We start from the raw sequence: 144179 nt of genomic DNA on the forward strand, positions 1-144179 counted from the left end.
GAAATATTGGAAGGTGGAAAAAAAGTGTACAATAGGGGTTGAACAATAGTCCTATTAATCTACCCTAATCATGGAACTGTATGACAACGGTCCAGTCATACCGAACTGTGCACCAGGCTCCAGGTTTAACCTGCTATATGTAGTCTGAGTTACATAATGATTCAAATAGGCTACATGTCCCAAAATGTTAGCCTAATATAATTAACTAATGCTAGCGACCCTCAGGAACAACTACACAGACTTGACGGAAGAAAGGTAAACGGAATGCAATGGATTGATTGAAAATGTAGGCTACAAATTGAACAAAACTAACACTAAGTGACAGTTATAAATGTGTGTGGGTATTACTGACAGCTCCTGATAGTGGATAATATTTAACATGATAGAAATTGTCAAATAAAACAGAGAAAAGTAGTCAGACACCCTTGACTTTTTCTACATTTTATTACATTACAGCCTTACTCTAAAATGTATTACATTGTCGTCATCGCCCCCCCCCCCCCCCCCCGGCAATCTACACACTACACCAAATAATGACAAAGCAAAAATACATTTTTAGATACATTTTTTGAAAAAGCAGATCTCATTTATCACGTATTCAGACCCGTTACTAAGTACTTTATTGAAGAACCTTTGGCAGCTATTACAGCCTTCTCTGCAGATCCTCTCAAGCTCTGTCAGGTTGGATGGGGAGCGTCACTGTACAACTATTTTCAGGTTTCTCCTGAGAGATGTTTGATCGGGTTCAAGTCCGGGCTCTGGCTGGGCCACTCAGAGACTTATCCCAAAGCCACTCCTAGGTTGTCTTGGCTGTGTGATTAGGATCATTGTCCTGTTGGAAGGTGAACCTTCACCCCAGTCTGAGGTCCTGAGCACTCTGAAGCAGATTTTCATCAAGGATCTCTTTATACTTTGCTCTGTTCATCTTTCTCTCGATCCTGACTAGTCTCCCAGTCCCTGCCACTGAAAAACATCTCCACACTATGATGCTGCCACCACCATGCTTCACCTTCGGGATGGTGCCAGGCTTCCTACAAACGTGACGCTTGGCATTCAGGCCAAAGAGTTCAATCTTGGTTTCATCAGACCAGAGAATCTTGTTTCTCATGGTCTGAGAGTCCTTTAGGTGCCTTTTGGCAAACTCCAAGTGGGCTGTCATGTGCCTTTCAGTGAGGAGTGGCTTCTGTCTGGCCACTCTACCATAAAGGCCTGATTGGTGGAGTGCTGCAGAGTTGGTTGTCCTTCTGGAAGTTTATCCCATCTCCGCAGAGGAACTCTGGTCACCTCGCTGATCAAGGCCCTTCTCCCCTGATTGCTCAGTTTGACCGGGCGGCCAGCTTAAGGAAGAGTCTTGGTGGTTCCAAACTTCTTACATTTAAGAATGATGGAGGCCACTGTGTTCTTGGGGACCTTCAATGCTGCAGAAATGTTTGGTACCCTTCCACAGATCCGTGCCTCGACACAATCCTGTCTCTGACCTCTATGGACAATTCCTTCGACCTCATGGCTTGGCTTTTGCTCTGACCCGCACTGTCAACTTTGCACCAGGCGCAACGGGCTCAAGGCATCCTGCCTCTATCCCATCTGTAATGGATTTTCCGAATTTTGGTAAGTGTGTTTGTGGACGGATTTCCTCGTCCTTCTCGCCAGCCGTGATTTTGGCCAGCTCCATGGTAAAAAATGTGACCGTTCCTGTTGCAAAAACATCCTATCCCCGAGCTTGAGTAAATTACATTACGAAGATGCTCCCAAACGTAGTATATCAGGACATGGAAATAGATTCTATTGTAGTCCATGTGGGTTTTAATGACGTTATGAAGGGCACTGAACAGTTGAAACTGGATTGTAAAGAGCTGATTGACTCTCTTCTAGATACCCATCATATCTGGCCCCTGTGCCCTCTCTGAATCATGGCATTGAACACTTTAGCAGGATTCTGACTCTTCACAATTGGCTACGTGATTGTTGCAGCTCAATGGGTGTAACTTGACAATTTCGATACTTTTTGGAAACAAAACACATTATATAAGGAGGATAGGATCTACCCAAATCATTTGAGTTCCTTGATCCTTTCACAGCAGTATAAGGCTGTGTTCAAACAATGACCCAAGCCCAGATCAGCTAATCCCTACCATAGTGGCAAATGTACATTACACCAGGGTTGTTGGTAGACACAATAAAAGTAACCTAATTGATGTCTCTAACTGTCCTGAATGCCTCTGCTGATCCTACAGCTATTGTATGCAGTAATCATGTGACTATGAACCAGATTTATACTGTTAGCACTGAGGCGGTGTGCCCTAGAAGGAAGTCCAGTCTGCAGCTCACCCTGCACTAGCATAAATAACATGGACATATCTACTTCTGCTAAGCTTCCCAGTAAAGCAATGAAAACAAGGAAGCATCCCAGAAGAAAAGTGCTCAAAATAGCCCACGTTAACATATGTAGCTTAAGAAACAAGGTTCATGAAATCAATCATTTGCTAGTTACAGATGACATTCATAATCTGACTATATCAGAAACTCACTTAGATAATACCTTTGATGATACAGTTGTAGCAACACAAGTTTATAACATTTACATGAAATACCAATGGTGGAGGTGTTGCTGTTCATAATCAGAACCACATTCCTGTGTATGAGAGGTCATACAATAGGTTTTGTAGTGATTCCTATTTTGTTCATGTAAAGAATATTTGTTGGTAATGAGGAGTAAACAGTTGCTGCACTTGACACATTTAAGAAATGGCTTATTCCAGTTACTAATAAGCACACACCCATTAAGAAAATGACTATAAAAACTGTTAAATCCCAGTGGATTGATAAGGAATTTAACAATGTTATGGTTGAGAGGGATGAGGCACAAGGAATGGCAAATAAGTCTGGGAGCACAACCGATTGGCAAACGTACTGCAAATTGAGAAATCATGTGATTAAACTGAATAAAAAGAAGAAGAAACTACACTATGAAACAAAGATAAATTACATGAAGAATGATAGTAAAAAGCTTTGGAGTACCTTCAATGAAGTTTTGGGGAAAAAGACAAACTCAGCTCCATCATTCATTGAATCAAATGGCTCATTCATCACAAAACCAACTGATATTGCCAACTACTTTAATGATTTTTTAATCGATAAGATAAGCAAACTTAGGCATGACATGCCAGCAACAAACGCTGACACTACACATCCAAGTATATCTGACCAAATTATGAGACAAGCATTGTAATTTAGAATTCCGTAAAGTGAGTGTGGAAGAGGTGAAAAAATTGTTGTCTATCAACAATGACAAGCCACTGGAGTCTGACAACTTGGAGGGAAAATTACTGAGGATAATAGTGGATGATATTGAAACTCCTATTTGCCATATTTTCAATTTAAGCCTACTAGAAAGTGTGTGCCCCCAGGCTTGGAGGGAAGAAAAAGTCACCAGACCAATCAGCCTGTTACCAACCCGTAGTAAAATTTGAGAAAATAGTGTTTGACCAGATACAATGCTATTTTACAGTAAACAAATTGATAAACTTTCAGCATGCCTATAGGGAAGGACATTCAACAAGCACAGCACTTACACAAATGACTGATTGGTTGAAAGAAATTGATGATAAAAATATTGGAGGGGCTGTTTTGTTAGACTTCAGTGCGGCTTTTGACATTATCAATCATAGTCTGCTGCTGGAAAAACATAGGTGTTATGGCTTTACACCCCCTGCTATATTGTGGATAAAGAGCTACCTGTCTAACAGAACACAGTGTTCTTTAATGAAAGCCTCTCCAACATAATCCAGTTAGAATCAGGAATTCCCCAGGGAAGCTGTCTAGGCCCCTTACTTTTTTCAATCTTTACTAATGACATGCCACTAACTTTGAGTAAAGCCAGTATGTCTATGCATGTGTATGACTCAACACCATACATGTCAGCTACTACAGCGACTGAAATGACTGCAACCCTTAAAGAGCTGCAGTTAGTTTCAGAGTGCGTGGCAAGGAATAAGTTAGAAATATTTAGGACTAAAACTAAAAGCATTGTATCAGGGACAAATCATTCACTAAACCCCAACTAAGTCCTGTAATAAATAATGTGGAAATTGAGCAAGTTGAGGTGACTAAACTGCTTGGAGTAACCCTGGATTGTAAACGGTCATGGTCAAAACATACTGATACAACAGTAGCTAAGATGGGGAGAAGTATGTCCATGATAAGGCGCTGCTCTACCTTCTTGACAGCACTATCAACAAGGCAGGTCCTACAGGCCCTAGTTTTGTCACACCTGGAACTATTCAGTCGTGTGGTCAGGTGCCACAAAAAGGGACTTAGGAAAATTGCAATTGGCTCAGAACAGGGCAGCACGGCTGGCCCTTGGATGTACACAGAGAGCTAATATTAATAATATGAATGTCAATCTCTCCTGGCTAAAAGTAAAGGAGAGATTGACTTCATCACTACTTGTATTTATGAGAGGTGTTGACATGTTGAATGGACCGAGTTGTCTGTTTGAACAACAGCTCGTACACCCATGCATACCCCACAATACATGCCATAAGAAGTCTCTTCACAGTCCCCAAGTCCAGAAGAGACTATGGGAGGCACACAGAGCTACATAGAGCCATGACTACATGGAACTCAATTCCACATCAAGTAACTGATGAAAGCAGTAAAATTTGATTTAAAAAACATAAAAATACACCTTATGGAACAGTCGAGGACTGTGAAGCAACACAAACATAGGCACAGACATGCATACACACACACACGATAATATACGCACCATACACACACACGTACACATTGATTTTGTACTGTAGATATGGGGTAGTGGTGGAGTAGGTGCCTGAGGGAACACTGTGTTGTGAAAACTGTGAATGTTTTGTAATGTTTTTAAACTGCCTTAATTTTGCTGGACCCCAGGAAGAGTAGCTGCCGCCTTGGCAGCAGCTAATGGGGATCCATAATAAATACAATCTGTGGGACCTTATATAGGCAGGTGTGTGCCTTTCCAAATCATGTCCAATCAATTGACTTTACCACAGGTGGACTCCAATCAAGTTGTAGAAACATCTCAAGGATGATCAAGGGAAACAGGATGCACCTGAGCTCAATTTTGAGTCTCATAGCAAAGGGTCTGAATACTTATGTAAATAAAGTATATATATATACAGTGGGGAGAACAAGTATTTGATACACTGCCGATTTTGCAGGTTTTCCTACTTACAAAGCATGTAGAGGTCTGTAATTTTTATCATAGATACACTTCAACTGTGAGAGACGGAATCTAAAACAAAAATCCAGAAAATCACATTGTATGATTTTTAAGTAATTAATTTGCATTTTATTGCATGACATAAGTATTTGATCACCTACCAACCAGTAAGAATTCCGGCTCTCACAGACCTGTTAGTTTTTCTTTAAGAAGCCCTCCTGTTCTTCACTCATTACCTGTATTAACTGCAACTGTTTGAACTCGTTACCTGTATGAAAGACACCTGTCCACACACTCAATCAAACAGACTCCAACCTCTCCACAATGGCCAAGACCAGAGAGCTGTGTAAGGACATTAGGGATACAATTGTAGGCCTGCATAAGGCTGGGATGGGCTACAGGACAATAGGCAAGCAGCTTGGTGAGAAGGCAACAACTGTTGGCGCAATTATTAGAAAATGGAAGAAGTTCAAGATGACGGTCAATCACCCTCGGTCTGGGGCTCCATGCAAGATCTCACCTCGTGGGGCATCAATGATCATGAGGAAGGTGAGGGATCAGCCCAGAACTACACGGCAGGACCTGGTCAATGACCTGAAGAGAGCTGGGACCACAGTCTCAAAGAAAACCATTAGTAACACACCATGCCGTCATGGATTAAAATCCTGCAGCGCACGCAAGGTCCCCCTGCTCAAGCCAGCGCATGTCCAGGCCCGTCTGAAGTTTGCCAATGACCATCTGGATGATCCAGAGGAGGAATGGGAGAAGGTCATGTGGTCTGATGAGACAAAAATAGAGCTTTTTGGTCTAAACTCCACTCGCCGTGTTTGGAGGAAGAAGAAGGATGAGTACAACCCCAAGAACACCATCCCAACCGTGAAGCATGGAGGTGGAAACATCATTCTTTGGGGATGCTTTTCTGCAAAGGGGACAGGACGACTGCACCGTATTGAGGGGAGGATGGATGGGGCCATGTATCGCGAGATCTTGGCCAACAACCTCCTTCCCTCAGTAAGAGCATTGAAGATGGGTCGTGGCTGGTTCTTCCAGCATGACAACGACCCGAAACACACAGCCAGGGCAACTAAGGAGTGGCTCCGTAAGAAGCATCTCAAGGTCCTGGAGTGGCCTAGCCAGTCTCCAGACCTGAACCCAATAGAAAATCTTTGGAGGGAGCTGAAAGTCCGTATTGCCCAGCGACAGCCCCGAAACCTGAAGGATCTGGAGAAGGTCTGTATGGAGGAGTGGGCCAAAATCCCTGCTGCAGTGTGTGCAAACCTGGTCAAGAACTACAGGAAACGTATGATCTCTGTAATTGCACACAAAGGTTTCTGTACCAAATATTAAGTTCTGCTTTTCTGATGTATCAAATACTTATGTCATGCAATAAAATGCAAATTATTTACTTAAAAATCATACAATGTGATTTTCTGGATTTTTGTTTTAGATTCCGTCTCTCACAGTTGAAGTGTACCTATGATAAAAATTACAGACCTCTACATGCTTTGTAAGTAGGAAAACTTGCAAAATCGGCAGTGTATCAAATACTTGTTCTCCCCACTGTATATATTTTTTTTGCATTATGTCATTATGGGGTATTATGTCATTATGGGGTATTGTGTGTAGATTGATGAGGGAAAATGTTTAGAATAAAGCTGTAATGTAACACGTAAAAAAAAGTCAAGGGGTCTGAATACTTTCCGAATGCATAATTAAAACATTCTAAAGCACATACATCAACTCGGCAGGTTCGGCGCGACAGATGCCTATAGCTTGGGTCTCCAAATTATGAAGAAATACAATAAAAATTTGGAATAACAGCACAGCTATTTATAGCCTACTTCACTGTGGAAAAGGGGCCGCAATAGATGTCATGTTGATATGGTTTTCAGTTTGCTTCCATATGACTGGTTTTACATTCGTCTCCGGGGATCATAAGAAAAAATTACCTAAAACAATTGCGATGTGTATTTACAATCCCCTTCTCCAAACATATTACTAATTTACCTGGCTCTTATCAATTTAGAAATGACAGTGCAAGGAGAATGCTGTTATTTCTATCTTTAAAAAAATAAGTAGATATTTTTTCCACTTGGAACCAGTAGGTTCACTCAGCCTTATTCATGGTTCCCTCTCACATAAAAGTGGTGGACTTAGGAGGGTATTAAGTGAAGGTCAGAGGGCGGATCTAAGTCTCCCGAGTGACGCAGTGGTCTAAGGCACTGCATTGCAGTGCTAGCTGTGCCACCTACAGATTCTGGGTTCGCGACCGGGAGACCCACAATTGTCCCAGCGTCGTCTGGGTTAGGGGAGGGTTTGGCCAGCAGGATGTACTTGTCCCATTGCGCACTAGCGACTCCTGTGGGGGGCCGGGCGCAGTGCACGCTGACACAGTCGCCAGATGCATGGTGTTTCCTCTGACACATTGGTGCAGCTGGCTTCCGGGTTAAGTGGGAATTGTGTCAAGAATCAGTGTGGCTTGGTTGGGTTGTTTCAGAGGACGCACGGCTCTCGAGTCTGTACAGGAGTTCCAGCGATGAGACAAGACTTTAACTACCAATTGGATACCACGAAAATGGGGGTAAAAGTAACAAAAAAATACAAATAAAAGAATAGGGCATATCTGTGGACACTTCCACCACACCTTCATTTCTTAAATATCCACCCCTTAAGCTATTATCATGCTTACATTTATCAGAATACACAGAGAAAAGCTTAACTCGGGTTGGAGTTCCCCCCTATATGCATTATCAAAATGCTTTTTTTCCCATTTAATACATTTTAGTACAAGGCTGTAACGTAACCAAATGTGGAAAAAGGCAAGGTGTCTAAATACTTTCTGAATTAACTGTCTAAGCTGACAAGAGTTAGTCTTTCTTTTAAAAAATCCAAGTAGATCAATAGATTTTTTCTTTGCAATAACTAAATCGTGATGATCACATTTGGAAATACAACTATCAAAAAGTGCAGAATTATGGGTAATTACAGTCAATTACAATTTTTTATGAATTGATCAATTGTATTTCCAGTTTTGCAAAAGTGGGTCTAAGATATGGAATCCAGGTACAGAAGGCAAGAAAATGATCAGACATTCTGAAAAGGTATTTAAGAATTTGACCATAGTTATTTTCCTATAGATCCACCACAGTCAGACCAGCTCAGGACCCACAGTAAGCAGAGGCTGACTAACCCTGGAGCAGAATCTATATTCTTAGTATTGTCAATTGCTCCCATTCGTTGAGAAACATGTAGACCGCCACATTGTTTTGTTCCACTGTGAGTGGATGACATTTCTGAGCAGTCTCGGAGAAGCTCTGCATACGACTCCCTGACATCACCCACAGCATCTGAACACAGCGCTGCGTTTGGGTCAGAGTTCTAGAACCCCATCCCCAAGGTCTAGAACTATCTCTCTGAGTTCTATAGCTGAGGCTGGGAGAAGTTCAGAGACCAAAGAAGATCCAGGAGAAGCCCTGGAGAGACCCAGGGTGCTGTAGTCAGACCAGACCCTGAGACATGAGAAGTGCTCCATCTACATCTCACACTTTCAACAGGAAACTCCTCCTACTGTACCTCCTGACATTCTTTTCATGGCAGATAAGAAATCTATCTGTGGCCAGGACAGAACACAAATACTGATTCCATTGAGCTTTGAGGCTCAGTCAGATCTTAGCAAATTCTGGAAATAGTTGAAATGTTGACCTTTGAATAATAAGGGGGATTAAATTTACTCAGTTTGACAATTACTCTTAAATCAAATTAGTTTAACTTCGTTGCTTATTTTTTCCACAACAATCACTTAAAATCAATTATGTTCATGTGGAATTTGAATACAATAGGTGGATGAATCTAGGAGCGTTTGCTTCAGGAGGTTGTGACTGAATATATTGATGGATGTATTCATGGAAGTCTTTGAAGTGATGGCTTTGATGGTGTAGCCTAGCCTCTCTGTATGTAAGGCAGATGTATATCACTGTTTCACTATCTAATAAAACAAATCACACTGAAAATCAGGGATGAGGAAGAGTTTTACACTTTCGTGGAAATCTTTTATTTTACATCTAAATTAAACACATAGGTCTGTCGGTTTATCCAAAAACACATTCACTATCATTAACTAAACCTAGTTATCAGTTAAATAATTTCAAACAAGATCACAGTAATGACAAGCCAGACAAGATAAGCATTGAACAACATTTTAAATAATTAGAAAGGACCATGGTGACATTTGTCCCATGTATAAAAAACATTTTGACATGAGTCAAGACAGTACATAAGGCAGTATTTTAATACTGCAACTAGAGCTTGAATTTTAAAAATGGATTACTAACTTTACCACACTGCAGAGTATTGTGATGTGGTTTTCCACAGTTCAGTGCCGTTTTGTGAGGAAAATGTCACCCTCTAGGCCACATAAAATCTGAGATCAAAGTTCATGGGGAAGTCTAAATCATTGACTTTCCAACAAAACAAACCAACATAAGTGTCAACAAGTCAGTCTAGAAACACAGGAAGACACGTCTTATGTGCCGATTAGAGGAAAGTAATATTAGTAAATGCTTATAGGTTTACTAAATTTGATCAATTACCTGGATGAGTTGAACCTCTGCTATCAACAACTTCAACTTGTATAGATTGTGCATTTGGCCCCAGCTTCTTCCTGCAGTCCTCCAGCTGTACTCGAACTCTCTTGAGAGGCAGCAGTATCCTCTGAGCTCCACTGTTACAGCCAGGACTCAGTGATTTCCTGCAGTCCTTCAGCAGTACGGTCACCCTCTTGAGGGAAGAATTGGGATCAGGTTGGTAGGGAAGAGACAGGCTTGGACTGTCCTCACAATCCTAAAATAAAAGACAACATAAACAGACAATTGTAGGTGGTGTCAAATGGAAAAATATACGTTGATGAACTACATCATTTTGTAATGTATGCTTACTACGCTACCTCCTCGAGTTTCATAGACTCTGCATTTGGTCCCAGCAGGTTAATGCAGTCTTCCAGCAGCAGTGCAAGAGGAGGCAATGTGCACTGAGCTCCACTGTTACAGTCAGGACCCAGTGTGACCGTAGGTTCAGGATCAGGTTGGTAGGGAAGAGACAGGCTGGCACTGTCCTTACAATCCTAGAATAATAACAACAGATATTATGTAGACTTGTCAAGTTCAATATCTGTATAGAACAAACACTAGATTTCTGAAAAGGTGTAGCAAGAGGGACTTGTGGTGGCATTTGGGCATGGCATTTTGGAAAAATGTACATCAACTAATATGGCAGCTTAATGACTAAATAGTTTTTTACCTTTATGACAACATTGTGCCACCAGCAAGGTAGTAATACATTTTAGGTAAATTAAAAAATATATTTTATGGAGACCAGAGATGCTCAAATCAAAGGTCATTAACCCTTTAAAGATCAATAACTAAAGTAATATGATTAATAACTTTTATCACAATGTCATTTCATTTAAATTGAGGAACACCAATTGACACTTTGGTTATAGACACCAAATTGTCAATGGAATTATCAAATTTATGACATAATAAAAGGATGTGATTATCTTATTTTTTCTAGACCCCTCCCCCGATAGAGTTAATACTCAGGATCCTTCTTTGTAAAGAGCGATTTAAGGCAGAAACACCAGTGACATAAAACTAAGGGACATTTTATATTTTGTAATAAATTATATTAGGTATTTGGAATAGACTTCTTTGTTTTCATTTATTTAAATACTTGTTTATGTTCTAGAATTCAAAATAATAGATAATATATCCCTAAATCATGTCACTACAACAAGCCAACTGTACCCTTAGTAAAATGCATGAACATCATTGATAAAAAGTTCAATATCAACAAAAACATTTATGTTCTGTAACTGTTAGTCATTTGAACATGTTTTACATGGTTGCAAGGGCGAGGGGTGCACATTCCACCTCAATTCAAGAACAATCCAAGTCTTATCTTCGGGAAATGACACACACATGAAGAGGATTAGCTAGCAAACCCAACAAGGTCTTTGCATTGGTGAAAAGTAGCTATCATATTCCTGCAATAGAGTGCACTAGCTAGCTATCTTTTCTTTATGGGCTGTTGGAGGAAGCCTCCCAGGACAAGCCTCACTTGGTAACATTCCTGTAAAGTCAACCAGCAAGCTACAATTTGGCCTATGTTAAGGCAGGGCAAACCCGTTTTGGTGATTTCTGGTATATCAAATCAAAAATGTAATTTTATTTGTCACATGCGCCGAATATAACAGGTCAGTCACCTTAGAGTGAAATGCTTACTTACAAGCCCTTAACCAACAATGCAGTTAAGCCAAAACTAAGTGTTAAGAAAGTATTTACTAAATAAAAAAATAAAAAATTTAATAGAAAAATAACAAATAAGGTTAGTCGAGGTAAGAGGTAATATGTACATGTAGGTAGAGGTGAAGTGACGATGCATAGATAATAAACAGGAACTCTGTAACTCTGGGTCTTAATTGAAAAGGATGCTGTCGCTGCTGCCTGTTGACATTACTACATGATTCCATAGTTTTGATGTTTTCACTATCATTCTACAATGTAGAAAACATTAAAAATAAAATGTGTGTCCAAACTTTTGACTGGTATTGTACATGTGCAACAGTAATCATATTACTTGTATTTTTTTACGAGAAGCTTTTAAACTGCACACACCAAAACAGAAAGAGAAAAAAACACTGCTTTCTCAATCACTCCTATCAATTATCACTTTGAAATCAATTGCACGAGTGGGATTGTACATCCTGTTTACACAGCTCAAAAACCAAACGGAATCTGGGAATAATGTATGGTTAGAGGACTGGTTAGAGGACAATTTGTAGAAGACAGCTAGCTACATTTTGAAGTGCTGCATTTTGATTCAAGTGGGTCGCCAACGCCGTAAATGTAACACCATGCCCAAACCGCCATCATGCGCAAGTTGATTTTGTCCCCCATGACACGCCAGTTGAAATATCAAAACAATCTCTAAACCAATTATATTAATTTGGGGACAGGTCAAAAAGCATTAAACATGTATGGCAATTTAACTAGCTAGCTTGCTGTTGCTAGCTAATTTGTCCTGGAATATAAAGTTATTTTACCTGAAATGCACAATGTCCTCTACTCCGACAATTAATCCACAGATAAAACAGTCAACCGAATCGTTTTTCTTCTTTGGACTTTATATTGTAATGACCCTGGGTTTATAAGCGTGGAAATCAACTCTGCCGCTTGAGCTTTTGCGGCACAGTCGATAGCGCGCCGGACCTCGGGCTAGGGGTCGAGGGTTCGAGACCTGCTCCCTGCTGTTTCATTACAATATGATGATCAGCAACAAACTTTCATAATAAGGTCTATTACCACAACTGACCTCAGTTCATCTTTCAAACACCCACGTGGGTATAACCAATGAGGAGATGGCACGTGGGTATATGCTTCTAAAAGCCAATGAGGAGAGGCAGGACTTGCATTGTGTTCAAATAGAAGCAACTTCTATTTTAGCGCCTGGCAATGCAGACGAGCAGTGTGGGTGCAATGATTGAATAACATGCATGTGTAAATGTATTTTTGTAACAAATGACCGAACAGGGGTGTAGCACTGTTTCAACACTATTCAAAGGCCACATGGAAACTTGCAATAGCCTCTACATGGTTGGTTAGATGAGCATTTGTACAAGGCTTCTATCAATGTTTTGGAATGTTGATTTCGGGAGGCTGCAATCAAGGAAAATGGAACAAACAACTTTTCCTGTTGGTTAAAGTCTACAAATAACGACCTGCCATAGGTAATCAACAGTGACAACGGTCAGTTGCTATTTAAGCGATAGTTTGACATTAAAATCAGTCTATTGATATGTGGCCTGTGACTTTTCTAGAGAGACCGCCACCGAATTATCCGTTCCATTTGAGAAAGACAATTATAGCTGCGTTGTAAGTCTAACCCCTTCATAGACGCGAACTGCTTTACCGCCTATTGATGATAGCATCTTCTGGTAGGAGGGGTTTGCTAAGATCCCCCGACGCTCGTCAACGTTAAAACACATCGCTTGCCTTACGGTTTTGGAAACATAAAGAACTCTCATATCAGCGAGAGATAATAACAATAAAAATGTTAAATTACTACACACCTTTACAGGAATAGTTTCCCCACACGGCCATGTTACATCGCTTGTTTACGGAAGACATAGGTGGCCACCTGTGTTAATTAATTACCACCTACCTGTGTGTAAATTTAACTGGGGAGGAGTTTAGTTTGTCATCTGGTAGCATATACAGTTTGTAGATCTGTGCAAAACTACTACAGCAAGTGTATACATTTAATTTGAAAGATTATTTCTCACTGATATGAAAGATAAGGGGCAAATCAGCATATGTTTAGAAAATCGTTTTGAACGCAATAATTTACGTTTCTAAACTTTAAAAACACCGTTTCGGAATTGTAGCTCACATGGAGCCAACCATGGGCGAATGTAACCACAGAATGTATGTATGTATCTATGTATGAAAAATAAGGGTTTGAGAGCTGTGACCACACAGTGCTTATGAAAAAGTAGACAGTACAAAAGCAAAGATATTAATATGTTTTTAGGCAATTAATATTTTGGCATCGTATTGAATAAACTTTAATAGTAACATCCCCAATCTGAGGTAAAACGGGTGTAATTCGGCTAATATCCCCCTCAATTCGATGTGGTCGAAACATCAATGTGTAATGTAACACTGTCCACATCATGGAAAGTAGCGTAATATGCATTAGACGGCAAAATAATTCAATATCTTAATTTAGGATGATAGTAAAAGAAGCAAACTTCCTTTTTTTCAAGTATCACACATCTCACTAGTTTGCCCATTTGGACAAAATGCTCGTAAACACAATTGAACCAGGAGCTCTAGACTAGAGCGTCCATGTGCAAATATGCTGTTTGCTTACCATGATATTGAATTAGCTGTGTCCTTTTTTTTTGTAGGGTCGTTTCACGTTTGCAGCTACAGTAGTTATGTTATTATTAGGTGCGAAATGCTAGGCAAATTAAAGTTTGGAACCTTTTTGACTAGGCCACGAAATGAAAAGCATTCTCCGCATGCCCCGAAACGATGTTTATTTTTGTGGATAATCATGTCGGTTGGCATGGCTTGTGATGCATTACCGCCACCACCTGGACTGGAGTTTTTTTGTTTTGACTAACTGACATCCTGTAGGCTTCATTTGTTTCTTGTTGATATATTAAGTCAAAAGGTGCTTAGGTATAGAGCCCAAAATATCTTGACTTCATGGTCCAATATTTACAAGAGAGAGAGATGGCCCAGCAGTGTTGTATACATAACCACACAAAGATTAACAAAAACACACCCCAACATCGCGAACACGTTTCATACAAAAACTTTATTGGAATTTTTGCATAACTCTACAACTCAACTTGACATCTACACACATTCGGACAGAGCTAGCCATAGAGTTAAAGTGCTCAATCTTTTTTTTTTTTTTTTTAGGAAAGCTGTGATGTGTACAGAGAGAACAGACATAGACTTACAGCAAGAGGATTAGGTAGAACAAATAGTCCCTCATTCCGTGTAGCAAATCCTGGTCTTGGAATCAGGGTTGGGGTCAATTCCTGTCAATTCAGGAAGAACAGAGAATTTCCAATTCTCTGTCATGATTTTCAATTTGGAAAATTTGTAATTGGAATTATGTTTACTTTCTGAATTTACTGGAATTGAAAAGGAATTGATTATTTGCTTTGGACATGTAGGTTAAATGTAGCCAATCATTGATATTGATCAATGAATCCCTCAACATTCCGTGAGGTGACCAGACCAGTAGTCAGACAATTGAGGTGCTTGGTTGGAACTAAACCATGCAATATCTGGACACTCGAGGACCAGGGTTTAGGTTATGATTGTGGGTAAGGGCAACTTCTACCATGACAGCAGGCAGGAGAGCTTTGGAGACTGAAGGGGAATGAGTGAGAGTGAGGAGGCAACTGGGAGAATCACAGTCAATCACACAAGCGGGCACGGAACAAGGATATTTGGGTGTTTGACATGCAAAAATATGCTACTTTGCTCAGGAACACACTACAGACAGACAGGCAGACACAGACAGAGAGAAGAACGTGTTGCATCTTGAGGTGCCCAGTGGACACGTCTTTGAGGTGCAACTCAGTGTGGTGAAGCACCATGGGTAAAGTGTTAGGCATCAGGTGGAAAAACACCAAAGAAGAACTCCAGAGATTGACAGTGTCCTGACACACACACACACACACACACACACACACACACACACACACACACACACACACACACACACACACACACACACACACACACACACACACACACACACACACACACACACACACACACACACACACACACACACACACACACACACACACACACACACACACACACACACAGGAGCAGCATTGTATTACAAAGACACACAATAGCAGCAGCAGCAGTCTGAGGTGACTGATGAGTGACAGGCGTGGTTTAAGGTACCTCTGGACTGATGAGGTAGGCTGGGTTAAAGGCAAGGGAGGGTTTAGTGTACATTGGAGTGTGTGTGTGTGTTTGTTCACAGGTAAGGCTGTGGGTAGGGGTGAGCTAGGCTGAGAGATTTTGAGGGGTTGTGAGAAAATCCCCTGATGACCATAATGGAGAAGACTACTGCAGTTTTATGTGTGTGAGTGAGAGAGGGATACAGAAAGACAGAAAGACAGGAGAAACACAAGTAAACACAAGCACAATCTTTCCCATATTATCAATTTTCCTTTTTTCCCCCTCCCCAGTGTATTCCTCCCCCTCCCCAGTGTATTCCTCCCCCTCCCCAGTGTATTCCTCCTCCTCCCCCAGTGTATTCCTGCTCCTCCCCAGTGTATTCCTCCTCCTCCCCAGTGTATTCCTCCTCCTCTCCAGTGTATTCCTCCTCCTCCCCAGTGTATTCCTCTTCCTCCTCCAGTGTAATCCTCTTCCTCCCCAGTGCATTCCTCCTCCTCCCCAGTGTATTCCTCCTCCTCCCCAGTGTATTCCTCCTCCTCCCCAGTGTATTCCTCCTCCTCCCCAGTGTATTCTTCCAGTAGTCCTTTCTTCCAGTGTTAGGGGTACAGATTGTCTGTTGTTTCACACAGCGCTTGTCAATAGCAAAGACTTCGGATACACCCCCCCTCCCATCCCCTTTAAAAAGTCCCCCACATTCCTCTGCTTAGCTCTGAAGCAGCAGCAAAATGAGCACTACTCCAACCTCCATCTGTCCTTCCCTATTTTTCCCTAACTTTCTGAATCACAAATCGATCCCTAGCAACTATTCCCTACGCACTCCTGAAGCAATACAGCCCCAAAACAATTTCACCTATCATATCATAAGACAAGTTTAAGGAATGACCTTATTATTGAACCCTATTCATCCTTACTGACCTACAGGAGTGCCTAGGAAGTCGGGCCTAGGCATTGATCTCTCCTAGCTTCTATAGTTTCTCTCCACCAGGTGGTATAGTGCTGTTTAACGTACTGCACTACAAGTACACACACGCTCATATGTTCAGCAGTACTCACAGCCAATCTTGACAGTATAAAAAATGATAATAGTCTTGTTTCACAACCACAGCAAAAGAGCACCGTAACACACACAGAGTAGACCTTCTCAGCTCATCTCTGCGTCTGTTGGTGTGTATCAGAGTACACACACAACCCCCCTCATTCAGAGTGGGCTGGCTTTCTGGCCATGAAGCCATTCCCTCCATAGAGTCCAATCCAAGTCCAACTGACTGATTGATGGTTAGCATCTCGCTACTTAGCAACCTCTGTGAAAAGCTGTCCAGGAGTGATCCATCTGTCAGTAAAACTGAAGGCCCCACTTCCTCTCTCACACATTCCTCCTGAATGGGAGCGACCTGTGTGTATGTCAAAGGTGGGGAGCGGGACCACTGACAACTTCCTGTTCAGCAGTGATGACATCATTTCCTGTTTCCGGTCAGGTGCTGGCTCCATTGTCACCATTATTAGTGACGCGGCCGAAGCTCGTCCCGTGGGTGATAAGGGTGGGTGGGGCCACGGAGAGATCACACTGGCTGCTGTGCTGTGATTGGGCATCCAGTCCGTGGAGGCTGCTGTGAGTGGACAGCAGGTGGTCGTGGCGGGGCGTGCTGCCGTGGGGGGGTAGAGTGCGCTCCTCGCCGCCTCGGTAACTACAGGGGGTGTAGCTGGGCGTAGGGGAAAAAGAAGGGGAGGAGACGTTAGTTCAGTAGTTCATAACTTTATGTACAACACACACATCCACACCAACAGGTATGCCAGCTGTGCGCTCTAATCTACAGCCAGGTGATTTTATCTCAGGTATAGAACTGTTAATAACAGATAGATTAGCAGCTGTCTACAGAAAAGGATCTCTTGAAGTGCCATAACTACAATAGGCTTTGGAAAGCCTGAATCTAGTTTCATCATGTATTCATCTTTGATTATAAAAACGGCTCATATATAGTGGCATCCCGTAGCCAACCCTCTCTCCCTCCTTTCCACCTTCTCTCTCACTCTCCTACCGTCCGTCTCGGGAGCGATGTAGACTGCCATGGTAACTGGTCTTGCTGTGCACGCTGCCAGCCTTGCTGCGGGTGGAGGAGGCGTGGCCCAGTGAGTGGATTGGTCTGCGGTCATCAGGGGCGTGTCTGGGGTCGTCAGGCTCGTCCAGGATGGCCAGGTGAGTGGAGGAGGCGTGGGTGGAGGTGCCCTGGGGGAGGAGGATTAGGAATGAAAAACAATTAGTGATATCATATTATATTACATTATGAATTATGGTTAGGGCCATGTTTTATGACAAGGTCATGGTGCCAGTCATACCTGGGTGGAGGTTCCCCGTGATTTCCTGATGATGGGGGTGTGGGGGTTCCTCAGTAGAGACTGGGCAAAGTCTGGCTCCTGGAGCACCTGTCTGCTCTCATTCACCCCACTACTGCGGAGGGAGGAGTGCAGGGAGAGAGGAGGAAGTGGGTGAGAGGGGTAAAGGGGTGAAGGGGGAGGGAGTGAGAGGGGGAGGGAGGGAGAGAGAGGGGGAGGGAGGGAGAGAGAGGGGGGGGGAGGGAGAGAGAGGGGGAGGGAGGGGAAGAGAGAGGCATGGGAGGGCAGGAAATGAGTGGAAGGGGAGGGAGGGGAGGAGAGAGGGAGGGGCATGGGAGGGCAGGCAATGAGTGGAAGGGGAGGGAGGGGAGGATGAAGTGAGAGGGGGAGGGAGGGAAAGGGGGAGGGAGGAAGGGGAGGGGAGGGGAGAGGAGAGAGGGAGGGAGGGAGGGAGAAGGGCAAGCCAAAAGAAAAGGGATGGGGGAGAGAAGGGAAAGAAAGGGAGTGATACACAGAAGAGGGCAGGGAGAGAGGGAAGGCAGAAGGGTGAGAGAATTGCAGAGAGGAGATGGAGATATGGAGGAGTGGGAGGGAGGAGAGATTGATGGGGTGTGCGGAGGAGGAGGGTGTTGTTGAGGGTGGGAGAACAGGCACAGAAAATAACCTAATCACCATGGAGACCGGGTTATGGGAAGTGTGTGTGTCAGGAGGGAGGGAATGACGAGGCTTTTAATGACATTCCACATTCAAATGTTGGTCAAATTGCTCATTTGAATATTTTCTGCAATTTATCAAGATAGCGAGTGGTTCTACATTACTAAGTATTGAAATTACCGGCTTGAAATGAGAAATACACAAACATTAAAATACATGCGCAGACATGAGCACACACTCTCTCGCTTTCTCTCTCCTGGCTTACTCTTTGTTTCTGCGTCTGTGTAGGAAGCTGGCCCATTCGAAGCAGGTCTTCTTGCTGCCCACCCAGAAAACTGAGGGAATCCCCACCACCAGCATCATCAGGTACTTAATGAGGAACAGGGCCAGGTCTGGACGACTGGTCTGCTCAACCTACACAGAGAAAGAGGGGTTGAGGGAGTGAGTCCAGAATCATCTGCTATTTCATCAAAACAACTATTCAACCTAACACACAGCGAAAGAGGGAGGACAGAGAGGAGAGTAAGATGGTGTGTGTCCTCTTCCTCATACTGCACAGCTCACTGCCCACAGACAGTCCTCCCTTCTGCTCTACTCCACATGCCAGCACAGTGACTGTGTGTGTGTGTCTGTCTGTGTGTATGTGTGCACACAGAGACAGCGAGAAAGGCTAGCTACCTGTAGTCTAAAACAGGGCTCTCCAACCCTGTTCCTGGAGACTACTGTACCGTAGGTTTTCACTTCACTACAAAACCTACACGAGGGTAGCTCTCCAGGAACAGGCTTGGAGAGCCCTGGAATAAAACCACAACTTTCTCTTGTGGCCACAAATAACATCACTAAAATGTGCCACTGACAAACACACACACACACACACACATATCGACCTCCGGGAGAGCGATCAGATAACATGGAGTAAAATGTGAATTCCAGAGTGACTATGGGATGCAGAGAGGGTCACTGCACAGGGAGGACACACACGTCAGAGAAACTTGAGCACTAGCACCTGCTCGTACCACATATTCCACATACACACCAACACATTCACACACTCATCACTGCTCATATTACTTTCATTCATTCAACTTTATACTATGAGAGAGAGAAAGAGAGACAGAGAGAGAGACAGATGTAGAGAGAGACAGAGAGAGATAGAGAGAGATAGATGTGTGTGTACTATTGCAGCTGTAATGTCTACCAGTGGAGGCTGGTGAGGGGAGGACGCTCATAATAATGGCTGGAACAGAGTGAATGGAATGGCATCAAACAGATGGAAACCAAGTGTTTGCTGTATTTGATACCATTCCAAATATTCCGCTCCAGCCATTACCATGAGCCCATCCTCCCAAATGAAGGTGCCACCAACCTCCTGTGATGTCCATCCTTCTCAACTTTTCTAATAACGTACAGTCTCTCTATTGCAGTGGCAGACACACATCCACTTTTAACTGATATATGGCCGGGAAGATGAAAGGCTTTCGTCACCTGGTAATCTGTGTGCAGTGTGTGGTTGGTGTTTGTATGTGTGTGTATGTGTCGAACAGAGACCGTGTGTAAGCACAGATGTTATAATTAAGCAATAAGGCCTGAAGGAAAAACCCTTGAATGAGCAGGTGTGTCCAAACTTTTGTCTGGTACTGTATATCATTGTTTTCCATCAGAAAACTTGAGGGGTCAAATAAAACCACTAGTTGGGCTGCCAATTGGGCCGCCAGTTGGGCAGCCAGTTGGGCCGCCAGTTGGGTGGCCAGTTGGGCCGCCAGTTGGGTTGCCAGTTGGGTTGCCAGTTGGGCCGCCAGTTGGGCCGCCAGTTGGGTTGCCAGTTGGGTTGCCAGTTGGGCCGCCAGTTGGGCAGCCAGTTGGGCCGCCAGTTGTGCCGCCAGTTGGGCCGCCAGTTGGGCAGCCAGTTGGGTCGCCAGTTGGGCCGCCAGTTGTGCAGCCAGTTGGGCAGCCAGTTGGGCAGCCAGTTGGGCAGCCAGTTGGGTCGCCAGTTGGGCCGCCAGTTGTGCAGCCAGTTGGGCAGCCAGTTGGGCAACTAGTTGGGGAACCCTGCCAAAACTCTTTGCGCCACTATTTAACAAGGGACCAGCTTCTGCATTCAGAATGACTGGGAGTGAATGGTAGCCGTACAGAAAGTTTGGCATCAAAGTGAAAAGTAAACACAATCGTACTGAATTTCAGCTAACTACTCAGCGAACACATACTATAACTGTCATTCTGTTCATAAAAAATAGAAGAATCTACAGCCACGTTATTACTGGATTTCCTGACCGCTGGTCACGTTTTCAAGGCTAATCCTGTAGAATCCAGCAACAGCGCTGGTCCCATGAATTTGTTTATTTTCTAACGCTTCAGCATGGAATTATTACGTTGTCTTTACCTTCCCATTTTCAACCTAGAAGCAAAGCAGGAAGTCAAATCAGGAAGTACAATATGTGCTGTGGTTTGTTGATTCCAATCATTTGAATGAACATTCTACATTACCATGGAAATTATTGCATTACAATACCAGGCAGCCATTATCATGAGTTTACCAGCCAAATTGCCAGGATTAGAGGTTCCAAACCTGTTCTATTCATTCCTGTTCAATGTGTGCTAGTGCTGCACCTTGCTTGCAGCTTTTTATGTGTGCTCGTTTGATACAACACCTTGCTTCCCACTTGGCAAAACTGGTGGAATCAACGTTGTTTCAACCTCATTTCAACCACCAAAAAAATCGATGTGATGATGTTGAATCGGCGTGAAAAACTGATTGGTTGGATCAAACGAGATGGTAACATTTTTTGTTGATTTTACATTCAATTCATGTTAGTTGAAAAATCTACCAAATGTAAATCAAAACTAGATATTGAACTGACATCTGTGCCCAGTGGGTTGTTTAAGCAAGGAGCAACAAAGTTTCGTCACGTTGTTAAGAGTCCATATTACCACAGAAACGGACTCAACCGCACGGATGCCCGGCCGTCCTGTCTTCAGTCAGCAGTTCGTTACCAAAAATGTTTTACGGTTACATGGTGATTGTGCCAGCTCTATCTAACAAACAAACACACAAACACACACACACACACACACACACACACACACACACACACACACACACACACACACACACACACACACACACACACACACACACACACACACACACACACACACACACACACACACACACACACACACACCAGGTGCTTAATAATTAAGAGGGAGCACTACAAAGCCTCCAGAGTGGAGGAAACTTAATGCCGTGCAGTTGGGTTGGGCAGAGTAACGTTACAATGTGTGGGTTACAGAAAACGAACTAGAGGGACTGGTAATAGGAGCAGTAAACTAGCACACAGAGAGAGAGATAGAGACAAAGAGACAGAGAGAGACAGAGATGGATAGAGACAGAGAGAGACAGAGACAGATACAGAGACAGATAGAGAGAGACAGAGACAGATAGAGAGACAGAGCGAGAGAGAAAGAGAGACAAAGAGACAGAGAGACAGAGACGGATAGAGAGACAGAGAGAGACAGAGACGGATAGAGAGAGACAAAGAGAGACAGAGACAGATAGAGAAACAGAGAGAGACAGAGAGCGAGAGAGAAAGAGAGACAAAGAGACAGAGAGAGACAGAGACAGATAGAGAGACAGAGCGAGAGAGAAAGAGAGACAAAGAGACAGAGAGACAGAGACGGATAGAGACAGAGAGAGACAGAGACGGATAGAGAGAGACAAAGAGAGACAGAGACAGATAGAGAAACAGAGAGAGACAGAGAGCGAGAGAGAAAGAGAGACAAAGAGACAGAGAGAGACAGAGACAGATAGAGAGACAGAGAGCGAGAGAGAAAAATACCTCTAAACTTACAGTGACTTCAATATGAATTCACACCCATTTACTTTTTCCACATTTTGTTGTTTTACTGCCTGATTTTAAAATGTATTATATTGAGATTTTTCATCACTGGCCTATGCACAATACCCCATCATGTCAAAGTAGAATTATGTTTTTAGAAATTGTTAAATATAAATGAAAAGATAAAATGTCTTGAGTCAGTACAATGCATTCGGGAAAGTATTCAGACCCCTTGACTTTTTCCACATTTTGTTAAGTTACAGCCGTATTCTAAAATGGATTAAATAAATAAAAATCATCATCAATCGACACACAATACCCCATAATGACAAAGCGAAAACAGGTTTCAGAAATGTTTACAATATTTACAGTTGAAGTCGGAAGTTTACATACACTTAGGTTGGAGTCATTAAAGCTTGTTTTTCAACCACTCCACACATTTCTTGTTAACAAACTATAGTTTTGGCAAGTCGGTTAGGACATCTACTTTGTGCATGACACAAGTAATTTTTCCAACAATTGTTTACAGATAGATTATTTCACTTATAATTCACAATTCCAGTGGGTCAGAAGTTTACATACACTAAATTGACTGTGCCTTTAAACAGCAAGGAAAATTCCAGAAAATCATGTCATCACTTTAGAAGCTTCTGATAAGCTAATTGACATAATTTGAGTCATTTGGAGGTGTACCTGTGGATGTAATTCAAGGCCTACCTTTAAATTCAGTGCCTCTTTGCTTGACATCCTGGGAAAATCAAAATAAATCAGCCAAGACCTCAGAAAAAAATTGTAGACCTCCAGAAGTGGGCCAGCAGCATACCACCCTGCATACCACTGCTGGCTTGCTTCTGAAGCTAAGCAGGGTTGGTCCTGGTCAGTCCCTGGATGGGAGACCAGGTGCTGCTGGAAGTGGTGTTGGAGGGCCAGTAGGAGGCACTCTTTCCTCTGGTCTAAACAAAGATCCCAATGCCCCAGGGCAGTGATTGGGGACACTGCTCTGTGTAGGGTGCCGTCTTTCGGATGGGACGTTAAACGGGTGTCCTGACTCTCTGAGGTCATTAAAGATCCCATGGCACTTATCGTAAGAGTAGGGGTGTTAACCCCGGTGTCCTGGCTAAATTCCCAATCTGGCCCTCAACCATCACGGTCACCTAATAATCCCCAGTTTACAATTGGCTCATTCATCCCCCTCCTCTCCCCTGTAACTATTCCCCAGGTCGTTGCTGCAAATGAGAACGTGTTCTCAGTCAACTTACCTGGTAAAATAAAAATAAAATAAAAAAGTCTGGTTCATCCTTGGGAGCAATTTCCAAACGCCTGAAGGTACCACGTTCATCTGTACAAACAAGAGTGCGAAAGTATAAACACCATGGGACCACGCAGCCGTCATACCGCTCAGGAAGGAGACACGTTCTGTCTCCTAGAGATTAACGTACTTTGGTGCGAAAAGTACAAATCAATCCCAGAACAACAGCAAAGGACCTTGTGAAGATGCTGGATGAAACAGGTACAAAAGTATCTATATCCACAGTAAAACGAGTCCTATAACGACATAACCTGAAAGGCAGCTCAGCAAGGAAGAAGCCACTGCTCCAAAACCGCCATAAAAAAAGCCAGACTACAGTTTGCAACTGCACATTGGTACAAAGATCGTACTTTTTGGAGAAATGTCACAAAATAGATGGCATCATGAGGTGGGAAAATTATGTGGATATATTGAAGCAACATCTCAAGACATCAGTCAGGAAGTTAAAGCTTGGTAGCAAATGGGTCTTCCAAATGGACAATGACCCCAAGCATACTTCCAAAGTTGTGGCAAATGGCTTAAGGACAACAAAGTCAAGGTATTGGAGAGGCCATCACAAAGCCCTGACCTCAATCCCATAGAAAAGTTGTGGGCACAACTGAAAAAGCGTGTGCGAGCAAGGAGGCCTACAAACCTGACTCAGTTACACCAGCTCTGTCAGGAGGAATGAGCCAAAATTCACCCAACTTATTGTGGGAAGATTGTGGAAGGCTACCTGAAACATTTGACCCAAGTTAAACAATTTAAAGGCAATGCTACCAAATACTAATTGAGTGTATGTAAACGTCTGACCCACTGGGAATGTGATGAAAGAAATAAAAGCTGAAATAATCATTCTCTCTACTATTATTCTGACATTTCACATTCTTAAAATAAAGTGGTAATCCTAACTGACCTAAAACAGGGATTTTTTACTAGGATTAAATGTCAGGAATTGTGAAAAACTGACTTTAAATGTATTTGGCTAAGGTGTATGTAAACTTCCGACTTCAACTGTAAGTATTCAGACTGTTTTCTATGAGACTCGAAATTGAGCTCAGGTGCATCCTGTTTCCGTTGATCATCCTTGAGATGTTTCTACAACTTGATTGGAGTCCACCTGTGGTAAATTCAATTGATTGGACATGGTTTGGAAAGGCACACACCTGTCTTTATAATGTCCCACAGTTAGAGCAAAAACCAAGCCATGAGGTGAAGGAACTGTCCGTAGAGCCCTGAGACAGGATTGTGTCGAGGCAGATCTGGGGAAAGGTACCAAAACATCTATGCAGCATTGAAGGTCCACAAGAACACAGTGGCCTCCATCATTCTTAACTGGAAGAATTTTGGAACCACCAAGACTCTTCCTAGAGCTGGCTGCCCGGCCAAACTGAGCAATCGTGGGAGAAGGGCCTTGGTCAGGGAGGTGACCAAGAACCCGATGGTCACTCTGACAGAGCTCCAGAGTTCCTCTTTGGAGATGGGAGAAGCTTACAGAAGGACAACCATCTTTGCAGTACTCCACCAATCAGGCCTTTATGGTAGAGTTGCCAGACAGAAGCCACTCCTCAGTAAAAGGCACATGACAGCCCGCTTGGAGTTTGCCAAAAGGCACCTAAAGGACTCTCAGACCATGAGAAACAAAATTCTCTGGTCTGACGAAACCAAGATTCACTTTTTGGCCTGAATGCCAAGAGTCACATCTGGAGGAAACCAGGCACTGCTCATCACCTGGCACCATCCCTACGGTGAAGCATGGTGATTGCAGCATCATGCTGTGGGGATGTTTTTCAGCAGCAGGGACTGGGAGACTAGTCAGGATCGAGGGAAAGATGAATGGATCAAAGTACAGAGAGATCCTTGATGAAAACCTGCTCCAGAGCGCTCAGGACATCAGACTGGGGCGAATGTTCACCTTCCAACAGGACAACGACCCTAAGCACACAGCCAGTGGTTTCGGGACAAGTCTCTGAATTTTCTTGAGTGGCCCATTCAGAGACTTGAACCCGATCGGTCATCTCTGGAGAGAACTGAAAATAGCTGAGCAGCGACGCTCCCCATCCAACCTGACAGATCTTGAGAGGATCTGCAGAGAAGAATGGGAGAAACTCCCGAAATACAGGTGTGCCAAGCTTGTAGTGTCATACCCAAGAAGATGTGAGGTTGTAATTGCCGCCAAAGGTGCTTCAACAAAGTACTGAGTAAAGGGTCTGAATACTTATGTAAATTTGATATTTAAGTTATATATTTTTTTTGCTTTGTCATTATGGGGTATTGTGTGTAGATTGATGAGTGGAAAAAAACGATTAAATCCATTTTAGAATAAGGCTGTAACGTAACAAAATGTGGAAAAGGTGAAGGAGTCTGAATACTTTCCGAACGCACTGTAAGTCTTCAACTCCTTTGTTATGACAAGCCTAAATAACTTAAGGAGTAAAAATTTGCTTAAAAAGGCACATAATAAATTGCATGGACTCACTCTGTGAGCAATAATAGTGTTTAACATGATCTTTGATGACTACCTCAACACTGTACCCCAAACATACAGTTATCTGTAAGGTCCCTCAGTCGAGCAGTGAATTTCAAACACAGACTCAACTACAAAGACCAGGGAGGTTTCCAGTGTCTCGCAAAGAAGTGCACCTATGTAGAATGTGGCAAGGCAATTCACTTTTTGTCCTGAATACAAAGTGTTATGTTTGGGGCAAATCCAATACAACACATTATGGAAGACCACTCTCCAGTGGTGGTTGCATCATGTTATGGGTATGCTTGTAATCGTTAAGTACTGGGGAGTTTTTCAGGATAAAAAAGAAACAGAACGGAACACCTGACGCTGAAAGATTAATTCACTTTTCAGCAGGACAATAACCTAAAACACAAGGCCAAATCTACACTGGAGTTGCTTACCAAGAGTTACAGTTTTAACTTAAATCTACTTGAAAATCTATGGCAAGACCTGAAAAAGGCTGTCTGCTCCTGAACAAGGCAGTTAACCCACTGTTCCTTGGGTAGATCGTTATTGTAAATAAGAATTTGTTCTTAACTAGCTTGCCTAGTTACAGTGGGGAGAACAAGTATTTGATACACTGACGATTTTGCAGGTTTTCCTACTTACAAAGCATGTAGAGGTCTGTAATTTTTATCATAGGTACACTTCAACTGTGAGAGACGGAATCTAAAACAAAATTCCAGAAAATCACATTGTATGATTTTTAAGTAATTAATTTTCATTTTATTGCATGACATAAGTATTTGATACATCAGAAAAGCAGAACTTAATATTTGGTACAGAAACCTTTGTTTGCAATTACAGAGATCATACGTTTCCTGTAGTTCTTGACCAGGTTTGCACACACTGCAGCAGGGATTTTGGCCCACTGCTCCATACAGACCTTCTCCAGATCCTTCAGGTTTCGGGGCTGTCGCTAGGCAATACGGACTTTCAGCTCCCTCCAAAGATTTTCTATTGGGTTCAGGTCTGGAGACTGGCTAGGCCACTCCAGGACCTTGAGATGCTTCTTAAGAGGATCTCCTTAGTTGCCCTGGCTGTGTGTTTCGGGTCATTGTCATGCTGGAAGACCCAGCCACGACCCATCTTCAATGCTCTTACTGAGGGAAGGAGGTTGTTGGCCAAGATCTCGCGATACATGGCCCCATCCATCCTCCCCTCAATACGGTGCAGTCGTCCTGTCCCCTTTGCAGAAAAGCATCCCCAAAGAATGATGTTTCCACCTCCATGCTTCACGGTTGGGATGGTGTTCTTGGGGTTGTACTCATCCTTCTTCTTCCTCCAAACACGGCGAGTGGAGTTTAGACCAAAAAGCTCTATTTTTGTCTCATCAGACCACATGACCTTCTCCCATTCCTCCTCTGGATCATCCAGATGGTCATTGGCAAACTTCAGACGGGCCTGGACATGCGCTGGCTTGAGCAGGGGGACCTTGCGTGCGCTGCAGGATTTTAATCCATGACGGCGTAGTGTGTTACTAATGGTTTTCTTTGAGACTGTGGTCCCAGCTCTCTTCAGGTCATTGACCAGGTCCTGCCGTGTAGTTCTGGGCTGATCCCTCACCTTCCTCATGATCATTGATGCCCCACGAGGTGAGATCTTGCATGGAGCCCCAGACCGAGGGTGATTGACCGTCATCTTGAACTTCTTCCATTTTCTAATAATTGCGCCAACAGTTGTTGCCTTCTCACCAAGCTGCTTGCCTATTGTCCTGTAGCCCATCCCAGCCTTGTGCAGGTCTACAATTTTATCCCTGATGTCCTTACACAGCTCTTTGGTCTTGGCCATTGTGGAGAGGTTGGAGTCTGTTTGATTGAGTGTGTGGACAGGTGTCTTTTATACAGGTAACGAGTTCAAACAGGTGCAGTTAATACAGGTAATGAGTGGAGAACAGGAGAGCTTCTTAAAGAAAAACTAACTAGGTCTGTGAGAGCCGGAATTCTTACTGGTTGGTAGGTGATCAAATACTTATGTCATGCAATAAAATGCAAATTAATTACTTAAAAATCATACAATGTGATTTTCTGGAATTTTGTTTTAGATTCTGTCTCTCACAGTTGAAGTGTACCTATGATAACAATTACAGACCTCTACATGCTTTGTAAATAGGAAAACCTGCAAAATCGGCAGTGTATCAAATACTTGTTCTCCCCACTGTAATTTTTTTATTTCACCTTTATTTAACCAGGTAGGCCAGTTGAGAACAAGTTCTCATTTACAACTGCGACCTGGCCAAGATAAAGCAAAGCAGTGCGTCAATAAACAACAACACAGAGTTACATGTGGGATAAACAAAAGTACAATCAATAAAACAATAGAAAAATCTATATACTATGTGTGCAAATTGAGTAAGGAGGTAAAGCAATAAATAGGCCATAGTAGAGAAGTAATTACAATTTAGCAAATTAACACTGGAGTGATAGATGTGCAGATGATGATGTGCAAGTAGAAATACTGGTGTGCAAAATAGCAACAAAAAAAAGTAAATAAAAACAATATGGGGATGAGGTAGGTAGTTGGATGGGCTATTTACAGATGGGCTGTGTACAGCTGCAGCGATCGGTAAGCTGCTCAGATAGCTGATGCTTAAATTTAGTGAGGGAGATATTAGTCTCCAACTTTAGCGATTTTTGCAATTCGTTCCAGTCATTGGCAGCAGAGAACTGGAAGGAAAGGCGGCCAAATGAGGTGTTGGCTTTGGGGATGACCAGTGAGATATACCTGCTGGAGCGCGTGCTAGGGGTGGGTGTTGTTATGGTGACCAGTGAGCTGAGATAAGGCGGAGCTTTACCTAGCAAAGACTTATAGATGACCTGGAGCCAGTGGGTCTGGCGACGAATATGTAGCGAGGGCCAACCGACGAGAGCAGTGGTGGGTAATATATGGGGCTTTGGTGACAAAATGGATGGCACTGTGATAGACTGCATCCAGTTTGCTGAGTAGAGTGTTGGAGGCTATTTTTAAATGACATCTCCGAAGTCAAGGATCGGTAGGATAGTCAGTTTTACGAGGGTATGTTTGGCAGCGTGAGTGAAGGATGCTTTGTTGCGAAATATGAAGCCGATTCTAGATTTAATTGTGGATTGGAGATGCTTAGTATGAGTCCGGAAGGAGAGCTTACAGTCTAGCCAGACACCTAGGTATTTGTAGTTGTCCACATATTCTAAGTCAGAACCGTCTAGAGTAGTGATGCTAGTCGGGCGGGCAGGCGGGTGCGGGCAGCGATCGGTTGAAGAGCATGTATTTAGTTTTTCTAGCATTTAAGAGCAGTTGGAGGCCACGGAAGGAGTGTTGTATGGCATTGAAGCTCGTTTGGAGGTTTGTTAGCACAGTGTCCAAAGAAGGCCCAGATGTATACAGAATGGTGTCGTCTGCGTAGAGGTGGATCAAGGAATCACCCGCAGCAAGAGCGACATCACTGATATATACAGAGAAAAGAGTCAGCCCGAGAATTGAACCCTGTGGTACCCCCATAGAGCCTGCCAGAGGTCCAGACAACAGGCCCTCCGATTTAACACACTAAATAAAGGTTAAATAAAAAAATTATAATAATCGCTGCCAAAGGTGCAAAGTATTGACTCAAGGATCTGAATACTTATGTAAATGAGATATTTCTGTATTTCATTTTCAATAAATTTGCAAACATTTCTAAAAACATGTTTTCACTTTGTCATTATGGGGTATTGTGTATAGATGGCAAAAAAAAATGTTTAATCAATTTTGAATTTAAGCTGTAACACAACAAAATGTGGAATAAGTCCAGGGGTATGAATACTTTCTGAACTGTACACCTACCTGGAAGGGACAGGGTATGTGGTAGTCTCTGCAGTGCTCCTGTACCCAGGTGGTCTCCCAGACAGACCTGTAGCTGTGTTCATACAGGTAGCAGGAGATGACCGTAAGCAGGGGCACCAGGTAAAGCACAGAGAACACCCCGATACGGATCATAAACTTCACCAGCTTGTCCTGGTTCTCCTTCTCCAGAGGGATCTCCATACGTACACGGTTCAGCGCCACGATCCCCGTCAGAAGCAGAGACACACCCACCTAGAGGCAGATATATAGGGATTAGACTAGGTTCGAGAACAATCTTCAGATATCGATTATGTATTGATTCAAGGGGCCATCTTCAAATATTGATAATGTATTGATTCAAGGGGCCATCACATGTATGTTAGTGATGCATAGGTCAGATTCTAAAGGCTTCTACACATCTATCCAACAGCCAACCCAACCGTCTATGGACGTTTGTTGAAAGAATCTGCCCCTTGTGTAATCTCAGTTGTTCGCCACTAGACATTCTCCATCGTAGTTGGTCCAGATTTAACACGTAGAATCAGCCACGGACAGTTGGTCTGAGTTGGGGAAAAACTACCCAATGCAAGATGGATAATTAATTTGCTGTAGTTAGACAGAGGTGTAAAAGCCTTTAGAATAACTCTCCTTTCTAGAGCATAAAACACTCACCGCCACGTTGAGGCAGAGCGGCGCCAGCAGGAACCAGCGCAGCGCCATGACATCGTAGAGGCCCACGAAGCACACACCACTCACGCCATCACCCTCGATCTTGTTGAGGGCCAGCAGGGCCACGGTGAGGCAGCCGGGCAGGCCCCAGGCACAGGCGTGAAAGAGAAGGGCCTTCTTCTCGATGGCCTCGCTGCCCCACTTGGGCACGGCCGCCAGGAACCAGGTGATGGTGAGGATGACCCACCACACACTGCCCGCCATAGTGAAGAAGTAGAGCACCATGAACAGCAGCGTGCACGCCTGGAGGGGTGGACATTGAAAATATCTCACACTTACATCCTATCATTGCTACCTTCTTTGAAATGTCACAGAGTAAAGCGGCTAATCAATAAATCACTAAGACAACAGACGGGGATGGCTCACCTTGTTGTGGGAGCCCTGTGTGATGGTGGCCGCCCGGTACTGGGTGGGGCTCGCCGCGTTGCAAGCCACCCTGTCCTCCAATAGGAAGCCCAGGAAGAACACAAGCGACACCATCATGTAGCAAGCGGCGTAGAAGATGATTGGCCGCTCCGGGTAGCGGAACCTCGTGACGTCGATGAGGAAGGTGAGGAAGGTGAAGAGTGTCGCCGAGAGACAGACGATGGAGACCACGCCAATGAAGTAGCGGGCGAAGGTGAGCTCCGGGCGCTGGAAGTACATGTTGGGGCAGGGGGGTGAGCACTCCCTCACGCCCAGGAACGAGTAGCCCAGGTCGGGTTCCATTTTGAGCTTCCGGGGGCACCAGAAGCCAAAATCCCTCTGGACAGACATGGGAGAGATATCGGTGGGATTTGCACTGGTCTGGAGGTCCACCGCACGAGGGTAGGGCTCGTCACAGTCTGGGAACCTGGGGGCAGGAGGGGGAGAGAGAGAGAGATTATAAAAATAGTTATGGTTGAGTTTAGGTGGTAAGAGGGATTGTAATGTTTGAGTTGAGAACCAGTCAGGGTTCAAGGTTCAGGCTCTACATGGAAATCAGATTAGGGTTGTGGTGATGGTGATACTGGGCTATGGACAGTTTAAGATTTCTCCAACAATTTAAGAGTAAGTTCAGGTTAAAGTAATCTCAGGCTAAATTCAGGTTAAAGTAAGCTCAGGCTAAGTTCAGGTTAAAATAGGCTCAGAGTAAGTTCAGGTTAAAGTAGATTCAGGCTAATTTCAGGTTAAAGTAGGCTCATGGTAAATGCAGGTTAAAGTAGGCTCAGGGGTAAATTTAGGTTAAAGTAGGCTCATGGTAAGTTCAGGTTAAAGTAAGCTCAGGCTAAGTTCAGGTTAAAGTAGGCTCAGGGTAAGTTCAGGTTAAAGTAGGCTCAGGCTAATTTCAGGTTAAAGTAGGCTCATGGTAAATTCAGGTTAAAGTAGGCTCAGGGGTAAGTTTAGGTTAACGTAGCCTCATGGTAAGTTCAGGTTAAAGTAGGCTCAGGGGTAAATTCAGGTTAAAGTATGCTCATGGTAAGTTCAGGTTAAAGTAGGCTCAGGCTAATTTCAGGTTAAAGTAGGCTCATGGTAAATTCAGGTTAAAGTAGGCTCAGGGGTAAGTTTAGGTTAAAGTAGCCTCATGGTAAGTTCAGGTTAAAGTAGGCTCAGGGGTAAATTCAGGTTAAAGTAGGCTCATGGTAAGTTCAGGTTAAAGTAGGCTCAGGGGTAAATTCAGGTTAAAGTAGGCTCATGGTAAGTTCAGGTTAAAGTAGGCTCAGGGGTAAGTTCAGGTTAAAGTAGGCTCAGGGTAAGTTCAGCCAACCCAGAAACAGTCCCATACATACCTGCTACACTCTGTCTCGTCTGGCCAGGCCACCCCAAACATCTCCATGAGTTTGTAGCAGTCTCTCTTGGCGCGGTGGCACAGGGCTCGGCAGGGCATGGACACCCGGCCATACTCCATACAGACTGGAGCGTAGAGGGCACACAGGAACATCCTCAGGTCCTCCGAACACTGCAGGTTCACCATGGGGTGGAAGGGCTGAAGGAGGAAAGGAGAGAGGGAGGGAAACAACGTGGGAGAGGTGGGAGGGAGAGAGAAAGAGAAGGGGATAGAGAGAGAGAGAGGAATAGAGAGAGGGGGATAGAGATAGGGGGAGATACAGAGAGAGGGAGAGAGAGAGAGGGGGATAGAGAGGGATATAGAGAGGGAGATGGGGATAGAGAGAGGGAGCGATAGAGAGTGGGGGATAGAGAGAGGGAGAGAGGAAGATAGAGAGAGGGATAGAGAGAGGGCGATAGAGAGAGGGGGATAGGGAGGGGGATAGAGAGAGGGAGAGAGGGGGGATGGAGAGAGGGGTATAGAGAGAGGGGGATAGGGAGGGGGATATAGAGAGGGGGATAGGGAGGGGAGAGAAAGAGGGAGAGGGGGATAGAGAGGAGACAGAGAGAGGGTGAGAGAATAATATAGAGAGGGCGATAGAGAGAGAGGGATATAGAGAGGGAGAGAGGGGGATATAGAGAGGGAGAGAGGGCAATAGAGAGAAGGGGATAGAGAGAGGGATAGAGAGAGGGAAAGATGGGGATAGAGAGAGGGGGGAAGAGAGTGATAGAGAGAGGTGGGATATAGAGAGGTGGGAGGAGGATAGAGAGAGGGAGAGAGGGGGATAGAGAGAGGGGGATATAGAGAGGGAGAGAAGGGGATAGAGAGAACGGGATAGAGAGAGGGGGAGAGAGAGAGGGAGAGAAGGGGATAGAGAGAGGGAGAGAAGAGGATAGAGAAAGGGGGAGGGAGAGAGGGATAGAAGAGAGGGGATATATAGAGGGAAAGAGGGGGATAGAGCGAGGGGGAGGGAGAGAGACTGAAAGTTGTCGTTAGAAGCACCATAAATATTTAGTCCAGGCTATGAAATATTCACAGGCAGCCCTCACATCAGAGAACAGTCAGGACACACACAGTGAATATCACGCCTTTGGCCAGCCACAACCAGCCACAGCATCACATCACCCACAGAGAGCAACAAGATAAACCTTTATGCTATTGAGCAGGATGGAAACTCTGGTCCTTTGGGGCCCGAGTGTCTGCTCTACTGGCAAACACACCTGGTTTCCCAGATCTAAATCAGATGCTGGTTTGAAGAAGAAACAGCAGATACTTCAGGGTTAGAAAGACGGAGAGAACCCATCCCTGCTCTAGCAGCTGGGTAGCTAGCTAGTGGCTACATCAGTGCTTTTGTCTGCATGCATTTTCTCTACAAGCCCTAGCAATCTGTGTACTGAGCCCTTGTGTCAAAACACACACACTCTGTATGCACACACACAATCCCACTAATTTGCCCTGTCTATCACTTTAATGCTGTGAAAAAGGATTAGTGCTCTTTCTTAGGCATGTAAGGGCTCACAGAAAACAGAAATCTCACACACACACACACACACACACACACACACACACACACACACACACACACACACACACACACACACACACACACACACACACACACACACACACACACACACACACACACACACAAACACACAAACACACACACACACACATCTACAGTAGATATAATCCCCAGCAGAGAAATAGAATCGTGAGAGACAGAGGCAGACAGAGATGGGATTTCCCTGTGTTTGACCAGCAGACAGGCAACCAGTGTGAGGGCTTTACACCGTCTAAATGTCACCTCATATGAACAGCTCATACATCTAACACCAACACAGATACACAGAGGGCCAGTCAAAACAACCTGTGTGTACGTCCATGTGTAATTTGTACAATAGTAGCAGGCGTGTGTATACTGTGAGTGTGTGTCTCCAGCTGGCAAGTGTCTTCACTGACATTTTCAACCTCTCCCTAACCCAGTCTATAATACCTACATGATTCAAACAGACCACCATAGTACCTGTGCCTAAGAACGCCAAGGTAACCTGTCTAAATGACTTACGCCCCGTAGCACTCACATCTGTAGCCATGAAGTGCTTTGAAAGGCTGGAAATGACACCCTGGACCCACTCCAATTCGCATACCGCCCCAAAAGATCCACAGATGATGCACTCTCTATTGCACTCCACTTGAACAAAAGGAACACCTATGTGAGAATGCTATTCATTGACTACAGCTCAGCGTTCAACACCATAGTGCCCTCCAAGCTCATCAATAAGCTAAGGACGCTGGGACTGAACACCTCCCTCTGCAACTGGATCCTGGACTCCCTGACGGGTTGCCCCCAGGTGATGAGGGTAGGCTACAACACATTCGCCACACTGGTCCTGGACACGGGGACCCCTCAGTGGTGCGTGCTTAGTCCCCTCCTGTACTCCCTGTTCACCAACGACTGAGCACGACTCCAACACCATCATTAAGTTTGCTGACGACACAACAGTGTTCACCGACAACGATGAGACAGCCTATAGGGAGGAGGTCAGAGACCTGGCAGTGTGGTTTCAGGACAACAACCACTCCCTCAACGTCAGCAAGATAAAGTAGCTGATCGTAGACTACAGGAAACGGACGGCCGAGCACACCCCCATTTGTGCACACCCCCATTCACATCGGCGGGACTATAGTGGAGAGGGTATAGACCGTATACCCGGGGAGTTGGAAAACTAAACAATTTCTTTGAAGTTTTTAAATACATTTGAATATTCGTAGCTACTTTTAAGTTAATACCTGCAGTCAACTTGTGCAATACGTTAGGAGATAAAGAACATTGCGTTCTTCATTTCACCTGTCACATTATTATGAATAATGAGAGTCACTCACTGTTGTGCAGCATGGGCCAGGTGAATTAATTACAGTATGCAATTTACAACTAAATGTTTGCCAGCTAGATATCTTATAACTATTAAGTCAACTGTATAAAATCTGCTAAATGCTCAGCAGTTGTGCATTTGGTTTGATAATTTAGTAACTAGTTAGCTATATATATCAAGCATTCGCTTGTTAACAGCAGAGAATCCCCTCCTGGATCAAGAGCCTTGCTGGCTAATATTTGTTTTGTGCGTGCAGCAAACTGGAGTAAAAAAATGTTGTTCCTTCAATACTTTAGGTCAGAAACTGTACAAAATCTTTGCAATGCGCTCGTTAGCATTTAGTTAGCATTCTCTATGGGATTTTACATGTACTTGTTAGCATTGCTAACCTTTGGATTACAGAGTATTCAGTGAAGTTTGAAAACAGCACCCATTGTGTTCAGTGCCGGTATTACCGAATATCCTGGTATGGCACATGGTCGGTATGAAGGTTTGACAATCTGAATACCAACCAAGCCTATCACTAAGGACCTATCATGACCCTCAGATCCTCAAAAAGTTCTACAGCTGCACCATAGAGAGCATCTTGACTGGCTGCATCACCGCTTGGTAGGGCAACTGCTTGGCATCCGACCGTAAGGCGCTACAGAGGGTAGTGCATACGGCCCAGTCCATCACTGGGGCTGAGCTCCCTGCCATCCAGGACCTCTATACCAGGCGGTATCAGAGGAAGGCCCTAAAAATTGTCAAAGACTCCAGCCACCCAAGTCATAGACTGTTCTCTCTGCAACCGCAACGCCAGCGGTACCGATGCACCAAGTCTGGAACCAACAGCACCCTGAACACCTTCTAACCCCAAGCCATAAGACCTGTAAATAGTTAGTTAAATAGTTATCCAAATATACTGAACACAAATATAAACGCAACAATTTCTAAGATTCTACTGAGTTACAGTTCATATAAGGAAATCAGTCAATTGAAATAAATTCATTAGGCCCTAATCTATGGATTTCATGACTGTGTAGGGGTGCAGCCATGGGTGGACCTGGGAGGACATAGGCCCACCCACTTGGCAGCCAGACCCCCCCCACCCCCTCCCCGACCAACGATCCCGCAGGTAAAGAAAATGGATGTGGGAGTCATGGGCTGGCGTGGTTACATGTGGTCTATAGTTGTGCGGCCGGTTGGACGTACTGCCAAATTTTCTAAAACGACGTTCGGCTCATGGTAGGGAAATTAACATTCAATACTCTGGAAACAGCTCTGGTGGACATTCCTGCAGTCAGCATGTCAATTACATGCTCCTTCAAAACTTGAGACATCTGTGGCATTGTGTTTTGTGCAAAACTACACATTTTAGAGTGTCCTTTTATTGTTGCCTAAAGGAAGATGGTTATTCAGGCGAGTGGATTTTGAAGCGATGAGCAGCACTCAGACATTATGTGACGGTAATGAATCAAGACAAATGCAGAGGAATAAAAAGCTGCACTTAGAGCACGGCCCACCCAGCTCTCTCTGTGTGTGTGTTGGCCTACCTGCCCTGTTTGGAATCTGTTTTGATCATTCTCGATTGATGCTTTCCAGATCTGTGCACGAGAAAATATGTTCTACCCGCAAATGGGTGCAGCGACACATAAGATCCCATGTTTCTTAATTAAGACAGTAACAGCACACCCCCACACACCATCACAACAGCCTCAAATGACTGAGCACACACACACAGTCAATATTAGGCCAGCAGCATACCACCCTGCATCCCACTGCTGGCTTGCTTCTGAAGCTAAGCAGGGTCGGTCCTGGATGGGAGACCAGATGCTGCTGGAAGTGGTGTTGGAGGGCCAGTAGGAGGTACTCTTTCCTCAGGTCTAAAGAAATGCTCCAGGTCAGTGTTTTGGGACATGGCCCTGTGCAGGGGGACGTTTCTTGCAACTATAGGGGGTGCTGTTCCGCATTAGCATTTTTTGGTCTCCAAATTAAACTGCCTCGTGCTCAATTCTTGATCGTACAATATGCATATTATTGTTATTATTGGATAGAAAACACTTTCTAGTTTCTATAGCCGTTGGAATTTTGTCTCTGAGTGGTACAGAACTACTTCTACAGCACTTTTCCTGACAGGGAGTCAGATTTCAGAAATTTTGACCCCTGATCTGGGGTCGGTTTTAAGGTGCCTGTAAATGCTATGGAGAAACCGACACTGCCTACGTCTTCCTCTGGGTGTCAGTACGTCATCACGCTTTGAATGGAGTCGATTGCACAATCAGAGCCACTATAAAACAACAAAACGTGGAAGTACAGTCCTTTCCCTTCGCGCGTCTTACGCAAGATGGACATCGGACTTGCCTCCTTCCAAATGGTTGTTTAGCCAGTGATATTTCTCCGGTCATGTTTTTAGTCGTTATAGTTGTTAAAAACATCATAATGTAGTTAATTTGAACCGTTTTATAGCAATTTATATCCGTTTAGTGCGATTTTGAGGAATTTCTTTGTCGTGCACTTTGAAGCTTTGGTCACGTTTCGGGGTCTCGGTCGATGTTAGTGGACATTTCGAAGGACAGAGGACATCTATCGACCAAAAGAAGATTAGACCCAAGAAAGGATACATTGCCCAAGAATCTGATGGAAAATCACCTCATAGTAAGAAATATTTAATATGATAAATCGTTGTTCTGTCGAAATATTTTAAACGCATAATCCGCCATTTTGTTTGTTATCGCTTCACTTGGCGAACCCTGTATTGCACAGTAAGGATAATTTTAGAAATGTAAATCAGCGGTTGCATTAAGAACTAATTTGTCTTTCGATTCCTGTCAACCCTGTATTTTTTAGTCAAGTATATGATTAGCTTTCGATTAAACTAGATCACTCTGAAAGATGACGTCCGACATTTTGAGCCTTGATTTGCTAGTATTTTCATTGTATAACCACGGTTTTGTATGGCTAAATATGCACATTTTCGAACAAACTCTATATGTATGTTGTAAAATGATGTTACAGGAGTGTCATCGGAAGAATTCTGAGAAGGTTAGTGAAAAAATTTATATATTTTGGCGATGATTACGTTATAGCTCTCTTTGGCTTGAATCGATGCTCTGGTAACGTTTGCACATGTGGTATGCTAACTTATCGATTTATTGTGTTTTCGCTGTAAAACGCTTAGAAAATCTGAAATATTGTCTGAAATCACAAGATCTGGGTCTTTCCATTGCTATGCTTTGTCTATTCTTATGAAATGTTTTATGATGAGTAAATTGGTCATACACGTTGCTCTCTATAGTAATTCTAGTCGAGTTGTGATGGTCGGTGCAATTGTAAACTGTGATTTCTACCTGAAATATGCACTTTTTTCTAACAAAACCTATCCTATACCATAAATATGTTATCAGACTGTCATCTGATGAGGTTTTTTATTGGTTATTGGCTATCAATATCTTAGTTTAGCCGAATTGGTGATAGCTACTGGTGGAGAGAAAAAATGGTGGACAAAGAAATTGTGTATTTTGCTAACGTGTTTAGCTAATAGATTTACATATTGTGTCTTCCCTGTAAAACATTTTAAAAATCTGAAATGGTGGCTTTATTCACAAGATCTGTATCTTTCATCTGGTGTCTTGGACTTGTGATTTAATGATATTTAGATGCTACTATCTACTTGTGAAGCTATGCTAGCTATGCTAATCAGTGTGTGGGGGGGGTGGGGGGTGATCCCGGACCCGGGGTAGAGGCTCGTGAAAGGTTAAACCGCCCTCATACAATCAAGGCCACCTAATCATCCCCAGCTGCCAATTGGCTCATTCATCCTCCTTCCTCTCCCTTGTAACTTTTCCCCAGGTCGCTGCTGTAAATGAGAATGTGTTCTCTGTCAACTTACCTGGTAAAATACAATAAAATGTAATATGGTGAGATCTTGGTCATGCATAAATGCCTTTGTGCGAAAGAGTGGTAGAGCGTATGAGCTTGGATTTACAGGCCAAAGCTCACAGGTGAACATGTTGGCACCACAAATGGACACCCCTAGATAGTGTGTGTATGTGTGTGTGTGAGTAGCAAGAGCATGAGTGTGTGTTTGTGCGTGAGTGTGTGTGTGTGTGTATGACCATTTCTATGTCTCAGTGTTCATCTGGTCCTGTCCTGCTCTACCTATCAGAATGGCTGAATGGGAGCACCTCACTTTAAAACTACCAATCAGAGGCCTTCTTTTGATATCCCCCACCATGCACGCACACTCTCTCTACATTCCTATTGAGTGCCATGTCCTTACAGAAGCATGGGGAAACCCTTAACATAGCTCTCTTTCTGCATGACTGTGTTACAGGCCAGCTGAATGGAGTGTTCTCTCATACCATCTCCTGCTGTGTGTGTGCATGTGACTCTCTCTACCACTGTGTGTGTATACTGTGCTGTTCTCTCTCTCTACCACTGTGTGTGTGTACAATGCTGGTCTATCTCTCTACCACTGTGTGTGTGTACTGTGCTGGTCTCTCTTAGCAGATATTAATGCAAGTGTAGCGAAATGCTTGTGCTTCTAGTTCCCGACAGTGCAGTAATATCTAACAAGTAATCTAACAAATTCACAACAACTACCTAATACACACACATGTAAAGGGGTGAATAAGAATATGTACATATACAGTTGAAGTCAGAAGTTTACATTCACTTAAGTTGGAGACATTAAAACTTGTTTTTCAACCATTCCACAAATGTCTTGTTAACAAACTATAGTTTTGGCAAGTCGGTTAGGACATCTACTTTGTGCATGACACAAGTAATTTTTCCAACAATTGTTTACAGACAGATTATTTAACTTATAATTCACTGTATCACAATTCCAGTGGGTCAGAAGTTTACATACTCTGAGTTGACTGTGCCTTTAAACAGCGTGGAAAATTCCAGAAAATGATGTCATCACTTTAGAAGCTTCTGATAGGTTAATTGACATCATTTGAGTCATTTGGAGGTGTACCTGTGGATGTAATTCAAGGCCTACCTTTAAATTCAGTGCCTCTTTGCTTGACATCCTGGGAAAATCAAAAGAAATCAGCCAAGACCTCAGAAAAAAATTGTAGACCTCTACAAAAAATTTCCAGAAATTTCCAAACACCTGAAGGTACCACGTTCATCTGTACAAACAATAGTGCGAAAGTATAAACACCATGGGACCACGCAGCCGTCATACCGCTCAGGAAGGAGACACGTTCTGTCTCCTAGAGATGAACGTACTTTGGTGCGAAAAGTTTAAAAAAATCAATCCCTGAACAACAGCAAATGACCTTTTGAAGATGCTGGAGGAAACAGGTACAAAAGTATCTATATCCACAGTAAAACGAGTCCTATATCAACATAACCTGAAAGGCCGCTCAGCAAGGAAGAAGCCACTGCTCAAAAACCACCATAAAAAAGCCAGACTACAGTTTGCAACTGCACATGGGGACAAAGATGGTACTTTTTGGAGAAATGTCCTCTGGTCTGATGAAACGAAAATAGAACTGTTTGGCTATAATGACCACCGTTATGTTTGAAGTAGAAAGGGGGAAGATTGCAAGCTGAAGAACACCATCCCAACCGTGAAGCACGGGGGTGGCAGCATCATGTTGTGGGGGTGCTTTGCTGCAGGAGGGACTGGTGCACTTCACAAAATAGATGGCATCATGAGGTGGGGAAATTATGTGGATATATTGAAGCAACATCTCAAGACATCACTCAGGAAGTTAAAGCTTGGTAGCAAATGGGTCATCCAAATGGACAATGACCCCAAGCATACTTCCAAAGTTGTGGCAAAATGGCTTAAGGACAACAAAGTCAAAGTATTGGAGTGGCCATCACAAATCCCTGACCTCAATCTTATAGAACATTTGTGGGCACAACTGAAAAAGCGTGTGCGAGCAAGGAGGCCTACAAACCTGACTCAGTTACACCAGCTATGTCAGGTGGAATGGGCCAACATTCACCCAACTTATTGTGGGAAGCTTGTAGAAGGCTACCTGAAACATTTGACCCAAGTTAAACAATTTAAAGGCAATGCTACCAAATACTAATTGAGTGTATGTAAACTTCTGACCCACTGGGAATGTGATGAAAGAAATAAAAGCTGAAATAAATCATTCTCGCTACTATTATTCTGACATTTCACATTCTTAAAATAAAGTGGTGATCCTAACTGACCTAAGACAGGGTATTTTTACTAGGATTAAATGTCAGGAATTGTGAAAAACGGAGTTTAAATGTATTTGGCTAAGGTGTATGTAAACTTCCGACTTCAACTGTAAATATATGGATGAGCGATGGCCGGGCGGCATAGGGAAGATGCAGTAGATGGTATAGAATACAGTATATACACATGAGATAAGTAATGTAGGATATGTAGACATTATTAAAGTGGCGTCATTTAAAGTGACTAGTGATACCTTTTATGAAATCAATTTATTACATTTATTAAAGTGGCCAGAGATTTGAGTTTTTATGTTGGCAGCAGCCTCTCTGTGTTAGAGATGGCTGTTTAACAGTCTGATGGCCTTGAGATAGAAGCTGTTTTTCAGTCTCTCGGTCCCTGCTTTGATGCACCTGTACTGATCTCGCCTTCAGGCTGATAGCGGGGTGAACAGGCAGTGGCTCAGGTGGTTGTTGTCCTTGATGATCTTTTTGGCCTTCCTGTGACATCGGGTGCTGTAGGTGTCCTGGAGGGCAGGTGGTTTGCCCCCGGTGATGTGTTGTGCAGACCTCACTACCCTCTGGAGAGCCTTGTGGTTGAGAGCGGTACAGTTGCTGTGTGTGTGTACCACTGTGTGTGTACTGTGCTGGTCTCTCTCTCTACCACTGTGTGTGTACTGTGCTGGTCTCTCTCTCTACCACTATGTGTGTGTACTGTGCTGGTCTCTCTCTCTACCACTGTGTGTGTACTGTGCTGGTCTCTCTCTCTACCACTGTGTGTGTGTACTGTGCTGGTCTCTCTCTCTACCACTGTGTGTGTGTACTGTGCTGGTCTCTCTCTCTACCACTGTGTGTGTGTACTGTGCTGGTCTCTCTCTCTACCACTGTGTGTGTGTACTGTGCTGGTCTCTCTCCCTACCACTGTGTGTGTTTACTGTGCTGGTCTCTCTCTCTACCACTGTGTGTACTGTGCTGGTCTCTCTCTCTACCACTGTGTGTGTACTGTGCTGGTCTCTCTCTCTACCACTGTGTGTGTTTACTGTGCTGGTCTCTCTCTCTACCACTGTGTGTACTGTGCTGGTCTCTCTCTCTACCACTGTGTGTGTTTACTGTGCTGGTCTCTCTCTCTACCACTGTGTGTGTGTACTGTGCTGGTCTCTCTACCACTGTGTGTACTGTGCTGGTCTCTCTACCACTGTGTGTACTGTGCTGGTCTCTCTACCACTGTGTGTACTGTGCTGGTCTCTCTACCACTGTGTGTGTGTACTGAGAATATCGACATTAAGTGGTTTGATTGTGGTGTCAAAAGAGGGGGATAAGAATGGTGATAAAATCTGTATTCATGACGACCTGGTTTTATTTGGGTGCAAATGTTTTGTTCTGCTGTCGCTGGTCAAAAACAAGACAAAAGCCTTCGCCCCTAAAACAAGCCTTGGGGTGATTGCACAACCCTTTGGCTTAAGGATGGGGAGGAGGCAGGGGTGGTCATCCCCTGGGCTCAGTTTTTCAAAAGTTATTTATCTGGATTTCACCTATTGGATAGGATTTCATGCATAAAAATAGAATGAATAGAACGGACAAATCATTGAATGGAATGGGGACTCCCAATCTATGCATTTTAGTTCTATGTATTTAATCCTATCCGATAGGCAAAATCCAGATAGATAACTTTTGAAAAACTGGTCTCAGGAGAATAGTTATACGATGTGCATGCTTTTGTTTCAGCCCAGCTCTAAATTGAGGATTATGGTGAGTTGAGTATTCTGAACCCCTTTAATTAATGGAAGAGTTTTGTATCAGTGTGTGCTACAGTGGGGCAAAAAAGTGTTTAGTCAGCCACCAATTGTGCAAGTTCTCCCACTTAAAAAGATGAGAGAGGCCTGTAATTTTCATCATAGGTACACTTCAACTATGACAGACAAAATGAGGAAAAAGAATCCAGAAAATCACATTGTAGGATTTTTAATGAATTTATTTGCAAATGATGGTGGAAAATAAGTATTTGGTCAATAACTGCTCTAGAGGAGATCTGCATGGAGGAATGGGCCAAAATACCAGCAACAGTATGTGAAAACCTTGTGAAGACTTACAGAAAACGTTTGACCTCTGTCATTGCCAACAAAGGGTATATAACAAAGTATTGAGATAAACTTTTGTTATTGACCAAATACTTATTTTCCACCATAATTTGCAAATAAATTCATTAAAAATCCTACAATGTGATTTTCTGGATTTTTTTTCCTCATTTTGTCTGTCATAGTTGAAGTGTACCTATGATGAAAATTACAGGCCTCTCTCATCTTTTTAAGTGGGAGAACTTGCACAATTGGTGGCTGACTAAATACTTTTTTGCCCCACTGTACATAGATATGACGTTTCCAGAAGACACAAGTTCATGTTAGATTCTCCATGGGAGAGGAGTGTGTGCTGGCAGCAGCGTTGGGGGTGTTTATGGGGTGCTGGGCAGAAGGCTGTGTGGGTTGTGTGTGTAGGAGGAGATGTATGTGAAACAGGGAGGGTATTTTGGTAGGGGCGAAAAAGACCCCGTCTGTTCCTCCTCTGCTTCAATAGCCGGATTAAGTTTCCCTCCTTTCCTCTCTCCCTCCGGTAGAAGCCACGGTTTGTATAAAGAAAGACTGAATGGAAGTTACCTTAGTGAGCCCCACGAGAGAGCGAGAAGTACATTTAATTTAATTGAAAGAGAGAGCAAGAGAGAGAGAGAGAGGCAGGCACCGGAGAGGGGTAGTTGTCTGGCGCAGACACCTAGCAGACTCTGCCTGTCCTGGGCTGTCAACTGGGAGTTTGAGGGGGACAGTGATGGATGGGTCTGGAGGATAGTTCCAGACAGGGAAATAAATCTCACTCTCTCTGTTTCATCTCTTTATCTGTCTCACAGCCTCCCTCTATCGCTATAACCTTTCATTCACCCTCTCTCTCCGTCCCTCCTTCCTCTCATCCCCAGATAGTTGTAAGGTACAGGGTGGGGCTGTTGGTAGCAGATACAGAGAAAAACAAGTTGCACAGTGTGTGCGTGTGTGTGTGTGTGGTGAAGATTAGGGTGACGGTAGGAAAGCCAGTTTGCCAACTCTTGAAGAACCTCTGTATAATGTCTCCGGCTTAAAGAAGAGAGAGGGAGAGAGAAAAAGTGAAAAGAAGGAGAGAAAGGAAGGAGAAAAAGAGAAAAGAATGGCAGTTTCCCTGAGGATCAGAGAGTCAATGGGATTGGTGTTTGGAATGTGAGAACCTGCTACCTCTGTCTGCCCGAGCCCTGTGTTTACCAGACACACACAGACAGCTTTATTTTCGTGAAATTTCAGGACTTTTGGGGGAGTCAAATGTTTTGACCATTCAAAATCCTATTTTTCCTAACCCCTAACACTACTCCTTAACCTAACCTTAACCCTAACCCAAAAACCCTAACCCAAAAACCCTAAACTTAAAATAGAATTTTAACAAATTCAGGACAAAGATTCCTTACTTTTCCAAAAATGTCTTGTTTTCCTTACTTGTCAGGACAGTGGGTGAATTGTTGGGGTCCTAATAAGGTAGGAAAGTACACACACACACGGCAGCTCACTTCCTAAAGCTGTCATTAGTAGTGGGATTACTATGGCCCAGTGGGCAGGTCAGGTGACTGGTCTCTGTAATATGGCCCAGTGGGCAGGTCAGGTGACTGGTCTCTGTAATATGGCCCAGTGGGCAGGTCAGGTGACTGGTCTCTGTAATATGGCCCAGTGGGCAGGTCAGGTGACTGGTCTCTGTAATATGGCCCAGTGGGCAGGTCAGGTGACTGGTCTCTGTAATATGGCCCAGTGGGCAGGTCAGGTGACTGGTCTCTGTAATATGGCCCAGTGGTCAGGTCAGGTGACTGGTCTCTGTAATATGGCCCAGTGGGCAGGTCAGGTGACTGGTCTCTGTAATATGGCCCAGTGGGCAGGTCAGGTGACTGGTCTCTGTAATATGGCCCAGTGGGCAGGTCAGGTGACTGGTCTTACTGTGCCCTAATGCCACTCTGGTGATGGTGACAGTTGACACCTCACATACTACTAAACTAGCTGACCGCTAACATGCAGACTGCAATCACATGGTGCTGGGGCTTACACACGCACACACTACATATGCTTACACACACACATGCAAATTGGCGCCACACACTCACACTCTCCACATACGCTGCTGCTACTCTATTTTTTATCTATCCTGATTGCCTAGTCACTTTTACCCCTACCTACATGTACATGCCTCAACAACCTCAACTACCTCGTACCCCTGCACATTGACTTCGTACCGGTAGTACTCCTTGTATAGAGCCTCGTTATTGTTATTTTATTGTGTTACTATTTCCTTTTTTTATAATTTGCTAATTTTGTATTACCGTAATTTCCGGACTATAAGCCGCTACTTTTTCCCCACGCTATGAACCTCGCGGTTTATACAATGACGCGGCTAATTTATGATAAAAAATAAATAAATCACAAGATTCACGGCGCCAAAAAACTGAGCACCGTCACATAATGTGACGTAAATCGAGCGCGCTCAAACTTCCCATCATTCTGATTACGGTAGTCATTTTGTCACCCTCATCATGGCAAAGACACGGAGAAATGCATATGATGCAGCTTTCAAGTTGAAGGCGATCGATCTGGCTGTTGGAAAAGGAAATAGAGCTGCTGCACGGGAGCTTGGCCTTAATGAGTCGATGATAAGACGTTGGAAACAGCAGCGTGAGGAACTGACTCAGTGCAAAAAGACAACAAAAGCTTTCAGAGAAGAAAAGCAGATGGCCCGAACTAGAAAATGAGCTTGAAGACTGGGTCAACACACAGAGAGCAGACGGCCGAGGTGTTTCAACTGTGCAGATCCGACTGAAAGCCAAAACAATCGCCACCGCAATGAAGTTTGACTTTCTTGGTAGGCTACTGTTTACTGCTATTCTTAAAATTTTTGTTACAAGCCGTGTTTCGTTAAAGCCTATTTATTTTTGTTACAAGCCGTGTTTCATTTAAAGCCTATTTATTTTTGTCACAAGCCGTGTTTCGTTTAAAGGCAGTGTAAAGTTCATTTGTTTCAATGTACCGGTAGGCACTTGCGGCTTATAGACATGTGCGGTTTATTTATGTACAAAATACATATTTTTTTAAAATTCAGTGGGTACGGTTTATATTCAGGTGCGCTTAATAGTCCAGCAATTACGGTACTTTTAAATGTAAGCATTTCACATGAAAGTTTAAACCTGTTGTATTCAGCGCATTTGACAAATACCATTTTATTTTATTTGACACACGCCTGTAAAACCAAAGAAGAGGTGAAGCCAATCAGGGAAGGGGAAATCATTGGCATAATTGGAAATCACCTTGTTTTTGTAGCGTGTTGCTTTTGGCTCAGCTGTGTTTGTAGTCTGTCTTGTTGTCACCGAGGTCAGAGCACTGAGGGACAGCATCTTTAAGACCAGTTCATCTTTTAAAAATAATGCTGACTCATCTCTTCTCTTACTCTATTCAACACCGTCAGCCCTCTCTCCATCACCCATTCTTTACCTCCTTTCTCTCTCTCTTTATCGCATAACATCCTTGTATTTCTCTTCATCACCCATACCCTAAAGCTGTATCACTCTGTCATTCATAATATCCTTTCTCTATTAGCCACATCCTTGCACAATGTGACACACTCCTTACTCTTATTGCATCTACCATTTCCATTTTCCAATCATCCTCTCTCTTGTTCCGTAACCTTATTGTCCATACTGGGCTGCCTCTCTCCCTCCTCTCTCAGGCGTTCCAGAGAGAGAGGGGGCTGGTCATGATTAGAGCAGGAGGACAAACAGTTTAATCTGCACTCCTCTTCTCTGAAAAGAGAGGGACTAAAAGACAGCCCTCTCCAACACTCTCCAAGTCATTCGTTCATTCATTTTATTTATTCATTCCTCCATCATTCAATCCGGATCAGACAAGAGCTGTTCCTGGCATTCCAGCACATTCTCACTTCCCCTCCTCCCTCTCTCAACTCTTTTTGCCATCCCTATATACATCCACTTTCTACCCTTCCTATCCATCCTTGCAATACACCCACCTCCTTAATTTCCTCTTCACCTCCCTCCATAACTAGCTCTCTCTCTCTCATCAGATCTCTCCTGCTCCCCTCCTCTCTTCTCTTCCTGGCATTCATCTTTTTGCTTTTCCGCTCTGGGTACCATAGTAACCGGTGATGAGGAGAAACGGACCAATCTGACATCAAGGCTTCTGATGGTCCTCATCCTGCTGGAGGTCAGGAAGTATGTACATGCGTGCACGCACTCACACACACTAGGAGTATTTATGCACATACCCCTGTGAAGAGGAAATCAAAGCATGTTCCCATGTTTTGTCTATTTGAATGTGTATGCACCACAGCCATCACAGCATACAATGAGTACCATCCCTAGATACAGTCACACCCACTATCACTATCACCCACACAGCTCCTGTCACACAACACTGCCCTCTGGGCTGCATCACACACCATTCAGTTACATCAGACTCATATAAACTACTCTCCTATGTCACAACAGCTTTATAATACAGTCAATACATCATAGATAGAAGCTGCCACTATCCACAGATTTAGGACCAGCCTACCCTTTAAAGATCCTGACTTAATCATTGAGGATTTAAAACCAACATCCCAGATACACTGGCGGCCCTGGTGTAGATGGCGAGCCCAAGTTCCTCGGTCCAGTGTCTGTGTTCTTTTGCCCATCTTAATCTTTTCTTTTTATTGGCCAGTCTGAGATATGGCTTTTTCTTTGCAACTTTGCCTAGAAGGCCAGCATCCCGGAGTCGCCTCTTCACTGTTGACGTTGAGACAGTTTTTTTTGTGGGTACTATTTAATGAAGCTGCTAGTTGAGGACTTGTGAGGCATCTGTTTCTCAAACTACATACTCTAATGTACTTGTCCTCTAGCTCAGTTGTGCACCGGGGCCTCCCACTCCTCTTTCTATTCTGGTTAGAGCCAGTTTGAGCTGTTCTGTGAAGGGAGTAGGACACAGCGTTGTACAAGATCTTCAGTTTCTTGACCATTTCTCGCATGGAATAGCCTTCATTTCTCAGAACAAGAATAGACTGACGAGTTCTTTGTTCTTTGTTTATGGCCATTTTGAGCCCGTAATTGGAGTAATCGAGCTCCCAGCCTCACCAGACCGTGAGGCTGCCTGAGAGACCGGCCCATTCAACATCACCAGCTGTCATCATAGGCAGCTCTGTGGTGAGAAACATCTTGGTCCCCAAAAACCCTGTGCTACCCAGGAGCACGAGTACAGGACATAACAAGGCTGCTTCCGGGAGCTCACACTGTTGTAGTCCATGTGGGGTCAAACGACATCAGGAGGGCTAGCCCGGAACATTTGAAAATGGATTTTAAAGAACTGATTTTAGCGTTAAAAAACTCAAAAACAGCCAATAATTTCAGGTCCAGTACCATCGTTGGGCCGCGGGTGTGAAAGATTCAGCAGACTGCTGGCATTACACATCTGGCTAAAAGACTACTGTAGCTCTGCTGAAGTCACTTTTATTGATAACTTTGACACCTTCTGGAAACAGAAGATACTCTACATGAATGACGGAGCCCATCCAAATCATCTTGGCTTCTGGACTCTGTCCACAAATTTCAAGGCGTTGAAACAATGACTGGTAAATGATTCAAGACCAGCTCAGTTAATCCCTACCATTGTGACAATGAGTCGTCATAATGCTGCATCAAATGTACATGATCTTAGGGGTATTGGCAAACACAATGTAAGTAATTTAATTGCACCAAATACATCTGTTTATCCTATAGCTATTGTAAGCAGTAATCATGAGCCTATATACCCGAGTTACACTGTTAGCACTGAGGTGGTGTGCAATAGTAGGAAGACCACTTTATGCAGCTCACTCTGCACTATCAGCTCCAATGTAAATAACATGAGTAAGTCTACCTCTGATACGCTTCCCAGTAGAGCATTAAAAACAATCAAGCAACCCAGAAAAGTGCTAAAAATAGCCCATATTAACATATGTAGCCTTAGAAACAAGGTCCATGAAGTCAATATCTTGCTTGTAACATAAGACATTCATATTCTGACACTCTGAAACTCACTTATATTATACATTTGATGATACAGTGGTAGCAATACATGGTTATAACATCTACCGAAAAGACAGAAATGCCAACGGGGGAGGTGTTGCGGTCTATATTCAGAACCACATTCCTGTAAAGCTTAGAGACGATCTAATGTTAAATACTGTTGAAGTAATATGGCTACATGCTCATCTGCCTCACCTAAAGCCCATTCTTGTGGGAAGCTGCTATAGACCAGCGAGTGCTAACAGTCAGTATCTGGATAATATGTGTGAAATGCTTGATAATGTATGTGATATCAACAGAGAAGTATATTTTCTGGGTGATTTAAATATTTACTGGCTATCATATTTACTGGCTATCATCAAGCTGCCCACTCAGGAAAAAACTTCAAACTGTAACCAGTGCCTGTAATCTGGATCAAGTTGACAATCAACCTACCAGGGTAGTTACAAACAGCACAGGAATTTGCTTTGGTAGCAACAAACACATATACACAAATGCTGATGCTCCAGATACTCAACTAGTCTAAAGAAGGCCAGTTTTATTGCTTCTTTAATCAGCACAACAGTTTTCAGCTGTGCTAACATAATTGCAAAAGGGTTTTCTAATGATTAATTAGCCTTTTAAAATGATAAACTTAGCTAACACAACATGCCATTGGAACACAGGAGTGATGGTTGCTGATAATTGGCCTCTGTACGCCTTTGTAGATATTCCATAAAAAATCTGCCGTTTCCAGCTACAATAGTCATTTACAACATTAACAATGTCTACACTGTATTTCTGATGAATTTTATGTTATTTTAATGGACAAAAAATGTGCTTTTCTTTCAAAAACAAGGACATTTTTAAGTGATCCCAATCTATTGAAAGGTAGTGTATATATAATAAATATTTTGGGGGGCCTTGCCTGTTTTGCATGTTATTTTGGCATTAATACATGTTACATATCAGTTTGCAAACAATGTAAAAAAAAATATCTCATTTGTCAGTACAAACCACATTTGTTTAAGCAGGTCAGCCATATCAGCTATGTTTTTTAAAAGGCAGAAAATGAGGCTGAATAAACTGTTTCGCTGCCAGACAAGGCTCCGCTGATAGCCAGATGTAGCAGTGGTAAGGTGTTGGGACTCTGCTGTTGGGACAGCTTTATGGAGGCCCTAACAGTTTGTGGGCACTATTTGTCACCGTTATAGGGCAATTCATGTATTGTTTAGTGTTGTGTAGTGGCTTTGCTGGCATGCATCCCACATCATATTTTTTTGCACCACCAAGATTTACATGATAAAATAGCACAGCATTTACATAAGTATTCAGACGCATTACTCAGTACTTTGTTGAAGCACCTTTGACAGCGATTACAGCCTCGAGTCTTCTTGGGTATGAAGCTACAAGCTTGGCACACCTGTATTTGGGGAGTTTCTCCCATTCTTCTCTGCAGATCTTCTCAAGCTCTGTCAAGTTGGATGGGGAGCGTCGCTGTACAGCTATTTTCAGGTTTCTCCTGAGAGATATTTGATCGGGTTCAAGTCCGGGCTCTGGCTGGGCCACTCAAGGACATTCAGAGACTTATCCCAAAGCCACTCCTGTTTGGTCTTGGCTGTGTGCTTAGGGTCATTGTCCTGTTGGAAGCTGACCCTTCGGACTCAGTCTGATGTCCTGAGCGCTCTGGAGCAGGTTTTCATCAAGGATCTCTGTGCACTTTGCTCTGTTCACCTTTCCCTCGATCCTTACTAGTCTGCCACCACCATGCTTCACCGTAGGGATGGTGCCAGGTTTCCTACAGATGTGACGCTTGGCATTCAGGCCAAAGAGTTCAATCGTTTCATCAGACCAGAGAATCTTGTTTCTCATGGTCTGAGAGTCCTTTAGGTGCCTTTTGGCAAACTCCAAGTGGGCTGTCATGTGCCTTTTATTGAGGAGTGGCTTCCGTCTGGCAACTCTACCATAAAGGCCTGATTGGTGGAGTACTGCAAAGATGGTTGTACTTCTGGAAGGTTCTCCCATCTCCACAGAGGAACTCTGGAGCTCTGTCAGAGTGACCATTCGGTTCTTGGTCACCTCCCTGACCAAGGCCCTTCTCCCCCGATTGCTCAGTTTGGCCGGGCGGCCAGCTCTCGGAAGAGTGTTGGTGGTTCCAAACTTCTTCCATTTAAGAATTATGGGGGCCACTGTGTTCTTGGGGACCTTCAAAGTTAGTTACAGATTTTCTTTTAGTACCCTTCCCCAGATCTGTGCCTCAACACAATCCTATCTCGGAGTTCTACGGACAATTCCTTCGACCTATTGGATTGGTTTTTGCTCTGACATGCACCGTCAACTGTGGGTCCTTATATAGACAGGTATGTGCCTTTCCAAATCATGTCCAATCAATTGAATTTACCACAAGTAGACTACCATCAAAAATAATGTTTATTATTTGTAATAAAATAGCAAAAACTTCTAAAAACCTATTTTTGCTTTGTCATTATGGGGTATTGTGTGAAGATTGCTCAGGACATTTTTTAATATTTAATCCATTTTCGAATAAGGCTGTAACATTCCAAAATGTGGAAAAAGTAAAGGGGTCTGAATACTTTCCAAATGCACTGTATATGTGCGTGTATACCAAATGTAAGCAAGGTTTGAAATGATTATGTTTTAGTCAAATATTATATCTGTTTGGGCTTCTGTCGAAAAACATAATTCCACTTTGACATTATGGGGTATTGTGTGTAGACCAGTGACAAAAAATCTCCTTTTAACAAAATGTTGGAAAAGGTCAAGGGGTGTGAATACTTTCTGAAGGCACTGTAGGTATGCTTTTCATCACAGGACTGTTCTGCTCTTCTCTACTGCACCAAGCAGCACTTGGCTCTCTGCCCACTGAGGATAAGTCATCACCATATAGGATATAGCTACTACTAGCCTACACAGTATAGATCGATGAATGGTTTTGATTTGTCTCACCGAGGTGTAGGCTAACTGGTGTTATCCCAGCCAACTGTCTGTCTCTGGTGAAGGCTATGTGTGGAAATGCATTGACGTTCTGATTGTTTCTCTGTATTTTAACTAAGCTCTAAGGCTTTTAAGACTAAATACTAAAGGCTTCCCTTCATTTCTCTGACAGACTTTGAATGGCGTAATCACCCAATTCAGGGTAGCAGTGTGTGTGTGTGTGTTTTTTTAAGGACCTGTTGGTCAAGTGGTGTTCCCAGGGTTTAGTGTAGTTGATTAGAGCAGCAGAGTAGAGTCTGTGGGCTGAGGCAGCCAGGACCCCATGCTGGGAGAGAGACAGACAGAGAAGAAAAGCACCATGGTGGAGACAGACCTCCCACACACCCTGACTGTCCCTCTCTTCCAGTCTGAGACACTTTCTCTTTCTACCCCACTCACCCACTTTCCCTCACCCTCCCTCTGTATCAAATTGACACACACCACATACTCTCTCCCTCTTCTATCCTACCTCCTTAACTCTCTCATGTAGTTGTCCCTCAGCTCAGGTCTATCTGGTCTCTCTCTTGTACAGGGTTATTATTAGAGGGTAGAGGGGATAAATCCAATCAGTTATTATTAATTAAATATCCTTATTATTCTCCTGTCAGACCAGGCCAACTCCAGAGTGATGTCATCATGCCCAATTTCCCTTGGGAACCGTAAGACCCTGGGACCCACCTGGCTGCCACCACTGTGTCAAATCAAATGTTATTTGTCACATGCGCCGAAAGCAACAGGTGTAGACCTTACCGTCAAATGCTTACTTACAAGCCCTTAACCAACAATACAGTTCAATAAATTGAGTTAAGAAAATATTTATTAAATAAACAAAAAGTTAAAATAAATAAAAATAACAATAAAATAACAATAACAAGGCTATATACAGAGGTGTGTGTGGGGGGGTGCTTACTGGGTGCAACATTGGGATCTCTGTTGTGACTCAAGAGCTCATTGGGCCGTTCACACACTCTTTCTCTCTCTTTTAATCTCAACCCTCTCGCCACATCCCTTTCTCCCCTCTCTCCTCCCCCTAGGCATAATTGACTGCAGTGTCGGGTGAGAGAGAATCGTTCCACGCTGAGAATCAAACCCTCAATTGTGGAGAGTTGGGGCAGATTAGTGGCTAGTTAGCACTGGTGAATAATGTCAGCTGGCACCAATAGACCTGCTGTCAATCACACAGGACACACAGCACAGTATCAACCAGGGCTACAGGCCTCAGACAAACATACAGCACTAAACCCAGGGCCCAGAGCTACAGCACCAACCAGGGCTACAGGCCTCAGACAAACATACAGCACAAAACCCAGGGCCCAGAGCTACAGCACCAACCAGGGCTACAGGCCTCAGACAAACATACAGCACAAAACCCAGGGCCCAGAGCTACAGCACCAACCAGGGCTACAGGCCTCAGACAAACATACAGCACTAAACCCAGGGCCCAGCTACAGCACCAACCAGGGCTACAGGCCTCAGACAAACATACAGCACTAAACCCAGGGCCCAGAGCTACAGCACCAACCAGGGCTACAGGCCTCAGACAAACATACAGCACTAAACCCAGGGCCCAGAGCTACAGCACCAACCAGGGCTACAGGCCTCAGACAAACATACAGCACAAAACCCAGGGCCCAGAGCTACAGCACCAACCAGGGCTACAGGCCTCAGACAAACATACAGCACTAAACCCAGGGCCCAGAGCTACAGCACCAACCAGGGCTACAGGCCTCAGACAAACATACAGCACTAAACCCAGGGCCCAGCCACAGCGCCAACCAGGGCTACAGGCCTCAGACAAACATACAGCACTAAACCCAGGGCCCAGCTACAGCACCAACCAGGGCTACAGGCCTCAGACAAACATACAGCACTAAACCCAGGGCCCAGCCACAGCGCCAACCAGGGCTACAGGCCTCAGACAAACATACAGCACTAAACCCAGGGCCCAGCTACAGCACCAACCAGGGCTACAGGCCTCAGACAAACATACAGCACTAAACCCAGGGCCCAGCCACAGCACCAACCAGGGCTACAGGCCTCAGACAAACATACAGCACTAAACCCAGGGCCCAGAGCTACAGCACCAACCAGGGCTACAGGCCTCAGACAAACATACAGCACTAAACCCAGGGCCCAGCTACAGCTCAACAAGCCATTCACACAGCATTGTATCAGCCAGGGCTACAGCTCTACTCGAAATAACATTTTCTGTTGCTGTAATTGGATGTGGTTCACTACAGGCAGGGTTTACACAGCGTTCTGGTGAGACAGATGTAAGCCGCGTTCTCGTGCACGCACACACAAAGACACTATGAATCAGAGCGGGTATAGCCAGTGTCCCGTGAGGGATGTTATTAAATTTCCTCTGCGGGCTCCCACATCCAGAGCCCTCCACTGATGCTGCCAGGGTGACGGAGAGAACTAGAACACTCTCACATTGCAGCTCCTCTTGTTTCAACACTTTTGTAAAGCTGCCTTCTGGGGCTACAGGTTAGGGTTTAGGTTAGGCTACTTCTCTACTGGACTAAATCAAGTTCAACAACAGACATTAGTTTAAAATCTTAACATGAATATATGTTGATACAATTCAACAACAAAAAAATGCTAAATGATTGAATACACAGAAAATAAATCACTGCCTGGTTGGTTTTCCCCATGTGATGTTCTCGGGTGATTCAGAAGGGGGCAAGATAATCTGAAAATGAGGAACAGCTGTGCTGGGAATTTCTGGACCAGATTGGATTTTTACACTTCATTCATAATATATTTACATAACTGGTCCACTGCAGCAAAACATAAGTTATGTCATCATCATCATGCTACAACTAGATTTAGACAGAGGAGAGAAAGCGAGGCAAAAGATGAAAGTACAGCTACATGGTTTTTGGAAGCTATATACACTGTGTGCATGTGCAGTAAGGTGATGGGTAACAAAACAGATGAGGGCATTTTGAAAGGTTGGAGATAACATTATGCCATCATAGTCATTAATGGTACTAATGCCTCTAACTGGATGACTAGCAGATGACACACACACACAAGTCAGACCTTTCATCATCTTATCAGAAAATACTGTGTCTCTGACATGTCGCCTCCAAGCCACAGGCATACGGACAGAGAAAGACATGTATTTACAATGTTTTACCCCTACAGAACAAAACTCTACTACAGAAAAATATGTCAGCCTTGAAATCTGCTGAGAAATAATTACTAGTAGGCTAAAGCTAGTACCCTACTGACTGTAAAAACCTATCCTTGCCCATTCATTCTGAAGAAGGATAGAACAGCCAGTAACCTGAGTCGATTGGATTCTATGTCTGCCCAAACGCTCCAATTACAACCTCATATCAGTCTCTATTCATAAACCATTATCCCTTTGGGGCAACAGCAATGCCCATATATACAGACACAGCTATAGTCCGTACCTCCATGGCGAGCGCGGCCGTCTGCTGGTCGTAGTGGTTGAGGAGGTTGGGCATGAAGGTGGCGTTGTAAGGCAGGTCCTGGCACATCCGCAGTCCTACTGGCTCACAGGTAAACGTACTGTGGCTCTCTGCTGTCTCCGCATGGATGGACAGACAGGTGGAGCAGAGGGATGAGAGGAAGAGAAGCAAGAGGAAGAGTGACCTAAACATGACCCTCTCTCTGTGCGAGTACGCCACTGCAGGTGACGTGTAGTCCCACCTCACTCTCATCCTCAATGAGCAGGGGAGGGGGAGAGAGCGATGAAGAGAGGAAAGGAGGGATGAGATAACAGCAGGGCTATTCTTCTTCTTCTACACAATCACACCATGGAGATCTGTGGCACTCACAGGGGAATCCTGCTGCTTCCATCCCCCAGAGGAGTGCACCCTGTCTGGCTACGGGATCCACACAGTCAGCCTCCTCTGTCTAGGTCTGTACCCGCTGGAGGGCTGTGATTATCAGCCTAGATTTTCCACCGTTTCCCCCAGCACAGCTATGGTCTTCTCTCTCCAATGAAAGAAGAGACTGCCCATTGAAAGTATTCAGTGTTTCTTCACAAAGAACGTCCAATGGCCCAGTAGCACAAGTCAAGCAAGACCTACAAGTTAAAATACAAAAGAATGTTTAGACAAGTGGCAAGACAGTCCTATTGTAAATAAGAGACCGGGAGTAGAAAAACCCCACCCCTCATTTACAAGTCCCCATAGATTGTCTTTATTACATTATTATTACAGTCACTGTTATTGTTTTAGGTATTTATTTATGTTCAAACAGACGGAGCATTGATGAGGGTGAAAACAATTGGGTGTCAGTTCAACTTCACTGGTAAACATAAGCTTACATTCAAGCAGATATAAAATAAAATGCATTTCTATCAGGATTGGCTACTGTCAACATGATACTGTCCTATAGATCTATGACACACACCTATAGGTATACAGGCCTATAGTTGTGTGTCGTCCAATACAGTATGTATCTATGTAGTGGTTACTACGCAGAGCAATTTATAGTCATTTTTGCAGGACAACCTTATTGGGCGTTGTTACTACACAGCTGCGCACACGCCCTTCCAGTCAATTCAATCTATTATGCCTAGAAAATCATGCATCATCGTCTTGCATTTCCACTCTCTTTTCATTTAAATGTACCCCCATGCAAGCCGACCCACCACCATAGCCGGGCAACTAACGTATTCTTCCAATGTTTCGCATGGGTTAATTACTCTGCCACTGCCGGTGTCTGAAAGAAATGCCATTTAAACGGTGTATAGGAGATACAGCAACCTCTGTAAGTGTGTAGTAATGTAGATATGCCGGTTAATAGTAACAAAATGCAACGTAATAATAGTGTAACGTTGTTTTTCTATCTAGCTAAAATAGCCCCATGTCATTTTAGAATGTCTGACAATCTCTGAACTACAGCTCGCGCACGAACTTGTCTCTGTTCTAACGCTACCATTTGCGTTGCATTTTTTATAGGAAGCAAAGAAAACAAATAATGTATTGGCTTGTTTTAGTAATTGTAAAATTGTATACGATAGCTAACTCGTAAACGTGACATGGTTACATTGCAATTTGTGCCCCAACCTCAAACTGATAAAGTGACTAAATATGCAAGCTATAACAAGAACAAACGCTTCGAATGAACGTCTTGTGCATAATGAAGAAAACAAATCCAAGCCCCCCCCGCTCTCCAAAAAAAAAAACAAAGCAAAACTTCACCTGCAATTGGAATAATCGTCGATCTGCACTGATCTTTGCCGCCGTTTCTTCCAGTGACAATACACAAGCACGTCGCTAGCTCTCTCCGTCTTCCTCTCTCGCTGCTGCACGCAAATCCATGAAATGATATGTTCCCCGGACGCGCGCTTTGAGCTAGAGCACTAGTGTATGCAACATTATCATCGATCAGTTCAATTGATTTGTGTGATATATCAGAGAAACCCCAATATAATTCACATCGTGTCCTGTTAGAGATACTGTGCATTCCTTCATGGTTGCGCAATAGTTTGCCGACTGAGTAAACTTGAAAGTCCCCATCCCACCTTAACACTGATGTAAACAGTCATGTGAAGAGCACACAGAGGATAGTAATGATAAATCAAAGAGCTAACATTTATTTGAAGAAAATTATTTCATATAAAAACTTTGAACACATTGATCGGTGCGGTCCTTAAATATAAAATCAACTAAACACATGCAACTTCGTGTAAAAATACTGCAGGAAACCAAAACACACCATGCATGAAATGTAGATTGAGATCATGGTCAGGATCAATTCAGGAAGTTCAACTGACTTCCTGAATAAAAAACGTAAGACCCCAACCCTTACACATAAAATGTTATTGGACCACATTCCAGTGACAATCAATCCACCAGGGTTTAAACTCAGTGAAATCCAGCTCATTCTAATGAGTAGCCGACACTAGTTTATCCCTCCAAAGTGGTTGATGCTTGTTACCATAAAGTTATACACCCCACCCATTTCTACAATTAAAGTCTTAAAATTAGATTTTAAACCTAACCTTAGCCCTGAACTTAACCACACTGCTAACCTTAAATTAAAACCAAAAAGCTTGTTTTTGTAGCCAATTACAACTTTGTGACTGTGGAAGCTAGTGGACACCCACTACAGTAGTAGTACTACAGTATAACATATGGCAGCCCTGGAGGAACAACATTCAGCTGGCCACACACAGAAAACAACCTTTGTTGTGACAGGGTCAGTCACCTCCTTATATCAATATTGATCCCCCCCTCAACTCGGGGGATTAGCGTTGTGTGCAAAGATTACGACCCACTTGATTGAACCCAGCACCAGATTAACCGTTTCAGCACTGAGCTGATCACTTCTGCCTGGTGTCGGGGAATGTGAGCCCATCCCAGCTACGCCTGTATGGCCTACATACTGGTGTCCACCTGACCACTCATGCACCCTGGCCCCCAGGGGCTGCTCTGCTGCATTGGGTTTCAGTCAAAATTTCAGGGTGCGTCTCAGTACACTAAAGTGGTTCAGCTCTCCCTGTTCCCCTTCTTCTATATGCACCTGCAGGAGAAATACAATTGGGAGAAAACTGCAACGTGGGAGATTTGTTTCTAGGAATTGGAAAGAAGAGGATGCATTTTGAGATGAACCCTCAGAGCCCCTCTCAGGCATTCTATTCCTATATCCCCACAGTATACATTCAAGCCAGGGAATAACACAGTAGTAAACACTATGGAGCACATCGAGGCCTGGTAGATCAGGCAGGTAGACATAATCAGGTTACAAAAACACACATGACAATAAAACACATATTTGGCTGAGATTGGTAGTTAAATACAAGCGTAGAGTCATAAAATAAACATCTTTGGCTTAGCTGAGTTAGTCGTTAAATTTAACGAGGTATATAACAGCGTGCTGCTGTTAAAAGGAGGAAATAACATGTGCAGTAAAATGAAAAAAGCATGAAGCATGATAAATGCCAAATGTGATTAAATGCAATTATTTAAAATACTATAACGAAGATATTGATCCATAAATAATCTCTACACTACAGGCGTTTGTAATTTTACATTTGTGAAATGTCGGCGGATCGAGGGGAGGACAGACATTCTGAGGCAGACACGGAGACAATGTCATCCAGCAGTCTAGCTAGCCTATCACGTTGAGGGAGAGGAGAGTCTTTGGTATGAACGGAGGTAAAGGCACCAGGGAGGTTCTCTGAAGACGAAGAGGCTCAGTCACACCTTCGTCATCAAACACTGTTGACAAGAAAGCATGAGGAGAGATGTTACTTCAGCTCAGTTGAAACATATCTTTAGTTTTGGCAGATCTGAAGGAAGCAGATTACATGTAAAACGGTAGCACTTCCGTTTACCAGACAGAAATAACCTCAAATTAAATGGTAATTACACAGACATAACCCATGAACTACTTGTGTTTTGCGGATTCACTAAAACAAGCACCATTAGGCACCGTGGTGCCCCCTAGAGCAGGGATGGGTAACTTTGATGGGGTGTGGGGGCCACAAAAATCTGAACTCATCATGAGGGGCCACAGTGGCTTGCGGGTCTGCGTACCCACATCCATACCCACACATGTAGTCAAAATTTGACTGAGGGGCCCCCCTCACGTTCCAAACAAAACATTTTAGTGACCCCCCTCTTGACACGTTTTGAAGTTAATTTCCTGCAATTCTACACATTTTGCCTTTGGACATAGAGAAATTGTTGCAGTTTTAAATATGATATCTGAGTGAGAGTAACAAACAAAATCAACGAGGGCCCCCCGGTCGTTAATTTGACCACGATTAGTACAAGTTTAGATAGCTGGCGAGATGACATTTTGTTAGCTGACATGGCTAATTGACTGTCAGTGACTGACATAACTGCTGATGCACAACCACATTATTAAATTGCACCTTGTGTATTCTACTACTCTTTTTATCCTGGGGGGATTGATCCAATTCTCGGACAACCCAAAGATTGCTTGATGCCCTTCCAGACTCCCTCCGCCTACCCAAGGATGTCAGAGGACAAAAATCAGTTTACCACCTAACTGAGGAACTCAATTTAACCTTGAGCAATACCCTAGATGCAGCCGCACCCCTAAAAACCAAAAACATTTGTCATAAGAAACTAGCTCCCTGGTATACAGAAAATACCCGAGCTCTGAAGCAAGCTTCCAGAAAATTGGAACAGAAATGGCGCCACACCAAACTGGAAGTCTTCCGACTAGCTTGGAAAGACAGTACCGCGCAGTATTGAAGAGACCTCACTGCTGCTCGACCATCCTATTTTTCCAACTTAATTGAGGAAAATAAGAACAATCCTAAATGTATTTTTGATACTGTCGCAAAGCTAACTAAAAAGCAGCATTCCCCAAGAGAGGATGGCTTTCACTTCAGCTGTGATAAATTCATGAACTTCTTTGAGGAAAAGATCATGATCATTACAAAGTAAATTAGACTCCTCTTTAAATCTGCGTATTCCTCCAAAGCTCAGTTGTCCTGAGTCTGCACAACTCTGCCAGGACCTAGGATCAAGGGAGACACTCAAGTGTTTTAGTACTATATCTCTTGACACAATGATGAAAATAATCATGGTCTCTAAACCCTCAAGCTGCATACTGGACCCTATTCCAACTAAACTACTGAAAGAGCTGCTTCCTGTGCTTGGCCCTCCTATGTTGAACATAATAAATGGCTCTCTATCCACCAGATTTGTACCAAACTCAATAAAAGTGGCAGTAATAAAGCCTCTCTTGAAAAAGCCAAACCTTGATCCAGAAAATAAAAAACTATCAGCCAATACCGAATCTCCCATTCCTCTCAAAAATTTTAGACAAAGCTGTTGCGCAACAACTCACTGCCTTCCTGAAGACAAACAATGTATACGAAATGCTTCAGCCTGGTTTTAGACCCCATCATAGCACTGCGATCCCACTTGTGAAGATGGTCAATTACCGAGGCTCTGCATCTGTCCTCATGCTCCTAAACCTTAGCGCTGCTTTTGATAACATCGATCACCACATTCTTTTGGAGAGATTGGAAACCCAAATTGGTCTACAGGGACAAGTTCTGGCCTGGTTTAGATCTCATCTGTCGGAAAGTGGAGTTTGGAGTGTGCCTGTTTGAGGTTGTGGACAGGTGTCTTTTATACTGATAACAAGTTCAAACAGGTGCCATTAATACAGGTAACGAGTGGAGGACAGAGGAGCCTCTTAAAGAAGAAGTTACAGGTCTGTGAGAGACAGAAATCTTGCTTGTTTGTAGGTGACCAAATACTTATTTTCCACCATAATTTGCAAATAAATTCATTAAAAATCCTACAATGTGATTTTCTGATTTTTTTCTCTCTCATTTTGTCTGTCATAGTTGAAGTGTGCCTATGATGAAAATTACAGGCCTCTCTCATCTTTTTAAGTGGGAGAACTTGCACAATTGGTGGCTGACTAAATACTTTTTTGCCCCACTGTATATACACTTTACCTCTTGGTGATGTCATTCGGAAACATAATGTTAACTTTCACTGCTATGCAGATGACACACAGCTGTACATTTCGATGAAACATGGTGAAGCCCCAAAATTGCCCTCGCTGGAAGCCTGTGTTTCAGACATAAGGAAGTAGATGGCTGCAAATGTTCTACTTTTAAACTCGGACAAAACAGAGATGCTTGTTCTAGGTCCCAAGAAACAAAGAGATCTTCTGTTGAATCTGACAATTAATCATGATGGTTGTACAGTCGTCTCAAATAAAACTGAAGGACCTCGGCGTTACTCTGGACCCTGCTCTCTCTTTTGACGAACATATCAAGACTGTTTCAAGGACATCTTTTTTCCACCTACGTAACATTGCAAAAATCAGAAACTTTGTCCAAAAATGATGAAGAAAAATGTATCCATACTTAAGTCACTTCTAGGTTAAACTACTGCAATGCTCTACTTTCGGCCACCCGGATAAAGCACTGAATAAACTTCAGTTAGTGCTAAATACGGCTGCTAGAATCCTGACTAGAACCCAAAAATGTGATCTATTTACTCAAGTGCTAGCCTCCCTACACTGGCTTCCTGTTAAGGCAAGGGCTGATTTCAAGGTTTTACTGCTAACCTACAAAGCATTACATGGGCTTGCGCCTACCTATCTTTCCGATTTGGTCCTGCTGTACATACCTACACGTACGCTACGGTCACAAGACGCAGGCCTCCTAACTGTCCCTAGAATTTCTAAGCAAACAGCTGGAGGCAGGGCTTTCTCCTATAGAGCACCATTTTTATGGAATGGTCTGCCTACCTATGTGAGAGACGCAGACTCGGACTCAACTTTTAAGTATTTATTGAAGACTCATCTCTTCAGTAGGTCCTATGATTGAGTGTAGTCTGGCCCAGGAGTGTGAAGGTGAACGGAAAGGCTCTGGAGCAACGAACCGCCCTTGCTGTCTCTGCCTGGCCGGTTCCCCTCTCTCCACTGGGATTCTCTGCCACTAACCCTATTACAGGGGCTAAGTCACTGGCTTACTGGTGCTCTTCCATGCCGTCCCTAGGAGGGGTGCGCCAATTGAGTGGGTTGAGTCACTGACGTGATCTTCCTGTCTGGGTTGGCACCCCCCTTGGGTTATGCCGTGGCGGAGATCTTTGTGGGCTATACTCGGACTTGTCTCAGGATGGTAAGTTGGTGGTTAATGATATCCCTCTAGTGGTGTGGGGGCTGTGCTTTGGCAAAGTGGGTGGGGTTATATCCTGCCTGGTTGGCCCTGTCTGGGGGTATCATCGGATGGGGCCACAGTGTCTCCCGATCCCTCCTGTCTCAGCCTCCAGTATTTATGCTGCAGTAGTTTGTGTCGGGGGGCTAGGGTCAGTCTGTTATATCTGGAGTATTTCTCCTGTCTTATCCGGTGTTCTGTGTGAATTTAAGTATGCTCTCTCTAATTCTCTCCTTCTCTCTTTCTTTCTCTCTCTCGGAGGACCTGAGCCCTAGGACCATGCGTCAGGACTACCTGGCCTGATGATTCCTTGCTGTCCCCAGTCCACCTGGCCGTGCTGCTGCTCCAGTTTCAACTGTTCTGCCTGCGGCTATGGAACCCTGACCTGTTCACCGGACGTGTTACCTGTCCCAGACCTGCTGTTTTCAACTCTCTAGAGACAGCAGGAGCGGAAGAGATACTCTTAATGATCGGCTATGAAAAGCCAACTGACATTTACTCCTGAGGTGCTGACCTGTTGCACCCTCGACAACCACTGTGATTATTATTATTCGAACCTGCTGGTCATCTATGAACTTTTGAACATCTTGGCCATGTTCTGTTATAATCTCCACCCGGCACGGCCAGAAGAGGACTGGCCACCCCTCATAGCCTGATTCCTCTCTAGGTTTCGTCCTAGGTTCTGGCCTTTTTAGGGAGTTTTTCCTAGCCACCGTGCTTCTACACCTGCATTGCTTGCTGTTTGGGGTTTTAGGCTGGGTTTCTGTACAGCACTTTGAGATATCAGCTGATGTAAGAAGGGCTTTATAAATAAATTTGATTTGATCCACAGGCCTACAAATAGTGGCCGTCGTTGCCCATCCCTAACCTAGAGCAATGGGAAAGGAGAAGGGGCTAGAATCTGGTGGAAGGATCAAGCTCCAGTGGACTGAAACCTCACCTCCCGGTCTGTGGCAGTCCTCTATGCGTAGGCAGAGTGTTGAACAATCAGGCTCCGGCCCTGGAGTGAGTACTCTGGATCTGCCGCTGCCCTATTGGTTAGAGCCTCCTCCTCCAGCTGGCACAGAGAACAGAAACAGGAGAGATGGAGAAAGAAGTGAGTGAGTGAGTGAGTGAGTGAGTGAGTGAGTGAGTATTACCTGTTCTTTGAGGTATGTGTGAGAGCAGGGTCCTAGACCCCTCAGTACCAGTCCCACTACGAAGCACCAGATAGAAAGTCCTGTTTCCAGTCCAGCCAGAAGTACACATGGGAACCACAGAGACAGGGCAGTGTCCTGGAGAGAACGAAAGAGATATATACAGTGGGGAGAAGAAGTATTTGATACACTGCCGATTTTGCAGGTTTTCCTACTTACATAGCATGTAGAGGTCTGTCATTTTTATCATAGGTACACTTCAACTGTGAGAGACGGAATCTAAAACAAAAATCCAGAAAATCACATTGTATGATTTTTTAAATAATTAATTAGCATTTTATTGCATGACATAAGTATTTGATCACCTACCAACCAGTAAGAATTCCAGCTCTCACAGACCTGTTAGCCCTCCTGTTCTCCACTCATGCACCTGTATTAACTTCACCTGTTTGAACTCGTTACCTGTATAAAAGACACCTTTCCACACACTCAATCAAACAGACTCCAACCTCTCCAAAATGGCCAAGACCAGAGAACTGTGTAAGGACATCAGGGATAAAATTGTAGACATGCACAAGGCTGGGATGGGCTACAGGACAATAGGCAAGCAGCTTGGTGAGAAGGCAACAACTGTTGGCGCAATTATTCGAAAATGGAAGAAGTTCAAGATGACGGTCAATCACCCTCGGTCTGGGGCTCCATGCAAGATCTCACCTCGTGGGGCATCACTGATCATGAGGAACTACACGGCAGAACTACACGGCAGGACCTGGTCAATGACCTGAAGAGAGCTGGGACCACAGTCTCAAAGAAAACCATTAGTAACACACTACGCCGTCATGGATTAAAATCCTGCAGCGCACGCTCAAGCCAGCGCATGTCCAGGCCCGTCTGAAGTTTGCCAATGACCATCTGGATGATCCAGAGGAGGAATGGGAGAAGGTCATGTGGTCTGATAAGACAAAAATATAGCTTTTTGGTCTAAACTCCACTCGCCGTGTTTGGAAGAAGAAGAAGGACGAGTACAACCCCAAGAACACCATCCCAACCGTGAAGCATGGAGGTGGAAACATCATTCTTTGGGGATGCTTTTCTGCAAAGGGGACAGGACGACTGCACCGTATTGAGGGGAGGATGGATGGGGCCATGTATCGCGAGATCTTGGCCAACAACCTCCTTCCCTCAGTAAGAGCATTGAAGATGGGTCGTGGCTGGGTCTTCCAGCATGACAACAACCCGAAACACACAGCCAGGACAACTAAGGAGTGGCTCCGTAAGAAGCATCTCAAGGTCCTGGAGTGGCCTAGCCAGTCTCCAGACCTGAACCCAATAGAAAATCTTTGGAGGGAGCTGAAAGTCCGTATTGCCCAGCGACAGCCCCGAAACCTGAAGGATCTGGAGAAGGTCTGTATGGAGGAGTGGGCCAAAATCCCTGCTGCAGTGTATGCAAACCTGGTCAAGAACTACAGGAAACGTATGATCTCTGTAATTGCAAACAAAGGTTTCTGTACCAAATATTAAGTTCTGCTTTTCTGATGTATCAAATACTTATGTCATGCAATAAAATGCAAATTAATTATTTAAAAAATCATACAATGTGATTTTCTGGATTTTTGTTTTAGATTCCGTTTCTCACAGTTGTAGTGTACCTATGATAAAAATGACAGACCTCTACATGCTTTGTAAGTAGGAAAACCTGCAAAATCAGCAGTGTATCAAATACTTCTTCTCCCCACTATACACACACACACACTTTGGAAAGTATTCAGACCCCTTGACTTTTTCCACATTGTTACATTACAGCCTTATTCTTAAATTGATTAAATAGTTTCCCCCCCCTCATCAATCTACACACAATACCCCATAATGACAAAGCAAAAACAGGTTTAGAAATGTTTGCAAATGTATTAATTACAAAAATACCTTATTTACATAAGTATTCAAACCCTTTGCTATGAAACTCGAAATTGAGCTTAGGTGCATCCTGTTTCCATCGATCATCATTGAGATGTTTCTACAACTTGATTGGAGTCCATCTGTGGTAAATTCAATTGATGGACATGATTTGGAAAAGGCACAAACCTGTCTATATAAAAGGTCCCACAGTTGACAGTGCATGTCAGAGCAAAAACCAAGCCATGAGGTCGAAGGAATTGTCCATAGAGGTCAGACAGGACTGTGTCGAGGCACAGATCTGGGGAAGGGTACCAAAAAATGTCTTCAACATTGAAAGTCCCCAAGAACACAGTGCCCTCCATCATTCTTAATTTGAAGTTTTGAACCACCAAGACTCTTCCTAGAGCTGGCCGCCCGGCCAAACTGAGCAATCGGGGGAGAAGGGCCTCGGTCCCTCTGACAGAGCTCTAGAGTTCCTCTGTGGAGGTGGGAGAATCTTCCAGAAGGACAACCATCTCTGCAGCACTCCACCAATCAGGCCTTTATGGTAGAGTGGCCAGACGGAAGCCACTCCTCAGTAAAAGGCACATGATAGCCAAACTGGAGTTCGCCAAAAGGCACCTAAAGACTCTCAGACCATGAGAAACAAGATTTTCTGGTCTGACGAATCCAAGATTGAACTCTTTGGCCTGAATGCAAAGTGTCACGTCTGGAGGAAACCTGGCACCATCCCTACGGTGAAGCATGCGTGGCAGCATCATGCAGCGGATATGTTTTTCAGCGGCAAGGACTAGGAGACTAGTCAGGGTCGAGGGAAAGATGAACGGAGCAAAGTACAGAGAGATCCTTGATGAAAACCTGCTCCAGAGCACTAAGGACCTCACTGGGGTGAAGGTTTTACCTTCCAACAGGACAACGACCCTAAGCACACAGCCAAGACAACGCAGGAGTGGCTTCAGGACAAGTCTCTGAATGTCTTTGAGTGGCCCAGCCAGAGCCTGGACTTGAACCCTATCGAACATCTCTGGAGAGAACTGAAAATAGCTGTGCAGCAATGCTCCCCATCCAACCGGACAGAGCTTGAGAGCATCTGCAGAGAAGAATGGGAGAAACTTCCCAAATACAGATGTGCCAAGCTTGTAGCGTCATACCCAAGAAGACTCAAGGCTGTAATCGCTGCCAATGATGCTTCAACAAAGTACTGTAAAGGTTCTGAATACTTACGTAAATGTGATATTTCAGTTTTTTATTAATTAGCAAACATTTCTAAAATCTTGTCATGGGGTATTGTGTGTAGATTGATGAGGAAAAAACGACTTAATCAATTTTAGAATAAGGCTGTAACCTACCAAAATGTGGAAAAAGTCAAGGGGTCTGAATACTTTCCGAAGGCACTGTGTGTGTGTGTGTGTGTGTGTGTGGCAATAGTGAGGCTAATAGCAATATAGATTGAGAGAGACTTAATACATATGTATATTTGTGTGGTATCAAAGGAGCATAGAGACAGAGCGAGAGGGATAGAGACTTACATAAATCCGTGTGGTGTCAAAGGGGCAGTCTGCGTTGACTGGCGAGCGGGCGTTGACTGGCAAGTCAGTGAAGTTGCAGCCCAACATGAGGCCCCGCCCCTCGTTGGCAATGGTGAGGCTAATAGCCAATAGGAGCCCAACGCCGCAGGCCGCAGAGAGTAGGACATTCAGGAAGGAACTAATCAGAAGACCTATGTGCTGGAGTTGGGGAACAGAAGGACAGGGAGAAAGAGAAAGCGAGGAGAGAAAGAGGGGTGAAGTCAAGGAGGTGGGGAAAATGTTGATGAGATGAGGTGAAGAGGTGACCGTTGCAGACTTAATGGTGTTCATTGTATCTTACAAATTATATTTTCTGTTATTTTTGTTATTGATGGTCTTACCAGCTTCCAAATGGACAGATTTCTTGACACCAATATGGCAATGATTCCTGTTGCAATGCTCTGAAAATGGAAACAGAACATTTCAGTTTCTGTCTATAACATCACGTTATTACTAATTGTTACTATGGTAATCTATAATTCTCTGACTGACCAGCAGTCCGGAGGTGACGGAGATGATGTTGGCGGCGGTGAACTCTGTGGTGATCTGGTCATTGGGTTTAGAGACGTGGCGCAGGATGCTGCCGTGGATTATGGCTCCCAGGATGAAGTTAATGTGACCCACTAGGATCAGAGTAAACCCCTTCTTCATCAGACGCCCCGGGCCCTTCTCCTTATCTGACAGATCAGCAAACAGTCGTCATTGTATGGTCATTGTTGTAAAGTAGGCTACCAGGGTTGGGGTCAATATCATTGATTCAGAACGTAAACCAAATTCCAATTCCACATTTTCCTCATTGAAAAGCACTGAAGATAATTGGAATTTCAGTGTACTTCTTGAATGGACTGGAATTGAAATAAGATTACACAGTCCAGTGCACAGTAATCACCATAGAGAATGGCAGTTTAATCTCATCCTAGTTCTGTGAGATTACCTATATAAAAGTAAGTACGCCTCTTCAACTTTGGCCTATTTTTTGGTAGAAACATTTATAACACTAAAGAAGGTGTGGAATGTTGACCTACACAAACAATAGACTGATGGTTCTAATAGGCCCTACATGATGAAACAAGATGGTACTAGTCATTAGTCGGATTCCGTTGCTCAACGTTTTGCATCAGTCTACTCCAAATGGATTGGACAAATTCAGGTAGGACTCTCACTGTTTCGTTCTGATTGCTCTGTTTGCCTCCATTTGGTTCTTAAACTGTCACTTGTTTCCGTTGCAAGACTTAATGAATACACCCCAGATTTACCTGGAAACCCAATGTTGAATTGCATTGAATTCAAGTCAGGCAGAAATGAGCATGAATCAGGGAAGTTAACTCTCACGACCTCTACAAGCCAGAATTTGGATTAAAAAAATATATTTTAACATACTTTACCGGACCGTGCGGTTGGTCATTTTGGTGGTAGGAATGTGAGTCAATATATCCACAGGAAAGTATAATTCTGTAACTTTTCAAAGCTATGGTAGAGTAGTTCAGATGAAGCATGTGCAGAACCATGTAAACGTGCACCAGCTCGGTAAATAGGCTATTTCATGCATGTATTTTTTATGTTGTGAGCGTGATAGAAATATGAACTCACTACCGGCGCTTTGAAAATATGATGTAATTACACTTTCGTGTGGACATATTGTTTCACATTCCTACCGCCAACAGGACCAACCGGCATCATTGGTAGATCATCGGTTTACTTTCGAAATACGCAAACGAACACCTGTGCAACCTAGACATAATGGTTGCCTCGCTAAAGTTAACACAATAAGTTGCCTCCTCCACTAAAATATAAGTTATTTAAAGTTAACTTACCGAAACCACACATATCGTTGCCGTATATTACGCAAGATTGTTTCTAAGAGTGAAACAAAACGGCTAATTATTTTTGTTTTCATGAAGCAGTTCCTCGCTCTTTCCGAGTCGGTGACGTCACGGGCTTCACCTGTCGAGCGGAAGTTGGGCGTTAATTTGTGTTCTTCTTCATTTGGGATTTTCAATAGTGTGCAACTGCAGCAAGTAATTCGGGGCGTTCCTGCATGTGGACGTTCTGCGTTTGCGAAGGACAGTGCCTACAAAAAGACGCCATTACTATTGATCTCTATGTTAAGGGTATTACTGCTGGTGTTGTGTAGTGAACTACATGTTATGCCGAGAGAGAAATAGTTATTATTTTACACGATCAAAAGCCTACATCTTACTCACATTATCATTGACACATCTGTATTACTATGCAGATATATTTACTGCAACACATCTATTTGGTCCTTATCTAAACATTGGGCTACAGAGAGGCCTTCACACGCGTACTATTTGTTATGAAATGCATCGGTAAGCACTTGTTCAGATCGATTGAACTCTCAATATGCTCATCATGTTCAGTTCACTAACCCCTCCATGGCTCGTTGGACAAAGCCTATGGGGAAATTAATGGCGTTTTCGTTGGGTTTTCGGATTAACGCAGAAAATAAGGTTTGTGGTAAACACAGGCTTAGAAGATCTTAAATGTGTTGTTCTATGAGATAATCTTAATCAGCCAATGTCGATTTTTGTAAATGTTGAAGCATTTATGTCAGAAAAAAACACACAAAGCACATAAAGGCTTCATAGTTCATAAAGGTCATGTTAACGGACTGATATTATCTCATTGAACAATACGTATAAGATCTCCTAAGCCTGTGTTAACCTCAGACCTTATTTTCAGTGTTTATCCCAAATCCCTATTCTTTACCCATTCATTTTCTCCATAGGAATGGCTGAACAAACCAGAGGTAACTAATTTCTGTTTTTTAAAACTACAATCTGGCAAGCTCTATTAGCTTGGTGGTAGTTGAACTAAATTCATATCTAGGAAGTGTTTCAGTAGTTAACCTTTTTTGCCATGTACTGGTGCAGCTAACTACTGGAACTACACACTACTTTTTTGCACAAATTAAACCAAATATGGGTGAAGTAGGCAATTATTTCTTGCTTGAAACATTGTTTTTGTGTTTAATAAGCTAAATTACACATTCTGATAACATATTACTCAAGTGATCTGTTCTTGCAATTTATAGTTTATGACATTTCAGATTTACATATGATAATCTTTCACGAAGTAGTTTGGATGTAGCTAACTACTTTTTCAATGTAACTTTAGTTAAGTAAACTATACAACTTCTTTCAGTCTGAAGTAATTGGTAGCTTGGTAAACCATCTTTTTAGAGTAGTTTCCCCAACACTACCGCCACCTGCCGGGCTGAAATGTGACGGAGACTTGTGCTGTTAAGGTGACTGTATTACCGCCACATCGGTTGTCATGACGGCAGTCGAATTCCACGTGACCGTTTAGTCACAGTAATTAGGCTTCTCCAAGCTCTGATGCTGCTGATGGTCATTAGTAGCCTACTAAACGTGCCAACTGCCTGGTACTCAGCACTCTATTATTACAATGGCATCAATACAAATGTTTTCATGAGAGCCAAAGAGCTCATGTTGTGCAACAGTTCTTTATGGTAACCTATAGGTAACCTATAGTTCACTGACTGACCAGCAGTCCGGAGGTGACAGAGATGATGTTGGCGGCGGTGAACTCGGTGGTGATCTGGTCATTGGGTTTAGAGATGTGGCGCGGGATGCTGCCGTGGATGATGGCTCCCAGGATGAAGTTAATGTGACCCACCAGCATCAGAGTAAACCCCTTCTTCATCAGACGCCCCGGGCCCTTCTCCTTATCTGACAAATCAGCACACGGTCATCATTGTATGGTCATTGTTGTAAAGTAGGCTACCAGGGTTGGGGTCAATACCATTTCGACCATTTCGATTCCTAATTCCATTTCAAAATTTTCCTAATTGAAAAACGCTGAAGATAATTGGAATAGAGTGCTGAGTACCATCACTCTCTTTCTTGGTCAAATAGCCATTACACAGCCTGGAGGTGTGTTGGGTCATTGTCCTGTTGAAAAACAAATGATAGTTCCACTAAGCGCAAACCAGATGGGATGGCGTATCGCTGCAGAATACTGTGGTAGCAATGCTGGTTAAGTGTGCCTTGAATTGTACATTCTACATTTTCTTCATGTCATGTTTCTAACAAACCGGTCTAAAATAAATAATGGATTTATTTTGATGGTATAGGTTATATTACATGGATTTATTAGACTTTTTAAAATGTAGATGTTCCAAAGATCTGCATCAGTAGCTTGTAGGCTATGCATGGAAGCTAGGAAATGCTAAATGTGTTTATGTTCATTAACGGCCATTTACTGTGGGACCGGCGGTTATTTGCTTGACAATCACCAGCTGACGAAATTTCCGCCACAGCCCTAATGGAGACGATGGAAGTGTTCTAGATTCTGCACTCTTGTCTACATGAATGGTGGAAGGAAATCATTTTTGAGTGAATTAGTTTGTTCTGGAAGGGTTTGAATAAATTGGGGAGGGTGAAGCTTATTCCCAGGGATGTGATGCCTTTGATGTTTGAGTTGGGCGTTCAAGGGAGGGCAATCTTGGTTAACCCAGAAGTAAAATCTCACATATTTGGTCAACTGTGCAGAATCTGCCCACGGGATATTAACGGGACAAAGGTTATTGGGGTTACATGTTATGTTCATAGCTGTTGTTTAGTATTTAGTATACACTAAGGACCTATCATGGTCCAAACACACCAACACAGTTGTGAAGAGGCCATGACAACGCCTTTTCCCCCTCAGGAGGCTGAAGATTTCGCATGGGCCTTCCGATCCTCAAAACATTCTGCAGCTGAACCATTGAAAGCAGCTTGACTGGCTGCATCACCGCATGGTATGGCAACTGCTTGACATCCGATCGCAAGGCGCTACAGAGGGTAGTGCGTATGGCCCAGTACATCACTGGGGCCGAACTCCCTGCCATTCAGGACCTCTATACCAGTCAGTGTCAGAGGAAGGCCCTAAATATTGTCAGACTCCAGCCACCCAAGTCATAGACTGTTCTCTCTGCTACCGCACGGCAAGCAGTACCGATGCACCAAGTCTGGAACCAACAGGATCATGAACAGCTTCTACCCCCCCCAAATAATACAATTGTGCAATAGTTAGTTAAACCCTCGCACCCTTTGTATATAGCCAAGTTCTCATTACTCATCGTGTATCTATTATTACATGTTTTACTTTCCTATTCCTACATTTTCTTCCTCTGCATTGTTGGGAAGGGCCCGAAAGAAAGCATTTCACCGTTAGTCCACACCTGTTGTTTACAAGGCATGTGACAAATACTATTTGATAATGGTGAGCGTGAACCACACAGAGTAGGTGGAGGTACAGTTGAAATCAGAAGTTTACGTACACCTTAGCTAAATATATCTAAACTCAGTTTTTCACAATTCCTGATATTTAATCCTAGTAAAAATTCCCTGTCTTAGGTCAGTTAGGATCACCACTTTATTTTAAGAATGTGAAATGTCAGAATAATAGTAGAGAGAATGATTTATTTCAGCTTTTATTTCTTTCATCACATTCCCAGTGTGTCAGAAGTTTACATACACTCGATTAGTATTTGGTCGCATTGCCTTTAAATTGTTTAACTTGGGTCAAACGTTTCAGGCAGCCTTCTACAAACTTCCCACAATACGTTGGGTGAATTTTGTCCCATTCCTCCTGACAGAGCTGGTGTAACTGAGTCAGGTTTGTAGGCCTCCTTGTTCACACATGCTTTTTCAGTTCTGCCCACAAATTTTCTATAGGATTGAGGTCAGGGCTTTGTGATGGCCACTCCAATACCTTGACTTTGTTGTCCTTATCTTGAGATGTTGCTTCAATATATCCACATCATTTTCCTCCTCATGATGCCATCTATTTTGTGAAGTGCACCAGTCCCTCTTGCAGCAAAGGATCCCCACAACATGATGCTGCCACCCCCGTTCTTCACGGTTGGGATGGTGTTCTTCAGCTTGCAAGCCTCCCCCTTTTCCTTCAAACATAATGATGGTCATTATGACACAACAGTTCTATTTTTGTTTCACCAGACCAGAGGACATTTCTCCAAAAAGTACGATCTTTGTCCCCATGTGCAGTTGCAAACTGTAGTCTGGCTTTTTTATGTCGGTTTTTGAGCAGTGGCTTCTTCCTTGCTGAGCGGCCTTTCAGGTTATGTCGATATAGGACTCGTTTTACTGTGGATATAGATACTTTTGTACCTGTACTTTTGTACCTGTTTCCGCCAGCATCTTCACAAGATCCTGTGCTGTTGTTTTGGGATTGATTTGCACTTTTGACACCAAAGTACGTTCAACTCTAGGAGACAGAACGCGTCTCCTTCCTGAGCGGTATGATGGCTGCGTGGTCCCATGGTGTTTATACTTGCGTACTATTGTTTGTACAGATGAACATGGTACCTTCAGGCGTTTGGAAATTGCTCCCAAGAATGAACCAGACATATAGTCTAAAATTTTTTTTGCTGAGGTCTTCGCTGATTTCTTTTGATTTTCCCATAATTCCAAGAAAAGAGGCACTGAGTTTGAAGGTAGGCCTTGAAATACATCCACAGGTACACCTCCAATTGACTCAAATGATGTCGATTAGCCTATCAGAAGGTTCTAAAGCCATTACATAATTTTCTGGAATTTTCCAAGCTTTTTAAATGTAGTCAACTTTGTGTATGTAAACTTCTGACCCACTGGAATTGTGATACAGTGAATTATAAGTGAAATAATCTGTCTGTAAATAGTTAATGGATAAATTACTTGTGTCATGCACAAAGTAGATGTCCTAACCGACTTGCCAAAACTGTAGTTTGTTAACAAGAAATATGCGGAGTTTTAATGACTCCAACCTAAGTGTATGTCAACTTCCGACTTCAACTGTATTCACTGAGCTACTGTTAGCACTTCCTGATTAAACATCCCAGTTGGAAGGAGATTCAGTAAATAATGAATGATGAGACATTTGGGCAGAGGTGGTGCATTACATATTTATTTACAAATAGAAAATACCAAACAATTTAAAGAGGAAACAAAATACAAACCATTTAAAGAGGAAACAGAAAGTCATACATTGCAGAGGCTGTCATAGGATACACACTTGTCAGAAGGCACACGAGCACAAACTTACTTCTCATGCACACACACCCTCTTTCTCAACCACTAACTACACTGCCCAAGTGCTCCTCAGAACATAGACTATAAAGAGAAAAAAAAAGCACATTGAATATTACAGTAATCGTAAAACAGATTTTAATTCCACAATATTGTGTCCTACTGAATGTGACCCAGGTTACCTAACTGCGTTCAACAGCATTTCATTGTTGCATTTGGCAAGACAACAGCTTGGCTAAAGCAGTACCAGTCACACAGCCAGGCCACTACATTAACAATTTGTCCACATATCTATATATATTTACTCGTCATACAAACTCCTCTTTGGATGTGTACAGTAAAGTAAAACCCTTACCTGCTGTTCACAACAAAAACACTTTCTTAATAGCCAGAATATTCAACGGAACGTCCAAAGGAAACCATTTCATTATCCAAGTACACTATAAGAAATAAGGTTTGCCAAACAATGTAAAGTATATATTTTTTTACAGAACAGATAAAGTTGTGATAACAAATCAGAGGAATGAATACTGTTCACCACCCAAACACCTCTAAACTACAGCTCCAGCCATTGGCCATCTCCAGTAAATCCTTCAGCTTGTTCCTCTGCTTTGACTGTAAATACAGCCCCTCCCAGACTATTGGCTCAGCCTCGATGGGGGTGTGGCTCCATCAGTTGACCACAGTAAACTATTTCAGTGTAAAAAACAAAAATAGGAAAGATACAATGACACATTTATAACATAAATATAGCCCCTAGACTTCCCCTATCCCACTCATATATATCTATATGGCTGCCTTTAGACAGGCAGCCCAATTCAGATCTTGATCAGATCTTTTTCATTGGTTAAAAGACCAATTAGTGGGAAAAAAAAATCAGAATTTGGCATGCTGTCTAGACGCAGCCTACAATGGTCACCTACAGGTAAGTTCACTGCAGACATTCATGCACAGCTGTGCGTGACCACACTGAAGCAGAGAACTTTAAGGCGGATAGCGTGTGCATGTATACAGCCACCGAGAAGGCAAATGGCAAAGATATAAAACACAAACAAGTAACACTGACATATGATAACTGTGTTGGCTTCCTTTCCAAAATAAGTTGCTACTGTGTATATAGAGAACTAAACAGAGAGGGACTGACTCAGACAGCCCCATAATAAGGCTCTATGGTCCTCCAGAGAAATAGAAGACACCACACAAGGTTTGGGTGAAAGAGTCTGAGGCAGGGGGTGTGTATGTGTGGTGGTTGGGGCCAACAGGGGTATAGGTGTAGGCCTGAGCCTGCCTATAGGTACTGAAGTGGGGATCCATGGATCCTTAGGGGTAAGAAAGGGAGGATTGTAACAAGCATGTAGGGGGTATTATAGGTAATGGAGTGGGGGTCCATGTTGATCCTGTTATGAGGACACAGTGACGGGATTGAGGGAACCGTTCCTGCTGAAGAACTTGGTGAAGGCCTCTTCTAGCACAGTGGCCATCCTGCTTTGGTCCACCTGTAGGGACAATCTATCAATTAACATGTTGTGGAGCGGCAACACATATTGAAGATTCAACAGCTGTGGGAGATATTATGGATGCCATGCTTCAGAGATATACAGTGCCTTCAGAATGTATGCATACCCCTTGACTTATTCCAGTTTGTTGTTATAGCCTGAATTCAAAATGGATTAAAAATATATTTTTCTCACCCATCTACACACAATATCCCATAATGAAGTGAAAACATGGCTAGATATTTTTGCAAATTTATTGAAAATGAAATACAGAAATATGTAATTTACATAAAAGTATTCACACCCCTGAGTCATCACATGTTAGAATCAATCACCTTTGGCAGCGACTACAGCCTAAGAGCTTTCTACACCTGGATTGTGTTCAAGCTCTGTCAGGTTAGTTGTTGATCATTGCTAGACAATCTTTTTCAAATCTTGCCATAGATTTTCAAGCTGATTTAAGTCAAAACTGTAACTAGGCCATTCAGGAACATTCAACGTTGTCTTGGTTAGTAACTAGTGTCTATTTGGCCTTGTGTTTTAGGTACTTGTCCTGCTGAAGGTGAATTTAATCTCCCAGTGTCTGTTGAAAAGCAGGACTGAACCTATTTTTCCTCTAGGATATTGCCTGTTCTTAGCTCTATTTTGTTATTAAAAAGAAACTCCCTAGTCCTTGCCGATGACAAGCATGCCCATAACATGATGCAGCATGCTTGAAAATATGAAGAGTGGTACTCAGTGATGTGTTTGCCCCAAACATAACACTTTGTATTCAGAACAAAAAGTTAATTGCTTTGCCACATTTTTTGCAGTTCTACTTTAGTGCCTTATTGCAAACAGGATACATATTTTTTTAATGTTTTTCTTCCTTCTTTTCACTTTGTCATTTAGGTTAGTATTGTGGAGTAACTACACTGTTGTTGATCCATCCTCAGTCTTCTCCTACCACAGACATTAAAAGCTGTAACCGTTTAAAGTCACCACTGGCCTCATGGTGAAATCCCTGAGCGGTTTCCTTCCTCTCCGGCAACTATGTTAGGAAGGCCGCCTATATCCTTGTAGTGACTGGGTGTATTGACACACCACCCAAAGAATAATTAATAACTTCACCATGCTAAAAGGGATATTCAATGTCAGTGTTTTTTACCGATCTACCAATAGGTGCCCTTCTTTGTGAGGCATTGGAAAACCTCCCTGGTCTTTGTGGTTGCATCTGTGTTTGAAATTCATTGCTTGACTGAGGGACCTTACAGATACTTGTATGTGTGGGGCAGAGATGAGGTAGTCATTCAAAAATCATGTTAAACACTATTATTGCACACAGAGTGAGTCCATGCAAGTTATTAAGCACATTTTTACTCCTGAACTTATTTAGGCTTTCCATAACAAAAGGGGTTGAATACTTACTGACTCAAGACATTCAGCTTTTTATTTTAAAATTAATTTGTTAAAATAATCTAAAAAACATAATTCCACTTTGACATTATGGGGTATTGTGTGTAGGCCAGTGACACACAATCTCAATTTAATCCATTTTAAATTCAGGCTGTAAATGTGAGAAAAGTCAACGGATGTTTATACTTTCTGAAGGCACAAAGTAAGAGTGAGAGAATCTAAAAACAGACAGTCCTATCTGTAGTAGAGTGTAGAGCAGGAGCTGCTATCTGGCATTTGGGTGTGTGTGTTTATAGGGGTCAGTGAGAGCTGAAGTGGGTGCAGGGTGTGACCCTCTCAATGGACACTCACTGCCTCTCCTATGCCAGCTACAACAATTACACTCACAAACCCTGACACACACCTCTCTACCACAGAACCCCTACAAACACACACACTTGTTCCTCTCTCTCACACAAGTACACCCTTACCTCGCTGATGAAGCCCAGTTGTACCAGCTCAACAGCCAGTTCCTGTACATTCTCATCTGAAGCAGAACAGACAGCAGGGTCAGTGGAAACACACACACATTGTCTAGCAGTGAAGTTGCCCTTTAAGTGCAAAATTAAATGTGTTGGTAACACCAACATTAACCACAACAGAGTTACATTGGACTTTAGACAGAAACCGTAGTGCCTAGTCTCTTCCTGTTATAATCTTACCACCACTGATAGACGCATAATGTGTGTGCCTACTGCAGAAAGTGTCAGTGCCCAGCCCTCCCCAGAGAGCAGCTGCCAGCAGCATACACACATGCCTGCAATTCTCAACACGCAGGCCTGCAACACTAGACGCCTGCCGTGTGTGTGTCTGGACACACCCACCTGGCCATGCAAAGACTTGTGTTCCATGTATATCCCTGACTTAAACCTCTATTCCTTACAGGGTTCAATAATATCCTGTTTGTACTGTCTAGGGATCCCTGATATGGCCTTCCATGCATTCCCCCCACCCTCCCCATTCCATCTTATCTGCACGTTAGACTCTCCAGCTACTTTTCACACATACACGGCACACATGCATGTACGTCCACGCACACAGTCTGTTGGTGGCAGCTATGCATGCGATAGGAGCAGCCCCACTGGTGTGGGTTAGGCTGGGGTTACAGTACACTAGGGCAGGCCAGTGTCTGGAGTCATAAAGACAAAAACACACACTCAGACAGGCTTGGATGGTCAAAGTTGTGCCATTCCCAGACAATACACACACAGAGTCCGACATAAGAGCTGGGAGGGTAATAACTGTAAATCTCTCCAATTGTAAATTCTGACATTGTTTTAACGTAGGAATGGGCAACTTTGATGGGGGTGGGGCCCACAATAAATCTGAACATCATGAGGGGCAGCAGTTGCTCGCAGGTCTGGTACCCACATTCACCTTGTGTATTCTACTATTCTAATTCACAACAGCAAGTTGAGACTCCGAATGAGTGTACCCCCCCCAAAAAATATATACATATACAGTTCCAGTCAAAGGTTTGGACACACCTACTCATTCAAGGGTTTTTCTTTATTTTTACTATTTTCTACATTGTAGAATAATAGTGAAGACATCAAAACTATGAAATAACACATATGGAATCCTGTAGTAACCAAAAAAGTGTTATATATTTTATATTTGAGATTCTTCAAAGTAGTCACCCTTTGCCTTGATGACAGGTTTGCACACTCTTGGCATTCTCTCAACCAGCTTCATGAGGTAGTCACCTGGTATGCATTTGAATTAACAGGTGTGCCTTGTTAAAAGCTAATTTGTGGAATTCCTTTCCTTCTTAATGCATTTGAGCCAATCATTTGAGCCAATCAGTAAGGACAAGGTAGGGGTGGTATACAGACGAAGAACAGCTCAAATAAGCAAAGAGAAACGACAGTCCATCATTACTTTAAGACATGAAGGTCAGTCAATCCGGAAAACTTCAAGAACTTTGAAAGCTTCTTCGGGTGCAGTCGCAAAAAACATCAAGTGCTATGATGAAACTGGGACCCAGAGTTACCTCTGCTGCAGAGAATATGTTCATTGGAGTTACCAGCCCAAATAAATGCTTCAGAGTTCAAGTAACAAACACATCTCAACATCAACTGTTCAGAGGAGACTACGTGAATCAGGCCTTCATGGTCAAATTGCTGCAAAGAAACCACTACTAATGGACACCAATAAGAAGAAGAGACTTGCTTGGGCCAAGAAACACGAGCAATGGACATTAGACCGGTGGAAATTTGTCCTTTGGTCTGATGAGTCCACATTTTATGAGTCCACATTTGATGAGTCCAACCACCGTGTCTTTGTGAGACGCAGAGTAGGTGAACGGCATGAAGGAGGAGGGTTGACGGTGCTTTGCTGGTGACACTGTCAGTGATTTATTTAGAATTCAAGGCACACTTAACCAGCATGGCAACCACAGCATTCTGCAGCGATACGCCATCCCATCTGGTTTGCGCTTAGTGGAACTATCATTTGTTTTTCAACAGGACAATGACCCAACACACCTCCGGGCTGTGTAATGGCTATTTGACCAAGAAGGAGAGTGATGGAGTGCTGCATCATATGACCTGGCCTCCACAATCACCCGACCTCAACCCAATTGAGATGGTATGGGATAAGTTGGACCGCGGAGTGAAGGAAAAGCAGCCAACAAGTCCTCAGCATATGTGGAAACTCTTTCAAGACTGTTGGAAAAACATTCCCGGCGAAGCTGGTTGAGAGAATGCCAAGAGTGTGCAAAGCTGTCATCAAGGAAAAAGGTGGCTACTTTGAAAAATCTAAAATATATTTGTTAAACACTTTTTTGGTTACTACATGATTCCATGTGTTATTTCAGCATTTTGATGTCTTCACTATTATTCTACAATTTTAAAATAAAGAACAATCCTTGAATGAGTGTGTCCAAACTTTTGATTGCTATTGTACATATTTTAAATTTATCTCAGGGCTGCCATTTGCCCATCCCTGGTTTAAAGGAATGCTGTGTGGTTATGTTATCTTACCCAAAGATAACATATCCTCTATAAGATAACATATGGGTTATAACATAGTTTGATGGTGACTTGTGGTCTGTCTGGCCTGTTAGGAGAGGGACCATCCTGTAAGACTTAATCATATTGGCCCCCTTGGGAGCAGTATATGGGCTGTGGATTGTCAGGCTATTATTATAGAAGACCTAAGGGTCCAAGCGTTGTCTAATAAAGCACACTGGGTTGCCAATAGCATAGATCTCAGTGTGTGTGCAGTCTTCCTTTTCTTTTAGCTGTTCGTATACTTTGATCTCCAGCCCCTGCCTGCCCAGATCAATGTCTGTGTGTTTCTATCTCTTGTTCTTACTGGGTAACAAGTCACAGCTTAAGTGTCTGTTGAGTTTGTCCTCCAGCTTCAACAGTAGTGTCAGCTGTGGATGGAAAGGAGATGTAACGGTTACACATTCAGTGACTTGCCACTAGAACACACTCGTCTATGGTCATCTAACTTTTATTCACTGATCTAAAAAATAATTTGATTAACGCTACTTACATGATGTTTTGCACCCTCCTCCACTGGCTCAATATTACACTGCATCTGAACAACCTGCAGAAGGTGAGAAATGTTGATAGGAAGCCAACAAATAAAATGTATTACGTAGTATTACCATTATTAGTTCATTGAGTGGATTTGTATACTTTCCCAACTCCCCCCTCACCTTGCGTGTCTCTAGTTCAGCAGGTTCTGGGGTGGGGGATTTGACAGAAGGGGTGACAATGGGGGACTTAACAGGGGACTGCTGGGGCTGCTGGTGAGAGGGCAGGCCAAATGCTGTCAGGGGGTAGATGCCATTCCTGTTGGGTAGGGAGGGCAGCGGGGTTATTTTACATGTCATGATTAGACAGGTAAAGTACACATTTTATTTGTTTGTGACCAATCAGGGGGGGTCAAATCACAGACAGGCATTAATCTTACACACATTTAATTAAGGCCAAAGTGAAGACCCCGGGTTGTTTAAAACCGTGCAAATTCAAACTCCGGGAGCAAATCTTGAGTTTGCAGGTATTTTCATTCATTTTTCAAATAGAGATTCTAGCAATACTTCAACTAAAAGTAAGAGTGATGGAAGGGCTGGATACAAACACATTTGAGATACAGGCAAAGCAGAATAACAGTCCAAGTTAAATACTGCCACCATGTGGTTGTATAGTGCATTACAGGATCATTGTCTAGTACTGTAGTGGTAGAGTGAGTGCTGTGGGTTAACTACGCCCTCTAATGGTGAGCATGCTGAACATCTGTCCCGTCGTGGTCAATAGTTGATGGGAAGTTACTTACCGGACATCCTCCAGGAACTTATCCAGCTCCAAGGCAGGAAACTGAGACAGCCTGATGAGGAAAGAAACAGGATCAGCACAGGTTTCTGAAGAAAATACCCTGAGATCAAAAACCAACTGTGGCTTCCTTGAAGTATAAACTGTTGTCTCTTACTTGAGCTGCACACCCTCTTTTATCTCAGCAATGATGAGGTTGGGGTCCATGTTCTTAGTGATCTCCTCTAAGGCGTTCTCAGGGATCATATCTGAAAGAGGTATGGAAAAGATTAGGGGTACTCACGCTGGTGGTGACAATGCAGTGTGTGTATTTGTGAGCATGCGTGTGTCTTGTGTTTGAGACTCAAACTGGAGTGTGTGTGATAAGACTCACACTGGTGGCTGATGATGCAGAGTATGTGAGTGAGAGTGTGTGTGTACAATAAAACTCACGCTGGTGGCTGACTATGCAGTGTGCAGCTAGCAGCTTCAACAGGGGCACCTCAAACAGAGCCTGGTGGAACAGCAGCTCTCTGGCTGTAGGTCTCTTAAACAGGTCAGCCTCCAGACAAGTCTGGATAAACTCCTGCAAGGTACACACACATGGCATCACACACACACTTCCAGGTAAAATCTTATAATACATGCACGCAATGTATGTAGTTCTGCCCTTGAGCTGTTCTTATCTATTAATGTTCTGTATTATGTCATGTTTCATGTTTACGCACACAGACAAACACTCTCCTACCCTCTGCAGTAGGTCTTCCAGTGACTGTATGGCATTGTTGATGGCCTCCTGAGAGACGTAGGAAGATTCTCCATTCCCCTGGATCTCCAATACTGCCATCTACACAACACACAATGATATCACCACCACCCACCCAACACAAGTCGCAACACCGTCACATAAAAATGATGCGGAGTGATGACATCAAAAACTCTGGCACACAGAGAAATCGACATGGGAAATTGGTGATGTTAAGTCTCCCATCTCACCTCCAAGGCACACATCCCAAAGGAATAGATATCCACTGCAGTAGTGACATCTGCAACAGCTACAGGTGGGAGAATGTAAGATAGGAAACAATGGATTGAGTGACTCAATAGTCTATAATTTCCTGAGAATATATGCATTCCTTTTACCCTACAAATAACCAAACATATAACCTATCCATAAAATGTCCTTCTTTACCGCCATATTCCGGGGCGAAGAAATGCAGGTTTTTCTGCTCCTCTCTGCAGGTCTTTACATGGTTGTTGATGGTGTCTGGAGCCACTGAAGGAGAAAAACAGATATACTGGGTTAGACACAGTCTATAAATCTGTTATAACTATGTTATCTCTGGAAGATAGGGCTGGCCTGGACAGTGCTGCTAAGCCAGTTTATTACTGTGTACCAGTGGTTATGACTAGAGTCCTACCTGATCCTATCTTGATGAGTCCGTTGTGTTGGATGAAGATGGTGTCACAGGTCAGGTTCCCGTGGATGATGGGTGGCTCACAGGAGTGGAGGTAACTACAGAGCCACATCAGAAAGCAGAGAAGTAAAGCACTGTGTTTTTTTTGGCTTACCTCATAAACCAGGGTAGGTTCAGTAGCGCACTACACAGGAAAATATTTTGGAATGGAAATAAAAAATGTTGACAACATCGGGTATTAGTACCTCCCCATTTCACTCGGTTTTAAAAATTTCAGCCATGTTTCGTGCCTACTGAGCATGACCCTGGCTGCCCATTTGGATTGGATATGGGGTCCTGGTATTAGCGTTGCAGCTATGACAGAGTTGGTCTCTGTGAGAGAAAGACTGACCTGAGGGCTGAGAGGATCTGGGTGCACCATCTCTTCCACGCCTAAAGAACAAACAAACAAACAAACAACATACTTCCTGTTACATGTAGACTATTGAACGTCTTCTTATACGCTAAGCATCCTTTGATGTGCTACTGTGTTGTAGGTGACTTGGTGGGCAGGGTCAATTGTATTATGATATCTGCACCTTTTCATTCATAGTCTTGTGGTTCTTCTTGGTCTTCTTCAGAAACTGCTTCAGACTTCCCGAAGACATGTACTCAGTGATGAAAATAACCTGAGGTGTAGACAAAGGAAAAAATAAGTTAAGAAGAATCATTCAAATTATGTTGTTACATAAAATGTTGAAATGTTGTCATTTCACTCACTCCTCACTCGCATTCAGTCCTGATTATATCAACCAGGCCAAACAAGGAAGGTTTCTCCTCCCGTAGCAGACAGAACTTACCCTGGCGCGGTTGATGTCATTAATGTCAGCCCAGTACTTGTGGAACTTGACGATGTTGAGATGTTCCAGCTGAATCAGGTTGTCAAACACAGACTTCACCTTCTCCTGTTCACAGAGGTGGATAGACATGGTAAACATTTAAATAAACAGGGTCTGTAGTGGTGGGTTCAACTGTTTGTATCAGTGTGCAAGGCATATGAAATTAGATATTCGCTCAAGTACAAAGATAACAGTTCTACTAGACACGAGAGAGGAGGGGGGGGGAAACACCAAATGCTCTCTCTTCCTCCAGGCCAGATTGCATCATGAGATAGAAGCATCAAAGCGTGTGAGTGAAATGATGGAACAATGTAACAACATAAGTTAAGAAGAATCATTCAAAGTATTTTTTTCCCTTTGTCTACACCTCAAGTTATTTTCATCACTGAATACATGACCTCAGGAAGTCTGAAGCAGTTTCACCCCCCTGTAAACCACACATTGCATTGCATTCCATGTCTGAAATGTGGTGTATAAATAAAATTAGATTTTATTGTAAGGCCAGAGCTGCATGTATTCAGCTACTTAGAAAGGAAGCCTTGAGCTGTTTGAATTTGAGTTCAGATTAAATAATGAGTCAATAAAAGGACACTGGGGGTCTGATTTCAGACTGAGCATCCTGCTGGTGTCGCCGCCAGGCATACTGTACCTCCTGCAGCTTGAAGTTCTTCCTCTCTGAGAACATGACCTCGTTCCAGACCACCTCCACCCCTTCCTCCGTGTCCATGGCCAGGTAGGCAGCATCTATCCCTGGGACATTCCGCTGGTTCACCTGGGAGAGAGAACAGAGGCAGAGACATGGTTCAGTACCTTCACAAACACAGTTGCAAAACGTTCATTGACAGTCCAATGGTCTCCCGTCTCACCTCCTCTCTGCGTTTCTGCCAGCGGCCGCAGGGGCTCTCCTCCAGGATCTCCGACTCGTCTTCGCTCTCCTCCTCCTCATCCTCTGTGGGGGTGGTGGCGGGAGGCCCCGTTACAGGGGGACACACAGACGCAGGTCCCTGGCCACTTGGGGTCACCGTCTCTGCCTTGGCTTCCGGGACCTGGAGGGGTTTACCGTCTCCCTCTGACATCACAGCAATACAGATCTCTGAGAAGGACTATGCTACTCTTCTCCTCTGGGGGGTGTGAAGGCAGAACGCCTTTCTCGCTCTTCTCAAACTGTAGCAGTCGCGCCCCCTTCCACTCCCTCACACACCCTGGGAGCTATGAGGCACTATAGGCAAACGAGACACTTAATATCACACACACAACTTACATAGCAATCAATACCTTACCTGTTATATGAAATAAGACCTTCTCAACTTTTCTTTATGAACTACTAATCCAAATGGGTCAAGACTTGCTATGTCACTCAACAACAACTCTATGGTTACCAGTAAAGGCAGCAAAGAAAATATATATGCCAGAATTAAAATTGAAACGTGGCTTACTTGCTATGCAGTTGTTATAGTGGACTGTAATTAATGAGGCAGCCAAGTAAATTGTTTCGTTAGTTTGCTAACGTTAGTTAGCAAGCTAATTGGCTGTCGGGCACTCAAGTTAACTTTACACGCCTCTCTATCCCAAACCCAGGACACTAAGTTAGCTATAACTAACAGAAGCTAGCTAATTGATCAACTTTCACTAAAACGTAAAGTTATCCCCGGCCATGGGTCTCAACTACAAAATGCTACATAAACAGTTAACGTACATGCATTCAGAAAATATGTCTAGCACGAACTCCGATAAACAACAAACAAACAAGCTGAAAACACAACTTTAACTAACGTTAGCAAAGTTAGCTAGCTATCTAGTGAACTAGCAAAATAACTTAGGCAAGCAGTTCATTAGCTATTGTCAGCTAGCTAGCGTATTAACAAGTCAGCAATAGTCCCATTGTTACCCAGCAATTATATCAACACACACGGTTAGCTACTTACTTAGAAGAAAGCGACGACATGTATTTATTGTAAAACTCTCACAGTGCGTAATTTATCTAACTAATAACGTTAGAAGCTAGCTATCTATAAATGGCCAGGGGGAGGGACACCCATTCGCAGAATATCAGAACTACTTCCACCATTGTGCGCAATGCGCATGTAAAGCGCAGCTTTGATAACCTATACCTCAGTGCTCGAGAGGTAAACATTGCTCCCCTACCACTGATCTAGGATCAGATTACTCTACCTCCAACTCAACCCAATCCCATCCATTAGTTAGGGCATTTGTTGGATAAATAGCCCCTTATTTATCAGCGCTTAGTTATCAATGTTGTATTCGCATCATGATACAAAGTAACCATGTTTGTCTAGAAAAAAATCTTACAAGGATACAAAACGTAGCGACTGAACTTAACATGATTTTGAATTCGACTGTTGGCCTGTGTATAAATTGAAGTCGGAAGTTTACATACACCATAGCCAAATACATTTAAACTCAGTTTTCACAATTCCTGACATTTAATCCAAGTAAAAGTCCATGTCTTAGGTCAGTTAGGATCACCACTTTATTTTAAGAATGTGAAATGTCAGAATAATAGTAGAGAGAATGATTTATTTCAGTTTTTATTTCTTTCATCACATTCCCAGTGGGTCAGACGTTTACATACACTCAATTCGTATTTGGTAGCATTGCCTTTAAAATTGTTTAACTTTGGTCAAACGTTTCGGGTAGCCTTCCACAAGCTTCCCACAATAAGTTGGGTGACTTTTGGCCCATTCCTCCTGACAGTGCTGGTGTAACTGAGTCAGTTTTGTAGGCCTCCTTGCTTCGACACACTTTTTCAGTTCTGCCCACACATTTTCTACAGGATTGAGGTCAGGGCTTTGTGATGGCCACTCCAATACCTTGACTTTGTTGTCCTTAAGCCAGTTTGCCACAACTTTGGAAGAATGCTTGGGGTCATTGTCCCTTTGGAAGACCCATTTGCGACCAAGCTTTCACTTCCTGACTGATGTCTTGAGATGTTGCTTCAATATATCCACGTAGTTTTACTGTCTCATGATGCCATCTATTTTGTGAAGTGCACCAGTCCCTCCTGCAGCAAAGCACCCCCACAACATGATGCTGCCACCCCCGTGCTTCATGGTTGGGATGGTGTTCTTCGGCTTGCAAGCCTCCCCCTTTCTCCTCCAAACATAATGATGGTCATTATGGCCAAACAGTTATATTTTTGTTTCATCAGACCAGAGGACATTTCTCCAAAAAGTACGATCTTTGTCCCCATGTGCAGTTGCAAACCGTAGTCTGGCTTTTTTAATGTCAGTTTTTGAGCAGTGGCTTCTTCCTTGCTGAGCGGCCTTTCAGGTTATGTCGATATAGGACTCATTTTACTGTGGATATAGATACTTTCGTACCTGTTTCCTCCAGCATCTTCACAAGGTCTTTTGCTGTTGTTCTGGGATTGATTTGCACTTTTCGCACCAAAGTACGTTCATCTCTAGGAGATAGAACGCGTCTCCTTCCTGAGCGGTATGACGGCTGCGTGGTCCCATGGTGTTTATACTTGCGCACTATTGTTTGTACAGATGAACTTGGTACCTTCAGGCGTTTGGAAATTGCTCCCAAGGATGAACCAGACTTGTGGAGGTCTACAATTTTTTTCTGAGGTCTTCGCTGATTTCTTTTGATTTCCCCATGATGTCAAGCAACAAGGCACTGAGTTTGAAGGTAGGCCTTGAAATACATCCACAGGTACACCTCCAATTGACTAAAATTATGTCAATTAGCCTATCAGAAGCTTCTAAAGCCATGACATAATTTTCTGGAATTTTCCAAGCTGTTTAAAGGCACAGTCAACTTAGAGTATGTAAACTTCTGACCCACTGGAATTGTGATACAGTGAATTATAAGTGAAAAATCTGTCTGTTAACAATTGTTGGAAAAATTACTTGTGTCGTGCACAAAGTAGATATCCTAACCGACTTGCCAAAACTATAGTTTGTTAACAAGAAATTTGTGGAGTGGTTGAAAAACTAGTTTTAATGACTCCAACCTAAGTGTATGTAAACTTCCGACTTCAACTGTATGTATATAGGGCAGCAGCCTCTAAGGTGTAGGGTTGCGTAACCGGGTGGAAGCCGGCTAGTGAAGGCTATTTAACAGTCTAATGGCCTTAAGATAGAAGCTGTTTTTCAGTCTCTCGGTCCCAGCTTTGATGCACCTGTACTGACCTCGCCTTCTGGATGATAGCGGGGTGAACAGGCAGTGGCTCGGGTGGTTGATGTCCTTGATGATTTTTTTGGCCTTCCTGTGACATCGGGTGCTGAAGGTGTCCTGGAGGGCAGGTAGTTTGCCCCCGGGTGGTGCGTTGGGCAGACCCGACCACCCACTGGAGAGCCCTGCGGTTGCGGGCGGTGCAGTTGCCATACCAGGCGGTGATACAGCCTGACAGGATGCTCTCAATTGTGCACCTGTAAAAGTTTGTGAGGGTTTTAGGGACACGCCAAATTTCTACAGCCTCCTGAGGTTGAATATGTAACTACTATGACAAGGCGTTTTGGCTGATCCAAATGTGGTATCAGGTTGGGTGGAAAAGATTTTGGGTACTGTTAAATCGGTGAAGGTAAACTGAAGTGGACTTGTGATGTTTGTTTGTGTTTCTTCCGCCCAGAGGGAGTGGGCGCTCTGTGCCTTTCGAGTTTTGAATTAGAGTCTTTACCCGACAAAGTCATGTTAGGATATTTCAGTTATCTTGTTAGATCTTTAGTGCAAAATCCACTGCTGTGTTTCAGGTGCTACGTTTATGGTCATGTCGCAGCAGTGTTTAGGAGGGAGATTACAAGATGTGAGAAGTGTGCAGGAGGGCATGAGACAAAGGATTGTGTAGTTTCAGTGGTAAAAGTTGTGTGTCAACTGTAGGGGTGCCCATGTTGCTGGAGATCGGAAGTGCATGTGTGCTGAGGCAGGTGTTGTATGCCGAAGCAGTGAAGAAAGTAGAGGAAGATGGGTCAAGGGTGAGTTATGCTGAGAGGATCCCTCTGAGTAGTAGATTTGTGCCAGCACAGAGGGATAGGCCTATGAGTTATATATGCTTCAGTAAGGTTAGCTTCTTAGCGTTCATTCTGTAGCAATGGTTATCAACTGTACTGCAGAAATGGAAAGTAAATCACAGAAAATAGATGTTGTTTTGGCAGCAGCTGAGAAGTACTTGGGTGTACGAGATTGGATTTCAGAAGAGTTACTTTGTTGACTGGTGGTGTCCCGTCCTTCCAGGTCGTTGGCCTGGGGTAGGATCAGATTAAATTAGTGGAATAAGGTGGTGGGTTTATATGAGTGTAGGGTTAGTTGGTAGGGTAATTAAAAATATGTTTTATAAAAAAATTCCCGTTTCCCCTTTTCCCATGATGTATTACAACGTGTAATGGATTTATACTATAGTTCAGTTGGGGGCGGTAATGCAACATATTGGATGCCAACCGCCATTAAACCTCATCTAAGAAGAAGATCACAGCATCGAGTCACCGCACGACACAGAAAACGAACCAGACCCTAAAATACACGCCACTAAATACACACATGGAACTATAGGAACGAGTATATCGGTGAATACAGCAACATTAGACGCACCTGACCATTACCACAAGGTTACACATAGCCGTAGTTTATGCTAGGTTATGTATGCAGGGAGAATTGCAGATGCTGCGTGGAAGTGAAATCTTTTATGGAGGCTTGGAAGGACGCGGGGAGCGAAGAGCCGAAGTGGGGAAACTGGAGATTGCTACAACGTACTGGAAACAGTACCGCTTCTGCTGGCTACGAGTGACCCACGCGCACGGGACGGGGTGGAAACATGGCCGCGAATGGCAACAATTTAACATCTGGGATGGGAGAAATTATCCAACTGAACGTTGGTGGGACACGGTATTACATCGTTTAAATAGACCAATTCAGTCTAAAAGAACTGTCAATGTGCTCTCAGGGAGGGCAGGATACTATTAACATACTCGAACAGGCAGACAGACGGCTTGGTCGTTTCTTTTTAGGTTGATATGATGTCGCAGACGATAACATGGAATTCGGGCTGAGATAAAATGCACGAAAAGCACGCAACACATGCGCCCGCATTGTCAAGGCGTGTTTACATTGTTGCAAAACGTATCTTAGGATATGTCTGGACAATGTGTAGTAAATTGCCCGAATTATTGACGGTGTTCCAGTCACATATGTGTTAGCAGCAGCATATGAATTACCCAAGCATGATATCCCACATTAAACACTTTCCATAATGTATGTGTGTATTGATCTGTAACATGATTCCACCTTGGCTTGGACATAGGAATACAATATGTGGTGATATCCTACACCGGATGAATATGATAAAAAACGTGACAACCTATGAGAATTCATGAAAAATAGTATTGTAAAATACAATCCACTGTCATTGAGTCTCATTCATTTTGCATTGTCATGATATGTCTGAGTCGGTTTGATCTTAGGTATATCCTCTCCTTCCTCAGGTTCAGCACCTCTAGACAGACTCTCATGTGGATCCCAGACTCTTTCTTTTCAAGGTGGGTCAATCCACACATCTCTTTATCTCTGCTAAGATGTGATCTGGCTACAGCTCTGGAAAGGTGACCCAGTTCACTTCATGTTTATCTCCCAGCGAATCAATATTGATAATGTACAGGGTATCAAACAGCGTTAGGACTACAGGATTGCCCCACAGTTGAGATAAAGCCAGAGCGAAATTGAGATGAGCTTTTTATGGCTAACTAGAGCAAGATACCTAGGTGTCTGGCTAGACTGTAAACTCTCCTTCCAGACTCATATATAACATCTCCAATCCAAAATCAAATCTAGAATCGGCTTTCTATTTCGCAACAAAGCCTCCTTCACTCACGCCGCCAAACATACCCTAGTAAAACTGACGATCCTCGACTTCAGAGATGTCATCTACAAAATAGCCTCCAAACACTCTAAACTGGATGCAGTTTATCACAGTGCCATCCATTTTGTCACCAAAGCCCAATATACTACCCACCACTGCGACCTGTATGCTCTAGTCGGCTGGCCCTCGCTACATATTCGTCACCAGACCCACTGGCTCCAGGTCATCTATAAGTCCATGCTAGGTAAAGCTCCGCCTTACCTCAGTTCACTGGTCGCGATAACAACACCCACCCGTAGCACGTGCTCCAGCAGGTATATCTCACTGATCATCCCCAAAGCCAACACCTCATTTGGCCGCCTTTCCTTCCAGTTCTCTGCTGCCTGTGACTGGAACGAATTGCAAAAATCGCTGAAGTTGGAGACTTTTATTTCCCTCACCAACTTTAAACATCTGCTATCTGAGCAGCTAACCGATCGCTGCAGCTGTACATAGTCCATCTGTAAATAGCCCACCCAATTTACCTACCTCACCCCATACTGTTTTTATTTATTTATTTACTTTTCTGCTCTTTTGCACACCAGTATCTCTACTTGCACATGATCATCTGATGTTTTATCACTCCAGTGTTAATCTGCTAAATTGTAATGATTCGCTCCTATGGCCTATTTATTGCCTACCTCCTCATGCCTTTTGCACACAATGTATATAGACTCTTTTTTTTTCTTTTTTTTCCCCCTACTGTGTTATTGACTTGTTTATTGTTTACTCCATGTGTAACTGTGTTGTTGTCTGTTCACACTGCTATGCTTTATCTTGGCCAGGTCGCAGTTGTAAATGAGAACTTGTTCTCAACTAGCCTACCTGGTTAAATAAAGGTGAAATAAAACAAATAAAAAAAGAGGTTAAGTGTGTGTATGTGCCTGTGTGTGTTTCAGTTTGCTGAGTGGGAGAATATCATCTCTACTGGATGAAACTGGAGCTGTGAGTTCTGAGTCGTTCTATTACACAAACAAATATGTTCCAATGTTTTTTGGACAGGGGACTAAACATTCCACAGATGTACTCTCTTATGCTCTTTTATGCAGTGATATTACTGTACCAATGGTATTTATCTCCCCCCCCCCCTAAAAAAAACATGACTTCTAAATGTCCCTCTTGTCCTCTAGATATTTATTGACAGGGACCCAACAGCCTTTGCACCCATCTTGAATTTCCTTCGAACCAAAGAGTTAGACTTAAGGTAAGAATACCTGACCCTCCTTACATAAAAGGTCAATATGTGTATATAGTCTACATTATGGGGAAGCATATTGGGCCAGGTTAGGTCTTGACTGATGTTCTCTTCTCTTCGTAGGGGGGTAAACATTAACATTCTCCGCCATGAAGCTGAGTTTTATGGGATAACGCCATTAGGTATGGCCTCCATGCACTAAATTGAATAATTACTATGCTACTATCTGGTATTACTATGGTATTACATAGTTATTTATTTGCTATATTTCTCACTTAATGTCTTGAGCTAATCTAGGAAATAACACAAATAATAATCACTTTATAGTTTTCCCATGTCCATTTACCTATTAGCTATCAGATACAGTATACCTACCTATATAAAATATACAATATAAAACTACTTTCCTGACACGAAGTGCTGATTTGGTGGCATAATTATGTTTGGTTTCTGAATATCTGCCTCTTGTGTTGTGGTGGCTGTCTTCAGTGAGGAGGTTGCTGCTGTGTGAGGAAATAGAACGTTCGTCCTGTGGCAGTGTTCTATTCCATGGATACCTTCCCCCTCCAGGTACTGTATTCCCACAACTCCTCTTACCTAGAATTCTGGATCCTCTGGCACAGGTGAATTACAGGACATTGTACACTCTCTCTATTCCTCTGTTTGTTTACAAGGGAAATATAAGTGCTCTAGTGACGCTCTTGCTAGTGTTAGTTTTGTCTTTGTACTTTTGGTATTTTTGGCATTTATAAAATGTGTTAGTAATGTAGAATTTGATGTATTATTTCATGAGTTAGTTGGTTGATTGGTGGATTAAAGAATGTGCTTCTCCCACAGCTCTCCCAGCCCGTAACTCCAGCCCTACCCCTGCAGCCTCTGGCCTTGCCACTGAGGATCGGCCTGGTCCTAGCAGAGCAGAGGGGGGGTTCCCCCAAACCTGCCCCCTCCACCCCTCCCTTCCCGGACCCCCTGGAGCCGAGGGGCCACACAGACTGGGTAAGCAGGGGGGCAGTTAATGGTTAAAAAACAAGGGTGTGTGTAATGAGGCATGGAGCAGGGCTGGCGCTGGGCTGTTCTACTCCCCAGACACATTAGAACACTGTGTGCATGTTTAACGAGCAATCAGAATACTCAGTCCTACCATTGGTCAGGAGATGGGCTGTGTGTGTGTGTGCCAGGGTTTCCGTTAGCCTGTAAAAGCTGGCTTTTGTCCCCCAAAAAGTTTTTAGAAAAGCCGATGAATAAAATTGGCGCGAAATAATGCTTTTTAGCCTATTCACTGATGGAAATACATTTGACTAGTCACACTTATCGTTCTATAGGTCATTTGCATAATTGTATGAAATTAAATTGGCTTGTGTGCACAGTATATTTGTTATTTATCTTATCACACGTGTACAGCATACAAATGCAGAGCCTTTGAGTAGAACATCTGCAGCATCTTGTGGTGCTTTCAACAACTGGGGAAAAACGACGTCACTGATCTTCAGTTCGGAAAGTCAGAGCTCTAGAAAGAGGCCAGAGTTTCCGAGTTGGAATTAGTTTGGAAAGTCAGAGCTCTAGAAAGAGGCCAGAGTTTCCGAGTTGGAATTAGTTTGGAAAGTCAGAGCTCTAGAAAGAGGCCAGAGTTTCTGAGTTGGAATTAGTTTGGAAAGTCAGAGCTCTAGAAAGAGGCCAGAGTTTCCGAGTTGGAATTATTTTGGAAAGTCAGAGCTCTAGAAAGAGGCCAGAGTTTCCGAGTTGGAATTAGTTCGGAAAGTCAGAGCTCTAGAAAGAGGCCAGAGTTTCCGAGTTGGAATTAGTTCGGAAAGTCAGAGCTCTAGAAAGAGGCCAGAGTTTCCGAGTTGGAATTCGTTTGGAAAGTCAGAGCTCTAGAAAGAGGCCAGAGTTTCCGAGTTGGAATTAGTTTGGAAAGTCAGAGCTCTAGAAAGAGGCCAGAGTTTCCGAGTTGGAATTATTTTGGAAAGTCAGAGCTCTAGAAAGAGGCCAGAGTTTCCGAGTTGGAATTATTTTGGAAAGTCAGAGCTCTAGAAAGAGTTTCCGAGTTGGAATTAGTTTGGAAAGTCAGAGCTCTAGAAAGAGGCCAGAGTTTCCGAGTTGGAATTAGTTTGGAAAGTCAGAGTTCTAGAAAGAGGCCAGAGTTTCCGAGTTGGAATTATTTTGGAAAGTCAGAGCTCTAGAAAGAGGCCAGAGTTTCCGAGTTGAAATTAGTTCGGGAAAGATCTCCTCTTTCTAAATTTCAAACAAATATTTTCATCTCTGTCACATGAATCCGCTCGCATATGCAGTGCCCTTTTGACAACTGTGTTGTCCCGCTAATTGCATTATGGAACGAACATTCACGCGCAGCCTCCTGCCTTGTGTGCAGTGCTGCGCTTATAATGTGAATAAATAATAGTTTATCAACATTTTAAGCTAAAAGTTCTGATCTGTTGCATCAGACTCATTGCTTTTAAAAGTTATTTTTTGTTTCTGTAGCCTAGGCCTACTGTTTGTATGAATTTGGGATGTGTCTATAACTGTCCCAGAGGCTGTTTGGAACAGGCTATTTCTTTCTTAAAAAGCTGACCAATAGAATAGGTAGCCTAAACTTCTCTACTATAGTAGATTGACATAAGGTAGTGATTTTGCTACTTGTCTTGTTGGATGAGGAAAAGCATATGTAGACAGTTATTCTAACATGTTCAAAGTGCACATCAGAATTAGGTAAGGACCGCATATCATTTCATCCTAGACTTGCATGTTCTGTTAATATGAATTTACATATTCTAAATGTGATTTACATCATTCTTTGCACCGTGGGCGAACACCCTAAATTAGGTTACGCATCCAATGCGTATGGGTCTGGTCAATTTCTCAAATGTCCAGTAAATTAAAATGGTGCCTGCAAATGTCCGGTGCCACATTTTCCTAATGGAAACCTTGGTGGGGGTGTGTGTGTGTGTGTGTGTGTTAGAGCCACAGCCAGTTTAAGCTGGTCAGAAACCAGTAGTATGCACAGAGCTGAATTATTTTATGAATTATATTGATGACATAACATTTTGTTGACACCCTCACTCAAATACATTGTACATGGTCATGTACAGACTTTTAAAAAATCACATTGCATTTGTAAGCACTATTGCGCAATCATGGTAATGTACAGCGCATGTCTAGCTTAAAAAGTAGGGGAAAATGGTACCAGCACCGGCCTACCCAAACCAGGTAACTGACAAAATAAAGTGACACCATTCTTCCATGACAAAATTCCATCATTTGTTGAAGGTGGTGGAAAATGCTGTCTCAGGCGCCGTGACAGATGATTTACATCGTTTTCATGCTCATCAAACAATCAGTGACCGCTCGTGCGGGACATTGTCATTCTGTGGGGGCAAAGCCATGGTAGCCAAAATAATGGCCTGCCTAGCATTTCTACACTTGACTCTAAGCATGATGGGATGATATTTTCACCTGTGTGAAAGCACCTGCTTTCAATATACTTTGTACAATATACAATATACTTTGTACTAATGTACAGTTACAATGTACAGTTACCTATACATTGTACAGCACTGTGAGTGTCCAGGCAGTTAGTCAAGTACTATGGAAAGTACTGTTATGTTTCCAGGTGCTGTGGTGGATCCTAGGAAGGTGCTGATTGTAGCTGGACATCATAACTGGATCGTAGTGGCTTATGCACACTTTGTCATCTGCTACAGGTAACTCTGGCATTTGTAGTTGTATCCATCCACTCAGAGTTGATATAATTGATAGATAATGCTCATAAATCTTGAGTGTGTGTGTACTAACGTGTGTGTATTCTCCACTCCAGGATAAAGGAGTCGTCAGGGTGGCAGCAGGTGTTTTCTAGCCCCTATCTGGACTGGTCCATTGAGAGAATCGCTCTCAACGCCAAGGTACTGTTATACTGCTATAATCACAATGGATTGTCCTGAAAGTTGCGTTATCTATCATATGTATTATTTTTAAGGTGGTAGGTGGTCCCCATGGCGATAAGGACAAGATGGTGGCAGCCGCCTCCGATAGCAACATCATCCTCTGGAGCATCCAGGACGGAGGGAGCGGCAACGAGATAGGTAGGGGGGGTGTGTTTGAGAGATTGTGAAAAAGAGACATGTTAGTGTGTGTGTGTTATTGACTCACTCTATCCCCTCTTCTCTCTCTCCCCCTCTCTCTCTGTCTCTGTTCTATCTCTCTCTCGCTCTCTAGGTGTGTTTAGTCTGGGTGTACCAGTAGATCATATGTTCTTCATTGGGAACCAGCTAGTGGCCACCAGTCACACGGGGAAGGTGGGGGTCTGGAACGCTGTCACACAGCATTGGCAGGTAGTAATACATAGGGTGTGTGTGGCTGTGTGTCATTGAAAGTGGGTATGTATGTGTTTGACAGTGTGTGTATGAGAAAGGGAGAGAGTTTAACCCTTTCTTTTCTCTCCATCAGGTGCAAGATGTAGTTCCCATCACCAGCTGTGACACAGCTGGCTCCTTCCTGCTTCTGGGCTGCAACAACGGCTCCATCTACTATATAGGTACACACACACACACACACACACACACACACACACACACACACACACACACACAGTTAATTCAGGAAGTGGAATTGGACTTTTCGTTTACTTCCTGAATTGAAATGGAATTGACCCCAACCCTTCTTGGTTTCATATGTGTTTCCTCTCTCACACTCACTCACTCACTCACACAGACATGCAGAAGTTTCCTTTGAGGATGAAGGATAATGATCTGTTGGTGACAGAACTGTACCACGACCCATCTAACGATGCTATAACTGCCCTGAGTGTCTACTTCACACCCAAGACCAGTGAGTACATACACAGACACACTCTCAAACACGCATGCGAACATGCATGCACACACACACACCAACGAAGACTGAAATATATTATTTGAGTTCAGCCTTTCTAAGCAATGATCTTTTGCGATGTATTCTCTCTCTCTCTCTATGCACAGTGTTGTAATAATGTGCAAATAGTTGAAGTACAAACAGGACATTTTTTTCGGTGAGGGAGCGTCATTTACATTTTTTTAATGACATAATTCCTCAAAGTTTGTAGCCTACTGACATGTGTAGCCTACTGACATGTGTAGCCTACTGACAGGTATAGACTACTGACAGGTGTAGCCTACTGACAGGTGTAGCCTACTGACAGGTGTAGCCTACTGACAGGTGTAGCCTACTAACAGGTGTAGCCTACTGACAGGTGTAGCCTACTGACATGTGTAGCCTACTGACAGGTGTAACCTACTGACAGGTGTAGCCTACTGACAGGTGTAGCCTACTGACAGGTGTAGCCTATTGAATATCATTGTAGAATAGGCCTATACATAAAATCTATCATCCAGTTGCCTATATTTTTAATACCCTCAAACTTCAAACTCTAATTTCAAAATAGGCCATCTTAAGTGTTAATCGTGAATGAAGGTAATTTACATTTTACCGGTGAAATGTCCAAACTGCATGCCAGTAATTTGATCTCAGTCAGTTTCATGGGAATATGCATTTAGATCTTCTTGAATTAGTATTTTGTGAGCAAATTAAAGCAGACGGTGTTAACAAACTAGTAGCCTTTCTTGTATTTTGTTTCAGTCAGTATATCCTGCCTTGTGGCACTCGTCGTTGAGTTTTGGCTGCATGAGGATTTTTTGGGGACTATTCAGCATCAGATTAGAAATTATTGAGGAGGTATTTTTGGTGTAACATATAAGACTACTATGCTACAGTATACAGTGTATTCTGAAAGTATTCAGACCCCTTAACTTTTTCCACATTTTCTTACGTTACAACCTTATTCTAAAATGGATTAAATCATTTTTCCCCTCATCAATCTAAACACAATACCCCATAATGACAAAGGAAAACCGGTTTATAGACATTTTTGCTAATAAAAATGGAAATATCACATTTACATAAGTATTCAGACCCTTTACTCAGTACTTTGTTGAAGCACCTTTGTCAGCGATTACAGCCTCGAGTCTTCTTGGGTATGACCCTACAAACTTGGCACACCTGTATTTGGGGAGTTTCTCCCATTCTTCTCTGCAGATGCTCTCAAGTTCTGTCAGGTTGGATGGGTAGCGTCGCTGCACAGCTATTTTCAGTTCTGCCCAGAGATGTTCGATTGGGTTCAAGTCTGGGCTCTGGCTGGGCCACTCAAGAACAGTCAGACTTGTCCCGAAGCCACTCCTGCGTTGTCTTGGCTGTGTGCTTAGGGTCGTTGTCCTGTTGTAAGGTGAACCTTTGCCCCAGTCTGAGGTCCTGAGCGCTCTGGAGCAGGTTTTCATCAAGGATCTCTTTGTACATTGCTCCAAATATTGTTTCTCATGGTCTGAGAGTCCTTTAAGTGTCTTTTGGCAAACTCCAAGCGGGCTGTCGTGCCTTTTAGTGAGGAGTGGCTTCCATCTAGCCACTCTACCATAAAGGCCTGATTGGTGGAGTGCTGCAGAGATGGTTGTCTTTCTGGAAGGTTCTCCCATCTCCACAGAGAAACTCTGGAGCTCTCTGAGTGACCATCGGGTTCATGGTCACCTCCCTGACCAAGGCCCTTCTCCCCCGATTGCTCAGTTTGGCCGGGTGACCAGCTCTAGGTAGAGTCTTGGTGGTTCCAAACTTCTTCCATTTAAAATGATTGAGGCCACTGTGTTTTTGGGAACCTTCAATCCTGCAGTCATTTTTTGGTACCCTCCCTCAGATCTGTGCTTAGACACAATCCTGTCTTGGAGCTCTATGGACATTTCCTTCGATCTCATGGCTTGGGTTTTTCTCTGACATGCACTTTCAACCATGGGACCTTATATAGACAGGTGTGTGCCTTTCCAAATCATGTCCAATCAATTGTATTTACCACAGGTGAACTCCAATCAAGTTGTAGAAACATCTCAAGGATGATCAATGGAAACAGGATGCACCAGAGCTCTATTTTGAGTCTCATACCAAAGGTTCTGAATACTTGTATTCATGTAAATAAGGTATTTCTGTTTTATTAAAAAATCTAAAAACCTGTTTTGTAGATTGATGAGGAAAATATGTATTTCATCCATTTTTAGAATAAGACTGTAATGTAACAATGTGGAAATAGTCGAGGGGTCTGAATACTTTTTTAGCACTGTATGCTATTATATTCGGTTCTGTTATGTAAAATACTAATGAATCATTGTGATCTTGCGAGACAATGATTCAGCTCTGATTTAACTTTACTAAACAAGCACCATTGTGAGAAGTGATAATTTTCTATTTGTAATAATAATAAGTGATTTTACATTTGTCATTTAGCGGACGCTCTTATCCGGATCGACTTACAGGAGCAATTAGGGTTAAGTGCCTCGATCAAGGGAACATCAACAGGTTTTTCACGTACTGGCCCAACATTCTTAACCGCTAGGATATCTGCTTCCCTAGTGATAAGTAGGACTATTAGGCGTAGGCAACAGATATTGATGAGGGTTATTTTAATTGATTTGAGCATCCTTCGAATCCTGATGCAGAAAGGACAGCACAGTAACTAAGTGGTCACATATCGGTCTGGGTTCCACTGCGTAACAGGGCGTCCGTGGAGTTCTGTTAAGGATCGGCCCCTTTTTTTCAATTTTCGCCTAAAATGACATACCCAAATCTAACTGCCTGTAGCTCAGGACCTGAAGCAATGATATACATATTCTTGGTACCATTTGAAAGGAAACACTTTGAAGTTTGTGGAAATGTGAAAGGAATGTACATTTACATTTACATTTAAGTCATTTAGCAGACGCTCTTATCCAGAGCGACTTACAAATTGGTGCATTCACCTTATGACATCCAGTGGAACAACCACTTACAATAGTGCATCTAAATCTTTTAAGGGGGGGGGGGGGTCAGAAGGATTACTTTATCCTATCCTAGGTATTCCTTGAAGAGGTGGGGTTTCAGGTGTCTCCGGAAGGTGGTGATTGACTCCGCTGTCCTGGCGTCGTGAGGGAGTTTGTTCCACCATTGGGGTGCCAGAGCAGCGAACAGTTTTGACTGGGCTGAGCGGGAACTGTACTTCCTCAGTGGTAGGGAGGCGAGCAGGCCAGAGGTGGATGAACGCAGTGCCCTTGTTTGGGTGTAGGGCCTGATCAGAGCCTGAAGGTACTGAGGTGCCGTTCCCCTCACAGCTCCGTAGGCAAGCACCATGGTCTTGTAGCGGATGCGAGCTTCAACTGGAAGCCAGTGGAGAGAGCGGAGGAGCGGGGTGACGTGAGAGAACTTGGGAAGGTTGAACACCAGACGGGCTGCGGCGTTCTGGATGAGTTGTAGGGGTTTAATGGCACAGGCAGGGAGCCCAGCCAACAGCGAGTTGCAGTAATCCAGACGGGAGATGACAAGTGCCTGGATTAGGACCTGCGCCGCTTCCTGTGTGAGGCAGGGTCGTACTCTGCGGATGTTGTAGAGCATGAACCTACAGGAACGGGCCACCGCCTTGATGTTAGTTGAGAACGACAGGGTGTTGTCCAGGATCACGCCAAGGTTCTTAGCGCTCTGGGAGGAGGACACAATGGAGTTGTCAACCGTGATGGCGAGATCATGGAACGGGCAGTCCTTCCCCGGGAGGAAGAGCAGCTCCGTCTTGCCGAGGTTCAGCTTGAGGTGGTGGTCCGTCATCCACACTGATATGTCTGCCAGACATGCAGAGATGCGATTCGCCACCTGGTCATCAGAAGGGGGAAAGGAGAAGATTAATTGTGTGTCGTCTGCATAGCAATGATAGGAGAGACCATGTGAGGTTATGACAGAGCCAAGTGACTTGGTGTATAGCGAGAATAGGAGAGGGCCTAGAACAGAGCCCTGGGGGACACCAGTGGTGAGAGCACGTGGTGAGGAGACAGATTCTCGCCACGCCACCTGGTAGGAGCGACCTGTCAGGTAGGACGCAATCCAAGCGTGGGCCGCGCCGGAGATGCCCAACTCGGAGAGGGTGGAGAGGAGGATCTGATGGTTCACAGTATCGAAGGCAGCCGATAGGTCTAGGAGGATGAGAGCAGAGGAGAGAGAGTTAGCTTTAGCAGTGCGGAGCGCCTCCGTGATACAGAGAAGAGCAGTCTCAGTTGAATGACTAGTCTTGAAACCTGACTGATTTGGATCAAGAAGGTCATTCTGAGAGAGATAGCGGGAGAGCTGGCCAAGGACGGCACGTTCGAGAGTTTTGGAGAGAAAAGAAAGAAGGGATACTGGTCTGTAGTTGTTGACATCGGAGGGATCGAGTGTAGGTTTTTTCAGCAGGGGTGCAACTCTCGCTCTCTTGAAGACGGAAGGGACGTAGCCAGCGGTCAAGGATGAGTTGATGAGCGAGGTGAGGTAAGGGAGAAGGTCTCCGGAAATGGTCTGGAGAAGAGAGGAGGGGATAGGGTCAAGCGGGCAGGTTGTTGGGCGGCCGGCCGTCACAAGACGCGAGATTTCATCTGGAGAGAGAGGGGAGAAAGAGGTCAGAGCACAGGGTAGGGCAGTGTGAGCAGAACCAGCGGTGTCGTTTGACTTAGCAAACGAGGATCGGATGTCGTCGACCTTCTTTTCAAAATGGTTGACGAAGTCATCTGCAGAGAGGGAGGAGGGGGGAGGAGGGGGAGGAGGATTCAGGAGGGAGGAGAAGGTGGCAAAGAGCTTCCTAGGGTTAGAGGCAGATGCTTGGAATTTAGAGTGGTAGAAAGTGGCTTTAGCAGCAGAGACAGAAGAGGAAAATGTAGAGAGGAGGGAGTGAAAGGATGCCAGGTCCGCAGGGAGGCGAGTTTTCCTCCATTTCCGCTCGGCTGCCCGGAGCCCTGTTCTGTGAGCTCGCAATGAGTCGTCGAGCCACGGAGCAGGAGGGGAGGACCGAGCCGGCCTGGAGGATAGGGGACATAGAGAGTCAAAGGATGCAGAAAGGGAGGAGAGGAGGGTTGAGGAGGCAGAATCAGGAGATAGGTTGGAGAAGGTTTGAGCAGAGGGAAGAGATGATAGGATGGAAGAGGAGAGAGTAGCGGGGGAGAGAGAGCGAAGGTTGGGACGGCGCGATACCATCCGAGTAGGGGCAGTGTGGGAAGTGATGGATGAGAGCGAGAGGGAAAAGGATACAAGGTAGTGGTCGGAGACTTGGAGGGGAGTTGCAATGAGGTTAGTGGAAGAACAGCATCTAGTAAAGATGAGGTCAAGCGTATTGCCTGCCTTGTGAGTAGGGGGGGAAGGTGAGAGGGTGAGGTCAAAAGAGGAGAGGAGTGGAAAGAAGGAGGCAGAGAGGAATGAGTCAAAGGTAGACGTGGGGAGGTTAAAGTCACCCAGAACTGTGAGAGGTGAGCCGTCCTCAGGAAAGGAGCTTATCAGGGCATCAAGCTCATTGATGAACTCTCCAAGGGAACCTGGAGGGCGATAAATGATAAGGATGTTAAGCTTGAAAGGGCTGGTAACTGTGACAGCATGGAATTCAAAGGAGGCGATAGACAGATGGGTAAGGGGAGAAAGGGAGAAAGACCACTTGGGAGAGATGAGGATCCCGGTGCCGCCACCCCGCTGACCAGAAGCTCTCGGGGTGTGCGAGAACACGTGGGCAGACGAGGAGAGAGCAGTAGGAGTAGCAGTGTTATCTGTGGTGATCCATGTTTCCGTCAGTGCCAAGAAGTCGAGGGACTGGAGGGAAGCATAGGCTGAGATGAACTCTGCCTTGTTGGCCGCAGATCGGCAGTTCCAGAGGCTGCCGGAGACCTGGGACTCCACGTGGGTGGTGCGCGCTGGGACCACCAGGTTAGGGTGGCCGCGGCCACGCGGTGTGAAGCGTTTGTATGGTCTGTGCAGAGAGGAGAGAACAGGGATAGACAGACACATAGTTGACAGGCTACAGAAGAGGCTACGCTAATGCAAAGGAGATTGGAATGACAAGTGAACTACACGTGTAGGAGAATATAACACATTAGATCTGGTACAAGATAATACAAAGAAAAATAACCAACCTTTTTTTGTATTTTCTTTGTACCACCATCTTTGAAATGCAAAGAAAGGCCATAATGTATTATTCCAGCCCAGATGCAATTTAGATTCTGGCCACTATTTGGCAGCAGTGTATGTGCAACGCTTTAGACTGATCCAATGAACCATTGCATTTCTGTTAAAAATTGTGTCAAGACTGCCCAAATGTGCCTAATTTGTTTATTAATAACTTTTCATGTTCAAAACTGTGCACTCTCCTCAAACAATAGCATGGTATTCTTTCACTGTAATAGCTACTGTAAATTGGACAGTGCAGTTAGATTAACAAGAATTTAAGCTTTCTGCCAATATCAGATATGTCTATGTCCTGGGAAATGTTCTTGTTACTTACAACCTCATGCTAATCGCATTAGCCTACGTTAGCTCAACCGTCCTTCAGGGACGGTGAACAATCCTGAAGAAGTTTTTAAGAACTTGGATTCTAGATCTCCTTGGTGTGATGATAAGGTTAATTCGGTGGATCAGTTTGTGTGCATATGCATTTGAGGTGGTATTTTTCTGTAAACTAAGCACTCGGACAGTAGGGCGAGTTCAAGTGCGCCGTACATGAGCCCCAAGTCCATAACAAGCCGTTTTAGCCAGGGACAAATTAATACAGTGGCTCAAGCTGCTCTCAATCATCAGAATACACCAGATAGCATAATTTAGCTACAGAAGATCAATAGTTTCCAAAAAATAACTGTGGGTTAATTTTTATCACAAGCACAAACAGGTAACTGCCAAAATAAAAGAAACACCAACATAAAGTCTCTTTAAAAGGATGTTGCGCCACCACGAGCAAATTTATAGAGAAATTAAATACAGAAATCTATGCTGAGCAAAAATATACATGCAACATGTAAAGTGTTGGTCCCATGTTTTATAAGCTGAAATAAAATGTATGAAATGTTCCATATGCACAAAAAGCTTATTTCTCTCAAATTTTGTGCACACATTTGTTTACATCCATGTTAGTGTGCATTTCTCCTTTGCCAAGATAATCCATCCACCTGACAAGTGTGGCATATCAAGAAGCTGATTAAACAGCATGATCATTAAACATGACAATAAAAGACTACTCTAAAATGTCTCAAGTTTTGAGGGAGTGTGCCATTGGCATGCTGACTGCAGGAATGTCCACCAGAGCTGTTGCCAGAGAAATTAATGTTAATTTCTCTACCATAAGCCGCCTCTAACATCGTTTTATAGAATTTGTCAGTACGTCCAACCGGCCTCACAACCACCGACCATGTGTAACCACGCCAGCCCAGGACCTCCACATATTGATGATATGTGGGATCGTCTGAGACGAGCCAGCCGGTCAGCTGATGAAACTGAGGAGTATTTATGTCTGTAATAAAGCCCTTTTGTGGGGAAAAACACATTCTGATTGGCTGGGCCTGGCTCCCCAGTGGGTTTATTTATATTTTTATTTCACCTTTATTTAACCAGGTAGGCTAGTTGAGAACAAGTTCTCATTTGCAACTGCGACCTGGCCAAGATAAAGCATAGCAATTCGACACATACAACAACACAGAGTTACACATGGAATAAACAAAACACAGTCAATAATACAGTAGAAAAAAGAAAGCAAAAAGTCTATATACAGTGAGTGCAAATGAGGTAAGATAAGGGAGTTAAGGCAATAAATAGACCATGGTGGCGAAGTAATTACAATATAGCAATTAAACACTGGAATGGTAGATGTGCAGAAGATGAATCTGCAAGTAGAGATACTGGGGTGCAAAGGAGCAAGAAAAATAAATAAATACAGTATGGGGATGAGGTAGATAGATGGGCTGTTAACAGATGGGCTATGTACAGGTGCAGTGATCTGGGAGCTGCTCTGACAGCTGGTGCTTAAAGCTAGTGAGGGAGATATGAGTCTCCAGCTTCAGGGATTTTTGCAATTCGTTCCAGTCATTGGCAGCAAAGAACTGGAAGGAAAGGCGACCAAACGAGGAATTGGCTTTGGGGGTGACCAGTGAGATATACCTGCTGGAGCGCGTGCTACGAGTGGGTGCTGCTATGGTGACCAGTGAGGTGAGATAAGGCGGGGCTTTACCTAGCAGAGACTTGTAGATAACCTGTGGGTGAGCCTCGCTCCCAAGTGGATGGGCCTATGCCCTCCCAGGCCCACCCATGGCTGTGCCCAGTCATGTGAAATCCACAGATTAGGGCCTAATGAATTTATTTCAATTGACTGATTTCCTTATATGAACTGTAACTCAGTGAAATTGTTGCGTTTATATTTTTGTTCAGTGTAATTTACATAACTATTCACACCCCTGAGTCAATACATGTTAGAATGACCTTGGGCAGCGATTACAGCTGTGAGTTTCTGGGTAAGACTCTAAGAGCTTGACACACCTGGATTGTACAATATTTTAGCACATTTATTCTTTTTTAAATTCTTCAAGCTCTGTCAAGTTGGTTGTTGATCATTGCTAGACAGCCATTTTCAAGTCTTGCCATAGATTTTCAAGCCTGTTTAGGTCCAAAGTGTAACTAGGCCACTCAGGAACATTTAATGTCGTCTTGGTAAGCAACTCCAGTGTATATTTGGCCTTGTGTAATTGTCCTGCTGAAAGGTGAATTTGTCTCCCAATGTCTTTTGGAAAGCAGACTAAACCATGTGTCCCTCTAGGATATTACCTGTGCTTAGCTCTAATCGGTTTATTTTTATCCTAAAAAACTCCATAGTCCTTGCATACCCATAACTTGATGCAGCCACCACCATGCTTAAAAATACAGTGCATTCGGAAAGTATTCACGACAAAGTGAATTTCTTTGCCACATTTTTTGCAGTGTTACTTTAGTGCCTTATTGCAAATAGGATGCATGTTTTTGATTTTTTTTTTTGTACAGGCTTTTTCTTTTCACTCTGTCATTTAGGTTAGAATTGTGGAGTAACTACAATGTTGTTGATCCAGCCTCGGTTTTCTCCGATCACAGCCATTAAACTCTGGAATTGTTTTAAAGGCGCACTATGCTGAAAGCCATTTCCTGGTTGCTAAAATTAATAATATTTTGCCTAATTTCAGTTTGTGACAAAGCAAACAGTCATTGGGAAGAGAATCTTTGTACCATCTAAACCACTGTGAAATATATTTTCCATAAACAAAAATATTGTTTTTTTAGCTGTTTGAAGCGTGTGTACACCGAGTACACCAAACATTAGGAACACCTTCTTAATACTGAATTGCACCCCCCCTCCCCCCATTTGGCTCAATTTGTTGGGGCATGGACCCTGCAAGGTGTGGAAGGCGTTCCACAGGGATGCTGGCCCATGTTGACTCCAATGCTTCCCACAGTTGTGTCAAGTTGGCTGGATGTCATTTGGGTGGTGAACCATTCTTTATTCACACAGAAAACTGTTGGGCGTGAAAAACTCAGCAGCGTTGCAGTTCTTGAAAAACCAGTGTGCCTGGCACCTACTACCATACCACATTCAAAGGCACTTAAATCTTTTGTCTTACCCATTCACCCTAAGAATGGCACACAGACACAATCCATGTCTCAAGCCTTAAAAATCCTTCTTTAACCTGTCTCCTCCCCTTCATCTACACTGATTGAAGTGGATTTAACAAGTGACATCAATAAGGGATCATAACTTTCACCTGGTCAGTCTGTCATGGAAAGAGCATGTGTTCTTAATGTTTTGTATGGGAGTTTATTAAAAAAATTGTTTCTCTCTCTCTCTCTCTCTCTCTGCTCCCTCTCTCTCTCTCTCTGGTCCCTCTCTCTCTCTCTCTCTCTCTCTCTCTCTGTTCCTTCTCTCTCTCTCTCTCTGCTCCCCCCCTCTCTCTCTGCTCCCTCTCTCTCTCTCTCTCTCTGCTCCCTCTCTCTTTCTCTTTCTCTCTCTTTCTTTCTCTCTGCTCCGTCTCTCTCTCTCTCTCTCTCTCTCTCTCTCTCTCTCTGCTCCCTCTCTCTCTCTCTCTCTGCTCCCTCTCTCTCTCTCTCTCTCTTTCTTTCTCTCTGCTCCCTCTCTCTCTGCTCCCTCTCTCTCTAGGTGTGAGTGGTAACTGGATAGAGATAGCGTATGGGACCAGTTCTGGAGCAGTGAGGGTCATAGTCCAACACCCTGAGACAGTAGGCTCTGGACCTCAGCTCTTCCAGACCTTTACTGTCCACCGCTCCCCTGTCACCAAGATCATGCTCTCTGAGAAACACCTTGTCTCAGGTAAGAAGGGACAAGGGAAATATTGTGATATATTTGAGCCGAGTTATTAGTGCTGAGTGATAAAAAAAAGAAATGTAGGTCTGTTTTTGAGGTTCTCTTTTTGAGGTCTGTTCGGTTTTGGTTCGATTATTACAAAAATAATCACGATTTTCGATTCGGTTTTGATAAAAAAATGTAAAACATAATTAAATGCACTATGCATTATGTGGGTTGAATGCTGTAACAACACAGAATAAAACAATGAATAAAAGTCCCATGATAGTAGTGACTGCCCATTACTAATTACACTTATTAACCATCATTTATTCACATTACTTTAATAAAATATTTCAGTGGTGTATATTACATTTGTTTTATTTGATTACTTTATTATTTAATTCAAACTCATCTCTGTAGAGCTGCTGCCAATCAAAATCACTATTTTAGTTGTTCTTCAAAGTAAATAAAGGCATATTTTTATGACTGCTGAATCTATCAATCACTTTTTATTTTATTTTCCAAGGTAAGTTGACTGAGAACAAATTCTCATTTATAGCAACGACCTGGGGAATAGTTACAGGGGAGCGGAGGGGGGATGAATGAACCAATTGGAAGCTGGGGGTGATTAGGTGGCCATGATGGTATGAGGGCCAGATTGGGAATTTAGCCAGGACGCCGGGGTTAACACCCCTACTTTTACAATAAGTGCCATGGGATCTTTAGTGACCACAGAGAATCAGGACACCCATTTAACGTTCCATCCAAAATACAGCACCCTACGTCCCCAATCACTACCCTGGGGCATTGGGGTATTTTTTTAGACCTGAGGAAAGAGTGCCTCCTACTGGCCCTCCAACACCTATTCCAGCAGCATCTGGTCTCCCATCCAGGGACCAACCCTGCTTAGCTTCAGAAGAAAGACATCAGTGGGATGCCGGGTGGTATGCTGTTGACAGGGTTGTATGTTGCATTAATATTTTAAAATAAATTATTTACAGCCAATAATAAAGAGGAAAGACAGCAGTGGGATGCACTTAGATCATGTACAGTGTTTTCAGGTAAAAATACCTGGCGAAGGAACTGCTCTCTGTTTATCCCCTTTTGATCTCGTATCCTTCTCTCTTCCATTGCATGCGTAAAAGAAACACAGAACGGACACGTAGGCACGCAATGGATTATGGTCATTGTAGTTGATTATCACGTTTTCTACGTTAAACTATGTAGAATATTGGCCTGTTGGAAACTACAACTTCACACAGTTCGGCTTGATCTGATTTATCTCTAGATAAAGTGCGCAATGTGCACATTGAGCTCACAGAAAAAAGTAAAAAAAATGGAATTCAAATAATGAAACCGACATCGGTCAAATTACCAACATTTCAGTTAATCGTTCAGCACTAGTTATTATGGAAGCGGAGACTGGCTCCAGGGAGGGTCTGGCTCCAGAGTGGGTCTGGCTCCAGGGTGGGTCTGGCTCCAGGGTGGGTCTGGCTCCAGAGTGGGTCTGGCTCCAGGGAGGGTCTGGCTCCAGGGTGGGTCTGGCTCCAGAGTGGGTCTGGCTCCAGGGAGGGTCTGGCTCCAGAGTGGGTCTGGCTCCAGGGAGGATCTGGCTCCAGGGAGGGTCTGGCTCCAGGGTGGGTCTGGCTCCAGGGAGGGTCTGGCTCCAAGGTGGGTCTGGCTCCAGGGTGGGTCTGGCTCCAGAGTGGGTCTGGCTCCAGGGAGGGTCTGGCTCCAGGGTGGGTCTGGCTTCAGGGAGGGTCTGGCTCCAGGGTGGGTCTGGCTCCAGGGTGGGTCTGGCTCCAGGGTGGGTCTGGCTCCAGGGAAGGTCTGGCTCCAGGGAGGGTCTGGCTCCAGGGTGGGTCTGGCTCCAGGGAGGGTCTGGCTCCAGGGAGGGTCTGGCTCCAGGGTGGGTCTGGCTCCAGGGAGGGTCTGGCTCCAGGGTGGGTCTGGCTCCAGGGAGGGTCTGGCTCCAGAGTGGGTCTGGCTCCAGGGTGGGTCTGGCTCCAGGGTGGGTCTGGCTCCAGGGAGGGTCTGGCTCCAGGGAGGGTCTGGCTCCAGGGAGGGTCTGGCTCCAGAGTGGGTCTGGCTCCAGGGTGGGTCTGGCTCCAGGGTGGGTCTGGCTCCAGGGAGGGTCTGGCTCCAGGGAGGGTCTGGCTCCAGAGTGGGTCTGGCTCCAGGGTGGGTCTGGCTCCAGGGTGGGTCTGGCTCCAGGGTGGGTCTGGCTCCAGGGAGGGTCTGGCTCCAGAGTGGGTCTGGCTCCAGAGAGGGTCTGGCTCCAGGGTGGGTCTGGCTCCAGGGTGGGTCTGGCTGTGTTTCATATACATTGTGTGTCTCTCGTCTGTCTGTCTGTGGGTGTGTGTTTTGTCTCCTTTCAGTGTGTGCGGACAACAACCATGTGCGTACGTGGACAGTGACGCGGTTCCGAGGCATGATCTCCACGCAGCCTGGCTCCACCCCCCTCGCCTCCTTTAAGATCCTCTCATTGGAGGAGACTGAGAGCCACGGCAGCTACTCATCAGGCAACGACATTGGTGAGAGAGGGGGAGCGGGAGGGAAGGAGAAAGTGAATAGATATGGTAAATGGAAGGGGTGGATGGACAATTGTTAAAGTAAATCTAGAGCCCAGTATCCAGGGTGGGTCTAGAGCCCAGTATCCAGGGTGGGTCTAGAGACCAGTATCCAGGGTGGGTCTAGAGACCAGTATCCAGGGTGGGTCTAGAGCCCAGTATCCAGGGTGGGTCTAGAGACCAGTATCCAGGGTGGGTCTAGAGCCCAGTATCCAGGGTGGGTCTAGAGCCCAGTATCCAGGGTGGGTCTAGAGCCCAGTATCCAGGGTGGGTCTAGAGACCAGTATCCAGGGTGGGTCTAGAGACCAGTATTCAGGGTGGGTCTAGAGACCAGTATTCAGGGTAGGTCTAGACACCAGTATCCAGGGTGGGTCTAGAGACCAGTATCCAGGGTGGGTCTAGAGACCAGTATTCAGGGTGGGTCTAGAGACCAGTATTCAGGGTGGGTCTAGAGCCCAGTATTCAGGGTGGGTCTAGAGCCCAGTATCCAGGGTGGGTCTAGAGCCCAGTATCTAGGGTGGGTCTAGAGCCCAGTATCCAGGGTGGGTCTAGAGCCCAGTATCCAGGGTGGGTCTAGAGCCCAGTATCCAGGGTGGGTCTAGAGCCCAGTATCCAGGGTGGGTCTAGAGCCCAGTATCCAGGGTGGGTCTAGAGCCCAGTATCCAGGGTGGGTCTAGAGCCCAGTATCCAGGGTGGGTCTAGAGACCAGTATCCAGGGTGGGTCTAGAGCCCAGTATCCAGGGTGGGTCTAGAGCCCAGTATCCAGGGTGGGTCTAGAGCCCAGTATCCAGGGTGGGTCTAGAGCCCAGTATCCAGGGTGGGTCTAGAGCCCAGTATTCAGGGTGGGTCTAGAGCCCAGTATCCAGGGTGGGTCTAGAGCCCAGTATCCAGGGTGGGTCTAGAGCCCAGTATCCAGGGTGGGTCTAGAGCCCAGTATCCAGGGTGGGTCTAGAGCCCAGTATTCAGGGTGGGTCTAGAGCCCAGTATCCAGGGTGGGTCTAGAGCCCAGTATCCAGGGTGGGTCTAGAGCCCAGTATCCAGGGTGGGTCTAGAGCCCAGTATCCAGGGTGGGTCTAGAGCCCAGTATTCAGGGTGGGTCTAGAGCCCAGTATCCAGGGTGGTGTGGTCTCCCCTCAGGTCCATTTGGGGAGAGAGACGACCAGCAGGTGTTTATTCAGAAGGTCATCCCCATCACCAACAAGCTGTTTGTTCGCCTCTCCTCCACTGGGAAAAGGTATTACACATCAGTTATACACACATATCATGATGTTATAGCCTTGTCTGATAAACATGGTCATTTAGCTCTTTCATCCAGCTCACAGTAAACACACTTACAGTTGAAGTCGGAAGTTTACATATACCTGAGCCAAATACATTTAAACTCAGTTTTCACAATTCCTGACATTTAATCCTTGTAAAAATTCCCTGTCTTAGGTCAGTTAGGATCACCACTTTATTTTAAGAATGTGAAATGTCTGAATAATAGTAGAGAGAATTATTTATTTCAGCTTTTATTTCTTTCATCACATTCCCAGTGGGTCAGAAGTTTACATACACTCAATTAGTATTTGGTAGCATTGCCTTTAAATTGTTTAACTTGGGTCAAACGTTTCAGGTAGCCTTCCACAAGCTTCCCACAATAAGTTAGGTGAATTTTGGCCCATTCCTCCTGACAGAGCTGGTGTAACTGAGTCAGGTTTGTAGGCCTCCTTGCTCACACACGCTTTTTCAGTTCTGCCCACAAATTTTCTGTAGGATTGAGGTCAGGGCTTTGTGATGGCCACTCCAATACCTTGACTTTGTTGTCCTTAAGCCATTTTGCCACAACTTTGGAAGTATGCTTGGGGACCCATTTGCGACCAAGCTTTCACTTCCTGACTGATGTCTTGAGATGTTGCTTCAATATATCAACATAATTTTCCTTTCTCATGATGCCATCTATTTTGTGAAGTGCACCAGTCCCTCCTGCAGCAAAGCACCCCCACAACCTGATTCTGCCACCCCCGTGCTTCACGGTTGGGATGGTGTTCTTCGGCTTGCAAGCCTCCCCCTTTTTCCTCCAAACATAACTATGGTCATTATGGCCAAAAAGTAATATTTTTGTTTCATCAGACCAGAGGACATTTCTCCAAAAAGTACGATCTTTGTCCCCATGTGCAGTTGCAAACAAGTTGTCTGGCTGCGTGGTCCCATGGTGTTTATACTTGCGTACTATTGTTTGTACAGATTAACGAGGTACCTTCAGGCGTTTGGAAATTGCTCCCAAGGATGAACCAGACTTGTGAAGGTTTACACATTATTTTCTGAGGTCTTGGCTGATTTCTTTCGATTTTCCCATGGTGTCAAGCAAAGAGCCACTGAGTTTGAAGGTAGGCCTTGAAATACATCCACAGGTACACCTCCAATTGACTCAAATGATGTCAATTAGCCTATCAGATGCTTCTAAAGCCATGACATAATTTTCTGGAATTTTCCAAGCTGTTTAAAGGCACAGTCAACTTAGAGTATGTAAACTTCTGACCCACTGGAATTGTGATACAGTGAATTATAAGTGAAATAATCTGTCTGTAAATAATTGTTGGAAAATTACTTGTGTCATGCACAAAGTAGATGTCCTAACCGACTTGCCAAAACTATAGTTTGTTAACAAGAAATGTCTGGAGTGGTTGAATAACGAGTTTTAATGACTCCAACCTAAGTGTATGTAAACTTCCGACTTCAACTGTAAAATCACCAAATGTGGTCCAAGTAGACATACAACCTATAACCCAGGTATTGCTAGCACTATGCTCCAACCATAGAAATCCTATGAAATGACTATTAATATACTATTACTGTAGTATTATAATTAATTTACTATTCCTATAGTATTGTAATTCATATACTATACTATTGTAATTAATTTACTATTACTATGGCTCCAACACACTGAGCTACCAGAACTGTGGCTGCTCTGTTCTGGTCTGAATGCAGTCAGTTCCGGTCTATTCCAGTCTGATGTGGTCTGTCCTGCTTGTCCCCACAAGGATCTGTGAGGTGGCGGCAGTGGATGGGACCACCATCTCGTGTTTCACGGTTAGGGAGTGTGAGGGTTCTAGCAGGATGGGTTCTAGACCCAGGAGGTACCTGTTCACAGGCCATGGCAATGGCAGCATTCAGATGTGGGACCTCACCACCGCTATGGACACTGCCAACAAGGGAGAAGAGAAGAAGAAAGATGGTAAGGAGTGTGTGTGTAGTGTGTAGTGGAAATGTGTGTGTGTGTGTGAAAAGATAACAAATCATTTGTATAGGAACATTATGCATCTGAGGGCATTGTACATATCCATGGCTTGTAGTCTGTTTATTATCTATCCTGTTGCCTAGTCACTTTACCCCTACCTCAATTACCTCGTACCCCTGCACATTGACTCAGTACCTGTACCCCATGTATATAGTGAAGATATCGCTACTCATTCTGTATTTATTTTTCTATATTTTTCTCTCTGCATTTGACAGATAACATTTGATTTGATTAGTCATTGACACTTTGTTTTCACATGTAGTTTGGCACTGATCAATTATAATGTGTTTGATTGACAGAGGTGGGCGGGCCAACAGAAGAGGAGCTGCTTCAACTATTGGACCAGTGTGACCTCAGCACCTCCCGCTGTGCCACGCCCAACATCAGCCCCGCCCCCTCGGTGCTGCAGCCCAGCCGTCTCCAAGAGTCCTGCTCCAGGTCTCTACATCCCTGAGTCTGACTCTTTATGTTGTGCACGTTTGTCTGTCTACTGTGTCTTTTTCATGCTGTCTATATCTATTTCTCTGACCCCCGTTGTCTTCATCTCTCCAGCCTCCAGCTGCAGGCCCAGGATCCCATTCCAGAGACGGCCACCTACGGAGCTCTGCGACCCTACAGAGAGAGCCCACTGCTGGCCCGAGCCCGGCGCACAGAGTCCTTCCACAACTACAAAGACTTCCAGAACTTCTCCCTAGGGAAAGGCCTGCTGGAGAGCCCTGAACAGGCTCCAGGACAGAGGGCACGCCCAGGTACAGAAGCCAGAACCCGGTCGCTGTGTGAGGCTGGGGGAGAGGAGGTGGAGAGGAGGGGCTCTGCCATGGAGCTCTGGGCTAGCCGAACCACTAATGCCGCTTACGCTAACGTCGTTGCTAACGTTGCTGTGGTCATAGACGCAGCTGAGGGTATCACAGAATCGCCACGGCAACCGCCTGAGAGCCCTTGTGGAGACGTTCGTCGAAGGGTCCAATCGGAGGAGGAGGAGTGGGCGGGGCTTGGATCAGGGGCGAAGGCTAGGTCTGAGGTGAGGAGGAAGGCAGGGTTTGAGGGAGGGTTGTTTCTGGGCAGGAAGAGGGCACCTCCCGTCCCCCAGCTCTCCTCGCTGTCCTCGGGGGTGTCCTCGGGGGGATGCAGTGACTCCTCCTCCACCGCCTCCCCCTCCCCCACTAAGCTGGCCTCCACTTCCCCCCGACACAGGAAGTGCAGCGAGCCGGCCAATCAGGACAGCAGCCTGTGAGTGAAGGACAGCTCTGATGCAGACACGCCCCTTGTGTTTGTCAGTCAACAGCTTCAGGTAGAAGTTACCCCCGTAAACACTGATCTAGGACCAGCCAACCCTCCACAACCCTAACCATTAGGAGGAACTGGCCTTAGATCAGTGTCTGAGGGCAACTTCATCTCACAGGCAACACTCATGTATGACATCTCAAAAAAAAGCCCTATATTCTCAGTCAAGAGGAAGAAACTTGACGCAGCCTAAGGATCATGACTTTAACCCTTTATATATCTCCATCATTGCTAGTATCTGGTAGCTACACAATTAATAATAATAAATCATTTGGTGGGTGCTTATATTTGTTCTAACGTCATACATGTACAAGTGTGTATTAATACTTGTGTGTGAATTGGACATGTGTTTTTTGCATATCCCAACTCTCCGGGAGACACCCTTGGAGTGTGGGGTCACGGCCAGGGTGCACCTCCAATGTTTGTTCCAATAGTCCCTCATGACATCATTCAGACTTTTTGTGTTGGATGCATGTAGTTTACAGACTGTTAACAAAGTGCTACATACGTTTATTTCCCCCTTGTGGTTGTAATCACTTTCCCAAACTCATAGTTTGGGTTCACAGATTGTGAACCTTCACACAGTCATGCTGTTCTACCAGCCAGTAGCCATGTGTGTTGTGTTTAAGACATGAATGAATTCAACACTACACAGTAAATCACTTTATCTGTACTTCTTTATCGAAACAGACCGACGTCTCATGCTGAAGATCGATGTGACTTTCCATGGTATTGTTTCTTTAAATGTAAAGAGGATTACATTTTGTAGTGTCTTTGACATAATCTAAGTATCCCCCTGTCCTGTGATGGAGAGAGGATCTAGAGTCTTAAGGGCAGATTCAATCAGATAGGCAGCCGCATAGCGTTGTTTTGGAGGTGTCGGAGGTGGAACTGTGTTAGAGCTGTCAGATCCAGAGGCTCGTTGCGTTAACTGCCATTGGATGCAACGAAACCACACCAGACTAAAATCCCAACAAATCCCATGCGGCCACGTTAAAGTTCAAACACTCAAATTAGACTAGTGGGAATAAATCCCCCGTCAAATGAGCATGAAAACATGCATCAGCCTCACATCAATGACATCAGTCATTATTTTTATCATGATAGAAGCCTACACTTTCTAGTACCGTTTTGAACCTCTAACACAAAGGGATAATAAGGAAGGAGATTGATGTGTGACAGGAGCATCCGCTCAACGATATGCCAGCTCATACCGCTTGTACACCTCCAACACTCAGGCTGTATCACAACCACCCGTGATTGGGAGTCTCATAGGGCGGCGCTCAATTGGCCCAGCGTCGTCCGGGTTTGACCGGTGTAGGCTGTCATTGTATATAAGAATTTGTTCTTAACTGACCTGCCTAGTTAAATAAAGGTGACATTTTTTTTTGCTATGTGGATGTCGGCAAACGCTGGTTAAAGCTCCATCTGATTGAACCCAACGATAGCTTTCAGATGGAGAAAGAGAATAGGGGAGGGAGAGAGAGAGCAAGAGTCCATCCTTTAGTTCCCTTCCTAAGACATCCTCTACCCCATCACTTGACCAGACCTGGGTCAAGTACATACAACTTGAGGTGCGCTTGATTTAGCTTGTCCACTAAAATGGAATAGTCCCAAAAGCGCAAACTCTGCCCAACACTCTAAATCAAGCGCACCCCTTGTATTTGAATGTACTATATTTGACCCAGGTCTGTTTTAGACAGAGATGTTCAATAAGAGATGGAATGTTGAACATGTACAAAGATGTACATTTAAATAATATGCAACCTGATTATACTGTATATGAAGAGTATACCTACAAAATCCAAACTATATATATATATATATATATAAGTAACCATACTGATGCATTTCATATTTATGTAACTATCTACATATTTGCTGTTTGCGACATGTCTGTTTGTTCTCATATAATCTATATTGATATGAATCATATTTTATCGTACCTAAATTGCATTTGCACTATGAAGACTAAATGATGAAGTAACATTTTATTTGGTATGAGATTATATTTAGCCCTTTGAGGAATAATGCCTGTCCCTCTGTGTCTAAGGCCTGGATTTATTCCGATCCACGTTAGATCTGCCTTATAGCGCGATTTGACATTAAAGGTCATTTCCTATTGAGCCGACATATACAGCGTTTACCGTGAATGGGGTTTCTGCGAAAGTGGGAACATTGCCTTTAAAAGTTGTATAGGGGCGATCAGATTGAATCTATTTAAAAGTTGTATGGGGGCGATCAGATTGAATCAATTTGAAAGTTGTATGGGGGCGATCAGATTGAATCTATTTGAAAGTTGTGTGGGGGCGATCAGATTGAATCAATTTAAAAGTTGTATGGGGGCGATCAGATTGAATCTATTTGAAAGTTGTGTGGGGGCGATCAGATTGAATCTATTTGAAAGTTGTGTGGGGGCGATCAGATTGAATCAATTTGAAAGTTGTATGGGGGCGATCAGATTGAATCTATTTGAAAGTTGTATAGGGGAGATCAGATTGAATCTATTTGAAAGTTGTATAGGGGCGATCAGATTGAATCTATTTGAAAGTTGTATGGGGGCGATCAGATTGAATCTATTTGAAAGTTGTGTGGGGCGATCAGATTGAATCAATTTGAAAGTTGTATGGGGGCGATCAGATTGAATCTATTTGAAAGTTGTATAGGGGCGATCAGATTGAATCTATTTGAAAGTTGTATGGGGGCGATCAGATTGAATCTATTTGAAAGTTGTGTGGGGCGATCAGATTGAATCAATTTGAAAGTTGTATGGGGGCGATCAGATTGAATCTATTTGAAAGTTGTATAGGGGCAATCAGATTGAATCTATTTGAAAGTTGTATGGGGGCGATCAGATTGAATCAATTTAATAGTTGTATGGGGGAGATCAGATTGAATCAATTTGAAAGTTGTATGGGGGCGATCAGATTGAATCTATTTGAAAGTTGTGTGGGGGCGATCAGATTGAATCAATTTGAAAGTTGTATAGGGGAGATCAGATTGAATCTATTTGAAAGTTGTATAGGGGCGATCAGATTGAATCTATTTGAAAGTTGTATGGGGGCGATCAGATTGAATCTATTTGAAAGTTGTATAGGGGCGATCAGATTGAATCTATTTGAAAGTTGTATGGGGGCGATCAGATTGAATCTAGGCCTCTTCTCTTCTCATATTTACACTTTCACTCCAGCCAGATACTAAGGAAAATAAATATATCTATTTATGTCACTCGTTATAAAATTTTGTATAACACCGTATGTACAAACGCATTACTATGTTGCTGTATATAGTATGTATCAGTGCTTACTGACCTATGGTATAGTACACATCTGTTATTCACCTGTTGGCACTGCTGTTGTGTCTGAGCTGACTAGACAGGATGAAGTCTAAAGACTGGACCTATTTATAACCCTATGGTTCAGCTTGGGTTTAGCTGGCTAGTAGTATTCACACTAACCTGGTAACCTTGTATTGTAAAGCTGGGTATAATAGGGGTGCTGTCACGGTGCTGATAATGGACGGACCAAGGCGCAGTGTGTGGCCGCGATCCCCGGCGTCGTCGCTGTCCTTCCACCTTCCTTGGTGTCTCCTTCCAAGGAAGGGTCTTACAACCTCCCATGATTTCTTCCCTGGTCCAAAACTCCTTTACCTCCGTCACACACTGCTTGGTCCTTTCGTGGTGGGATATTCTGTCACGGTGCTGATAATGGACGGACCAAGGTGCAGCGTGTGTTGAGTTCCACATCTTTTATTTAAGTGAAACTTTCAAACAACAATAAACAAGCAACAAAACGTGACTTATGTGGTGCAACCAGCACAAACACAAACAATATCCCACAACCCAGGTGGGAAAAATGGAGAACTTAAATATCATCCCCAATTAGAGACAACGATAATCAGCTACCTCTAATTGGGAACCATACCAAGCAGACCAACATAGAAATAGGACAACTAGAACACCCCCCTAGCCACGCTCTGACCTAAACACCAAGGGCTCTCAATGGTCAGGGCGTGACAGGTGCAGGCTTTTGCTCCATCCAGCAATAACAAACTTGATTGACTCATAGGGATAGATTCAAGCAGTTTCATTGTTTTTATTTAGGCAATGTTGGAGGTGTCGAATTAGCAAATGGCTCCCTGTGTTCTACATATCACGGACATTGCCATTGGGTGCGCCGAGTCGCATTAGTAATAATCCCATGCAGCTTTGTTACAAGTTTGAACTTTTATTTACATTTGAGTAATTTATCAGACGCTCTTATCCAGAGCAACTTACAGTAGTGAGTGCCTACATTTTCATACTTTATTCGTACTGGTCCTGTGGGAATCAAACCCACAACCCTGGCATTGCAAGCGCCATGCTCTACCACCTGAGCTCCATGCTCTACCAACTGAGCTCCATGCTCTACCAACTGAGCTCCATGCTCTACCAATTGAGCTCCATGCTCTATCAACTGAGCTCCATGCTCTACCACCTGAGCTCCATGCTCTACCAACTGAGCTCCATGCTCTACCACCTGAGCTCCATGCTCTATCAACTGAGCCCCATGCTCTACCACCTGAGCTCCATGCTCTACCACCTGAGCTCCATGCTCTACCAACTGAGCCCCATGCTCTACCACCTGAGCTCCATGCTCTACCAACTGAGCCCCATGCTCTATCAACTGAGCCCCATGCTCTACCACCTGAGCTCCATGCTCTACCACCTGAGCTCCATGCTCTACCACCTGAGCTCCATGCTCTACCACCTGAGCTCCATGCTCTACCAACTGAGCCCCATGCTCTACCACCTGAGCCCCATGCTCTACCACCTGAGCGCCATGCTTTACCACCTGAGCTCCATGCTCTACCAACTGAGCTCCATGCTCTATTAACTGAGCTCCATGCTCTACCACCTGAGCTCCATGCTCTACCACCTGAGCTCCATGGGAATGTGTGTTGTAACATACACCTTTGTTAGTCTGATATAAATCCGTATTATTTAGTTGAATGATTTCTCAATTTGAGCGTCATTATTTCTATATAGCCAACACTTTCTCGTTCTGAACTTCTAACGCGAGTGGGATGGGTGTGACGGGCTTCGCGACAATGACCACACGAGCAGCTGCTCACTGATTTGACAGCTCTAAGCAGTTATACCTACGACACCACCAAAAGAACAGCTATGCGGGTGTCCACTATTGCCATTTAATGCTTGATCTGAATGAATCTAGGCCATAGTCTTTGGACAGACTGTCATGTGATCAACATGTCTGTTATATTTCAGTGGGTAGCGCAGGGAGGAAGCACTAGCTTGGTGTGGATACTCTTGTCAGAGTGTGTGTGTGTCCCAGACGGTGTCTTTAACACACTTGGCAGCATCGCTGACCTCAGGAGAGTAACCTTCCCTTTAGAGACGTTAGCAACTTTGTTGTCTGAAAATGGCATTTGATAGCAGTGTGATTTATGAGTGTAATAAAGTGATGTTGCTGCATCTGAATGTGTGAGCTGCCAAGGGCCATACTGTCTGCTACAAGCACTTTTTACAACTTTGACAATAGCTGTGAATGTGCCTGTGAACGTGCAGCTACTATTGCCCTTGTCAAAATGGCATCCTTGAGTTGGGGAACAGTCATAACTGCCAGTTTGGTGTGTCCCTTTTTAAGGGACATAAAAACAAAACTGACAGCTACATGGCTCGCTGAAATACCATCCCCTTAGGCCTGTGTGTGTCTGTGATGTGAATTGGTTGACATGAAGGACCTAATACTTGTTGAATGGAAGGCCTTAGTTTTGCAGCTCCAGTTCTACTGCTTGGTAGAGGGGTTTGGGTGGCCAGGGTGAGTTACTACAATGGGACTCCACTAGAGGGATCTGTGGATGTGTGTAAACTCAAGGTTCAGACAACGCTGGGTACGTTGATAAATGTATGCCTATCTGTCACCTACTACATATGTCTAAACTTCATACAGTTTAGTGTGGTTTTAATATTGGTTTCTCCACAAAACGCTGTTGTTGACGTGCATTCTGTTTATCTGTTGGTAGATGATGACATTTTCATAAGGCTTTGTCAGTGTAATGTCTCGATGTACCACCTGTCATAGGAATTGTTACCCTGCGTTGAGATGAAATAGGTGTGTGTTCTGTAACTATTAACTGCTGCTTCTGTCTTCTCTGACGTCTCCTCTAGTCTGTACTGATGGAGTAAAACACAATACCCAGTATATCAGCCTTCTGTCCTCTCTGACGTCTCCTCTAGTCTGTACTGATGGAGTAAAACACAATACCCAGTATATCAGCCTTCTGTCCTCTCTGACGTCTCCTCTAGTCTGTACTGATGGAGTAAAACACAATACCCAGTATATCAGCCTTCTGTCCTCTCTGACGTCTCCTCTAGTCTGTACTGATGGAGTAAAACACAATACCCAGTATATCAGCCTTCTGTCCTCTCTGACGTCTCCTCTAGTCTGTACTGATGGAGTAAAACACAATACCCAGTATATCAGCCTTCTGTCCTCTCTGACGTCTCCTCTAGTCTGTACTGATGGAGTAAAACACAATACCCAGTATATCAGCCTTCTGTCCTCTCTGACGTCTCCTCTAGTCTGTACTGATGGAGTAAAACACAATACCCAGTATATCAGCCTTCTGTCCTCTCTGACGTCTCCTCTAGTCTGTACTGATGGAGTAAAACACAATACCCAGTATATCAGCCTTCTGTCCTCTCTGACGTCTCCTCTAGTCTGTACTGATGGAGTAAAACACAATACCCAGTATATCAGCCTTCTGTCCTCTCTGACGTCTCCTCTAGTCTGTACTGATGGAGTAAAACACAATACCCAGTATATAAGCCTTCTGTCCTCTCTGACATCTCCTCTAGTCTGTACTGATGGAGTAAAACACAATACCCAGTATATAAGCCTTCTGTCTTCTCTGACGTCTCCTCTAGTCTGTACTGATGGAGTAAAACACAATACCCAGTATATAAGCCTTCTGTCCTTTCTGACGTCTCCTCTAGTCTGTACTGATGGAGTAAAACACAATACCCAGTATATCAGCCTTCTGTCTTCTCTGACGTCTCCTCTAGTCTGTACTGATGGAGTAAAACACAATACCCAGTATATCAGCCTTCTGTCCTCTCTGACGTCTCCTCTAGTCTGTACTGATGGAGTAAAACACAATACCCAGTATATAAGCCTTCTGTCCTCTCTGACGTCTCCTCTAGTCTGTACTGATGGAGTAAAACACAATACCCAGTATATCAGCCTTCTGTCCTCTCTGACGTCTCCTCTAGTCTGTACTGATGGAGTAAAACACAATACCCAGTATATCAGCCTTCTGTCCTCTCTGACGTCTCCTCTAGTCTGTACTGATGGAGTAAAACACAATACCCAGTATATCAGCCTTCTGTCCTCTCTGACGTCTCCTCTAGTCTGTACTGATGGAGTAAAACACAATACCCAGTATATAAGCCTTCTGTCCTCTCTGACATCTCCTCTAGTCTGTACTGATGGAGTAAAACACAATACCCAGTATATAAGCCTTCTGTCTTCTCTGACGTCTCCTCTAGTCTGTACTGATGGAGTAAAACACAATACCCAGTATATAAGCCTTCTGTCCTCTCTGACGTCTCCTCTAGTCTGTACTGATGGAGTAAAACACAATACCCAATATATAAGCCTTCTGTCCTCTCTGACGTCTCCTCTAGTCTGTACTGATGGAGTAAAACACAATACCCAGTATATCAGCCTTCTGTCTTCTCTGACGTCTCCTCTAGTCTGTACTGATGGAGTAAAACACAATACCCAGTATATCAGCCTTCTGTCCTCTCTGACGTCTCCTCTAGTCTGTACTGATGGAGTAAAACACAATACCCAGTATATAAGCCTTCTGTCCTCTCTGACGTCTCCTCTAGTCTGTACTGATGGAGTAAAACACAATACCCAGTATATCAGCCTTCTGTCCTCTCTGACGTCTCCTCTAGTCTGTACTGATGGAGTAAAACACAATACCCAGTATATCAGCCTTCTGTCCTCTCTGACGTCTCCTCTAGTCTATACTGATGGAGTAAAACACAATACCCAGTATATCAGCCTTCTGTCTTTCCTCAAACACCAACCACAACTCTGACAACTGTGTCATACATATCACACATTTTCATGCCTCACTCCAATCCTTTTGGTTTCCACACATTTAATGTTGATGTTGGGAGAGTGTCTATATTAAAGGTCAGGATTGAATTAGCTCGTGGATTTTTGGACCACGTGCCATTTAAAGGTAATGACCCGATATATGCAGCGTTTACCGTGAATGTGGTCTCCGCGAACGCTGGAAAGTTGCCTTTAAAACGTGGATTGCCGACAAAAGTGGCATCGGATGGAATTCCGGCCAAAGTGCGTGCATCTACCAGCCACTGGTTTTTAATAACACCAACAACAGCAGTATTCTCAAATACATTATTAATCGGGAGACATTCAAAAAAACGAATTCATTACAATATGACGTGTCTTATCATGAAAAAGTAAAAAAGCATTCTAGTACCTAGAATTTTGGTGCCTAGCTCTCTACACAAAGCTACACAAGAAGAGTCAATTAGTTTTATTCAACTGGCCACTGTCTATGTTCTAACCAGGCCAGGTGCAGGAGAGGAGTGGGAGAGAGATCTAAACTAGGACACTAGAGCGGCCTGTCTCTCTTCAGCTATGTCGCTACACAGATCATCCAACTGTACAGCCAACCATGTGCCATCTCTCTAGCGCAGGGCTTCACAAACTAGGTCCTGTGGTTTGCCCTAGCACTGCACAGCTGATTCAAATAACCAACTCATTGTCAAGCTTTATTTGAATCAGCTGTGTAGTGCTAGGGCCAAAAAAACTAAACGTGCACTCAAGGAGGGGGCCCCAGGACCTAGTTTTGGAATCCCTGCTCTGGAGGATGTCTCCTCAAACCAACTATTGTCTGGCCTAAGGATTGTCATAGTTGTCTGGGCTAAACAGCTGACTCAAGACTAAGTTGAAGATGGAGATATGTAACACAGTTATAAGACATTATGAACATAGGCCAGACCACATACAAAGAAAAAAAAACACTATATATATATATATAATACTTTTTACATTAATAAATTAATACTGCCAGTGTAAAAAAACAAAACGACAACATTATTTACTGTACCAAGAAAACTTGCTGAAAATCTCTACGATACACTATATATACAAAAGTATGTGGACAACGCTTCAAATGAGTGGATTCGGCTATTTCAGTCACACCCGTTGCTGACAGGTGTATGAAATCGAGCAGACAGCCATGCAATCTCCATAGACAAACATTGACAGTAGAATGGCCTTACTGAAGAGCTCAGTGACTTTCAACGTGGCACCATCATAGGATACCACCTTTCTAACAAGTTTTGCCCTGTGGAGCTGCCCGGGTAAACTATAAGTGCTGTTATTGTGAAATGGAAACGTCTAGGAACAGCAATGGCTCAACCGCGAAGTGGTAGGCCACACAAGTTCACAGAATGGGATTGCCGAGTGCTGGAGTGCGTAGAGGCCACACAAAAATCGTCTGTCCTCTGTTGCAACATTCACAACCGAGTTCCAAGCTGCCTCAGGAAGCAACGTCAGCACAAGAACTGTTTGTCGGGAGCTTCATGAAATGGGTTTCCATGGTCGAGCAGCCACACACAAGCGTAAGATCGCCATGTGCAATGTCAAGAGTCGGCTGGAGTGGTGTAAAGCTCGCCACCATTGGACTCTAGAGCAGTGGACACGCGTTCTCTGGAGTGATGAATCACGCTTCCCCATCTGGCAGTCCGACGGACGAATCTGGGTCTGCTGGATGCCAGGAGAACGCTCCCTGCCCGAATAAAAGTGCAAACTGTGAAGTTTGGTGATGGAGGAATAATGGTCTGGGGCTGTTTTTCATGGTTCGGGCTAGGCCCCTTAGTTCCAGTGAAGGGAAATCTTAACGCTAGAGCATACAATGACATTCTAGACGATTCTGTGCTTCCAACTTTGTGGCAACAATTTGGGGAAGGCCCTTTCCTGTTTAAGCATGACAATGCCCCCGTGCACAAAGCAAGCTCCATACAGAAATGGTTTGTCAAGATCGGTGTGGAAGAACTTGACTGGCCTGCACAGAGCCCTGACCTCAACCCCATCGAACACCTTTGGGATGAATTGGAATGCCAGGCCTAATCGCCTAACATCAGTGCCCGACCTCACTAATGCTTTTGTGAGGTCGGGCACAGCAAGTCCCCACAGCAATGTTACAACTAGTGGAAAGCCTTCCCAGTAGAGTGGAGGCTGTTATTGCAGCAAAGAGGGGACCAACTCCACATTGATGCCCATGATTTTGGAATGAGATGTTTGGTGAGCAGGCGTCCACATACTTTTGGTTATGTAGTGTAGTTTGAAACACAATGTTAGGTGTGTGGAAGCACCACACAGCACTATGGTTAACCTCAAGAAAACTATTACCACATCAAAACTTCCGTCAACCACTTACCACAACATTGATCAACCAAATACTGTCAGATGATACATTTGTGGATATAGTTCATTCACATAAACAGTTGGCTTTTACACTGATTATAAAAATGGTCTTGTCACAAATACCATTAAAAATGTCATTGATGCTAGGTTTACTAGGCACAGTTACCACACACTTACAGTAGGTTAACTGTTATGATAAAAATGAAAGAGGTGAGAGGCATTGCTTTGAGTTCCACACTTGCTGAAATGTTTAGCTGTTTCCAGGTTATGGCAGTTGGCATAAAGTAATAATGATGAGTATAGGAGTTTTAGAAAGCCTGGGATTCTAACTTGAGTTCAGGGTTCATGGTTTCAGTTTGAGGTCCATGGTTTGTGTTCATGTTTTGACTGCTGGGGGTTAGTAAGTTGAGTTCTGGGTTTTCAGTTCAGTTGTAGTGTGTCGAGAGCCCAGATGTTGGTGGTTGTAGTGTGTGTAGGGGGGGGGACCCCATCTAGAGGTGTGTGTCTGTGAACATGGTGTGTTCCTTCCTCACAGAGCTGAAGGCTTTGATGGCTTCAACAAACTCATCATCCTCCACATACTGCAACAGAAACAACATCATGGTTAGGAGATCATATAATGGAACACAATGTGAGATCATCAGTGGGATTTAAGCATTATATTGTCACAGCTCAGCTGACTTTCTACTCCTCCCACCTCCTCCCCCTCTCACCAGTCCTGAGTTGTCCCCTCTCCTCTCCCTTTCCCACCTCTCATCAGTCCAAAGTTGTGTCCCCTCTACTTCCCCTTTCCCACCTCTCACCAATCCAGAGTTGTGTCCCCCCTCCTTCCCAGTCCAGAGTCTTGTCCTTCCACCTCTCACCAGCCCATAGTCGTGTCCCTCCCCCTCTCACCAGCCCAGAGTCTTGTCCCTCCACCTCTCACCAGTCCAGAGGTGTGTCCCTCCCCCTCTCACCAGCCCAGAGTCTTGTCCCTCCCCCTCTCACCAGCCCAGAGTCTTGTCCCTCCCCCTCTCACCAGTCCAGAGTCTTGTCCCTCCACCTCTCACCAGCCCAGAGTCGTGTCCCTCCCCCTCTCACCAGTCCAGAGTCTTGTCCCTCCCCCTCTCACCAGCCCAGAGTCTTGTCCCTCCCCCTCTCACCAGTCCAGAGTCTTGTCCCTCCACCTCTCACCAGCCCAGAGTCGTGTCCCTCCCCCTCTCACCAGTCCAGAGTCTTGTCCCTCCCCCTCTCACCAGCCCAGAGTCTTGTCCCTCCCCCTCTCACCAGCCCAGAGTCTTGTCCTCCCTCCCCCATCAGAGACTTCCTGTCCTGTTCGATCAGCTGACTGACGCTGCGGTGCAGGGAGTTCTGGGAGTAGGCGTGGCTGAGCTGTGATTGGCTGGGCACACGGAGGACCGACATGGGGCTGAACCGTGAGCCTCCGCCCACAATCTTACTGTCCGTCAGGCCCTGGCGGGGTGATGGGTAACAGGAAGTAGAGGAAATGAAATGCAATGATATACCGACCTTCATCAACACAATCATCAGCCACATACCAATACTAAAACATTAACACACACGCCAATACAATAGAAGTATCCCACATACTGAAACATTAACCTACCCACCAGTAGAATATAAGTATCCCACATACTAAAACATTAACACACACACCAGTACAATAGAAGTATCCCACATACTGAAACATTAACCTACCCACCAGTAGAATATAAGTATCCCACATACTAAAACATTAACACACACGCCAGTACAATAGAAGTATCCCACATACTAAAACAGTATGTCACACACCAAGAGAAACACGACCCACATATCCACATTAAATGGTCATTGTTAACCATTAAAGTGTCAATTCTAAACAGAAGGACAAAGGCCAGGCACTGAATCAAGAATCACCCAAATCATCTCACCCTCCAGGAGAAATCAGTGACACCAGTTGATTGTAAACGTGTTAGTCCAAGACTCAAATCATGCATGCTTCCATTTGGGGTTATAGGGTGGTACATGCACACTCTCTCATCCTGCCAAGTGTGTAAGAGTTAGTGGGATGCATGCACACTCCCTTTCCCCCTTAACCAGTCAATAAGGTTGTATACAGTAGGGTGCATGCACACTCCCTTTCCCCCTTAACCAGTCAATAAGGTTGTATACAGTAGGGTGCATGCACACTCCCTTTCCCCCTTAACCAGTCAATAAGGTTGTATACAGTAGGGTGCATGCACACTCCCTTTCCCCCTTAACCAGTCAATAAGGTTGTATACAGTAGGGTGCATGCACACTCCCTTTCCCCCTTAACCAGTCAATAAGGTCGTATACAGTAGGGTGCATGCACACACTCTCTCCCCTCCTACCTCATAGTTCATAGTGTAGCTCTTTAGAGTCACGTTGCTGTCCTCTAGACAGTCTGTTACCGTATCAAACTGCTGGGGCAGAGGCAGTGTGTGACACATCAGCTATGTGTGTGATTGTGTGTGTGAGTTTGCAGTGCGTGTCAACTTTAGAGGAGGATACATACGGGTCAGAACGGTGTTGAGGCACACATGGGTCAGAACGGTGTTGAGGCACATACGGGTCAGAACGGTGTTGAGGCACACACGGGTCAGAACGGTGTTGAGGCACATACGTATCAGAACGGTGTTGAGGCACATACGTGTCAGAACGGTGTTGAGGCACATACGTGTCAGAACGGTGTTGAGGCACATACGTGTCAGAACGGTGTTGAGGCACACACGGGTCAGAACGGTGTTGAGGCACATACGGGTCAGAACGGTGTTGAGGCACACACGGGTCAGAACGGTGTTGAGGCACATACGGGTCAGAACGGTGTTGAGGCACATATGGGTCAGAACGGTGTTGAGGCACATACAGTGGGGAGAACAAGTATTTGATACACTGCCGATTTTGCAGGTTTTCCTACTTACAAAGCATGTAGAGGTCTGTAATTTTTATCATAGGTACACTTCAACTGTGAGAGACGGAATCTAAAACAAAAATCCAGAAAATCACATTGTATGATTTTTAAATAATTAATTTGCATTTTATTGCATGACATAAGTATTTGATCACCTACCAACCAGTAAGAATTCCGGCTCTCACAGACCTGTTAGTTTTTCTTTAAGAAGCCCTCCTGTTCTCCACTCATTACCTGTATTAACTGCACCTGTTTGAACTCGTTACCTGTATAAAAGACACCTGTCCACACACTCAATCAAACAGATTCCAACCTCTCCACAATGGCCAAGACCAGAGAGCTGTGTAAGGACATCAGGGATAAAATGTAGACCTGCACAAGGCTGGGATGGGCTACAGGACAATAGGCAAGCAGCTTGGTGAGAAGGAAACAACTGTTGGCGCAATTATTAGAAAATGGAAGAAGTTCAAGATGACGGTCAATCACCCTCGGTCTGGGGCTCCATGCAAGATTTCACCTCGTGGGGCATCAATGATCATGAGGAAGGTGAGGGATCAGCCCAGAACTACACGGCAGGACCTGGTCAATGACCTGAAGAGAGCTGGGACCACAGTCTCAAAGAAAACCATTAGTAACACACTACGCCGTCATGGATTAAAATCCTGCAGCGCACGCAAGGTCCCCCTGCTTAAGCCAGTGCATGTCCAGGCCCGTCTGAAGTTTGCCAATGACCATCTGGATGATCCAGAGGAGGAATGGGAGAAGGTCATGTGGTCTGATGAGACAAAAATAGAGCTTTTTGGTCTAACTCCACTCGCCGTGTTTGGAGGAAGAAGAAGTATGAGTACAACCCCAAGAACACCATCCCAACCGTGAAGCATGGAGGTGGAAACATCATTCTTTGGGGATGCTTTTCTGCAAAGGGGACAGGACGACTGCACCGTATTGAGGGGAGGATGGATGGGGCCATGTATCGCGAGATCTTGGCCAACAACCTCCTTCCCTCAGTAAGAGCATTGAAGATGGGTCGTGGCTGGGTCTTCCAGCATGACAACGACACGAAGCACACAGCCATGGCAACTAAGGAGTGGCTCCGTAAGAAGCATCTCAAGGTCCTGGAGTGGCCTAGCCAGTCTCCAGACCTGAACCCAATAGAAAATCTTTGGAGGGAGCTGAAACTCCGTATTGCCCAGCGACAGCCCCGAAACCTGAAGGATCTGGAGAAGATCTGTAGGGAGGAGTGGGCCAAAATCCCTGCTGCAGTGTGTGCAAACCTAGTCAAGAACTACAGGAAACGTATGATCTCTGTAATTGCAAACAAAGGTTTCTGTACCAAATATTAAGTTCTGCTTTTCTGATGTATCAAATACTTATGTCATGCAATAAAATGCAAATTAATTACTTAAAAATCATACAATGTGATTTTCTGGATTTTTGTTTTAGATTCCGTCTCTCATAGTTGAAGTGTACCTATGATAAAAATTACAGACCTCTACATGCTTTGTAAGTAGGAAAACCTGCAAAATCGGCAGTGTATCAAATACTTGTTCTCCCCACTGTACGTGTCAGAACGGTGTTGAGGCACATACGTGTCAGAACGGTGTTGAGGCACATACGTGTCAGAACAGTGTTGAGGCACATACGTGTCAGAACGGTGTTGAGGCACACACGTGTCAGAACGGTGTTGAGGCACATACGGGTCAGAACGGTGTTGAGGCACATACGGGTCAGAACGGTGTTGAGGCACATACGGGTCAGAACGGTGTTGAGGCACATACGTGTCAGAACGGTGTTGAGGCACATACGTGTCAGAACGGTGTTGAGGCACATACGGGTCAGAACGGTGTTGAGGCACATACGGGTCAGAACGGTGTTGAGGCACATACGTGTCAGAACGGTGTTGAGGCACATACGTGTTAACAAAATGTAGAACAGGGATCATTAACTAGATTCATCCGCACTGCAATGTTTTTCTTGAACGGAAGATCAGGGGGCCAGAACCTAATTACAATTTGCACACTGCAAATTGACCACAAGAAGCCCAAGCAGAAGAAGCCCAAGCAGAAGAAGCCCAAGCAGAAGAAGCCCAAGCAGAAGAAGCCCAAGCAGAAGAAGCCCAAGCAGATATAATATTTGACTAAAACATAATAATTTCAAACCTTCCATTTGAATACGATCACATGTATCTCTATTATGTGTGAGAATAGCTGGGAACAGATTTCCAAAATTAAAATCACTTGGAGCTGATTTGCTGGTGTTTTTAGTCTTTTATGTCCAACAATAAAAAAACAAATAAATATATATATTTCGGTAACACTTTACTTGACACCCAGCGTCATAACATGTTATAATATGGTCATAACCATGTCACAACAGCTGACAACCTGTCACAACATGGTCATAACACTGTCATTACCCATATATTTAGACCTGCGTGTCATATGTGTTATTTTATGGCTGGTTATGACACCTACAAAACCTACCACACAAGGCAAAACATTCCATTACACCATAGCCCACAGTATGTTTGTTATGTATACATTTTTTAAAATTGACCATATTAAATTATCATGTAATTGTGCACACGTTGATGTCAGACATACACCTATTCCAATGCTCTGTTGCTGATGACTGGGATGAATGCAGGAGCAGATTTCAGGAACATAAATGTGGGTTTTGACACTCTTATGTAGGTGTATGTCACAACAGGTGTAAATATGGGCCATGACAGTGTTATGACCATATTATCCTTCCAGACTCATATCAAACATCTCCAATCCAAAATTAAATCTAGAATCGTCTTTCTATTCCGCAACAACGCCTCCTTCACTCACGCCGCCAAACATACCCTCGTAAAACTGACTATCCTACCGATCCTGGACTTCAGAGATGTCATCTACAAAATAGCCTCCAAACACTCTAAACTGGATGCAGTTTATCACAGTGCCATCCATTTTGTCACCAAAGCCCAATATACTACCCACCACTGCGACCTGTATGCTCTAATCGGCTGGCCCTCGCTACATATTCGTCGCCAAACCCACTGGCTCCAGGTCATCTATAAGTCTTTGCTAGGTAAAGCTCCGCCTTATCTCAGCTCACTGGTCACGATAACAACACCCACCTGTAGCACGCGCTCCAGCAGGTATATCTCACTGGTCATCCCCAAAGCCAACACCACCTTTGGCCGCCTTTCCTTCCAGTTCTCTGCTGCTAATGACTGGAATGAATTGCAAAAATCGCTGAAGCTGGAGACTTATATTTCCCTCACTAACTTTAAATATCAGCTATCCGAGCAGCTAACCGATCGCTGCAGCTGTACATAGCCCATCTGTAAATAGCCCATCCAGTCTACCTACCTCATCCCCATATTGTTTTTATTTACTTTTCTGCTCTTTTGCACACCAGTATTTCTACTTGCACATCATCATCTGCTCATTTATCACTCCAGTGTTCATTTGCTAAATTGTAATTACTTTGCTACTATGGCCTATTTATTGCCTTACCTTCTCACGCCATTTGCACACACTGTATATAGACTTTTTTTAAATTTTTATTGTGTTATTGACTGTACGCTTGTTTATTCCATGTGTAACTCTGTGTTGTTGTTTGTGTCGCACTGCTTTGCTTTATCTTGGCCAGGTCGCAGTTGTAAGTGAGAACTTGTTCTCAACTAGCCTACCTGGTTAAATAAAGGTGAAATAAAAAAATAAAAAATAATGACAGGTTATGCCAGCGGTTATGACATATTATGAGATAGTTATTATGACTGTGTCATAACATGGTATGACACTGGCTGTCAAGTAAAGTGTTACCCGTTTTTTTTGCTCAGAAAACTTGGAGGGCTAATTAAAATCACCCGTGGGCCGCCAGTTGGGGAACCCTGATGTAGAAGCACACACGTGTTATTAGCATGTCAAGGGATACGTGTGTGGACAGAGACATATACAGACAGAGAGACAGAGACAGGCTTACTGCAACAGTGGAGAGGTCAGTGAGGAGGAGAGTACTGGCGTGATGTTTAGAACACATGTCAGAATACGGCCTCTGAGAGGGAGGAGACAAGAGGGGTAGGAGAGGAGGAAAGAGGAGAACAGAAAGGACAAGTAGGAAAGAGAGGGCAAGAAGGAAGGACGGGAAGAAAAAGAGGAAGGCAAGAAGGAAATGGAATACAGAAAATAATGACAGAATATAAAAAGAAGGAAACTGAAATCGTCTGAAGCAAATGTACAATTAGTTGTCAATGTCTTTACATACATTATTACACATACAGAAAAAGGATTCAGGCATTTCAGAACCACAAGAGGGCACCTCTGCTCGTACATAATACATGGGATGTCATCGCCCTCTAGTGGGCATGAGGCTGAATTGAAGAGCTCATTTCATAAGACTGCCTGTTCACAAATCTTCAGTATAAGAAAAGTGTATATACTTAATTTAAAACATATGGACAGGTATTAGCAATGACAAGATAGAACCATAACCACATTGCTAATAATTATTCAATCCTTTAAGGTCTACACAAAGTACCTAGGGTTACGGATAGGGGGTGTTTGGAATTGGGCCTCTCTCTCTCACCATGTAAGCGTCTCCTCCCGCCTGGCTCCTCTTCTGCAGGGGGACGAGAGGGGGGCGTTCTCTAATGAAGGGTTCTTTCCTCAGGGCCCTCCTCAGCACCAGGCCCAGCAGCACAGCCAGGACCAGGAGACCCAGAAAGACTAGCAGCAGGATGAACCACATCTCAGAGTAGACTGGAGCTCCCTGGGTCCCCACACCCTGCTTCCCTCCTGGGGTGGGCTCCACCGGACCTGGGAAGAGAGAGTGTGGAGGTGTGCAGCTTAGAGTAGGAATATGATACACCCAAACACTAGGGTTAGCATAGAGCAGTGGTCACCAACCTTTCTGAGTCAAGATCACATTCCAAAAAGTCCAAAAGCAAACCGAGATCTACCGCTCAGAATAAAAAAAAATAATAAAAAAAAACAGTTCTGTAGGAATGAGGTTTGTGCAGTAGGTTTAATACATTATCACAGCATATTCATTATATGCTTGATCTGCCAATATTGTTCTTCTCAGACCATATTATATTGCAAAACTCGAGCTTTGATTACTAAATAAATCAGTTGGTGTAGCACACAATTCGCTTTTTTATTTTACTGGACTGATGGTACCTGCAACTGACGATCAATGTCAGAAGAGAGAGAGAGAGAAGCCTCTCACGGTCCCTGCTCTCTACATTCCTCCGGTGAGAGGGGACACCGTCTTCTACCTGATGACCAAACTCGAGTCGCACCACATTATTTCAGCCTTATGCCCAAATTCATGTTGTTCCTATGACCAGAGAAAGTGAAATTTTCCTCGATATTAAAATAGACACAGAGAGCTGTTAATAATAAAACGCAGGGCTGTCGATGCACTTGGCTACTCATTCATTGTAGCTGCAGCGCTGGTTGAAGCACAAGTGGAAGAAGGGCGACGCATGTTTTATGTTTTGTAATAGTGTTAAACAGTGCTGTATAAAAACTTAAACATGAACTCACTCATAGAAACAGCAGCTCTTTGCTGTATAAAAACTTCAACATGAACTCCCTCATAGAAACAGCAGCTCTTTGCTGTATTCTTTGACAGACTGGCTCTGGTCATGGTTTTTTAAATGATGAAATCTCATGTAGGCTCGTATCAAACTTTGCTGTGGCCAGGGTCCTGGAAGCTGTAGTGTGATTTGAGCTATCCGATTGGCCAGCGCAGTAGGAGCACTTGATTTAGCTCTCCTGGTACGCTGGGTAGGCGGAGTTTGTCCCTTCAAACTAATTAAATGGTTCAAAATGGCAACACTTTGCCTACCCGATGCACTTGAATCAAGTGCACCTATCACCAACAGCGCAAGACAAAAGAAAAATAGGAACGCAAGGCTTTATTGTTGGCGAAGATCGTCGACCAATCAATCGAGAATGACCAGTTGGTGACTCCTGGCATAGAGTTTGTGTGTGTGTGTGTGTGTGCTGTCTCACTCATGCCTGTAGCAGGACTGTATCTGATGATAGGGGTGCTGGCACTGCCAATGTCTGTGGTACAGGTCACCTGGAGGGAGAGGGCTGAGGGAAGGAGGGAGGGAAGGAAGGAAGGAAGGAGGGAGGGAAGGAAGGAGGGAGGGAGGGAGGGAGAGAAGGAGGAGAGAGAGATCTGTAAGAGTAGTAGAGTAATGTTACAAAAAACACATCTTCAGAACTAATCAGATGGAAAGATATTGCTCATAGAGGGACTGTGTGTGTGTGAGGTGTGTGTGTGTGAAGTGTGTGTGTGTTGTCTCACTCTTCTCTGAGGTGCGGGGTATATAGAGGTAGCTGTGGAAGCCAATGTAGACTCTCAGGTTGTTGTCTGTCAGTGAGTAGTCTCTCAGAAGACCGTTCAGAGAGAAAGAGGCACTCCAGTCCAGCCACACCAGAGTTAGGTTACTGTACACCTCAAATGGAGAGATATACTGAGGAGCTGGAGAAGAGAGAGAGAGAGAGGGAGAGTTAGTGTAGTAACAGTAGTCCAGATGGAGGCGGTACTACCCATGTTGTTATAACAGGGCTAGGGTAAGAGGTCAGGGGTTAGATGCCTTACCCTCAGTGAGTGTAGTAACAGTAGTCCAGATGGAGGCGGTACTACCCATGTTGTTATAACAGGGCTAGGGTAAGAGGTCAGGGGTTAGATGCCTTACCCTCAGTGAGTGTAGTAACAGTAGTCCAGATGGAGGCGGTACTACCCATGTTGTTATAACAGGTAGCGCTGAGCTGGTAGCTAGAGTAGGGCTGCAGACCTGTTACGTTGTAGTTCCTGCCCCTCCCGAAGAACCGCGTTTCTATTGGTCCCTCCACACAGATCGGCGGGACTGGCTGGGGAGGCTGGGGGCAGGAGGAACGAATGTGCAGCTCACAACTAGAGAGAGAGAAGGGAAAAGAGCAGAGTGAAAGTGGAAGCAGAGGTGTTAATAAATAAATATATATATATACTCAACCGTTCAAAAGTTTGGGGTCACTTAGAAATGTCCTTGTTTTAGAAGGAAAAGCTAATTTTTTGTCCATTAAAATAAAATAAAATAGATCAGAAATACAGTGTAGACATTGTTAATGTTGTAAATGACTATTGTAGCTGGAAACGGCTGATTTTGAATGGAATATCTACATAGGCGTACAGAGGCCCATTATCAGCAACCATCACTCCTGTGTTCCAATGGCACATTTTGTTAGCTAATCCAAGTTTATCATTTTGCAATTATGTTAGCACAGCTGAAAACTGTTGAGCAATACAACTGGCCTTCTTTTGACTAGTTGAGTATCTGGAGCATCAGCATTTGTGGGTTCGATTACAGGCTCAAAATGGCCAGAAACAAAGACCTTTCTTCTGAAACTCGTCAGTCTATTCATGTTCTGAGAAATGAAGGCTATTCCATGTGAGAAATTGCCAAGAAACCGAAGATCTCGTACAACGCTGTGTACTACTCCCTTCACAGAACAGTGCAAACTGTCTCTAACCAGAATAGAGAGAGGAGTGGGAGGCCCCGGTGCACAGTTGAGCAAGAGGACAAGTACATTAGAGTGTCTAGTTTGAGAAACAAACGCCTCACAAGTCCTCAACTGGCAGCTTCATTAAATAGTACCCGCAAAACACCAGTCTCAACGTCAACAGTGAAGAGGCGACTCCGGGATGCTGTCCTTACAGGCAGAGTTCCTCTGTCCAGTGTCTGTGTTCTTTTGCTCATCTTCATTTTTTTTTATTGGCCAGTCTGAGATGTGGCTTTTTCTTTGCAACTGTGAGATGCAGAATAGGTGAACGTATGATCTCCGCATGTTTGGTTTCCACCGTGAAGCATGGAGGAGGAGGTATGATGGTCTGGGGGTGCTTTGCTGGTGACACTGTCAGGGATTTATTTTGAATTCAAGGCACACTTAACCAGCATGGCTTCCACAGCAATACGCCATCCCAACTGGTTTGCACTTAGTGGGACTGTCATTTGTTTTTCTACAGGAAAATGACCCAACACACCTCCAGGCTGTGTAAGGGCTATTTGACCAAGGAGATTGATGGAGTGCTGCATCAGATGACCTGGCCTCCACAATCACCCAACCTCAACCCAGTTGAGATGGTTTGGGGTGAGTTAGACTGCAGGGAGAAGGAAAAGCAGGCAACAAGTGTGGGAACTCTTTCAAGACTGTTAGAAAAGCATTCCAGGTCAAGCTGGTTTAAGAGAATGCCAAGAGTGCAAAGCTGTCATCAAATCCAATCAAATTTTATTTGTCACATACACATGGTTAGCAGATGTTAATGCGAGTGTAGCGAAGGGTGGCGCTACTTTGAAGAATCTCAAATATAAAATATATCTTGATTTGTTTAACACATTTTTGGTTACTACATGATTCCATATGTGTTATTTCATCGTGTTGATGTCTTCACTATTATTCTACAATGTAGAAAATAGTCAAAATAAAGAAAAACCCTGGAATGAGTAGGCGTGTCCAAACTTTTGACTGGTACTGTATGTGCTTGTGTTTCTCTCTCTACCTCTCTATGAGTCCGTTGGGGGCGAGCGGTTCGTCCCACTCCACCTGTGCTGAGCGTGATGTCAGAGCCACTGGTCGAGGGGATGGCTGCTGTGCTGGGGGGGAGGCCTGGGTGCGCAGCTCACTCATGGGGCCCTGGCTGCAGCACTGGTAGCAGGTACAGGCCTCTACTCCTACCCAGTACTGAGTGTATGGACTCAGGCCATGGAGGGTCTGCTGACGAGATATCCCCTCTGAAAGCTGAGAGAGAGACAGAGAGAGACCGATAGAGAGATTGTCACAGAAAAGTTATCTCTTCGGTGTGTGCTTGTGTGTTACCCGTGTATGTGTGTGTGTTACTAGTGAGTGTGTGTCTCAATAGTGTTTGTTGTCCGGGAATGTGTGTGTAACCAGACTGTGTGTGTGTTACCAGAATGTGTGTGTGTTACCAGACTGTGTGTGTGTTACCAGACTGTGTGTGTGTTACCAGACTGTGTGTGTGTGTTACCAGACTGTGTGTGTGTTACCAGACTGTATGTGTGTGTTACCAGAATGTGTGTGTGTTACCAGTCTGTGCGTGTGTGTTACCAGAGTGTGTGTGTTACCAGTGTGTGTGGGTTACCAGAGTGTGTGTGTTACCAGAGTGTGTGTGTTACCAGTGTGTGTGTAGCGTTGGGGCCCTCTGAGAACACCCTGTAAAGGCTGACGATGCCATTGGGCCTTGTAGGGGGGCGGATGTCAACAACAGCCGAGGTTGCTAAGATACGCAGGAAGGTTGGCGGGCCAACACCCTCAGGAGGGGCGGGACCTGTTCTCCCATTGGCCCATTGGCTTCCTGAACGACCAACAGAATTCACCGCCCAAACCTGTCAATAAAAAAATTAATAACACAACTTTAGGATTATGTTTTGTTTATGACAAGTATGTTATCATCGTACAAAATCAAAGCAGTGGTCACCAAACCAGCAGGCTTTTGTTCCAGCACTAACACACTAAACACTTGTACTAACACAATTGCTAATCAGAAAAAAACTGGAAAAAGCCCCCTTGCTGCTCATTCATGAGGCTGTATCAGGAGTCCTCCATCAATGTACTTGACTAGGTCTAAGAGTTAGTCCCCTGTCTGTGTGAGTCTACTCCCATCGCTGTCACCTGACTAAAAGAGTGTACTTCAGTCACTGTACCTTTCTGGCTGTGTGTGTGTGTGTGTGTGTGTGTGTGTGTGTGTGTGTGTGTGTGTGTGTGTGTGTGTGTGTGTGTGTGTGTGTGTGTGTGTGTGTGTGTGTGTGTGTGTGTGTGTGTGTGTGTGTGTGTGTGTGTGTGTGTGTGCGTGCGTGCGTGCGTGCGTGCGTGCGTGCGTGCGTGCGTGCGTGCGTGCGTGCGTGTGTGTGCGTGCGTGTGCATGTGAGCGAGTGAGAGAGAGAAAAGAAGGCAGATGTTTTACGTGCACCCAGCCGATTGTGTTATTTGTTCGTTTATTTGCATTGTTTGTAACTTATTTTTTTACTTATTTTGTACATAATGTTGCCGCTACCGTCTCTTATGACTGAAAATAACTTGTATACATCAGGACTGCGATTGTTCACCACGGACTAGCAGAATCCTTTTTTTCCTTTCATGACTCTGACGAGCCCGACGCAAAGGATATACTGCTTCCTCGGGAACAGGCCCCGATCACCGTGATCTGCGTGAAGAGGAGGCGGAGAAAGAGGGGCCGAAGGTCGCGCTGCCTTCTGAGAATTCGTAGGCGATTGAATAAGCCTCCACTTCCCTCCATTCTGCTAGCAAATGTGCAATCTTTTGAGAATAAAATCGTTGAGTTACGCGGAAGATTAAACTACCAATGGGACATTAAAATTGTAACATCTCATGCTTCACGGAGTCGTCGCTGAACGACGACAATATCAACATACAGCTGGCTGGTTATACGATGTACCGGCAGGATAGAACAGCGGCGTCTAGTAAGACAAGCTCACAAGGGTCTATGTATTTTTGTAAACAACAGCTGGTGCACGATATCTAAGGAAGTCTCGAGCTATTGCTCACCTGAGGTAGAGTATCTCATGATAAGCTGTAGACCACACTATCTACCGAGAGAGTTTTCATCTGTATTCTTTGTAGCTGTTTAATGTGGCAAAGAAGGGGGTCGAGTGATAAATGGCAGATATGTGAGAGCAGAACTAATAAACGGGCTCTGCCCGATCACTAAAATGGTCACCCCGATCAGAACTACAGATCACAAAATGGCTGACTGCCAAAACTACAAGTCCCAGAAGCAAGGGGAAACCTCAGAAGGTGGAGCCGACACACAGATAAAGGGTCAAGAAAAACCAGGAAGAGGAAGAGAGGGCTGGAAGGATCTATGAACCGTAGAGAAAGAGACAATAGATATTGGCTGGATTTACCGTGTATGAGCTGGACTGTTTTGGACTCACCTGTTGGCGTTTGGACCTGGACCTACCGAGAACCCGATTCGTGTACCGAACCCTGCTATCCTTGACCTTGCCTACGACCTGGGTGGACCAGGACGGAGAAACAAACACACAGGTACTGTCCTGTTCGAAAGAACTCTCATTCTGGGGTAATTTGGTGACAGTTTCCCACTTAATTTGTGACAAACGCTCATAACCTTGAAGAGGTTTGCCACATTACATACCACCACAGTCCGAGGCTGGCACTAAGACAGCACTGAATGAGCTGTATTCCACCATAAGGAAACAAGAAAACGCTCACCCAGAGGCGGTGCTCCTAGTAGCCGGGGACTTTAATGCAGGGTAACTTAAATCGGTTTTACCAAATTTCTAGTAGCATGTTAAATGTGCAATCAGAAAGAAAAAAGCTCTGGACCACCTATACTCCACACACAAACACGCATACAAAGCTCTCCCTCACCCTCCATTTGGCAAATCTGACCATAATCCTCTATCCTCTTGATTCCTGCTTACAACCAAAAATTAAAGCAGGAAGCACCAGTGACACTCACACGCCCCATAGTCCCCCCTCACTCACACGCCCCATAGTTCCCCCTTACTCACACGCCCCATAGTCCCCCCCACTCACACGCCCCATAGTCCCCCACACTCACACGCCCCATAGTCCCCCCCACTCACACGCCTAATAGTCCCCCACACTCACACGCCCCATAGTCCCTCCCACTCACTCGCCCCATAGTCCCCCCCACACACTCATTCACCCCATAGTCCCCCCCACACTCACACACCCCATAGTCCCCCCCCACTCACACGCCTAATAGTCCCCCACACTCACACGCCCCATAGTCCCTCCCACTCACTCGCTCCATAGTCCCCCCCACACACTCACTCACCTCATAGTCCCCCCCACACTCACACACCCCATAGACCCCCCCCCACTCACATGCACCATAGTCCCCCCCACTCACATGCACCATAGTCCCCCCCACACTCACACACCCCATAGACCCCCCCACACTCACACACCCCATAGTCCCCCCCACACTCACACGCCCCATAGTCCCCCCCACACTCACACGCCCCATAGTCCCGCCACACACTCACACACTCACACACCCCATAGTCCCCCCCCACTCACACGCCCCAGTCCCCCCCACACTCACACGCACCATAGTCCCGCCACACACTCACACACTCACACACCCCATAGTCCCCCCCCACTCACACGCCCCATAGTCCCCCCCACACTCACACGCCCCATAGTCCCGCCACACACTCACACACTCACACACCCCATAGTCCCCCCCCACTCACACGCCCCAGTCCCCCCCACACTCACACGCACCATAGTCCCCCCACACTCACACGCACCATAGTCCCCCCACACTCACACACCCCATAGTCCCCCCACACTCACTCACCCCATAGTCCCGCCCACTCACACGCCCCATAGGCCCCCACACTCACACGCACCATAGTCCCCCCACACTCACACGCACCATAGTCCCCCCACACTCACACGCCCCATAGTTCCCCCTTACTCACACGCCCCATAGACCCCCCCACACACTCGCCCCATAGTCCCCCCCACACACTCACTCGCCTCATAGTCCCCCCCACACACTCACTCGCCCCATAGTCCCCCCCCCACACTCACTCACCCCATAGTCCCGCCCACTCACACGCCCCATAGTCCCCCACACTCACCCGCACCATAGTCCCCCCACACTCACACGCACCATAGTCCCCCCACACTCACACGCCCCATAGTTCCCCCTTACTCACACGCCCCATAGACCCCCCCACACACTCGCCCCATAGTCCCCCCCACACACTCACTCGCCTCATAGTCCCCCCCACATACTCACTCGCCCCATAGTCCCCCCCACACACTCACTCGCCTCATAGTCCCCCCCACACACTCACTCGCCCCATAGTCCCCCCACACACACACGCCCCATAGTCCCCCCACACTCACACGCCCCATAGTCCCCCCACACTCACATGCCCCATAGTCTCCCCGCCACTCACACGCCCCATAGTCTCCCTCCACTCACACGCCCCATAGTCCCCCCACACTCACACGCACCATAGTCCCCCACACACACGCCCCATAGTCCCCCACACACTCACACGCCCCATAGTCCCCCACACACTCACACGCCCCATAGTCCCCCCCACACTCACACGCCCCATAGTCCCCCACACTCACACGCCCCATAGTCCCCCCCACACTCACACGCACCATAGTCCCCCCCACACTCACACGCCCCATAGTCCCCCCACACACTCACACGCCCCATAGACCCCCCACACTCACACGCCCCATAGTCCCCCCACACACTCACACATCCCATAGTCCCTCCCACTCACACGCCTCATAGTCCCCCACACACTCACACGCCCCATAGTCCCTCCCACTCACATGCCCCATAGTCCCCCCCACACACTCACTCGCCCCATAGTCCCCCCCCACTCACTCGCCCCATAGTCCCCCCTCACTCACACGCCCCATAGTCCCCCCCACTCACACGCCCCATGGTCCCCCACACACTCACACGCCTCATAATCCCCCACACACTCACACGCCCCATAGTCCCCCCCACCACTCACACGCCCCATAGTCCCCCCCACTCACACGCCCCATAGTCCCCCACACACTCACACGCCCCATAGTCCCCCCTTCACTCACACGCCCCATAGTCCCCCCACACTCACACGCCCCATAGTCCCCCCACACTCACACGCCCCATAGTCCCCCCTTCACTCACACGCCCCATAGTCCCCCCTTCACTCACACGCCCCATAGTCCCCCACACACTCACACGCCCCATAGTCCCCCCTTCACTCACACGCCCCATAGTCCCCCCTTCACTCACACGCCCCATAGTCCCCCACACACTCACACGCCCCATAGTCCCCCCTTCACTCACACGCCCCATAGTCCCCCCTTCACTCACACGCCCCATAGTCCCCCCTTCACTCACACGCCCCATAGTCCCCCACACACTCACACGCCCCATAGTCCCCCCTTCACTCACACGCCCCATAGTCCCCCACACACTCACACGCCCCATAGTCCTCCACACACTCACACGCCCCATAGTCCCCCCTTCACTCACACGCCCCATAGTCCCCCTCCACTCACACGCCCCATAGTCCCCCCTTACTCACACGCACCATAGTCCCCCACACACTCACACGCCCCATAGTCCCCCACACACTCACACGCACCATAGTCCCCCACACACTCACACGCCCCATAGTCCCCCACACTCACACGCCCCATAGTCCCCCACACACTCACACGCCCCATAGTCCCCCACACACTCACACGCCCCATAGTCCCCCACACACTCACACGCCCCATAGTCCCCCACACACTCACTCGCCCCATAGTCCCCCCTTCACACACACGCCCCATAGTCCCCCACACACTCACACGCCCCATAGTCCTCCTTCCACACACACGCCCCATAGTCCTCCTTCCACACACACGCCCCATAGTCCCCCACACACTCACTCGCCCCATAGTCCTCCTTCCACACACACGCCCCATAGTCCTCCTTCCACACACACCAGGCTAATCTTGTTTCCCAGGCAGTGTTAGTGTAATTACAGGGGAACACAGCTCAGGGTCAGGCAGGTGGAGATTTGCATGGGTAAGTCATTTGTAGATTGTCAGGATCAGTGGAGGTGGCAGATGGATGTGATGGCGGAGAGGGTTAAATTAGCCTCAATAATAGCCAATTACCCCGTGATCAATCAGGATGATAGATCTGAGATGAGATGCAGGCGGACTGAGAGAGTAGAGGAGCACACGCATTCAGATTCCCACACACACTGTTCCTGAGTGTCAGAATCCAGGGGGGAGAGAGGAGAGGAGGGGAGTCAGCCAAAAGGCATCCTGTCACCTAGATGGAGAAAAGGTCAAGAGGGTGGTGGCGGGGATTTGTGTGTTTGGGTGTGTGTCTGACTTGGGGACGAAGTTTCTGCGACAACTTAACATACAAAACTTGACACACTGTGTTGTGGCCACTTTCTTTAGTTACAGGTAGTGTAGTCTGGCGTTGCCATACCGCCGAAGCCTGGTTCTTGACGAGGCTTCAGGTAGAGTAGTCTGACGTTGCCATACCGCCGAAGCCTGGTTCTTGACGAGGCTATAGGTAGAGTAGTCTGGCGTTGCCATACCGCCGAAGCCTGGTTCTTGACGAGGCTATAGGTAGAGTAGTCTGGCGTTGCCATACCGCCGAAGCCTGGTTCTTGACGAGGCTATAGGTAGAGTAGTCTGACGTTGCCATACCGCCGAAGCCTGGTTCTTGACGAGGCTATAGGTAGAGTAGTCTGACGTTGCCATACCGCCGAAGCCTGGTTCTTGACGAGGCTTCAGGTAGAGTAGTCTGGTGTTGCCATACCGCTGAAGCCTGGTTCTTGACGAGGCTACAGGTAGTGTAACGTGCATCCAACAGTTCTCACCGGTGTAGTGTTTTCACACTGTTTACATATCATACAGTATCATGCAACCAGATTTGAATGTAGCAACTTCTCTGCCACTGTGTCGTCGTTAGGCTATTTCTCCCTAGATACAGAAAGGAGATGTCTAGCATTTAGAGATATATCTGTGTGTCTTGTATGAGTTACAGACATGTTATGGCTTCCACACCGTGTGCATACTGAGATATCTAGTCCAGGTTATTAGAAAGGGGAAAAAAGATGGCATTTTAGGGGCCATGGCAACAAAAATCTACCCAAGCTGCGTGGACTCGCTCTGAGCCCTCTGATTGGTCAGCAGAGCCGCACCGCCGCGGTCCGAGTTCTCGGGTTGGCTGACTGAACGGTATCATCATCGTGGAGACAAGGGTCGGAGGGTAAGTTGGGTGAAAGTGGGCGGTAATTAAAGGCTGGCATAAACCTGTCAATAAAACATGATGACCTGGGCCAATTAAACTAATTTGTTCTCCCTCTGTACTGTGGTGGGACTTTGTCCTTCCTTGTGTTGC

The 144179-nt window shown here is 44.6% G+C and overlaps 5 protein-coding genes and 1 long non-coding RNA gene across 6 annotated transcripts in view; 1 reads left to right on the plus strand and 5 right to left on the minus strand.

The window, feature by feature from the left end:
• Positions 1 to 9217: 9217 nt before the first annotated feature.
• On the minus strand, positions 9218 to 14392 carry LOC139553771 (uncharacterized). The gene is made up of 3 exons (XR_011670725.1): positions 14129 to 14392; positions 10143 to 10319; positions 9218 to 10039 (listed from the first exon to the last, which is right to left on the minus strand). It is a non-coding gene; the product is annotated as an uncharacterized lncRNA (long non-coding RNA).
• A 1682-nt stretch (positions 14393 to 16074) lies between these two features.
• Positions 16075 to 58169, minus strand: LOC139553772 (frizzled-3-like). Its single transcript, XM_071366427.1, has 10 exons — positions 57914 to 58169; positions 56153 to 56790; positions 32593 to 32789; positions 31211 to 31676; positions 30788 to 31087; positions 30116 to 30367; positions 18950 to 19098; positions 18034 to 18145; positions 17736 to 17923; positions 16075 to 17399 (listed from the first exon to the last, which is right to left on the minus strand). The coding sequence occupies exons 2-10, from the start codon at positions 56420 to 56422 to the stop codon at positions 17171 to 17173; spliced, it is 2163 nt and encodes a 720-aa protein (XP_071222528.1). The 5' UTR covers positions 56423 to 56790; positions 57914 to 58169; the 3' UTR covers positions 16075 to 17170.
• A 116-nt stretch (positions 58170 to 58285) lies between these two features.
• LOC139553774 (keratinocyte-associated protein 3-like) lies at positions 58286 to 69942 on the minus strand. The gene is made up of 7 exons (XM_071366428.1): positions 69790 to 69942; positions 68468 to 68652; positions 68317 to 68376; positions 67937 to 68134; positions 64515 to 64649; positions 64316 to 64432; positions 58286 to 59935 (listed from the first exon to the last, which is right to left on the minus strand). The coding sequence occupies exons 1-6, from the start codon at positions 69800 to 69802 to the stop codon at positions 64337 to 64339; spliced, it is 687 nt and encodes a 228-aa protein (XP_071222529.1). The 5' UTR covers positions 69803 to 69942; the 3' UTR covers positions 58286 to 59935; positions 64316 to 64336.
• A 5203-nt stretch (positions 69943 to 75145) lies between these two features.
• On the minus strand, positions 75146 to 86583 carry LOC139553775 (nuclear receptor-binding protein-like). The gene is made up of 18 exons (XM_071366429.1): positions 86444 to 86583; positions 85385 to 85737; positions 85168 to 85290; positions 84480 to 84584; positions 84219 to 84308; positions 84032 to 84072; positions 83644 to 83738; positions 83415 to 83498; positions 83219 to 83277; positions 82971 to 83069; positions 82676 to 82808; positions 82401 to 82491; positions 82248 to 82298; positions 81628 to 81763; positions 81462 to 81515; positions 81276 to 81339; positions 78389 to 78444; positions 75146 to 76523 (listed from the first exon to the last, which is right to left on the minus strand). Exons 2-18 carry the CDS (start codon positions 85592 to 85594, stop codon positions 76428 to 76430), a joined length of 1587 nt encoding a protein of 528 aa, XP_071222530.1. The 5' UTR covers positions 85595 to 85737; positions 86444 to 86583; the 3' UTR covers positions 75146 to 76427.
• Positions 86584 to 89917: 3334 nt separating this feature from the next.
• Positions 89918 to 121036, plus strand: LOC139553776 (BTB/POZ domain-containing protein KCTD3-like). The gene is made up of 19 exons (XM_071366430.1): positions 89918 to 90365; positions 90962 to 91015; positions 92274 to 92319; positions 92505 to 92578; positions 92693 to 92751; positions 93059 to 93139; positions 93407 to 93565; positions 96177 to 96267; positions 96381 to 96465; positions 96540 to 96645; positions 96779 to 96894; positions 97010 to 97097; positions 97274 to 97390; positions 107550 to 107720; positions 110075 to 110230; positions 111404 to 111500; positions 113293 to 113486; positions 113849 to 113987; positions 114102 to 121036. The coding sequence occupies exons 1-19, from the start codon at positions 90295 to 90297 to the stop codon at positions 114781 to 114783; spliced, it is 2586 nt and encodes an 861-aa protein (XP_071222531.1). The 5' UTR covers positions 89918 to 90294; the 3' UTR covers positions 114784 to 121036.
• Positions 121037 to 123206: 2170 nt separating this feature from the next.
• ush2a (Usher syndrome 2A (autosomal recessive, mild)) overlaps positions 123207 to 144179 on the minus strand; it is a 462322-nt gene continuing 441349 nt past the window's right edge. The window contains exons 74-83 of the mRNA XM_071365050.1: positions 137404 to 137613; positions 136770 to 137008; positions 134929 to 135146; positions 134535 to 134711; positions 134234 to 134317; positions 132801 to 133030; positions 132198 to 132269; positions 127608 to 127731; positions 126575 to 126861; positions 123207 to 125889 (exon numbers count right to left, since the gene is read on the minus strand). Coding sequence (XP_071221151.1) covers positions 125800 to 125889; positions 126575 to 126861; positions 127608 to 127731; positions 132198 to 132269; positions 132801 to 133030; positions 134234 to 134317; positions 134535 to 134711; positions 134929 to 135146; positions 136770 to 137008; positions 137404 to 137613 — 1731 coding nt within the window. The 3' untranslated portion in view covers positions 123207 to 125799. The remainder of the gene's footprint in view (positions 125890 to 126574; positions 126862 to 127607; positions 127732 to 132197; positions 132270 to 132800; positions 133031 to 134233; positions 134318 to 134534; positions 134712 to 134928; positions 135147 to 136769; positions 137009 to 137403; positions 137614 to 144179) is intronic.

Source organism: Salvelinus alpinus, chromosome 25, assembly GCF_045679555.1.
Source record: "Salvelinus alpinus chromosome 25, SLU_Salpinus.1, whole genome shotgun sequence".
Classification (NCBI taxonomy): domain Eukaryota; kingdom Metazoa; phylum Chordata; class Actinopteri; order Salmoniformes; family Salmonidae; genus Salvelinus; species Salvelinus alpinus.

What these genes read in the sequence shown, in the direction of transcription:
- LOC139553774 (XM_071366428.1), bottom strand. An exon ending in TTGACACCACACGGATTTAT is followed by an intron (nt 64,650 to 67,936) that starts GTAAGTCTCTAT and finishes CGTTCTCTCCAG; the next exon opens with GACACTGCCCTGTCTCTGTG. An exon ending in ACACATACCTCAAAGAACAG is followed by an intron (nt 64,433 to 64,514) that starts GTAATACTCACT and finishes TCTCTGTGCCAG; the next exon opens with CTGGAGGAGGAGGCTCTAAC.
- LOC139553775 (XM_071366429.1), bottom strand. Translation starts at nt 85,594, where the DNA reads ATGTCAGAGGGAGACGGTAAACCCCTCCAGGTCCCGGAAGCCAAGGCA. An exon ending in CTTCGCCCCGGAATATGGCG is followed by an intron (nt 83,278 to 83,414) that starts GTAAAGAAGGAC and finishes TCCCACCTGTAG; the next exon opens with CTGTTGCAGATGTCACTACT. An exon ending in AAGTTCCTGGAGGATGTCCG is followed by an intron (nt 81,764 to 82,247) that starts GTAAGTAACTTC and finishes CCTACCCAACAG; the next exon opens with GAATGGCATCTACCCCCTGA.
- LOC139553772 (XM_071366427.1), bottom strand. Translation starts at nt 56,422, where the DNA reads ATGAGAGTGAGGTGGGACTACACGTCACCTGCAGTGGCGTACTCGCAC. An exon ending in GACGAGACAGAGTGTAGCAG is followed by an intron (nt 31,677 to 32,592) that starts GTATGTATGGGA and finishes TCCTGCCCCCAG; the next exon opens with GTTCCCAGACTGTGACGAGC. An exon ending in CACAGGGCTCCCACAACAAG is followed by an intron (nt 31,088 to 31,210) that starts GTGAGCCATCCC and finishes CCACCCCTCCAG; the next exon opens with GCGTGCACGCTGCTGTTCAT.
- LOC139553776 (XM_071366430.1), top strand. Translation starts at nt 90,295, where the DNA reads ATGGCCGCGAATGGCAACAATTTAACATCTGGGATGGGAGAAATTATC. An exon ending in CACTTTGTCATCTGCTACAG is followed by an intron (nt 96,268 to 96,380) that starts GTAACTCTGGCA and finishes TCTCCACTCCAG; the next exon opens with GATAAAGGAGTCGTCAGGGT. An exon ending in AGGGAGCGGCAACGAGATAG is followed by an intron (nt 96,646 to 96,778) that starts GTAGGGGGGGTG and finishes CTCGCTCTCTAG; the next exon opens with GTGTGTTTAGTCTGGGTGTA.